The sequence below is a fragment of the Phocoena phocoena genome, chromosome 5 (genome assembly GCF_963924675.1).
Source record: "Phocoena phocoena chromosome 5, mPhoPho1.1, whole genome shotgun sequence".
Classification (NCBI taxonomy): domain Eukaryota; kingdom Metazoa; phylum Chordata; class Mammalia; order Artiodactyla; family Phocoenidae; genus Phocoena; species Phocoena phocoena.
The window spans coordinates 138824538-138963024 of record NC_089223.1 but is presented as its reverse complement, the minus strand read 5'-3'; the positions used below and the strand labels follow the sequence as shown (position 1 = coordinate 138963024).

Here is a 138487-nt window from a genome sequence, read left to right as displayed (position 1 = left end):
GCCCAGAGCAGGCCAGCAGGTAGCCCCAGGGACCTCAGGGCCACCAAGCCACCTCCTACAGCCACCGCTGCCCCAAACACCCTGCACAGGAACCTACAGGAGGCCTTCTGCCCTCCGGGGGAAGAGCCCCACGTTTAAAGAGGGAGTGAAGGATGGCTAGAGAGGGCAAGGCCCGTGGCCAACAGGCGTGGACCCTGGGGGTGGCATGCAGGCCACGTCCCACGCGTCCGGTGGGTGCAGTGCCGCCAGCCTGGCCCCCCCGCCCTGTGCTGACTGGACGGGTCTCAGGGGCTCCTGCCCTCTACTCACCCGCCTCTCTCTCGGGAGCCACAAGGGTCTGCACCCCTCCCCCACCAGGTGAGCCAGGGGCTAGGTTCGTGGCCAGGGGCGTGGCAGGGACGGGGTTCTGGCCGGAAGCCCCCCGGCCAGATTCAAGACACACCTGCCCCTCCCCCTTACTAGAAACTGGACCCCATCTGGGAGGGTGGGGTGCAGGGCCGGCTCCTTGCAAAGAAACTCTGGGGACCAGATACGACACGGACGGCCCCAGCCCCTTGGTGACCTCAGTGACCGTGGTGAGGGGCCACCCTGGGGAGCGGGTGGCTGGCAGCCAGGACACCTGTCAGGACGGAGACTCTGTCCCCTCAGCGATGGGACAGCCGAGGAGCAGACGGGTCATCTCCCGAGGGCGTGAAGCTGGCCTCAGGTTCCCGGGTGTCCAGACGCCCTCCCTGGTCAGCCCCAGACCCGGGGCTCTGGGCACAGGAGGGCCCGTCCCGTCCTCACTGGGACCCTCTCCAGCACCCCCCGCTCTCCCCGCACCCGCTCACCAACCATGCGGAGGTGCTGTCAGGGTGACACCTGCTGCCGGGGGCCACGGCCCTGCACTTCCAACACGTGACACTCCCGGGCCTCACCTCCTCCCACCACCCCCAGCTTCCCTGGTCCCCTCCCGCCCACCCAGTTTCTGCTCAGGGGTGGACGTGGGTGCCGGCTGACCACTGGGGCCATACGGCCAGAACACGAGCTCTGCCAGGACAGGCTTCCGGGGGCACCCAGCGAGCACGTGGGAAGGGAGGGATTTCTGACGACCAGCCTGCCGCACAGACGGCTCTATCCCACGTCACAGAGGCGCCAGGTGCCCACCACGGGGAGAGGCAGTACATGCCCGTATCCCAGCGGCTCAGTAAAGGGGGGAAGGGGGGGAGGGGAACGCAGGGGCCAGCGCGGCTGCGGAGAGAGGAAGCCCATGCCAAGAGCTGGCAGCGCCGCGGCCCTGGGCTGTCCCGGCTCCCGGGCAAACGCCGGGAGCGGGCGGTGGCCAGACCTGCGGGGCCGAAGAGGACGTCCGTGCCAGCCGCCACCCAGCTCGGGCCCGAAAGGAGGGCGCTTGATGAAGGCCTGGCAGGCGGCTGCCCTAACACCCCGCCCAGACCCTAGGACCGGTAGACGGTTCCCTTGAGCCTCACCACGCAGCAGCAAGAGGTGACAGGGAAGGACGAAAAGGGACTTGGGCTGCGACTTGCATTCCACGCCAAGGGAAGACGCCAACGACGGGGAGCCGCACGGGGGGACGTGGACACTTAGGCACCGTCTTCGCGCTTCCTCCTGCCCAGCTCTACACACTGGCCGCGCGGCCCTCCTCCCCTCCCCCCACCACGCACCTAAGACGCGTCCTCGGCCACGGCTCCCCAGCGTGGGGCTACCCTCGAAGGGTCCAGGGGCTGCAGCTGGCACGCTCTGGGGTCACCCGAGTGGCTGAGCCCCCCAGACCCATCACGGCGCATCCCTGGCACCAGGGCCTGCAGGAAGCCCAGGCTTCCCGAGAACCTGGCCCTCGGCCACACCACGCCCTGAGCACCGGGTCAGGGTCCCGGGCCAGCTCCCGCCTCCTTCCGCAGCACCGATGAGCATCTTAAGCCCAGCGCACCCAGAACTCGCCCCCAGAATGGCCTCTGCGCCTCTCCAGCCCCAGTGACTGCCCCGCCCAACCCAGGCCCCAAACGCGGCAGCCACGGACAGGGTCTCTGGCCCCACAGCCCGTCCAACGGCCAGGCCGGTCTCCCTGGGGCCCACGGCGAGGGTGTGCTCTCCTTACTCCACCAGGTCCCTGGCCCGCACGCCGCAGAGCCCCTGGCCCGCAGCCGGGGCCTGTCACGTGCACCACTCAGCAGCAGGAAAGGCAAACTCCTCGGCACCGCTGGCGGCCGCTGCCCCTGCCACCTCCCCACCCTCCTGTGTGAAGCCAGCCCCTCTGCCAGCACCGGCCCTCCAGCTTGACCACCAGGCACACCCTCTGGAAAGCCACCTCCCGAGACAGGGATCTGAGGACCCAAGGGCGGCCCCGCGCCTGCCCCCACGTCACTCTGCCCGAAGAGCCAGCAGCAGCCAGCCTTCTCCAGCTCGCCCCGCTGCCTCACAGCCCAGCCGTCTGGCCGGGGTCCGCCGTGCTGCCCTGGGCGAGTCTGGCTGGGGTGGGCGCTGAGCCCCCGCAGCCAAAGCCAAGGCGCTCCCGCAGGCAATGCGTGGCCACGTAAAACCTCCAGCAGGACCACCGGCCAGAGTCAGCCTCAACTTCTCAACTCCTCGGAAACCAAAAGATGCCCCACACACGTGCTAGATAAAAACTGTGACAAGAGGCGAGGATGTGTCACCAAGACTTCCCCACGCGTGTTCACCTCTTTCCCCATCTTCGTTTACGCCTACATGTGTGCGTGTCCTGCTACCTTCGTAATGCTCAGAATCCCAGAAACGAGAACGTCATCCACGTTGAAAGAACACAGGTTGGGGCGGATTCATCATGATGCCCCCCGTAACTTAGGAAATGTCACCTTGCTACCTTCCAGAGTGATGTTTCACAGCTGCTGTGTGGAGACCCTGTCCCTCAGCCCTGCCCCCGGCCCTGTCCCTCCATCCCCAACACCTGGCACACGCTCACTCACGTGATCCCACCTCTTCACACGCTCCATCCCCACCTTACAGACATGACACAGAGAAGTCACATGAGGGGCCCATGACCATGCGTTGGTCAGGGGCTCAGCTGGGATTACCCCAGGGACAATTCTGTGCTCTTGGCTGCTGTGGTCACTCCCGCAGAGTCTGAAAGATGCTGCCCCATTCAGGAGTGGACAGGCTACACTGACCCACAGGGCATCCCAGACGTCCACACTGCTGGGGACTGGCTTTCTCCTGAGTATTTTGCCTGTGTATGTTTTTACAGAAATAAAGTTGTTTCTCTTGAAAAGTGGGGGGATCCTGGACAGGTGGAGGACGCCCCCATGGGATACGACAGGCAGTCCTGGCTCTGGATCCCCTTTGTGCAAGCCAACTCTCCAGCCACCCAGAGAAGTGGGAGCTGGGTGAGGGGCTTACCCTGGTGACTACTCAACTCAGAGCACCTGGAAGAAAGCCTACCCCATCCCACTTCCCGAGAGCAAACCTGTCCTAACCAACCATGAAGAAGAGCATCACGAGAAACGGGCTGCCCCGGCCAGGTTCCCGGCTTAAGAGGCTGCCAGCTAAAGGCCGTCCTCCAGGCAAGCCCAGGGCCGCTGCACCCTTCCGGGACAAGCAGGCACCAGCCAGAGGAAGCTCCATCCAAACCCGCGGCTCAGGTGCCCCGGCAGCTCCTCCCTCCACAGGCCTCGGAGCCTGGGGCCCCGACCTGCAGGCCCCAGGGGCAGGGTGGTGGCGCTGGAAGCTGAGGGTGGGGGCCCTCCCCCGCCGACAGGATGCACCCCTACCCGGTGGCTGGAAGCCCGGAGAAGCTGGGGCTGTGCAAGGGTGGAAAGACAGGTGGGCATGACACGGAAGTGGCCTGACGGGGGCGTAGGGCAGCGGCCGGCAACCAACACCACCCGTGGCGCCTCCCGCCCGGCCTGCGCCCCCCCAGCCCCAGGCTCAGGGGCCCCAGAGGTACCCAGGGCACGGAGAATGCCTGTTCCTGACACCTTTCAAAACAGGAAGGGCACAAGGTGCCTGGGGACAAACGGAAGCGGGTCACACCTGTCCCGTTACTCAGGTGGAAACGGACTCAAAGAAAAGGGCGCCCTGCCGCCACCCCTGCCGGGTGAGCGGGAACGGCGCGCCTCCCAGCTGACGCATCACTTCTGTCATTTCAAAACGAGTAAAGATCTCAAAACGGTCATTTCATTTCAAAAACGTCACTTCAAAAACGAGTAAAGATCGCCTGCGGGAAGACCCGGCGCCGCGGCCCCGCAGAGAGGCCGGTTCGGGTACGAGGCTGCGGCCCCGCACGTCCCCCGACTGCAGTCCGAGGTCCGGCCCCGAAGGACGCGGGGTCACCGGCGCGCCCGTCCTCCCTGCGGGGCCCCGTCAGCGGGGACCCGGCCAGCCCGGCCCGCAGGACGGACGGGCCGGTGGGACTTGCGCACCGAGTGCGAGGTCCCGGCTGCGGGGGTCCCGAGGCCCCCGCGCCCCTTTGTGCCACCTGCGCGGGCGGGGCGGCGGCGCACGCGCACGCAGCAGCACGCGCACGCGCACGGCGCTCCCTCGGTCCCGCCCCCCCGGCCCCGCCCCCGGGGGCCGGCGCGCGGACGCCGGCGCGCACGCGCACTCGCACACAAAAGCCGGGGCCCGCGCCCGCCCCGCCCGCCCCCGCGGCCCCGCCCCGCCCCGCCCCCGCGGCCGGAAATGCGCGCGCGCGGCCTTACCGAGCGGCAGGCCCTTGTTGAGCAAGTGCGAGCTGCCCATTGAAAGGCGCGGGCGGCCGCGGGCCCCGACGAGTCCGGAGCGCTCCGCCGCGAGCCCGGCGCGTGGGGCGGCCTGGGCGCCGTCCGCTGCTCCGCCCGCTCGCCTGCGCCCGGGCGCCGCCGTGCCGAGCCGCCGCGCCGCGCCAGCAGCCGCTCCACCGGGCGGGGACAGGGCGCGCGCGCGGGCGGGGCTTCCGGCGCGGCGGTCTCCTGTTTCCAGGCGCGGGCGCCGCGCAGGACCACGCGGGCGGCTGCGAGCCGCGCCCGCCCGCCCCGCCCGGCCGCCAGGCTCCCCCGCCCCCGCTGGCCGCGCCTTCCCGGCAACCGCACAGGCACCTGCCCGCACACACCAGGCCCCTCCTGCCCGAATGAGCACACGCACTTGCTGAGAACCCCCAAGGCCCCACTTGCCCTACACATGCACACGCACCTGCTCTGAACCTGCCAGGCCCCACCTGCCTGGAACCCACTGGGCCTTGACTGCTGGGCTGAACGGGCCCCTCATCCTCACCTTCCGGCCGCACCCATCCCGCACCTACCCGCCGGCCGCCGAGCGGGCTCCTGGGCACCGGTGGTTTAAGTGTCCGGGCAGCCGCAAGGTCAAGGTCGGGGGAGGCAGCGGCGCAAACCCCGGAGGGTTTTTCTGGGAAAACCCGCCCTTATGCTGTGCGGGGAGGCCTACACAGGAGCCCCCAGGACAGCTTCCCGAAGCTAGCGGCAAGGACTTCCCTGGGCCTGGGGTGGTGCAGGTGGTACCTGGGCGGTGGCCAGGTGTGGCTGAAGTGGGTGTCAGTCTGATCACCGCCGCAGCCCCAAAGACAGCACCTGTGCTTAGTTCCAGAAGTCCAGAGGGGACCTGGCACCCGAGGGTCAGGAGGGCTCTCCAGGGTGTGAGCTCGCCAGGCCTCAAGGGCAAGGTGATCCGGTTATGGGGAAGGGCCAAGGCCAGCCCTGGGAGAACCTGATCCCCAGAGCAGGGATGTCTTGGGAGTCAGAACGCTGTCAGGTGACCCTGAGGATGGGCGATGTAACTGTCCTCTTAGGTAAAAAGCACATCATTAAACACGACAGCAGTGGGTACCAGTAAACTGTTGGTACGGTTTGATGAAACATGATGGACCACCCTGAAATCAACTGTGTTATCTATATATCCTTAAAATCCATAATCAGTGAGAAAGTGTGGGTGGGTTCAATAAAGGATGATAGGGAACTGGGTGTTTAGTTGCAAAACAAATGCTTTTAAATTCTCACTTGGTACTCACCTGTGAAAATACCTCCCAAACTGGATTAATTAAAACATATGGAGAAAATGGGTTGTAAACGAGCATTCAGCAAATTTCTTAGAGAACTTTCCTAAACACAGATGCAAAACCAGTCACAAGGGAAAGATGAAACTTCCGGACCTGGGCGCGTGTCTTACCCACACACCCCTCTCATTTTCTTAGTTAACGTTGGCCGGGAACAGAGCCCCTGACATGGCCTGGACCAGCTCCTCCAGCCCTTCCTGTCCTGTCTCGGCATCTCGGATTGCTGAGACCCGAGTTGCCCCTTGATACCTGCTCCCTCCCCGACGCAGCCCCTAGCCCAGGGTCACCTGCCTCGCTCCATCCCTGTGAGCGGCACAGTGAGTGGGAGAACAGAAATCAGATTCCACTGAGTCCTACTCAAAGCCTGCAGGCTTGGCATCGCACTGGGCCAATCAGAGAGCCCTGCGCCCAGGCCAGCTGCATCTCCCCCAGCCTCCCTTCCACTCCCTGGCCAGGCGCCCCTGCCTCCCCCACCCCCCATGCTCCAGCAGCGTGCCCGTCTCCCCACCTGCCACAGGACTCTGCACTGCCGTTTCTGCTGCCTCCCCCAGCTCTTCCCGTGGCCACTTTCTCCTCCTTACCCTGTGCCTGCTCTAGGATTTACCTTTCTGTCTGGGCATCCTTCCCGCTGTGCTGTCAGCTCCCTGAGGGCAGGGCATCTGCTCCCCCGCCCTCGTGCATCTGAGGTGGGAACCGAGGCGGGGGTGTGGGAGGACTGACCTGCCTTCCGAATGTGCCGAATGTGCCTGTCTCACGCTTGCCGTGCTCAGAGGCACCCAGGCCACAGGCTCCCGCCTCTGCTGCCCTCCACGCCCCTCCGCCACCCCCGCCTTCGCACATGGCTCTGAAGACCCTGAATCACCCTCGGGGAACTACTGGCCTGCAGACCAGGGCTGGGCAGGCAGACGAGAGGCCCAGAGAAGCTCATCCCCGTCTCCCCACAGCCCGGGGGAGGCGGGGGCCTGGACTAGGACAGAGCTGCCCACCCCACCCGGCCAGCTATGCTGCCACCTCCCGGCGAAGCCCCCTCCCAGGAGGACTCGCCACCCAGAAGGAAGGACTGGAGGAACCCCAGCCCTTCGCTCTTGGGCTGGACCCGCGTTTGTACCCAAAGTACGTCCTTGGAACTTAGCCTAACTCTGCGGATGGCAGAAAGTGGCCCTGAGCCCAGGAAGACCGGAATATGCTGCTCCAGAGACCAGGCCGCCCGCCAGGTCACCAGAGGTGCTGCCCCCGAAGCACAGGCTTCTTGAGGAATGCGAGACGTTTTTCTAACGCCAGAAGTTAATGTTTTACTTTTCTCTCCGTGGACAAGAAAAGAGCCTTTGTCTTTATGCTGAAACGTGTTCAGATACCTGCATAATTTATGAAACAATCAGTTCGGCATCCAGCCATGTTCCCTGGTCTCACCAGTTGCTGTGGGACATTCACTCTCCCTGTGTTTGGCGGTCCCTGAGGGCGCAACGTGGGCGCCCCCAGGAAAGCTGTCTCTCCTACTGGCATTGAGAGGTGGCCTCGGGATTCAGCTTCCGGTTGAACAAAGGGGCTCTGAGGCTCTCCTCAGCATCGGGGAGCACTGGCTGCTCCGCACTTTCGCACCACTGGGGCCGCTGTGCTGAGGATCTCCTGGCTGCCCCGTGCCAGCAGGCTGCGCAGAGGGGAGAACCTGGGGGCCGATGGGCCCACGGTGGGCTCAGTGGGGTCCCGGAGGAGGGGAAAGACGCAGTGTCCTGATGTGGGGAAGGGGCAGCCCTGCAGAGATCTGGGAAAAGAGCATTCCAGAAAAGGGAGAAGCAAACTCTAAGGCCTGGAGGAGATAGGGGGACAGAGGGCCGAGGCCAGGAGAGGTGGGAGACCATGGGCTCACAGGGGCAGGGGCAGGGGCTTCTATTCCCACTGCTGGACGGTGGGGTGCACAGGGCAGGGACCCCATGTGGCAATCCAGGAGAAGGCCTGGACAGCTCTCACACTCTGAGTCGGACTTTGGACTCCACCAGGGACCACCCAGAAGCAGGCCATCCCAGGCAGAGTTCAAGTTTCTTTCTAGGCTCCCTTTCACCCGCACCTTCATTTTGTAGCAAAAGCAAGCGCCAGGGGCTTCACAGGTGCAACGGAGACTGAGTGAAGTTCCCCCAGCCCAGCGCCGCAGCCGCGTGGCTACTTTCCCAGGGCTCCTCTTTGGCCCTGACCCCTGTCCCGGTGTCCCCGAGCACCGTCTTCTGGCACCGGGGCTCCAGCCACAAAGTTCTGTGTCTCCCCGCACGTGCTCCCAGACGTGACCGCGTGGCCCGCGAGTGTGTCCCTGCTTCCTGCAGTGCGGCTCTGCTCCGGCTCTCCCGCTGCGTCCTTCCCTCCTTCCCCCCTCCTGGCCTGGGACCACCAGGTGCCGTGTGTGTGTGTGTGTGTGTGTGTGTGTGTGTACGGGGCGTGCGTGCCAGCCGCCTTGGCACCCCTTCCCTTCTCCTGTGCCTGGGCCCACCACATGCCTGAGTGCAGGAGGCCCTGGAGAGTCACCTGGGTGGGGAAGCCGTGACCGGGAACAGTGGGGCTCGGGGATACCACACCCGTAAGGAACCAGAAGCGAGGGTTTTGGTTAAAAAACAAATGTTCTTCGTGGGGCCCCGCGTCTGTGGCCTTGAACTCAGTTTAAACACTCGTGCTGGCCACGTGCGGGAGCCGTGCTCCGTTCCAAGTCATTTCACGCTGGAACCAACCAGGAGGGACGCTGCGTCCACTGCTCCCGCTGCCTGAGCACACTTCTGAGGCTGAGGGTCAGCGCCTTACCCAGTGCCCATCGCTCAACCCCAGGCTTCAGGTTTCCTGGTCAGTAAAGTCTCAGCATCTTGTCGTGGTCCACAAACGCAGGGCCTGGAAACCACGATGAGGTGCTGAAGGAGAGTCCCCGGCTGCCAGCCGGACACATGGCCAGAAACGGCTGGTCAGCAAAACCACCACAGGTGCACTTGAAACAGAAATGATCAAATACCTACAATAACTGTTATCCAGACTGAAAACCACCATACAACTCATACAACTTCCGCGACACTCAGGATTTCAGCCATAAGATGAGAATAATGACGTCTACCTTCAAGGTGACTGCAGACTGTGAAGTGCTCCAAGGGTGGAGAGGCGGAGAGGGGCTGCGGCGGCTGGGGGGGTGTTCTCCGCCTCCCCCCAGGTCCCAGTTTCCTCCATCATAAAGAGGGAATAAAAAGTCGCCTGTCCGGCAGGCTGGCTGGGACTCGATGAAACACGTTACCCGAAGGCTGCTTCTCACGCCCTGATGTGTGGGGCTGGGGAACGCGTGGGGGGCCCACCCCCTGGCAAGGCCCCCCGGCCCAGCTCCCAGCCCTGAGGAGGCTCTCCTGGTAAGCGTGTGGATGTGACCTTGGACGTTCAGGGAGAAAGTGTCCCGCCAGTGCAGAGCTCCTCTTGAGACAGGTCACGTTGGTGAGTTCAGCAGAAACATGGAACTTGTGAGTCATTCATTGAGTTCCAGGTAACAGAGTCTGTTATGGGTTGACTCGTGCCCCCAGTAGCTCAAATGTGACCTTATTTGGAGAGAGGGGCTTTGCAGGTAATCAAATTAAGATGAGGTCAGTAAGGTGGGCCCTAATCCAATGACTGGTGTCCTTATAAGAGGAGGAAAGAGATATTGGGACAGGGAGAAGGCTGGGTGAAGATGGGGGCGGAGATCAGGGTGAGGCCAAAGGTTTCCAGCAACCACCAGAGCGAGGGGAGAGGCCTGGACAGGTTCTTCTCAGAGCCTCAGAAGGAAACACCTACTACCGTCTTGAACGTGGACTTCTGGCCTCCAGAACTAAGACAATAAACTTCTGTTGTACAAGCCACCCAGTCTGTGGCGCTTTGATAGGGTAGCCCTAGAAAATCGGCACAGAGGGGAATGGCAAATGTTCTGAAGACCAGACCGGAAAATGATCTTAGAAACAAAGCAAAAGGAGACTCCCCGCTCTGGCGTTACCCAGGACGGCAGAGCCCCAGGACCCTCCCACTTCAAACTTGCAAAGACAAGATGGAAGCAGCAACCTTTCCATGTGGAACCAGCTCATGAGGAAGCTGGGCTATTCCAGCAGCCGGACACAAGCAGACTGAGGGCAGACGGGTGGCGCCCAGGAGAGCTGGTCTCAGAGTCTCAGGGTGTCCGTCTTGACACCCACCTCAGCCCTCATGAGACGAGGGCCCTTGCAGGGAGGAACGCGAAGTAGGAGGCCTGTGCCTGGGCTGCTCAGACACAGGGCTCGGAGCCTCCCTGGAGCTGAGATACTGGATCTTCACAGGTCTCACAGTACAGGCCCCGTCACCCATGCAGCAGATAAACTGACACAGAGCCTGGGCCTCGGCCGACGACACCCACGGGGCCCAGGACAGAGGCAAACGTATCATCGCTGCGGGGAGAAGCTCTCCTTCCAGCACCGTTGGATCCTGACCAGCGAAGGTGAACTCACAATGGGAAGCGGGAGAGGGAGGCCGGGGGCAGCAGGTGCAGTCTCCACTCAGCCGGCCGGTCAACACGGTGAGGCACTGCCAGGGCTAAGGGAATAAGAGGACAGGCGAGCAAGCAGGGACGAGACCCCCGGTGGGGAGAATGGAACCTCCAGCAGGAAGCCACACTCGCTGCAAGGAACCGGCCGCTGGGTGAGCGGCCGGGAAGCCCCTGGACGTTGAGTTTGCCAGGTGTGGCACGCCATCCAGGACACGGTGTGGAGTGCGGGGGACGCAGAGGGGCAGGCCGAGTGTCCACGGGGCTGCCATTCAGGGAGACTGAGAGGGTGAGGAAGGAACGATAACGCCTGAGGACTTTCCCCCGGCTGAGAGATGCAGTCCTCGGACTCCAGAGCACCCGAGTCTAGAGCTGGAAAAAGGAACCTGTGCTTGTACGTGTGGGAGAGAAACCACAGAGCACAAAAGACAAACAGTTCAGGAGACAAAAGCACCCCAGATACCTCAAAAGTATCTATGACGACAGCAGACTTATTAAGATGATAAAAGCAAACAATAATTTTATACCTATTTTTTCAAAGTCTCGAGATAAAATATCGACTTGGGATTTTACACACAGCATGGTTATCTGCTGTGGTATAAAAAAATTACCCCCAAACTTAACAAGTTAGAACAGAACACATCTAGTATCTCGGCTTCTGCCGGTCAGGAACACAGGAGTGGCCGGGGTTGGCCTGATGGTCTCACGAGGCCGCAGTCAAGGCGCTGGCCCGGGTCGGGGTCCCGTCTGAAGGCGCCCCTGGGGAAGGGTCTGCTGCCGGGCTCACTCAGTGCTTGGCTGCCCCTGGCTGTTGGGCTGAGGCAGCTCACTTGCTGGCCTCACGGGCTTCTCCCAAATGGCATCTTGGTGACAGGAGTCTTCCAGCAATGTGGAGGTCACAGGCGTTTGTAACCAAATCGTGGGTGTGAAGCCCATTTGCCACATTCTGTTGGTTACCAGTTACCAGGTTACTATGTTAACGTTGTTACTAGGTAACAGTGTGTGTGTGTGGGGGGGAATTCCACAAGGAGCGGGGGATCGTGACGGTCTCGGCAGAAGTCGGTCTAACCCAATAGTCAGATTGTCACTTGAGAGAGAGGGCTTAAACCAAAACATCTTCCAACATGCGTGACTGAGGAGTTTATCAGTGACAGGTCCTTGCCGAAGACACTGCTAGAGGAAGCAGTTCAGGAAGAGAGGAGTGGGGCTGAGAAGGAAAGGGCGTGAGCAAATGAAGCAACTGTGAGCTACTCACACAAGGTGATAATGACGGTACTTTGGGGAAAGTACTTTGGGCAGAGAGGAGGTGAGATATTCAAGAATCAGAATGGAACTTAAAACATGTAGAACTTGGCGATAAAGAAAATGGTTAGGCTGCAGCCAAACACACACCTGGAAGGGAGTTTCTGTTCTAAAACTGCGCATGTGGGAAAAGAAGAGAAGTGGAGAAGCAGGGACCTAAGTGTCCAACTCAGGAGGTTAGACGTGGATAGCAGAGCAAAGCCATGGAGAGAAGAGGGAGGAAAACAGTCAGGTCTAGAGAAGCGATTCATAGGACTAAAGATCAGAAGGAAAGCAAACATTAGGCAGGATGAACAAAGCCAGAACCTGCCTGGACTGCCTGATGATTCCACAGACTAGAATACAGCAGAAGCAATGGGATGTCACCTCCAAGGTGATGCTACAAGAAGGTCGTGGCTCCTGTTTCTCTCTCCCTCCTTCTCCCTCTCTCTCCCTATCTCTATCCCCATCTCCACCTCCATCTCCATCTCCCTCTCCCTCTCCATCTGCATCTTTATCTCTATCTCCATCTCCTTCTATCTCTCTCCGGCTCCTTGCTCTGGGAAAAGTGGTTGCTCTGTTGTGAGCTGTCCCGTGGAGGGGCCCCATGTGGAGACACTGACGTCTCCAGTCAATGGCCCTGTGAGTGAGCTGGGAAGTGGCTGTGACCCCAGTTGAGCCCTCAGATGACTGCAGCCCCAGTTGACACATTGATGGCAGACTTGTGAGACCCTGAGGAAGAAGCCCCAAGCTCATCACGTCTGGTTCCTAACACTGGGAAACTGTGAGGTGATACATGTTTGTGGTTTTCAATCACTGAGTTTCGATGTAACCTGTTACACAGCAATCAATAACTAATACAAACCACAAAAGTCACAAGTGGCAAGATTGAAAAAGAAAGGAGGAAGGATGGCTTTACTAAACAATATTAGCAATGAACAGTGAGATATAACCACAGATAGAACAGAGATTTTAAAATCAAAAGAAGATATAACCAATTTTGCCAAGAAATTCAAAGCTTAAATAAAATAAACAATATTCTGTTAAAAATTAAGCTAACCAAAACTCACTCAAGAAACAATAGAATACCCAAATAACCCAGTAACCACAGAGAAAATGGATCACTCGTTTAAAGGTGAACCCCCTGCAAAAATGCAGATGGTTTAAAGGAAAGTTCTGTCAAATATTTAAAGAGCAGGTAATACAAATCTTATTAAAGTGTTTCAGGTAATTAAGAAGTAGGAAAGGGCTTCCCTGGTGGCGCAGTGGTTGAGAGTCCGCCTGCAATGCAGGGGACGCGGGTTCGTGCCCCGGTCCGGGAAGATCCCACATGCCGCGGAGCGGCTAGGCCCGTGAGCCACGGCCGCTGAGCCTGTGCGTCTGGAGCCTGTGCTCCGCAACGGGAGAGGCCACAACAGTGAGAGGCCCGCGAACCGCAAAAAAAAAAAGAAGAAGTAGGAAGCTACCCAAATAATCTTGAGACATCAAACTCAGATGTTACAATGAAAAATTTTAAGATATAGACTAGTCATATTTAGAAACAGAAATACAAGATTATCAAATAAAATACCAGCAAACCAAACCCATCAATATGTATAAAAATAATTACACCAAATTAGGTTAATTTCAGGGATGTAAAGATGATTTATCATTAGAAAATATATTAACATTTAACACATTAAAAATCAATGGAGGGGCTTCCCTGGTGGTGCAGTGGTTAAGAATCTACCTGCCGATGCCGGGGACACAGGTTCAAGCCCTGGTCCGAGAAGATCCCACATGCCGCGGAGCAGCTAAGCCTGTGCGCCACAACTACTGAGCCTGCACTCTAGAGCCCACGATCCACAACTACTGAAGCCTGCGTGCCTAGAGCCCATGCTCTGCAACAAGAGAAGCCACCGCAAAGAGAAGCCCGCACACCACAACGAAGAGTAACCCCCACTCACCACAACTAGAGAAGGCCTGCGCACAGCAACAAAGACCCAATGCAGCCAAAAATAAATAAATTTTTAAAAAAATCAATATGTATATGTATGGCTGATTCACTTTGTTATAAAGCAGAAACTAACACACCATTGTAAAGCAATCATACCCCAATAAAGATGTTTAAAAAAAAAAATCAGAACTTTTTCATTGAATCATCGCAATAAATACAAGAAAACTATTTGGTAAAATGTGGTAAAAATTATTTTTTCATCAAGGTGAAACTGACATAACATAAAATTCAATTATTTTAAACTGGACAATTCAGTAGCTTCTAGTATATTCACAGTGTTACGCAACCATCACCACTATATAATTCCAGACCATTTTCATCAACCCCCAAAGAAACCCTGTGTCCATTTAGCAGTCACTCCCTATTTCCCCTCCCCTCAGACCCTAACAACCACTAAGCTGTGGATTGACGTCCCCATGAATTTGCCTGTAATTACATTTAAATTGAATCATGCAATATGTAGATTGTTGTGTCTGATTTCTTTCACTTAGTGTAATGTTTTCAAGGTTCATCCATGTTGTAGCACGTATCAGTACATCATTCCTTTTTATGGCTGGATCCAATTGCATTGTATAGTTATACATTTTGTTAGTCCATTCATCAGTTGATAGACATTTGAGTGTTTTCCACTTTTTGCCTGCCTTTTTATCAGAGAGTTCAATCCACTTATATTTAGTGTAATTACTGATGAAGAGGGACTTACTTCTGCCATTTTGCTACTTGTTTTCTATTTATCTTACATATATTTTGTTCCCGGAAATATATATATATATATATATATATATATATATATATATATATATATTTGTTAATTTCTTAGTGGTGGTTCTGTGGATTACAAGTAATATCTTAATTTATAATAATCTCGTCTGAATTAATACACACTTAGGTTCAGTAGTTTAAAAACTTTGCTCCTGTTTAGTTCCATCCCCACCCCCTTCTGTTGTTTTCATCACAAATCACATTTTCATACATTGTACACCCATCGATATCATTTATAATTATTGTTTTATGTAACCGTCTTTTAAATCAATAGGAAATAAAAGTGGACTTAGAAACCAAAGCACAGTGATACTGGCTTTTATATTTACCTGTGCTCTTTACTTCTTTGTATGGATTTGAGTTACTGTCTAGTGTCCTTTCATTTCAACCTGAAGGAGTCTCTCTGGCATTTCTTGCAGGGCCAGTCTACTAGTGACAGATTCTCTCCGTTTTTGTTTATCTGAGAATGTCTTAATTTCTTCTTAAATTTCGAAGGATAGTTCTGTGGGTGTTGAATTCTTGGTTGATAGATACTTTGAATGTGTTTATCATCCCACTGCCTCCTGGCCTCCATGATCTCTGACGAGAAATCAGCTGTTATTATTATAGAGGTTCCCTCCTACAAGTCAGGATTCCCACTTTGTATTTGGTTTTCAGCAGCCTGCTTGTTATGTGCCTTAGTGTGGATCTCTTTGAGTTTATCCCACTTGGAATTTGTTAAGCTTCTTGGATGAGTACATTCATTATTTTCATCATATTTGGAAAGATTGTAGCCATTGTTTCTTCAAATATTCTTTCTGCCCCTTTTCCTCTATCTTCTCCTTCTGTGACTCCCATTATGCATATGTTGGTTCACTTGGTGATATTCCACAAGTCTCAGGCTCTTTTCATTATTCCTTTTTCTTTCTGCTTCTCAGATGGTCTAATGCCTATTGACTTATTTTCAAGTATACTGAGTCTTTCGTCTGCTCAGATCTTCTGTTGAAACACCTCTAGTGCATTTTTCCTTTCAGTTACTGTACTGTTCCACACCAGAATTACTATTTGGTTCATTCTGATCATTTCTATATTTTTATTGATAGTCTCCATTTGGTTAGACATTGTTCTCATGGTTTCCTTTGGTTATTTGTACATGTATCTTTAGCTCTTTGAGCATATTTAAATAGTATGTTTAAAGCCTTTGTATAATAAGTCTAATGTCTAAGCTTTCTCAGGGGCAGCTTCTGTATACTTATTTTGTATGAACCATACTCTCTCATTTCTTTGCATGCCTCATAACAATTTTTGCTGTTGGAAACTGGACATTTTGAATATTATAATGTGGCAACTTTGGAAATCAGATTCTCCTCCTTCTCCAGGACTTGTTGTCGTGTCTTGTGGTTACTGTTGTTTTCTTTAGTGATCTTTCTGAACTAAATTGGTAAAGTCTGTGTCCTTTGTCATGTGGCCACTGAAATCTGATCAGTTAGCTTCACGGTTAGTTAGTGATTTGACAAAGACTTTTTTAAAAGCCTGGAACAAAAAAAACCAGATAAGTAACAGAAACACCAAAAACCCTCCGAGTCTTTGCAGAGGGGCTGTGTGTGAGCTCAGTGCCTTCACCTCTCACCCAAGGAGCTGACAGCTCTGCCTTAGCCTTCACTTCCATTTACATGGAGCCCAAAGGTCACACAGAGGTGAGAGATTAGGGCCTCTCAATTCTTTTCTGAGGATGTGCCCAGCCCTGGCTATGCACATGCACCTCTAGATTCCCAAGGATATGTGGGAGGTTTTCAAAACCTTATTCCCCAAAGTACCTCACTGCCCAGCTTTTCCTCCCAAGCTTTTTAGTGTGTCTGTTGTTTGCCCCAGTAGCAACAGCTAATACATTTGCCTTTAAATGTTTTTGATAAATGTTTTGACAAAAATCAGCCCCTTAGGTAGCTACTTCTCCATGCTGAGAGAGTTCCTAGTTAGATAAAATAAAGGCAAGCCCATTGCAACAGTCCTTCAGGGAGCCACCAGAAGGTCAAAACAAAGAAGCACAGTTCCTTGGGAAGGAGGTCCACTCTGCTGTCTCTGGCACCAGACACCCACACCCGGCACATGGGCTGCCATTGTCAAGACTGCCAAGCCAAGCCAAGCCAAGCCAAGCCAAGCCAGGGATGGGGGCGGTAGGGCAAGGGTGAGAAAAATGAGCCAAAGCCCTCATGCTGAGAGTGAGCTGCCTTTTCCCTTATTATTCATTCACCTTGTTTCTTTAAATCTTTGACTGTATTCCAGAGTTTTGATAAAGTTTATTCTGATAGTTTCTGCGAGAGTATTTGCTAGCTTTTGGAGTCCCTTACTGCACCATTTTCACTGATGTCACTCCTTAACAAACACTGCTGATGAAACCCTGTGAGAAAACTATGAGTAGCTGGGAAATTCCTTGACTTGATAAAGAGTATTAACCACAAGTCAGCCGCAAGCACTGTGTGCAGTGGTGTGGCGATGGTTACACAACAAAGTGAGTGTTCTTTTTTTTTTCTTTTTAAATTTATTTATTTATTTTTGGCTGCATTGGGTCCTCGTTGCTGCACGTGGGCTTTCTGTAGTTGCGGCGAGCGGGGGCTACTCTTCGTTGCGGTGTGCGGGCTTCTCATTGCGGTGGCTTCTCTTGTTGCAGAGCACGGGCTCTAGGCTCGCGGGCTTCAGTAGTTGTGGCTCGTGGGCTCTAGAGCACAGGCTCAGTAGTTGTGGTGCATGGGCCTAGTTGCACCGAGGCGTGTGGGATCTTCCTGGACCGGGATCGAACCCGTGTCCCCTGCATTGGCAGGTGGATTCTTTACCACTGGGCCCCCAGGGAAGTGCCAGCCTAATTATTATTGGAAAATGATAAAGGGCACTGTGCACTTGAAGATGGTGTGGGGCTAGTGATGGGAGAGCTGAAGGCTGAAGGAGGCAGCCCCTGTGGCTGCATGGGGAGCTGCCTGGAGAGTCCCTCTGGACAGAGGCCGTGGCCCTTGTGCAAGGAGACAGCCGGCCTCAGGTAACCCAGCTGCCCCCTAACCTGATGCCCTGCCTGGATCCTGAGGGTCCAACTCAGCCAAGTGCATGGGCCATGGGGTCCTCCCGGGGCTGGGGGCACAGTGAGGAAGGGGAGAAGGGGTGCTGTCTGATGCATCTCCTTAGTCATCTGACACCAAATCTTGTCCCCACAAAGGGTCACACAACTCCGGGTCAGACTCAGCCAGTGCCAAAAAGAAGACAGAGCGAAGCCAGAGCCACCCTCCCCACAACCCTCCACCAAGGACCGAAAGCCCTAATGGCTTCTTGTTTCTTCTCTCTGTTAACCAAGAACAAAGACCTGGTTGTAATAAAGAGGCGCTTATTTGGGGGTTGTTAGGACCACAGCCCAGATCCAAGCACTGGAATTGTGTTCCACCAGCCTGAGATCTGCCTCTTTAGCTGGGCCTGGCGGGAGGACCCAGACTGGGTGCTGGATGAACACTCCCAAGCAGGGGTAACTGGCTCCCCGCAGGGACCCCTTCCTCTTAGCCAGGACCTGGACCTCAGAGGGTGACAGTTGTGCCTTGGGACCTTGCCCTTTCCTGTCAGAAGAGACAATAACATTTGTTTGGTGGAGGTTTACAGGAACATTGTGACCTGACCATGACCTGACCTCAGAAACAAAGGCTCTGACACCAAGAAGTATGTGACAACTAACCACGCCCCTCCCTCTCCTTTCCCATAAAAGGGCTTTGCTGAAAGGTTCCAGGGAGTTTGGGGTTTTTAAGGCACGAGCCACCCGTCTCCTGGCCCTGCAATAAACCTCTCTCTGTTCACAGCTCTGACGTTTTGGTGCTGTTTGGCCTCACTGTGCGTCGGGCACACGGACTTGTGTTTGGTAACGACTGCACAGGAGTGATGAGGTGCTGTCTAGGAAGGATACATCCACCTTACCACGTGGGTGGCCCACTCCCTCTGTTGTCCTGGACCCCGCGGTATGAAGGTCCTTCCTCTCCTTAGAGCCTCGCCTCCCCTGTCCTTGCCCCGTGCCGCCTGCAGCCCATCCGCCCGTCCTCCATCTCCCTTTCTCTGAGGACCTGTCTTCTGAACCAGCTATCAGATGGCACAAGCTGAGGAACAAAAGCGAGCGGTTGCAGCGTCAGGATCCAGGCAGGCTTGGAAGCGCGGTGGGACATCACAGGGAGGCACTGGGACGCGCGGGGCTGTGATGAGAGCCCGGCGCGGCCGTGGTCTCCCAGACGAGGCGGCGCTTCTGCTGCAACTCCTGCAGCTCGTCGCCGCGTCCTCCGCCGCCGCCTTCCCCGAGCCAGCCCACGGCGCGACCCGCGCCCACTCGTCCTGCCCCGGGCCCCTCGCCCACGCCGTGCCCTCCACGTTGGTGCTGGCGTGCACCTTCGCGCCCCTCTGCGGGCCGGCGAGTTCACGCACCCGCGCCGGGCGCCTCCCGCACCCTCGCCCCTCGGCGGGGCTGGCCCGGCCCCTCGCCCTCGCGGCCCCGTCCAGCAGCGAGGGATCGGGCGCCGGGAACCGCAGCACAGCGGACCCCCACCCAGCCGGAGATTGCCCCTCCCAGACCTCCAGCGTCGCAAACCGGCTCCGCACAGGCCGGCGGAGCGCCCCCGACAGGCGCCGGGCCGGGCCTCCAGCTCCGCGCCGGTCAGAGGGTGGCCGCCAACCCCCTACTGGGACACCGGTCGGCCTTGGACCACCGCCGGACCCCAGATCCAGGGCCTGCACCTTGGACTTCCTGCTCCACAAAGGCCAGCCGCTGACTCACAGGGAGAGCTCCTGCACCTCCATGCAACCTCTCAGTGGGCTCCCTGCAGAGCAGTCACAGGCCCGTGTGCCCTGACCCACCTAGGAACCTTAAAACCAAGGTCTCCTTGGACTCCAAGCCGGGCAAAGGCCAACCACTGATGCACACTGACATTCCCGTGGCCCTACCTGAGCCTGGGGACCTTACATCTAATCTTAACTGCATTTGAATCTACTCCCATAAGAGGACAAAGCACCATCCCACAATCAGCCCCCAGAGTCGTCCACGTAGGAGCAGGTCCCCACCTTGGATGCCCCACTGAGCAGGGGACTACCACCCACCAGCACCAAGAGCCCCTTGGATACCCCTGGACTTAGGGAACCAAATCCCAAGGTCTCTGGTTTGGTCTCCCCCACCAGGAGAAAAGGCAACCTTCACGTCCAACTCAGTGTGCCCCGGACCTCCGCCCACCGCCATCCAAGCTGTGTGCAGGCGAGCCCCGACTCAGCCAAGGGCCGCCTGGGACGAGCAGAGGCCCACAGACCCCCATCCACCTGTAGCCCATAAAGCTGGCGTCCCTGCTGACGACTCCCTTGGCAGCAAACAGCCACAGCCAAACCACGGTCGGAGCCCCCACAGCCCATCCACCTGCACACGCTCCATCCAGTCTCTCTGCACCTGACCGTGCGTCTGGTGGGGGGCAGCCCCCAGCCTGCCCTCAGAAAGCCACATGTGCTGGCCCACAAGGCTTTGTTTCCAAGGTGGACCCCCCAACTCGGCCAAGGGAAACCAGCCCGCATGGAGAGCCACCTGTACCTCCACACCCCTGCAGACCTTCCAACTTTGACCCTTCTCGTGGCAAAGGGAAGCCTCCAGCCCCCACTCCCCTTCCTACAGGACCCCACCCACGTGTGCATGGGGAATCCAGCCCCACTCCCCCTCCTACAGGACCCCACCCACGTGTGCGTGGGGAATCCAGCCCTGAGCTTTCCCTTGATGTTCCCCGAGTCCTCTTGTGCCTGTGGCCCTCAGCACCTCTGGCTGGAAGGGGCTACTACCTGGTAGAAGAGAAATGCCTCGTCCCACTCACCGTGCACCCCACTACCACACGGCCCTCCCAAGCCGCCTTGGACACCTCCCATTGCTGCCGGGCGACCGTGGCCCTGACCCGCTCCCTGACTCTGGCCCCAGCCACCAGAAAGGGAAGGACCGGCCCCGGCAGCCCCTCCCGCCCAACAGCAGTTCAATCGCTCTGTGAGACTGGCGGGAAGCAGGAAGTGGGACAGGGAGAGCGACCTGGACCCAAAGAAGTGGGGCCTCCTGACCCAGACAGGAGAAATCCAAGGCCACCAGCGCAGGCGGGACTCGGCCTTCCATGGCCGGGGCTCAGACTCAGAAACGTCAGCACCTAGTGGCCGGTGCTTGGAGCCGTGCATGGTGTGGTCCCCCGGAAGGGTCACCGTGCCGAGGTGCTGACGGGCCCCTGGCCTGGAGACCTTTGGTATTCTGGTGGTATATCACCTGGGGAGTCTTCGTCTTCTGGGGAGGGCTTAGAACAGGACAAGGACAGGAGAGCTGTCCACAGGCAGGAAACTCGTGGATAAACTTTGGAGGAATTTGACAGAAAGCTTAAATTTATGAAGACAGTTTTTCACAGAAAGAGGGAAATTCATAAAAATCTATCCAAGAAAGTGTCTGAACTGAAGGAATTGCTCGGAATGTCTGAAGAAAACCAAAGGAGGAAAAATCTATTCCACTTGTCACAGAAGGACACCATTTAAAGAACTCACCAGAGAACAGGCGTCCCAGGACGCGGCTGGAGATGAGGGAGCCTGCGAGCACGTCCCAGGGGGAGCCGCGGGCCCTGAGCGCAGAGGGGTCCTTGGCTGAGCTCCTCCAGGTCAAGGACAGGTTCCCCTGCCTGGGAGGGGAGGGGGAGGCATTACAAGAACAGGCCGAGCCTTGGGGTGGGAAGGAGGCCCAGGTCCGAGAGCTGGAGAGCTTCCTCCTCGAGATGCAGGGCTTCCTGGAAGCTTTTGCACCGCGGACATTTTCACGGTGCGAAGGCCTGGCACCCCTGTGCACCCCACCCTGGGAGGGGGGCCTAGAAGGGGGGTAGAGGTGCTTCACCACGTATAGGAGTTTTGAATAAACCGCGTTGGAAGGGGACGGAAGTGTTCCTGGTGATGGGGACACCAGGGGTCGCGGTCGCTCCCCCCGACACGCGTGCTCACAGCCTCCAGCTGATTGGGTCCCAACTGGGTCTGAACCGCAGATCCACCAACACTCAAAGCCAGCGCCGAGCCGGGTGCTGTTCTGAGGGGCAGCAAACCAAGCAGAGGGCCCGAACCCAGGTATTCCAACAAAGACCGTTTCTGGCCCAAGGCCTCCCAGCCAGTTTGTGGCAAAACTTGGGTTTGGACCTTGGCGTTACAGCAGCAGGTGCTGGTCTGATGCAGGCCTCTGATGAGCAAATGTGAGGGGTGAGACCAGGGTGGAGAGAGGCCAGGGGCGTCGGGTGAGGCGTGTGGGGTGAGGGCGGCAGGTGGGAGACTGGAGAGGGGGCTGGGCTGGCGGGCTGCGTGCGCGGAGCCATGGAGGCCCTGCGGGATGGGGGGCAGGTGGGAACAGGTGCGTCTGGGGGATGAGGGAGGTGGCCACTTCCGCGAGGCAGAGCTGAGAATGAGCTGGATGCCGGGGCTGGGCGGAGCTCAGGTGTGCCGGGGCGCAGGGCAGCGCTGCTTGCCCCCTCTCTCCCCCACTTGGCCACAGGCTGCAGCCCAGCACCTGCTCTGCCCAGAACCCTCTTACTTCCTCAATGCCGCTGGCCACCTCACCTCGGGGCTCGGGGTGCACAGGGAAGCTTTGAGCTCCGGGGAGCCGGGCTGGGACGGCTGGCTTGAGGGAGTGTTGACAGATGTGGCGTGAGAACATATGTATATGTTCGGAAGTATGTATAGCTCTCAGGAGGGTGCAGATAGGGCCGAAAGGCCCCGGGCACACTTCACCCATTTTGCCCCGGTGGTGACATCTTACGTCACCGTAAGACAGCACTCCCTAGGAAGCCGGGGTCAGTGTGGTGTGCGCGTAGGGTTCTGTCCTTCCGTCGCCCCGCCCGCGGCAGCCACCCATCCGCTCTCCATCTTGGGAGCTTTGTCATCTCGAGAGTGTGACCTGAATGGAGTCATACAGCCGTGACCTTTTGAGATACTGGTCGGGCTTGTGTTTAGCTTTCTAAGAACCTGTCAAGCTGTCTTAGCAGCATGTCTTACACGCACATTCCCACCAGCCGTGGGAGCCCTGCGTCCCTTCCAGCCTGCCATCTTCTAGCAGGCGGGCGGTGGCATCCTTCAGGTTTTCCTTGGCATCTCCCTTGGGGCTAGTGATACCGAACAATTTTTCATGTGCTTATTTGCCACCTGTATATTCTCTTTGGTGAATGTCTGTTCATGTCTTTTGCCCATTTTCTCTTTGGGTAGCTTGCGTTTCTTACCGTTGAGTTTGAGAGTTCCTTTGTCAGATATGCAGTTTGCAGGTGTGTCCTCCTAGTCTGTAGCTTGCTTTTCTTTTCATCCTAACAGGATCTTTAGTAGAGAAAAAAGTTTTCATTTTGCTGAAGTCCGATTTAGCATGTGTTTTATTTTACGGATTGTGCTTTTAGTGTCGCGTCTGCGTCCTGAAGATTTTCTCCTGTGCTTCCTTCTGGTAGTTTTGTAGTTCTACGTCTTACTTTTAAATCTAGGCTGTGATCAATTTGTGTCCACTTTTGTATGAAGGGTGAATCTTAGGTCGTGGTATTTTTGTTCATTTGTTTTGTCCTTGTTTCGTGGCCTGTGGGTGTCTAGTTGCTCTGGTACCATTTGTTGCAAAGACCATCCTTCTATGTTAAATCGACTTTTCACCTTTGTCAAAAATCAGCCACGTGGGCTTCCCTGGTGGCACAGTGGTTGAGAGTCCACCTGCCGATGCAGGGGACACGGGTTCGTGCCCCGGGCCGGGAAGATCCCACATGCCGCGGAGTGGCTGGGCCCGTGAGCCATGGCCACTGAGCCTGCGCGTCTGGAGCCTGTGCTCCGCAATGGGAGAGGCCGCAACAGTGAGAGGCCCGCGTACCGCAAAAAAAAAAAAAAAAAATCAGCCACGTGAGTGTGGTCTACTTCTGGGTCCCCTGCTCTTCTCGTTGGTCCTGGGTCTTTGCCTCCACCCATCCCAGTCTTGCGATGGAGTGTACTGACTTCATTCTTCCATTTCATCCCTTTTCAAGTTGTTCTGGCTGTCCTAGTTCCTTTGCATTTCCACATAAACTTTAGAATAATTTTGTCAGTGTCTATAAAATAAAACTTTCTGGGATTTCTATAGGAATGTGTTAAACCCAGAGATCAGTCTGGGATACGAGACATCTTGACTGCGGTGTGTGTCTGCATTCGGGGGGATCTCTGACCTCTTCCACCACCCTGCCGTGGGGTCCCACTGCTGCCTCTGCACCCCTACTTGTCCAGCTGCTGGAAGGACGGGTTCTCGGTAGTGCTGAGAGCAAAATCAGAGGCTCACACACCGAGGGTCCGGCTGCCCTGGCCCTCAGCGCCCCTCCACCTTCCCACCCCTGAGCAGAGCTGTGGGACCCCTGGAGCCCCAGGGCCTCCGTGTCAGCGTGGCCGGGACTCGGGCACAGCAGCTGGGGGTGTCCGGCCCTCAGAGCGGACTTGGAGATGGAGGGTGGTGGCAGCAGCTGACCCGTCCACTTGGCCCGGAGCCTCCATGCCTGGGCTTGAAGGAGCCCAGGAGCCCGTGGCGTCCTCGGGGCGCAGCTGGAGCAGAGCCCCAGGCCTGGCTTCCATGTGGAGAAGGAGTGTGGCGCTCCTCGGCCTGAGGGCTTGCCCTCCCCCGAGGGGTCTCTGTGCTGGTGGCACAGGGCCTGCATGCCTGTGGCTTCCATTTATTTTCCAGAACAAATGAGTTATGACTGTGACAATCTTGGCAGCAACAGCAAAGCGTCTTGACGTGTTGAATTGTCGTTTTGTGCACCAGGTTCCTACGTGCCGAGAAGGGGCCGGGAGGTCTGGTTACCCCACCGTCCGGCTTGGCAACCCTCCAGGTCTCATCTGCTACGACACAGCTCACCGGGACCACGCTGAAGCGTGTTCTCCAGGAAGCGTTCGTCTGAACGTCTGCTCTGGGTTCTCTGGGGTTTCTCCCTAGGAGGGGAACTCTGGGCCCCGTGTGTCACTTTCTGAGCATCCACCAGCATGGTGTCCACAGCAGCGTCACCATCTGCATCCCTACTTGTGAAGTGGGAGGGTTCCCGCCTCTCCACACCCTCACTAACACTCGCTATTTTCTGTTTGGGGATTATTTTGTCGTTTGAAGTGGCATCTCACTGTGGTTTTGATTTGTGTTTTCCCAGTGACTGAGGTGGGAGGTAAGACTTCTCCTTTATCCCCTTAGCCTTCGCCGGACTGACACAGGACAGATCAGCAGGAGAAAAGCAGACACATTTTATTTAATAAAATGTTATGTGTACGTGGGAGTCCTCACAGGACAATGGCGCCCCGAGAGGTGGTGAGGGCCAGGGGTTTATAAAGTAGGTTGAACAAGGAGTGGCAATTGTGGGACAGAAGGGGGAGTATCTGGGGGATGGAAGGAAAATACGAAGGATTTAACGAGGTCTGCTCGCAGGGTCCTCGCCTGGCAACCCGCCTCTGGTGACGAGTGCTTCTTCTCGGTTGCAGGGAGGATGTCCTCCACGTCGAGTCTCACCTCTGCCTTCAGGAGGAAAAGGGGAGTCAGAGCACCCTTCCTGCACCTGCTGTTTTGCAAGCGCCTTTAACGCAAAATTACCAATGTGGCAAAGCAGCACGGCACGGAGCGGCGCGTCCTGAGCCCCTGCCCTAGCAACGCTGAGCATCCTTTCACGAGCTTATCGCCGTTCGTGTATGTTCTATGCGTAAATGTCTGTTCAAGTGCTTTGTCCATTTTTTTAGATTCCACATGTGATATCATAGTATTTGTCTTTCTCTGTCTCACTTATCAGCATAATGCCCTCCAAGTCCAACCACGTTGCTGCAAAAGGCAAAATTTCATTCCGTTTTATGGCTGAGCCATATTCCGTTGTGTATATGTACCACATCTTTATCTCTTCATCCGTTGATGGACACTTAGGTTGCTTCCACGCCTTGGCTACTGTGAACAGTGCTGCTATGAACATTGGGGTGCACGTATCTTTTTGACTTAGTGTGTTTGCTTTTTTCAGATATATACTCAGGGGTGGGACTGCTGGGTCATATGGTAGCTCTACTTTTAGTTTCTTAAGGGCCCTCCGTACTGTTCTCCACAGTAGCTGCACCAGTTTACATTCCCACCAACAGTGCACGGGGGTTCCCTTTTCTCCACACCCCGTCCGATGTCGGTGTTCTTTTTCGCAGCAGCCATTCTGACAGGTGTGCTGTGATATCTCACTGTGGTTTTGATTTTAATGCAACTTTCGAAAGCTGTGAAATTTACTGCACTCTTCTATTTTTACTGTTCTCTAGAAATTCTGTGGTCTGTACCTAGCTTCTCTTTGGCTCCAGAGAGAGGCTTTGCCGTTTCTGGGCGGAAACACTCTTTTCTCCTAGCTTGGGTGCAACGTGATCAAGAAAGTCGCTCGCCCTGTTTCTGCTCTGCAGTGCCCCGCTGTCTCCTTTGCAGCCTGCTGGGTGGGCCGTCTCATCAGCACCTCTCCTGTGAGTGCCTGGATTATCTTCTGGGCTCGGTTGTTGAGAGTTAGGGACAGGGTGGGTCCATTTCACTAACGTGACCCCGAGTAAGAAGAAAACTCTTTACACCGCCTGGGCGGCCTCATGCCACAGACGATCTACTCTCCACCCCGGTTACCGTTTTCTCCTTCCCAGCACCCGTTTCCATAATTAAACCATGGGGGTTGGGGTGTCTCCAGGCAGATCTCCCAAGACACCGATTGCGTCCTTTCGGAGGGGGCCGCACGTTGGGGAGGAGGGGCCGTACACACACACACACGTGCACACACGTACGTGCACACGGGTGCCTGATTTCTTTAGCGAGAGTCACAGGGACACCTGGACCCAGGCGGCCGGCCCCTCTCCCTGTAGCTTCCTCAGCTCTTGAGTCCCTGCAGGGCTGCACCTCTACCAGCGACACACACCAGCTAGGTCTTAGCTCTGTCCTGTGTCCCAGCCTTCTTATTTTCAGGCTCATAGCACCTTTCCGAAGGAACGCTTACAATGCTGGGCCCTGACAGGAGCGGTCTTGAACACCGAGCACACGTCTGAGCCCCACTCCGGACCAGGGAGGGCCCACTGCCTGGCCGCTCCCCTGGCCTCCAGCCTCGCAGCCCTGGAGGCTGCCGCCTGGAGAGTTCATCGGCGGGTGTTGTGAAAATGACAGTCATGTAGTCTGGGTGGATTCTATCTCTACGGCTGATCATAGAAACTAATTATAGGTTGTTTTACTAAATGATTTCAGGGGAAAACCAAAAAATGTTATTTTTTCACCAGTAAGCCAGCTAACTGCATGTAAAGTCTTATCACCCTGTGTGGGGCACGTGTTGTATTCAAGAATCAGTATTTTAAACAGAATGGGCACGTGTCAGCCACCTCCTGTGAGATCAAAGTCACCGCAGGTCAGTTCTGGTTGGACAGCGGACTGGGCAGCGTCCCTGAGCCCTGGGGCGTGATTGACGCCCCGGCTGTCCTGTGGGCAGCTGAGATGAAAGAAGGGCCCCCGGGGCCGGACAGGGAAGCCCCCATCCTGTAACAAACAGCCTCCCACCCTCATCTGCACAGCCCCGCCGGGACGTCCTCCCACGGACCTGTCCAGGAGCCGCCAGCCTCTCTTCTCTAGATCCCCCTGACCCACCGGGAAGGGAGTCTTGGTACTCGCGCATGAGCTACCCTCCGCCCCCAGCACAGCTGATGAGTTCGGACCCTAAGATGCTGGGAGTTTGAATGGAGAGGACCTGGCAGCTGGCGGGCGCTGTGTGACAACAAAACCAGACTTGGCCTTTGCCCCTCAAACCCCCGGGATTTCTTGGGTGATGAGTGTCTTCTGTGATTCATAACCATCTCCTTCCAAGCACAGCTGAGTTTATGCCAATGAGGCGACGCCGCTGGGGCCTGTGAGAGCGTCAGGACAGGGGTTGGTCACTAGAAAAGCCAAGTGACCAGGGTGGGAACCCTCAGCCCCCCCACCCCTGGACCTCCGGGGAGGGGACGGGGCTGGAGACAGGGTCAGAGTTCTTGAACGGTGAGACTGGAGAGCACCAGGTTGGTGACTGCGAGGGGACGCTGGGAGGGTCACGGCCTAGAGTGAGTGGAAGGAAGCCTCTCCATCCCCCCGCCACCCCGGCAACCCCCGCCCCATACTGGGCTCTTCCAGTGGTCCTGAGCTGTGTCCTTTATCATGAACAAGTAAATACATTTTCCTGAGATCTGAATCGTTCTAGTGAATCGGTGAACCAGAGGAAGGGTGGGAACCACCGAATTTGTCACTGCCAGGAAGAAGTCCCACGTGGTAGTGGGGGCCCACGTACAGGTGGTGCTGGAGGGGGCAGCCCCGCGGGACTCAGCCCTACTGCGGGCGGCGCTGACTCGAGGGGAGGGGCATCCAGATGGTGGAGGACGCGCTGGGCACGTGACTGGTGGGGTCCGGGAGGGAAGCCGGCTTCCGGGAGCCCCTGGTCTCCCCCAAGCAATGCCCAGCCTCCACGCCCCGTCTGCACCTCTCTCTGTGTCTCTCCCAGCCTCTTTCCATCTCTATCTGTGTCTCTGTGCCTCTCCCTCTCTCCTGTCTCTCCCTTTCACAGGGGGCTTGAATTAACTCCCATTACTCAGGACTAGGGTCCTTTTTACCCCTCTGCTCTGGAGCTCGAGCACGTCTTGCTTCGCGGCTTGGTCAGGCCCCAGCCTGCCCCGCCCCCAGAGCCCCCTCCCCATGCCCGGTCCTGTGCCGGGCCCTGCCGACAGTGCCCTCAGGAGCTGCAGAGTGATGGGACCCGCAGGAAGACCCCGCAGGCAGGAGGGACCCTGGGTGCGTCCCTTGCGCCCGCAGCCCGAGGCGTTTCCAGGATGCGAAGGTGTGACTCACCTGAGCCGGAGGACCTGCCCCCAGCCCCGCCCTCCCACAGCGGGCGGGCCTCCGCCGAAAACACCGCTCCGGAGGTTTGTCCCAAATGTGCTTCCAGAACACAGAGGGGGCAGTGGCTTTGCATGGCCCGAAACGAAGCGTCAGAGAGAAAACTGGGCGTGTGAACGCTGCTCCCACATAGACAAAGGTTAAGTGTACAAACACATAGATTAATAAGAGGTGTAAAATACAGAAAGATACACGTCGTATGAAAACCTCTTCAGCCACACGTGCCCACGGGTTCCCACAGGCTCTGCTCCGAGAGCGTCTAGTGAACACAGATGGGTCAGAGACAAGCCGCCTCCCCCGAGACGGTTCTGTGACCTGTGATCCCGGAGGCCCGAGCGACTCCACGTGGCCGGGCCCTCGGCTCACTTGACGCCAGGGCCACGCGGGGACCCGGCAGGAGGACGGGGCACAGTGGCGGCCGGGAACCCACTCGCCTCTGTGTCCAGGGTCCAGATGCCGAGTCTTGCTGGCTCATAGCATCTGGATTAGCGGAAAAGCGCGGCCTTTCAACTTGACCTTAATCCCGCCAAGATCAGGCACCCTCCTCATTCTGGACCCCAGGGCAACCCCGCAGGGTGAGCCAGGCTCGCCCGCAGACAAGGGTCCCCCTCACCCAGACACCACCTGTGACACAGACTTTCCCCTTTTATTCTACTTTTGTTCTTTTGTTGAGGCTAAACCTTCCAGAACCAACTTCCAAAAGCGTGGCTGTGCTCCCGAGTCAGGGGCGCCACGGGCGGGACGCTGTGGGCTGTGTGCTGTGGGCCCGCCGGGCGCCGGGCGCCGGACACCGCCGGCGTCCCAGAGGGAAGATCTGCCGGGGAAGCTGCATCCGAGGGCAACAAGCGACGCCTGGTCCTGGGGCAAGTACAGAGGCGGCTCCCCCCAGCCCCCCAGCCCTGACGTCTGTGTTACATGAGCACCACACATTCTGCTAAAGCGAAAGGGGTAATAACGTCCCTCAAGTCCAGGGCGGTCACAAAACAGATGGTAAGTGAAAAGCGTTTAAAAGAGGCAGTAACTTGGTTGCCTCAAAGAATGGGGTTGTGCAGCCCCGGGGCCCTCAGAGATGAAGGGGTGGCCATTCCCACGGAGCTGACCGGCCAGAGCACCAGCCACAAGGCCTGGCCAACCATCCACACGGCCACGTGACCAACGTGGTTCCAGAAGCTGGGGTTGGGGCGTGATTCATCTTTACGGCAAGGGACACAAAGTAAATAAGGTTTTTATACTAATGAAGGTTATTCAGAAAGGACCAAGTAATTCAAATGCAGTTTTATCTTCAAATAAGTGGATTCCGAGAATGAATGCCACACACGAACTGTGAGGGTTTACACACTTCTGTGACATGCAAAACCCTGGGCTGAGTGTTTGCGTCCCCAAACTCTTATGTTGACATCCTACCTCCTGTATTTGGAGGTAATTGGAGGTGGGGCCCCCCGGGAAGGGCTTGGGTGCTGCGGGCAGCGCCCCTGAGCCCAGACCAGTGCCGTCTCAAGAAGAGGGAGTGAGTTGGGACTTCCCTGGGGGTCCAGTGGCTAAGACGCAGCAGGCGGCCCGGGTTCAATGCCTGGTTGGGGTACTAAGAGCCCACAAGCTGAAAAAAAAAAAAAGAAAGGAGGGGACGAGCATGGGAGGAAGTCTATTCACATTATCGTGCCAACATGTAAGGTCAGGTCTGTGCAAGTCCACTTCCATGAAGCTTGAGGAAGCTGATTTACAGGGTGAAGGGTCGGGAGGGCAGTCCTCGGGGGCTCAGACGGGGAGGGGCAGGGAGCCAGTACTCCCTGTGTGCCCAGTGTGCGCCCAGTGAGCGCATAAAGGGTACTGGTCTGTAGTTTCCTTGTAGTGTCTTAGTGTGTGTGGCTTTGGTTTAGGGTAACGCTGGCCTCAAAGAATGAGTTAGGAAGTGTTCCCCCCTCTTAAATTTTTTTGAAAAGTTTGAGAAGGATTCGTATTAGCTCCTCTTTAAACGTTTGGTAGAATTCACCAGTGAAGCCATCAGGTCCAGTTTCTTTGTTGAGAGGTTTATTATTGTTGTCATTACCGATTCAATCTCCTTACTAGTCATATTTCTATTCTTATTTTCTATTTCTCTATGATCCAGTCCTGGTAGGTGTTGTATTTCCAGGAATTCGTCCATTTCAGCTAAATTATCTAATTTGTTGGTGTACATTGTTCACAGTGCTCTCTTATAATCCTTTTTATTTCTGTAGCATTAGTTTTAATGTTTCCGCTTTCATTTCTGATTTTAGTCATTTGAGCTATTTTTCTTTGTCCATCTAGATAAGATTAATTATGTTGATCTTTCCAAGTAACCAACTTTTGGCTTTACTGATTTTCTCTATTGTTTTCCTATTCCTTATTTCATTAATTTCTGCTCTAATCTTTTTTTATATATAAGTTTATTTATTTATTTATTTTTGGCTGAGTTGGGTCTTTGTTGCTGGGCACGGCCTTTCTCTAGTTGCAGCAAGTGGGGGCCACTCTTCGTTGCGGTGCGCGGGCTTCTCACTGTGGTGGCTTCTCTTATTGCAGAGCACAGGCTCTAGGCATCTGGGCTTCAGCAGTTGTGGCTCACGGGCTCTAGAGCGCAGGCTCAGTAGTTGTGGCGCACGGGCTTAGTTGCTCCACGGCATGTGGGATCTTCCCGGACCAGGGCTCGAACCTATGTCCCCAGCACTGGCAGGCGGATTCTTAACCACTGCGCCACCAGGGAAGCCCTAATCTTTATTTTTTTCTTCCCTTCTGCTAGCTTCGGTCTAGTTTGTTCTTTCTCTAGTTCCTTAAGGTAGTGTGCGGATTTGAGATTTCTCTTGTTTTTAATGTGTTTATAGCTATACATTTCTCCAGATTTGAGATTTCTCTTGTTTTTAATGTGTTTATAGCTATACATTTCCCCGGATTTGAGATTTTCCTTGTTTTTAATGTGTTTATAGCTATACATTTCCCCTAAACACCACTGTTGGTGAGTCTATTACTTTTGGTAAGTTGTGTTTTCATTTTTACTCATTTCGAATTATTTTCTAATTTCCCTTTTGATTTATTCTTTGATCCATTGGTTCTTTAATTTCCACAAATTTAGGAATATTCCACTTTTCCTTGTGTTATTGATTTCTAACATCACCCTGTTGTGGTCGGAGGAGATACTTTTTTGTGGTATCTAGCTTTTAAATGTATTGAGACTTAATCTGTGGCTTAACATAGGATCTATCCTGGAAAGTGTCTCGTGCACTTGAGAAGGATGCGTATGTTGTTGTCGTTGGGTGGAGTGTTCTGTGCACATCTGTTAGATCTGGTTGGTTTACTGTATTGCTTATGTCCTCTATTTCCTTATGTATCTTCTGTCTGGTTGTTCTATGAGTGGGGTTCTACAACTATTGTTTCAGAACTCTCTATTTCTCCCTTCAATTCTGTCAGTTTTTGCCTCATATATTTTTTTATTGGAGTATAATTGCTTTACAATGTGGTGTCCGTTTCTGCTGTACAAAGAAGTGAATCAGCTATACGTATACCTAACCCCCTCCTCCCACCCCCCACCCCACGCATCTAGGTTGTCACAGAGCACCAAGCTGCACTTCCTGTACTTCACAGCACGTTCTTGCTAGCTATCTACTTTACGCATGGTAGTGTATATATGTCAATCCTAATCTCCCAATTCATCCCACCCTCCCCGTCCCCCCATGTCCACATGCCCAATCTCTACATCCCTATTCCTGCCCTGCAAATAAGTTCATCTGTACCATTTTTCTAGATGCCACATATATGCGTTAATACATGATACTTGTTTTTCTCTTTCTGGCTTACTTCACTCTGTATGACAGACTTTAATCCCATCCACATCTCTACAAATGACCCAATTTCATTCATTTTTATGGCTGAGTAATATTGCATTGTATATACATACCACATCTTCTTTATCCATTCTTCTGTTGTTGGACATTTAGGTTGTTTCCATGTCCTGGCTATTGTAAATAGTGCTGCAATGAACATTGGGGTACATATGTAATTTTGAATTATGGTTTTCTCAAGGTATATGCCCAGTAGTGGGATTGCTGGGTCATATGGTAGCTCTATTTTCAGTTTGGTAAGGAACCTCCATACTGTTCTCTACAGTGACTATATCAGTTTACATTCCCACCAACTGTGCAGAAGGGTTCCCTTCTCTCCACACCCTCTCCAGCATTTATTGTTTGTAGATTTTTTGATGATGGCCACTCTGGTGTGAGGTGACGCCTTATTATAGTTTTGATTTGCATTTCTGTAATAATTAGTGACGTTGAGCATCTTTTCATGTGCCTCTTGACAATCTGTATGTCTTCTTTGGTGAAATGTCTATTTAGGTCTTCCTCCCATTTTTTTAATTGGTTTGTTTGCTTTTTTGATATTGAGCTCCACGAGCTGTTTATATATTTTGGAGATTTAATCCTTTGTCAGTTGCTTCATTTGCAAATATTTTCTCCCATTCTGAGGGTTGTCTTTTTGTCTTGTTTATGGTTTCCTTTGTTGTGCAAAAGCTTTTTGTTTAATTAGGTCACATTTGTTTATTTTTGTCTTTATTTTCATTACTCTAGGAGGTGGGTCAAAAAAGGTCTTGCTGTGGTTTATGTCAAAGAGTGCTTTTCCTATGTTTACCTCTAAGAATTTTATAGTGTCCAGTCTTACATTTAGGTCCTTAATCCATTTTGAGTTTATTTTTGTGTATGGTGTTAGGGACTGTTCTAATTTCATTCTTTTACATGTAGTTGTCCAGTTTTTGCCTCATATATTTTGATGTTCTGTCATTAGGTGTGTAAATGTTTATATTTGTTATAAGTTCTTGCTGTATTGATCCTTTTATTAATGTCCTTTTTTGATTTAAAGTCTATTTTTTTCTGACATTAACATAGCCATCCCAGCTCTCTTTTGGTTACTGTTTGCAAGGAATATCTTCTCTATCCTTTCAATTTCAATCTATTTGAGTCTCTGGATTTAAACAAGTCTCTTGCAGACAGTGTATAGTTGGAGCATGTGTTTTTATCCATTCTGCCAATCTGTCTTTTTATTAGAAAAATTAACCCATTTACATATAAAGTAATTACTGATAGGGAGGGACTTACATCTGTCATTGTGCTATTTGTTTTCTTATAGCTTTCCCTCCTCATTTCCTGCATCACTGTCTTTCTTTGTGTTTAGTTGATTTTTTTTGTAGTGAAATGTTTAAATTCCTTTCTCATTTCCTTTTGTATATATTCTATAGCTGTTTTATTTGTGGTTCCCATGGGGGTTACATTTAATACCCTAAAGCTATAACACTCTGATTTGAATTTCTACCAGGTTAACTTCAAGGACAACAAGACCTCTTCTCCTTTACAGCTCCATATCCACCCCTTTTGGTTGTTGATGTCACAAAATGACATCTTTGCACATCGTGTGCACAAAACATAAATTATAAATTCTTTTAAGTGCATCATTCTCTTAAATTATGTAGAAAACAAGATTTGGAATTATAAGTCAAAATTACAATAATACTAGCCTCTAAACTAATAATTTTTAAAATGTATTCATGTCTTAAATAATACAGAAAACAAAAAGTGCAATAACAAGCCATTGTTTCAATAACACTAGCTCTTATAATTGCCCATGTATTTACCTTTCTTGAGATCTTTATTTCTCCATATGTTTTTTTGTCTAGTGTCCTTTCATTTCACTTGCATGACTCCATTGAGCATTTCTAGTGGTCATGACCTTCCACAGCTTGTTCATCTGGGAAGGTCTTATTTCTCCCTCACTTTTGAAGGAGTTTTGGCAGGTGTAGTGTTCTTGGTTGGATTTTTTTTTTTTCCTTTAGCACTTTTTTTGTGTGTGTGTGTGGTACGTAGGCCTCTCACTATTGTGGCCTCTCCCATTGCGGAGCACAGGCTCCGGACGCGCAGGCTCAGCGGCCATGGGTCACGGGCCCAGCCGCTCCGCGGCATGTGGGATCTTCCCGGACCGGGGCATGAACCCGTGTCCCCTGCATTGGCAGGTGGACTCTCAACCACTGCGCCACCAGGGAAGCCCCCTTTAGCACTTATAATATGTCAGCCCACTGCTTTCTGGCCTCTAATTTCTTTCTTTTCTTTCAATTTACACACAATTGTTTATTTCTCCACATTTACCTTTTTAAAATTGAAGTATAGTTGATTTGCAATGTTGTGTTAGTTTCTGGTGTACAGCAAAGTGAGTCAGTTATACATATATACATACTCCTTTTCATATTCATTTTCATTATAGTTTATTACAGGATATTGAATATAGTTCCCTATGCTATACAGTAGGTCCTTGTTGTTTACCTATTTTATATATAGTAGTTTGTATCTGCTAACCCTAAACTCCTAATTTATCCCTCCCTCACTGCCTTTCCTATTTCATAACCATAAGTTTGTTTTCTATATCTGTGAGTCTGTTTCTGTTTCCTAAATAAGTTCATTTGTGTCATCTTTTAGATTCCACATATAAGTGATATCATATGGCATTTGTCTTTCTCTTTCCAACTTACTTCACTTAGTATGATAATCTGAGTCCAACCATGTTGCTGCAAATGGCATTATTTCATTCCTTTTTTTATCACTGAGTAGTAGTCCATTGTGTATATATACACCACATCTTCTTTATCCATTCGTCTGTAGATAGACATTTAGGTTGTTTCCATATCTTGGCTACTGTAAATAGCACTGCTATGAACACTGGGGTCCATGTATCTTTTCAAGTTATAGTTTTCTCTGGATACATGCCCAGGAGTGGGATTGCTGGATCATATGGCAACTCTACTTTTAGCTTTTAAGGAACTTCCATACTGTTTTCCATAGTGACTGCACCAATTTACTTTCCCACAAACAGTGGAGGAGGGTTCCTTTTTCTCCACACCCTCTCCAGCATTTATTATTTGTAGACTTTTTGAGGATGGCCATTCTGACTGTGAGGTGTGAGGTGATACCTCATGGTAGTTTTGATTTGAATTTCTCTGATAATTAGCACTGTTGAACATCATTTCATGTGCCTGTTGGCCATCTGTATATCTTTTTTGGAGAAATGTCTATTTAGGTCTTATGCCCATTTTTTGATTGGGTTGTTTGGCTTTTTGTTATTGAGTTGTATGAGCTGTTTGTATATTTTCGAAATTAAGCCCTTATTTGTTGCATCCTTTGCAAATATTTTCTCCCATTCTGTAGGTTGCCTTTTCAGTTTGTTTATGGTTTCCTTTGCTGTGCTTCTAGGTTTGATTAGGTCCCATTTGTTATTTTTGCTTTTATTTCTATTGCCTTGGGAGTGTGACCTAGGAAAACATAAATTCTCTGATTTATGTTAGAGAATTTTTTCTGGCGTCTAAAATTTCTGATAAGAAATCTGTTGATAATCTCATTCAGGATTGTGTATGATGATTTGCTTCTCACTTGGTGCTTCCAAGATTTTGTCTTGGAAGATCTTTGTCTTTTGAAAGTTTGATTATAGTGTGTCTCAGTGTGGGTTTCTTTGAGTTCATCCTACTTGGATTTTGTTGAGCTTCTTGGATATTTATATTCATGTATTTCATCGAATTTGGGAAGTGTTTGGCCATTATTTCTTCAAATATTCTCCCTGCCCTTTTTTCTCTCTCTTCTCCTCCTGGGACTCCCACAGTGTGAATGTTGCTCTGCTTGATGGTGTCCCACATGTCCCTTAGGCTCTGTTCACTTTTTGTCAATCTTTTCCTTTCTGTCCCACAGACTCACTAATTTCCATTGTCTTATCTTCAAGTTCACCGATTCTTTCTTCTACTAGCTCAAATCTGCCTTTGAATCCATGTGTTGAATTTTTATTTTAGTTATTGTATTTTTCAGCTCCAGAATATCTTTTTGGTCTCTTTTTCAGGATTTCTATGTCTTTATTCATATTTCTATTTTATTTGTACATTGCTTTCTTGACTTTCTCCACAGCTTCTTTCAGTTTTTTGAGGATCTTTAAGGTGGTTGTTTTAAAGTCTTCGTCTAGAAGATCTACCATCAGGTCTTTTCATTGGTAGTTTATGTTGATTTATTTTTTCCTTTGAATAAGCAATACTTTCCTGTTTCTCTGTGTGCCTTGTGATTTGTTGTTGTTGTTGAACACTTAACACTGGACATTTGAATCTAATAATGTGATACCTCTGGAAATCAGATTATCCCCCTTCCCTTGGGTTTGCTACTTTGTGTTATTGTTGTTGTTTATCATTATAGGCTGTCTCTGTGCCGAGGATAAGCCTAAGGTATAAGCTTAAGGTCTTCTCAGATCATTTCTGAGCCTTTCCCTGGGCATGCATGGTCACTTTCTGATTTTCCCCATATATGCATTTGTTTTTGAATGTCTGGCTCCCAAAAGAGGAAAAAGAAAAAAGTGAACAGGGATGAAGGCTACCAGCCTTTTAAAGCCCCTGGAAGTCACTTCAGCTGGAGGGGGAGGGTCTTGCAACAATGAGAGAGGTGCAACAAGGGCCACCAGCCTGTTCATCTGCACCTCTGTGATCAGAAGCAGCAATCAGTGATCAGAGCACAGATCCCCAATATCTGCACAGGGTCTTTTTTCCCCACCCTGGTTTCCCCAAGCCGTGTGTAGGCTGCTCCAGAAACACATGCACAGCTGTCTTCCATGAGCATAGGGGGTCCAGTGTAGGTAGCTGCTACTGTGTTAAGAACTAAAATTGACCAAGATTAACCACAATTTACCATCCAAGGCTTTTCCTGGATATTTCAAGCCTTCAACAGACTCCAGAGTACCCAGATGGTTACGGGGAAGATTCTGCCCCTGCATTTATTGTCCAGGTGGGAGATGGAGTCTCACCTCGCAGGTGCTTCCTACTCTGCCATCTTCCCTAAATCCTCTCTTTAAAAAGTACTTTTTATAAGGACCCTATAAATAACATGAACACCCACTAAAAAGTGGGATGTGTCACACCTCTGTGTGTGTGTGTATATTTAAAAGCATTATTTCTTATTGATCACACGGTAGTTACGAGAATGTCAGACATAATGACTTATGCAATCTAAACATGACAGACCGATTAAAATTTTCCATAGTGGGAAAATATACATATTGAAACTTAGCCATGTGTGTAGACAGATGCCTGCAGCAAGAGTAGGTGACGGGAGGTTAGGGTTGAAGGACCATGTGCAGTAAGATTGCTTCCCCTCCATCATAGTAAATACCTTCCATTAACACATAGATATTCTACAAACATCTGAATACACAGGAGTAAAGTCTGACCTGCCACATGTGCAAAGTGTTCTCACTATGCTGTCTCTGTGATACTCCCACAAAAATAGTAAGTAGTGAACCCCGTGCAGGTAGTAGGAAGCATCAACCATTTATCCCAGGTTGGACTTGGAGGGTGTTTAACTGAACATTAATATTTGTAAAGAGCCTTTTTCTCCTTTGGCTCTGTCTTTTTCACTATTGACATGCACAATTGACAACCAGTTGATGGTTGTTTGACCTAAAGGTGATAACTGAAATACTCTTAAACACATAAGAATTTTAATAACATATTTTAGTCACCCAGTTAACATAAAACATGGATCATCTATAGCTTTAGATCAAAAGGTGGAGGGAGTGCATCTGAACATCAGTGCTTTTAGGTTCAGTGTTCTGTAGTTCCTACCATTGTCCGAAGGAATGAAACTAAGACAACTTTATCAAAGCAGGAACTAGTTTGAACTCTTAGATCAGAGAAAATCCAAAACAAGAAATGTCACTCAATTTTTTCTCTGGGCCTTTTAAGAAAGTAGGCCAATTTATAAATTATTCAAGGTTCCTGTTGAGCAGTGGTGTTTTTCTGTGTGTAACTGTCTAGAGAAAGAACCCCAAAGAACTCCCTAATGTTGTGACAGTGTTGACCCGGCCTTCACTCATTAGGAATCAGGAATCTTGAACAGCAGTTCAGAGTGTTCTCATACACCCCCATTCACCCTGCTTTTTTGCCAACTATTATGGCCAATGTGTTTGGGGGGCAGGCATGTTCAACAAATTAGGCTTAAAGACCTTCTCTGGTTGAGTAGAAACCCTTCTAGAAAGAGTTGGCCGTGATTTGAAGCTATACTATAAAGCTATAGTAATTAAAACAACATGGTCCTGGCATAAAAATAGACACATAGACCAATGGAACAGAATAGAGAGCCCAGAATGAAACCCCTGCATATACAGTCAACTAGTATTTGATAAGGAGCCAGGAACATCCAGTGGGGAGAGGATAGTCTCCTCAACAAACAGTGCCGGGAAAACTGGAAAACCACATGCAGACCATGATATTGGACTCCTGTCTTACACCACTCAAAAAAGTTAACTCAAAATGTATCAGATGTAAATGTAAGACCCAAAACCCTAAAATTCTTAGTAGAAAACATAGGGAAGAAGCTCCTTGACATTGGTTTTGGCAATGATTTTTTTTTTTTGGTATGGCACCAGAACCACAGACAACAGAGGAAAAAAACCAACAAGTGGGACTATATCAAACTTAAAGTTTCTGCACAGCAAAGGAACCATCAACAAAATGAAAAGGCAACCTATGGACTGGGAGGAAATATTTGCAAAACATAGATAAGGGGTTAATATTCAAAATCTATTAAAAAATTAATACCACTCAATAACAAAACAAAAAACCCATTTAAAATGGGCAGAAAGACTAAACAGGCGTTTTTGCAAAGACACCCAAATGACCAACAGATACATGAAAAGATGCTCAACATCACTAATTATCATGGAAATGCAAATCAAAAGCACAATTAGATATCACCTCACACCTGTTAGAATGGCTCTTATGAAAAAGATAAAAGATAACAAGTGTTGGTGAGGATGTGGAGAAAAGGGAAACCTTGTGCAACAGGCTTTCTCTAGTTGCATCGAGCAGGCGCTACTCTTTGTTGTGGTGTGTGGGCTTCTCATTGCAGTGGCTTCTCTTGTTGCAGAGCATGGGCTCTAGGGGCGTGGGCTTCTGTAGTTGTGGCTCGCAGGCTCTACAGCGCAGGCTCAGTAGTTGTGGTTCATGGGCTTAGTTGCTCCGCGGCATGTGGGATCTTCCCAGACCAGGGATCGAACCTGTGTCCCCTTCACTGGCAGACAGATTCTTAACCACAGTGCCACCAGGGAAGTCCCCAGAGTATTTTATTTTTATACTTCTGAAATTTGTAAACAAGACAGCCTAGGTTAAACAATACAGTTTTCCAAAGCTGCATGTGCCCATTTCATACTGTTGAAGTGAGAGTTTTTGTGCTTGAAGTACAAAAACAATTTCCTAAAGCTCCTCAGCGGGAACACTACTGTTCTTCTGATCTGTGATTAGATGAACTGATCAATTTCAGTTGGTAACATCCCTTTCTTCCCTTGGCAAGTGTTTAACAAATTCTAGAACAGATGCATTTTTCTAGGCTTACACCAACAATTTCACTCCAAATGTCTCCTGAGGGGCATGTACCATACACAGGAATCCATCTCTAGCCTTCTCACTTTCACACACTCCAGAAATTAGCGTGGACAAGCTCACCATTCTGTGTCTGTTCACCAGCAGGAACAGGGTGTCAGAAGTGGGATCTGAAGGCATCAAATCCCGAGAGGCAATGGCCCCCAGAATTGAGCAAGGTACTCACACTGAGCCCCTTGTGCTCATCACTTCCATGAATTGTCACCTGCTTTCGTTTTGATGAATCTCTTCTTAGACTTCAAGTTTTGCTCTTTTTGCATTTTGAGCTCTCCAATTTTATTTGGGATCTGGAAAGTCTTTGTTGTTTCAGGGGGAAAGTTTTGTCCATTCCAGTTCAAGACTTTATCTTTAGTGAGTACTCAGTTGTTGTCTGGAGCATGGAGTGACAAGATTCTTTTGCGGGGATTGAGCTGTGATCTAGGAATTCGTTTTATTCCTTTTGGAATCTGGGCTAGGACTTTAGCAACTTTATTGGGTTTCCAGGAGAACTAAGGGAAATGGGATCCCAGTCACCTAAATGTTTTGAGGGCAGCCCTCCTTCAGGGACTCCAGCCAGTTTCATGTTTAAAAACTATGGATCCAGGCTTCCCTCGTGGCACAGTGGTTAAGAATTCACCTGCCAATGCAGGGGACATGGATTCGAGCCCTGGTCTCGGAAGATCCCACATGCCATGGAACAACTAAGCCCATGCGCCACAACTACTGAGCCTGCGCTCTAGAGCCAGCGAGCCACAACCACTGAGCCCACATGCCACAACTACTGAAGCCCACGTGCCCTAGAGCCCGTGCTCCGCAACAAGAGAAGCCGCCACAATGAGAAGCCCGTGCACCACAACGAAGAGTAGCCCCTGCTCCCTGCAACTAGAGAAAGCCCGCATGCAGCAACAAAGACCCAATGCAGCCAAAAATTAATTAATTAATTAATAATTTGGAAAAAGCTATGGATTCCCCACATGCACATTTTTAGCTAAGTGGGCTGAACAAATCAAAAGTAATCTGGAATTACAGTGGCCATTATGGGGAACGTTCAATCTCCCTAAACTTGTTTTTCTTAAGATTAAACTGGAGGACTGTGGTTCTAAAATTAAACAAAATGAATGGCATATTTGTTTTCACTGGTAACCGGAAGCTTCCAAACATGCACAAAACTGTAAAATTGCCGCTTTGCAAGATACCATTTCTAAATTGGCTGAAACAACCAAAAAAAAAAAAAAGTAAAGAAAAAAAAGGAGAACAAAATGGCTTCCAAAGCCTTGCGCTTCTTATGTCCCCCCCGCCCCCAACTTCTTTGTCTCAGGTAGGGTCTTGTGTGTCTTCCCACTCCCTTTGCCTCAGACTCTGCCCCTAGAAACCATCTTGTGCTCAGGCCCTGCCCCCAACACCACCTTCCTCTCTCCTCCTCCATGAAAACCTGCCTCTTTAAAATGAGAGCCTCTGAAGATCCAAATGCTGATCCTAATTACTGGTTTTAAGTTAACTGGGGCAAACCACTAGGTGAGGAGATCCTGACTCTTGATCAGTGATGCTTTCAAGGAAAGATCTTGAGCAAAAGGGGAAAATGTAGAATTAATTAAGGAGCATTCCACTAACCTTTGGAGTCCGGACAGGCCCGCAGTGGGTGCTCTCACACCCACCACGCATGTCAATTATCCCAAACAGGAAGATGCCTCTACCTACTATCCAGCAGGAATAAGAAAACTTCCCTCCAACCCCACCCCCCCAGCAGCCCAGCCAATCAGAGACTGCAGCAGCTCAGCCAATGGGAAGCCTCCATGCTTTGGCCCCCCCCCCCAGCTCTTCCAATGGACTCTTCCGTTATCACAGCCCCTCCCAACTCCTCCTTTTCCCTATAAAAGCAAGTCCCCATTTCTTGTTCTCTGGGTTTGCCTGTGGTCTGTCGTTGTTTGCATATTCCTAATCGAAGTTCCTCCACTATTCCTGAGTAAACTCCCTTTTGTTGGTGAAATAACTGGCTGTCATATTATTACAGTTGACAGAGGCTTGAGCTTAGCCTTGAGCTGCACAGGCTCTGATTGCCTTGATGCTGTTACTCTGGTTGATGTGATCAGGTTCCAGGAACTTGGTTTTATCTAGGACAGGAAGCTTCTCATCCTCCCGTGGTTCTATTATTGCCATGATTCTGCTAGAATGCTGCAGGGCGTGGGGGCTGGTGGGGGTGAGGGTAGAGAGTCCGAGTGGCTCCCATTGCGACAGTGGCTTTCTTGTGTCGCCTTAGGTGTTTTTTTCTATGCTAAACTTAATATTTCTTTTAAAAAATCGTTTCAGAAATGAGTGTGAGATGTGGCTTAATTTGAAAGTCTTCTCTTAACTAGTGAAACCTAATTTAATTTCTATTTTTAAAAGGGAATAAGAATGTGAAGTGGTTGAAAGGAAACTAGAATCGGTATGGATGCCAGGGATGCTGGATGCTCTCCCCGCACCGGGTCCTTGTTACACTGTTGGAGCCTCTTTCCTTAACCAGTTCAGTTCTCTTCCTCAGCGGGAACCTGCGGCTCCGTGTCAAGCTCCAGACGCATTCCTCTGCGGAGAGGGGCCCATGGAAAGTAGCCGGCTGACAGGCACCCGTGGCCTGCAGACATTCTGGCCACGACTACCACGCGGGGTCACTGTAAGGAGGGCTCCTAATCAGGAGGGAGGGGTCATTGCCTCCAGGGGCCACCCCACGCGAGCCCAGTCACCCCCATAGCCGCGCTCCTCGCGGGACCCCGGCCCCCAACCCCCGGGGGCGCTCTGGGAAGGTAGCACCGGGGCTGGGGCAGCAAGCGAGCGACGGGTGGAGAGAAGCCGCCCCGCCCCGCCCCGCCCCGCCCCGCCCCGCCTCAAGTTCAAGGAGAGACCACGCCTAGCCATGCTTCCCTCTGATTGGCTGAACGAGAGAAAGACCGGCGATGATTGGGTGGAGCGGACGCCTCTCGGCGCCCATCCTCCGCCACAGGGCGGGGGCGGGCGTGATTGGTGCAGGCATCGGCCCGCCCCGCCCCTCGACGTCACTACCCGGCGTGCCGCGCGCCGCGCTTCCGCTCCGCCCGCTAATGTTTTGGCCGGTCCAAGATGGCGGTGCAAGAGTCCGCTGCTCAGCTCTCCATGACCCTGAAGGTGCAGGAGTATCCGACCCTCAAGGTGGGGTCTGCGGCCGGGGGGCGCCCGCGCCTGGCCGGGCGGCCTCTGGGGGGAGGGGGAGGGGCGGGGCGAAGGCCGGGGCGCGGCATGGGGCGCCGGGCGGAGGCCGGGGGTCTGGGGGCCGGACTTCCCCGGGGCCGGGGATCTGGGGGCTGGGCTCCCCGGGGTCCGGACTCTGGGGGCCTGGCTCCCCAGGGGCTGGGGGCCTGTCTCTTTGGGGTCCTGGGCTGGCGGCCGGGCTCCCCGGGGGCAGGGGACCTGTGGGCCGGGCGGGTGTGGCGTCTGGCCATCCATGCTCCCTCCTGCCTTCGTGACAGGGCGGGGAGCGCGTCTGCCTGGCGCCCCGCTTCTCCCTCCGGAGCCCGATTGTGGCCCCTTCGTCCTATAATACCGGGAACTGCATCAGCGACAGTCCTGGTCGTAGACAGGCTGGTGACTTTGGAGGCTGGGGTCTCAGGGCTGTGGGGTCGCGGGCGCCCAGCCAGAGTGCCCACCGTGACGGGCGGTTGGTGTCCAGCTATCCTCCCGGAAGCTCGTGTCAGACCGTGTTGATGGATGGCTTCCAGCCTCTAATTAGGGAACCTGTGAGGAGAGACCTCACGACCCAATGGGAACCCATTTGCAGGGCGTCACCAAACCTGAAATACAGCCCTTGCCACTCGGTCGCCAGTTGGGTGACCTTGGATGGTCGCTGAGGCAAGTCGACTTAACGCTGGGATGAAATCGGTGTTCCCGGGAGAGGGGTCGGTGCTAGCTCTTACCTAGTTAGTAGAGGATTCGATGGTGATTGACCCCAGTGAAGCACCTGGGAATAAATTCCTTCAACGCTCAAGGTTATAACATTCCCAGGAGAGCTGCGGCCGAGCCTACGTGCGTCTGAATTCCTTTCCCGGGGGCCACGTCGCATCTCTCCTCCCGGAGGACCCAGCATCCCTGTCCACGTCAGTGGTGACAGAGGGTGGGTGCGGTGTGGCCAGGTTGCTGTGAGCTCTGTGTTCACTTCCTGGGAGACCTCGGGAGGGTCCTCAACGCCTCTGAGGTTGTTTACTCCTGGCGCCTGGGTCGGCTCAGGGTGAAGAGAGGGCTCTGGCTGTGGGAAGGTAGCTGAAGGGAAGGAAGGGAAGCGCTGCTGGCCTGAGCCAGATGCCTGTTTGCTGGACCGCAGGTGTAGGGCGTGCTGTTTTGACACTCCACTCCCGCGAGACCCTGCGGCTCCTAGGCCACGATTCTCTGCTGCCCGAGGCACCCGACCAAAACAGAGGGGTGTGAGTGGGAACCGCTGACTGTGAGCTTTGGTCTCGCTCAGCCCCTGCCAGGCCTGCCGCTTGACGGACAGACAAGAAGGTTCAGAGATGAAAACTGTGGTGGTGAATGTGGGGAACACCAGACGGGCAGGATCCCTCCTCCGAGTCGTCCTCTCGCGTTTCGTAATCATGAACGGAGTCTGAGTTGCAGACTTATCAGACAGGCTTTGACTAATGTAGTTAGGCAGATACTTCTAGAGGCAAAGGATTTTGTTTTTGTTTTTTGGCTGCATTGGGTCTTCGTTGCTGCGCGTGGGGTTTCTCTAGTTGCGGCGAGTGGGGGCTACTCTTTATTGCGGTGGCTTCTCTTGTTGCAGAGCACGGGCTCCAGGCACGCGGGCTCAGTAGTTGTGGCTCATGGACTTAGTTGCTTCGCGGCACGTGGGATCTTCCTGGACCAGGGCTCGAACCCGTGTCCCCTGCATTGGCAGGCGGATTCTTAACCACTGCGCCACCAGGGAAGTCCCAAGAAATATTATAGTATCATTTCAAGTGAGCTTTGCCAAATAAAGCAATTCTACTTCTTTTCTGGAATGATTTAAAAAAGTAGAATTTTTGCAAGGTACTATCTCCGTTTTCCCTCACAGATTATTTAGATACCACAGGATAATTCCTCTGTTCTCTTGACATGTGTGTCACTGCCGAGTTAACATTTTTATCAGGAGTAATTCCTACTGGATGATGAGGAAGTTTCACCAGGAACATGGGAAGAGCTGTTGGCTCCGGAGCTGTGCGGTTCATGGTCTGGAGGGAGTCCAGAGGCAGGGGGCGCGGGGGGACAGGGCAGGGGGGCAGGGGGTGAGGGCTGAGGGTGGGCGTTCTGGAAGGCATAGGTTGTGCTTCTCTAGTCTGAAGGCAGCTCCTCCTGCAGGGTAGCAGCGACAAGCGTGCAGCGGGCAAGTCCCCTTCACACAGGGTGAGGACTCCTCCCTGTTGGAGGGCTGGGCAGCCTCGTCACGGCCTCAGGGCTGGTAAGCCCTTCTGCTCTGCTCTCCTGGCAGAGTGGCCAGAGGGTGGAGCGGCCCTCGGCTGCGGCTCCCCGGCGTGCCCTGGCTCCTGGTGCGCCCTAACCCGGGCCCTCTCCCGGAGCCCCTGCTCGCCCCGGGGCCTGTGGACGTTTGGATGCGTCTTGGCGGCGGGAGCTGTAGGATGCTGAGGAACACGCCTCTGGGTGCCTCTCGCTTTGCCGCTTGTCCTGGGCTGGGGGCGCAGGTGGTCCCCATGAGAACCACTGGTCTGCACCTTGCTGTGGGGAGCTTGTTCTTACCGCAGCGGGCGTGTCCAGGGTGCTCCGGCCCTGGCTGGCACCTTTCCCTGCAGTGCGTGGGGTTGTGGGTCGTGCCCCTCAGGCCTCAGGGAAGGAGAAGTGGAAACTCGAGTGCACGACCCACCATCGTCAACTGGAAACCCTGTTCTAATTATGTTTTTAGAAGTTTTTTCTGATTATAAAAGCAATTTGTGTTTATTCTCCAAGTTACTTTGCTAGTTATCCCATTCGTTTTTGGAGTTTTTGTTTCTGTTTTTTCCTTTGTATAGCTGAAGGAAAATCATACTTTAGAGGCCTTCTTTGTCACCGTCCAGGTCAGGTGGGAGTTCGCTCAGCACAGGGGAGGGACCTGGCATCGTCGCTGGAAACCTGCTTTGGACCCTGATTCCTCCCCTTGAGCTCACCTGGACCCACCTCTGGGCTCACCTGGCGCCTCATCCTGGCTCCCCAACCCCTCTCCCAGCTGTCCCCTCCTCGTCACATGTGACAGCCTGGGAGTGTGGCCGTTGCTCCCAGCTGGGCCTGGAGGCAGATTCTCCTGTGTCTTTGAAAAAATCTGCTGCTTTTAATGTGGTGACGGTCTTGTTGACCAAGTACTGCCCTGCAATTTCAAATCCTGGCTTTGTACTTGTAGAAAGTTTGTGTGCCAGTTACATGCTAAAGTTATAACTTTCAGTGCGGTTTTACAAACTTGGCCTCAGCCTGGCTTGGTGGAATCACATGTTCTCAAATTTGAGAAACGCTGGTAGCATAAAGTGTTTGGACTTTTGAGACAAGTATCTGATTATGCTGTGTCCCAGGTGGTGGCCGTGGCTGGGGCCTAACCTCTTTCTGCTTTAGGTCTTGTGATTTCCTGAGTGGGCCAGTGCCTCCCTCAGATGCTGGCCGTCTCTAGTCCGCAGCTGCCTGCGTCATGATTGCCTTCCTCTCAGGCTGCAGCCTCGTCACACCTTCAGGGCAGTGCTTGTTATCAGTTGAAAGAGCCCGCACGTGGCCTTGGCTTCCAGAGCCCCACACACCCAGAGCTCGGCTGCGGGCCCCTCTCTGAAGTGTGTGCCGCGCGTCTTCCTGGCTTCGTGCTCCCCTCTCTCTCACTGTCGCTGGAGGGACGTTTGACCAAACGAAGGCGACCTGGTGGCATGTCCTGTCCTTGCATCCTCCGCGCCGGGCCCTCCCGGAGAGACGTGGGTTGACATGAGGGGTCCCTGCTCGCTGCTTGTGTTTTTAAGTATGGTTAGTGTTTTAAACAGATTTCAAGTCTGGAGAGGAAAGGAATTTCTAATCTCCATTTCTCTGTAAGGGGTGGGCTGTTGGAGCTGGCGCTGACCCCCAGCCCTGGGCAGGTGGTGGCAGAGCTGGTGGGGGAGCCGTGTGGCCACCACACACGCCTCGGGCCCCTGGCTTCCGGCTGGGTCTGTAACAACCATGATCACTGAGCACGTGACATCTGCGCTCTTGGAACTCTCGGAACAAACCCTGGAGAGGGAGTCCCCAATGGTGCACGACAGCGGGGCGGCCTCGTGGAGAGACGGGTGAGGCCCCGTCCTGGTCACACGCTTGGTGGCAGGAGGCATTAAACGAGGGACACAGGGTTTCAGCGCACTCGTTTGGGGGTGGCCGGGGAGGCGTGTTTAGGGGAGGAGCCGTGTGGGTTGAGTTTAAGTCTTGGCAACCCTGACACGGAAGGCTCATGGTCCCACTGCAGCAAGGCAGCTCGGACGTCCCCAGAGCCCTGCAAAGGGGGCAGGGGCCACTGAGTGCCTGGCTGGCGACACGGACCGGGGGGCGGGGTGGGAAGACGGGCCGGGAAGAGGCCTCGGGCAGGCTGAGGTGGAATGTTTGATGCTGACCTGAACCTGGCCCAGCAGTTTCCACCGGGGTAACAGTTGGTGATTTTCAGGTGTACGTTTTTTACAACCTTTTGAAAACCAGAATTATTCAGTGTTTCAATCACTGCTAACCAGTAGTTAACAACTAAATATTGCTGAGTAGTTTGATAACTGGACTATTGCACAGAATGTGGCCAAGGGGAGAAAACCCCCAGCTGGGTCCATGGTCTCACTGTCCACAGAGCCAGCCTTCCCCTGCCACCACACGCAGCCCCTGGGGCCTGGCCTCGTCCCCTTTCCCGTCATGGTAGCGGCCCCCCTGCCCTGCCCAATCTGAGCCAGACCTCCCCCGGATCCCCGCCCCATCCTGTGTCCCTCCGAGGTCTCTGCACATGGGAGCCGGCCTCCTAGCGCTCCACCAGCCGGCTGGGCCAGAGCACTGCCGACATGTTGTTGCCCACGTGGCCCCGGGCCACCGCCCTGAGCCGGATCCGGCCCTGCGGCCCCTGCGCTCTGGCCCTCGCCCTGGGGTTTTCTTTCTGGCTTCGGTCACCCCCTGGCGCTTTTTCTGTCAGATGTCCCCTTGGGACGCTGGTCCTCAGTGAGGGGCCGTGTCGGGGCGGTTGTTGCCCTCCCAGCGCCTGGAAGAGCTCCTGGCCCGTGGGGGGCACCGGCGGTAGCTGTTGGCCGAGCGAGCATCTCCTCTGTCTGGGCGGAAATCCCGTAAACATTCACATCTCACTCTTGTCCACGAGCGGCATTCCGGGTGTGGCAGCCTTCGGAGTTTCTTTTCTCACCCCCCCACCCCGGCCCGCACCCCTCTCTCCTTCCTTCAAGGCTCAGCTGCCGGGGAGGAGTGTCTGCGCCCTGCCCCTCTGTCCACTCACGGTGTGCATGCCGTGACCTTCTAGGTGGCAACTGGACAGCACCCTCGGGGCACCCCCTTCGAGATGGCCACCTCCCGGTCTCGTGAGCGGCCTCCGGGCTGGTTTTGCCCCAGCAATCCCTGGCAGGCTTCTGGCCAGGGTCTCCAGGTGACCCCATGGGGCTGCCTGAGCCCCTGACAGCGTCTGGTGCTCGCCCCCACCTCTCACCACGTGTGCCACAGGCTGCCCTTCCTTCCCGGCGTAGGGCCCCAGGCGGCTCCCGTGACACCACACACGCCTGGCTCCACCCAGGCTCACAGCCGCCCCTCATCCTCCTTGTTGGGACTGCTCGCTGACTTGGTGACCTTCTTTGAGGACCCCCGTGTGTACCGATGACTCCCAGCTGGATCCCCTCGCCAGCCCCAGAGCCTTGGACCCGGGAGCCTGTCAGACGTCCCCTCTTGGGTCTGTAAGGTGTCTCAGCATGTGGAAGTCTGAACTTGTTGTCTTACCCAACTCCTCCGCAAACCCGCTCCCCCGTCTTCCTGGTCTCAGTGGCGGACAGCACTTCCATCGCGTTTGGCTCACGCTGGAACCTTGGAGCCAGCCTCGACCCCTCCGTTCTCAGAGCTCACATCCGGCCTGTTCTCACATCCTTTTTACTCTGCCACCGTGGCCTAAACCAGGCCCTCTCCGGGTTGTGGAAGGAGCCCCCAGCTGTCCCCAGCACTGCCCGTGCTTCTTCCTGGCAGCCTCCCGTCTTACTCGGGGTAAAGTCCAAGGTTGTTAGAGTGGCCCTCCAGGGCCACATGACTTGGCCCCCCTTCCTCCTCCCCCTCCCCCACCTCCTCACCTCCCCTTCCCCTCCCCCTCCTCCCCCACGTCCTCCCCCACGACCTCCTCCCCACCTCCCTCCCCTCCTCCTCCCCCACCTCCTCACCTCTCCCCCTCCCCCACCTCCTCCCCATGACCTCCTCACCTCTCCCCCTCCCGTCGTCCTCCTCCCCCTCCCCCACCTCCTCGCCTCCCCCTCCTCCCCACCACCTCCTCCCCCACCTCCACTCCTTTGGACACTGAGCCACAGTGGCCTCCCGGCTGCTACAGGATGTGCCAGCATGGGGGGGCCTCAGAGTCTTTGCTCTTGTTTACTTTGTCCAGAATCCTTTCCCCCGGATGTCAGTCTGGCTTATTCCCTCACCTTCCCCCGTCTCTGCTCAGGTATCACCTTCTCAGTGCCAGCACCTTATTGAGACTGGGAGTCCCACCGTCCCCTCTTCTGCTCTGTTTTTCTCCTTAGCTGCCGCTGCCATTTGACTTAACTGTGTTTTGCTTCTTTGTTTCTAACCACTGGGATTATAAGCTCTTTGGAGGGCATAGAAGAAATAACTCTTCAAATAACAGATGAATTATTAAATATTATTTTGGCAATTCTATCCAAAGAAGTAAGATTGAAACAAGTAAATGTAACTATTAGAACGAATGAGACAGAATATGTTTATGTACCCAGAAACACAAGCAAACTAACCAGAAAATGACTGCAGTTAATTAGAAAGGTCAACACAGTAACTGGGTATATGAAAAACAGACAAAAGTCCGTCACTTTTCTGCATCCCAGCAATAACCAGTAGAACATGTCCTGGGAAAACGCCAGGAGGAGTAAAGCGCTAGGCGGACTGCAGCGCACCAGCAGTGGGCGCCAGTGGAGGCGCCGCGGTGGCAGCGGCAGAGGGTGCCCAGGAGGGAGAATATGGAGGTGCCAACGGTGCCCTTCCCGCCTCCAGCTTTGTCAGCACGTCACGGAGTGAAAAGTCCATCTCATCGCATCCCCCTAGAGGTGGGCCAGCAACATGTCACTTTTCAAGAAGCCTATTTGAAAGAGGGGGTTTGAAGCACTCCTGCCCTTCATGAGCCTCCCTCAGGTGTGTGCTGTGCCCGGGGAGGTCAGCCCAGGAGAGCGTGGAGCCACTGTGATTCGTGAGACTCCCGTGCCACACGCCGGAACACGAGGCACAGCTCTCCAGGCCAGGCAGGGGTGTCTGCTGCCATTCAGGGCTCAGTCCAACACTTTACAGGATGTTGTTAGCTTTGTGATAAATATTTAGAAACCTCTTCTGAGGTTTCTTACTTGTGAAAGATAAAAGGCCTCCTGCCATTGGGGAAATACTTCCTTCCTGTGCTGGTAAAAATGGCTGAAAACATTATGAGAACAAACTAAGGTGCATCTCTTTGTCAGCAAATACTGTGAGAAAACCCACAGCAAACACTGGAGAAGGTTTGAAGAAACACGTACCAAAGCAAATGGCGCGGTGTGGGAGGGCTGCTGTGGAGCTGGATGACAGTACAGATGTTTCGTACGGGTCTCAATGAGGGTGTTTGCCGGATTCTGTTTCAGTTATGAAAACAGGAAGGATTACTTTTTGCGAGTCACTGAAGGGGAAAATGGTACTGGAGGAAATATAATTTAACATTCAACTAATTAAATGGAGAAATTCTATGATCTTAAAAGCTGTAGTGAAACAAATTACCAAGGAAACATTAAGTAGATTTGACTAATACAAATTTAATTTTTTGGTATAACCAGATAAGATAAAACCAGAATTTAAAAGCAAGTAACAAACCTTAAAAAAATCCACCAAATGTGAACCATAAAAACCTGGTTCAAATTGATGAGAAAGCTCCAGTGCCCTCTTCCTGTGGGTGAGGAATACAAACAGAAAATACGTAGAAGGAAAAATGTGTTGAGTTGAACCGCATAAAATCACTCTTTTGTAAAAATGATGGCTGAATAGCCTATACCATGTAAACAGATTTAAAAAAAAAACTTCCCATAAAGAAAAACCCCAGGACATGATGACTTCACTGGTGAATTCTATTAAATGCTTAAAAAAGAGTTAACATTGCTGCCTCACAAACAGCCAAAAACTGGAAGCGGAAGGAAGTTTCCCAGCTTGTTCTGTGAGGTCAGTTTTACCCTGATACCAAAACCAGACAAACAATACCACAAGAGAACTACACACCAGTCCTTATGAATGAATATAGGTGCTAGAATCCTCCACAGCATGCCAGCAAACTGAATCTGACAACATACGAAAAGGATTATGCACCATGACTAAGTGGGCTTTACCCCAGGAATGCAAGGTTGGTCCAACATGTAAAAGTCAACGTAATGCCATACTAATAGTATAAAGGACAAAAACCCCATGATCACCTCAATAGACACAGATAAAAACACTTGACACAATCCATCACCCTTTCATGATAAAAACACTCAACGAACTAGGAATAGGAGAGAACGTCCTCTACCTGATAAAGGGCATCTCTGAGAAAACCACAGCCGACATCATGCTTAGTGGTGAAACACCAAAAACTTTCCCCTAAGATCAGCAAAAAGACAAGGATGTCCACTCACCATTTCCATTCAGCATTGTCCTGGAGGTTCCAATTGGGGCAGTTGGGCAAGAAAAATAAATAGCAGGCATTCAAATTGGAAAGGAATAAGTAAACTCAATTTGCAGATGAAATCATCTTGTGTATGGAAAGTCCTAAGGAATACACATGTACACAACACACACACACACAAACCTGTTAGGACTAATAATCTGGTTCAGCAAGGTTGCAGGATACAAGATCAGTTTATATAATAGAAATAATTTGTATTTCTGTATCCTAGAAATGAACAGTGAAAAGGGAAATGAAGAAAAGAGTTTTATTTACAATAGCACTGATAAATTGGATTTCATTAAAGGGAAGAAGCTTGTGTTTCAAAGGTATGCTCTTAAGAAAGTGAAAGGACTATTCACAGAACAGAGAGAAAATATTTGCAGATCTTTTTTTTTTTTTTGCGGTATGCGGGCCTCTCGCTGTTGCGGCCTCTCCCGTTGCGGAGCACAGGCTCCGGACGCGCAGGCTCAGCGGCCATGGCTCACGGGCCTAGCTGCTCCGTGGCATGTGGGATCTTCCCGGACCGGGGCACGAACCCGTGTCCCCTGCATCGCAGGCGGACTCTCAGCCACTGCGCCACCAGAGAAGCCCTGCAGATCATTTTTGATAAGGATCTAGTATCCAGAATATGTAAAGAACTCTTACAGTTCAATAATATAAAGACAAATAACCCGATGTAAAAACGAGCAAATGGTTTGAGGAGACTCCTCTGAAGAAGAGATACAAATGGCTAACGAGCATAAGAGGAGATGCACATCATTCATCATTGGTGAAATAACGAAACCATGATGAGGCACTGCTTTATACCCATGGGAATGACTGTAGTCAGAAAGATGGACAGTAATGAGTGTTGGATGAGGGTGTGGAGAGACTAAAATCCTGATAGACTCTGAGGAATGTAAAGTGGTGCAGCCACAGTGGAAAGCAGTCTGGTAGTTCTTCTAAAAGCTACACAGAGTTACCATATGACCTAGCAGTTCCACTCCTAGATAATCTACCCAGGAGAAGTGAAAACGTGCCCATACAAAAACCTGTGCAGGAATGTATAGCCGCCTTATTCATAATAGCTCCAAAGTGGAAGCAACTAAAATGTCCATCAACTTATGAGTGCATAAACAAATGTATTCGCATAATGGAATACTATTCAGCCATAAAAAGGAATGGAGTACATGCTACATCATGGATGAGCCTTGGGAACATTATGCTGAGTTAAAAAAAAAAGCCAGACACAAAAGGCCACAGAATGTATGAATCCATTGATATGAAATGTCCAGAATAGGCAGGTCCATTCAAGTAGACAGTAGATCAGTGGCTGGTTGCCCGGCTATGGGGAGTGCTTCTGTAGGCAGCGGGTTTCTTTCTGGGGGGATGAAAATGTTCTGGAAGTAGATGATGCTGATGGTTGCACAGCCTGTGATTATACTAAACACCACTAAGTTGTATACTTGAATTAAAAGGATGAATTTTATAGTATCTGAATTATATCTCAATTAGAAATTGGTAAAATAAAAAGTGATGCAGGGGGACTTCCCTGGTGGCACAGTGGTTAAGAATCTGCCTGTCAGTGCAGGGGACACGGGTTTGAGCCCTGGTCCGGGAAGATCTCACATGCCACGGAGCAACTAAGCTTGTGTGCCACAACTACTGAGCCTGCACTCCAGACCCTGCGAGCCACAGCTACTGAAGCCCATGTGCCTAGAGCCCATGCTCCACAACAAGAGAAGCCACTGCAGTGAGAAGCCTGCGCACCGCCACGAAGGGTAGACCCCGCTCGTCACAACTAGAGAAAGCCCACATGCAAGAAACGAAGACCCAACGCAGCCAAAAATAAATTACAAAAAGGGGGGGGTGGTTTAAAAAAAAAAAGTGGTGCAGCTTCTTAAATTATCTTTCAAACGGCGAAAGTTTTAGTTTTGATAAAGACTAATTTACTGATTCCTCTTTTACAGTTAGTGCATTCTGTATACCTGCAAGAAATCTTTGCCTATTTCAAGGTTGTGAAGATTTTCTCCTATGTTTACGTCGAGGATTTTTACAGTTTCAGCTTTTATGTTTAGGTCTGTGGTCCATTTCAAGGGAATCTGTGCAGATTGTCCTTTTCCCACGTGGGGTCCAGTCCCGGCACCTCTGTTGTGGAGACAGCCGGTCTTCTCTGCCCTGAATTGCCCTGTCTCTTTGGTTGGCCACACGGACCGTGCACCCGTGGGTCCACCCCCCAGGTCTCCCACCCTCCTTGGTCTCCATGCCTTCCTGGACCAGTGCTTTGAATCAGGCACCATTATCCGTATGTTACCAAAATCATTCGGGATATTTTTTTATCCAGGTAAAAAACAAATGAACCAGCTCCATCATTTCTAAGTGTCTAGCAGTGCTGTATCGTGCTCAGATCTCTAGGACTCTCTTAAGTCAGCTCGGGCCACTCTGACAGAACGCCCCACAGCACACACTGTTCCTTCCGGTCCTGGAGGTGGAGTCCCAGAGTAGGGGCCAGCACCCCCCAGCACGGCTGCTTCCTGTTCCCGCTGGGAGCGTCCTGAGGTGTGCGCTGCTCTCCTCGTGGTTGTGACTGGCGTTTCCCCGAGTGTTAGTGGTGCTGAGCGCCTCCGCACACGTGTCGGGGCGGCGTCTCTTCTTCGGAGAAATGTCAGTGCAAGTCCGTGGCCCATTTCTCAGTTGGGTTATTTGTCTCTCCGTCGTGGAGCTGTCGGGGTTCCTTATGAAGCCTGGATAGTAACCCTTACCAGGCGTGTGGTCTGCAAACATCTCTTCCCGTTCCCAGTTTGCCATTGCGCTCTGACGATTGTTTCCTTTGCTTTCAGACGTCTTAAAGTCTAATGTAGTCCCATTTGTTACCCTTGCTTTCATTGCCTGTGCTTTTAGGAATGTATTAAAGAACACAGAGTTTTTCTCTTAGTCTGGCTCTTGTTGGTTTCCCACCTCACTGCATTTCTCATATCTCTGTGATTTTGTTGTCTCACCGAGGACTGTCTCTCAGTAATTTTCCTCCCAGAAGGGGTTTGGCTGCTAAGGGGTTTGGAGCCTTGCCTATCTGAAAGCATCTCAGTTTTGCCTCGTTCTCAGTGATACTTTGGCATGGTTTAGAGTCTTCAGCATTTCTGAAATTCCACCCCTTCTTTTGGCAAAAGCCCCTTGGGAAGGAACCTGTGGAGCTTTTGGTGACAGAACAGCAGGGGACAGTTGGGGAAAGGCGGGAGACGCAAGGCCTGGGCGGCCCGGTGTCCCCGGGAGGGACGTTGATTCCAGGTGCTCGTGCAGGGGGTGGGTGGCCGAGCTCAGAGGGGCGCATGGGCAGCAGAGGGTGGGACCCGAAAGCTCAGCCCTGCAGAGTGCGTGGCCCAGCTGGCGTGGCCCCCGAGCATGTGGGCCGGTGGCCTGGGGCGTGGGAGGATGGCCAGGGCCAGGAGAGGCGTGGGGCTGGTGCAGGGGAGGCCTCTGGGGGACGGGAGTGTCCGGAGCCGTCAGGAGCTTGGGTGGGGCGGGCTGTGGGCCACGTGCGGGGGTGGCACCCTCGCTGCCACCACCCCCACCACCGGCCGGGCTGTGCCATGGTTCCATTCCCGCACAGTGGACGTATGCCAGACCCTGAGTCGGCTTCTTTCCTCAGCAGAGAAATAGGTAAGCTTCACTGTTACCTTACAGTATAAATTGTTGGGACTGGATCCTGACGATGGACTGCCTGTGGATGAATGTGAGAGCATCGCCGGCAGCTTTTCTGGATAAGAGTCGGATCGCAGCCCACGGAGCTTCCTTTGGAATGCCCCTGCCTCGGTGACGCGCACGGGTGTACCGGTGTGTGCCTGGCCCGTGATCGCCCCCGTGCCTGTGCAGGCGTGGGACTCTTCTCCTGTGTCATGGTTGTTTTGATGATATTGATTGGAAGAGAATTTTAACGTCTGGATGTGATAATAAAAAACAACTTAGGAGCTTCGTTCATTGTGCATCGTGGGATTTGTTCAACTTGTTTTCTAGTAATTCCACTTTGTTTTCTTTTATGAATGCATCGGTCCAGCTCAGATTCCAAATACACAGTGTGTTCACGCAGACGGCCTGCGGGACCCGGGCAGGCTGCCTCCGCTCCTGGCCCCCGGTCCTGAGGGCACAGCCGGTGACCCACTTCCCAGTCGTTCTGGAACTGAGTGCTCACTTTTTCAAGCAGTAACATTAACGCCTACACTCACTTGGGTTTAACGAGCAGCCTGGAAGGGCGTGTGCAGTCATCAGTGACCCCACCAGCCCTGACCTCAGCCCCCCGCGGGCGTCTCTCCCTGTCTGCGCGCCATGGAGGCTGCCTGGGGGGGTCGTCGGGTCAGGACGGTGGTGTTGGGGGGCAAACCGAAGGCAGCTGAGGACCCTGGGGCATCTTCCCCGGTGCCGGCGTCACACAATCTTGGGGTTGCTCTACGTGCCGCTCCCATTGCAGAGACCCATCCCCCCCAGTCCTGGTCGTGGAGACCACGGGTGGTGGTTGAAGGCTGAGTCGTGCCTCCACCCTCCAGAATCCCATCCTGTGGCAGGACATACCCTCCACAGGAGCTGTGGGGGATCCTTCACCACATGCGGTTTGCTGTCTGCCACGAGCCTGGTACCGTGTTGGGTGCTGTACGCAGTGGTCACTTTCTGACCAAGTGGACACCGAAGGATCCCCTCCGTTTTTTCTTACAGGAAGTACTGAGTCCAGAGGATGCGGCCAGTGTGGGGGGTGGACCACAGAGACCAGTCCGGTGGCCCAGCAGGTGGCCCCGAACGTCCTTGTGAGGCCGTCTCCCGTGTCCTGCCGGGCTTGGCCTCTTAGCTCGGTTGTGCTTTGATAGCCACCCCACAGCAGGTCATCAGCGAGCCCGAGTCCCAGCGGGGTGACCACCCGTTGCCGAGCCCACCCCGTCACACGTGGCAGATGTGGCTCAGCTCGTGGCATTCTGCCCCTCAGACTACTGACGAAACCCAAGGTGTGGACAGGCATGTTTATGCACTGCCGAATGGGAGTGCTAGCTGAGGGCAAGGACGGTGCTGGCCTTGCTGGGTCTCCGGCAAAGAGTCCTGCTGTGGTGGTCCTTCCGTGGCTGGAGCCTGGCTCTGCCATCACCCCAGGGTCTCTGCTGCTGGAAAGCCCAGGCTCTGAGCCAGGCCTGGGTCTCCTCCCTGCCAGGCACAGTACCTGGCACACGGCTGGTGCCTAGCAAGTGTCAGTGGAGCCAGCAGTGCCCCGGGAGTGGGTGCTTCCCTGCTGCGTGGGCCTGAAGACGAAGCGCTTCACAGGGGCGGTTTGTGGCAGCCATCGCAGAATTCCACAGAGACCTGCCGTGTGAGCAGGGAGTGCTGGCAGGGAGTCCCTGTCTTCGGTGGGTTTCCCTAGGGGTCCCCGGGGTGCGGTGCTGGACCCTGCCTGCTGCGCTGTGATGACCCTGGGGGCCGACGAGTGTGTGAACAGCAGTTCTCCAGACTTTTCGGTGATGCTTCGTGGGTTTTCTGTCTTGCCATGCTCTGGAGGGAACGGGTGGTTTTTTAATAACTCCGGGGAATGGGCGTCCTCTCGTTGAGGTCAGTTGAATGTGTGCCTGTGATCTCCCGTGGGTGCTGATGCTGTCACCTTCCTAGCCCTGAGGTGCGCCTGCGGTGCTGATTTCTGTCCGGCCTCAGCCTGCTGCCCGCCAGGCTCATCGGCATCTCTCCTGCACACCGTGGGCTTTCGTGTCCATCGATTAAAGCCCCCAGTGCTTCTCTCCTTTTTGCTCATTTCCTTAGCTGTGTTATTCTAGATGAACTTGGTGATCTTTCTGTCTGCTGGCTTGTGGAGGTTTCTGGGAAGAGTGGAGGCTGCACGACATCTTAGATGTGGGCCAGGGTGCATCTTAGCCTTTGTGTCCTTGTCTAGGAGCACAGGTGACCCTCGCACACATGGGCCTTTTGTGGGGCTCGGGCAGGTTTTAGAGGAGATACATTTTTAGAGAATGAGAAGCCGAAGCCTCTTGCCTCAAAAAGTGCCACGAAGGAGGCCCGCACATCCTGTGTGGACGATGGGTGGTGCCTACCCGCCGACCGTGTGGAGTTAGTGGCCTTCTGTCTTCTGCAGGTGCCCTACGAAACACTGAACAAGCGCTTCCGTGCCGCACAGAAGAACATTGACCGGGAGACAAGCCACGTCACCATGGTAGTGGCTGAGCTAGAGAAGACCCTGAGCAGCTGTCCAGCCGTGGACTCTGTGGTCAGCCTCCTGGATGGTGTGGTGGAGAAGCTCAGTGTGCTCAAGAGGAAGGTCAGTGCTGCTTCCGGGCCATGCTGCCTGTCCTGCCCCCAGGCTGCGCGCACCCCACGGGCGCACCCTTCACCCAGTTGTCCTGAGAAGGGGCCGCCTCCTGGGGTAGCTGCGGTGGAGGGACCCCCCCTCCCCTGCTGTCCGTGCTCTGGAGTCTGTCAGCTGTAAGGCCGGCTTCCCGACCCACATTCCTGTTCCTGTAGGGCCAGGTTATCCTGACTCCAGATGTCCCAGGGAGCCCAGGTTGGGGAGGCCAGGATGGGTGGTAGATTGATTTATTATTTTCACAATTTCACCTCAGAACAGCACATAGGGTATCTTGTTTCTGGGAATGGTAGGTATGCCCACTGATAGGCCTAAAAAGTGAGATAAGATATCTGAAAACATTGTATTCACCAGAATTGGAGAGCAGGGGGTCAGGGGGGCTAGAAGGCGAGGGACCCCTGCTGCCTAGAGAGAGCCCCCAGCAAGGGCCTCGCTGGCCAGTGACTCAGGGCCATTAGAGTTGGGGGCCTGATGGCAGGCCAGAAGTGAACTTGCCCAGAAGTGAACTTGCTGGGAGAAGCACTGCCGCCCACCCCCTCCTTCAGCCTGGTCTGAGTGGTCCCAGCAGGTGCTGCCTCCAGGCTCCAGGTAGAGTAAATGCAGTTCTCTTGAGTGGAGGATGCCTTCCATCTGAGCATCAGATTGTTAAACTACAGTAACCAGGACAGGTACATAAGACACCACGACTGCGACACAGCAGGAGTAGAAAGAGATCTGCACAGACTTCGGGTACAGAAGCTATCAAATACCATTCTTTACTGTGCTTAAAGGCTGAAAAAATAGCTTGAAAATATTTGCAGGGAGTAGAAAGTATGTCATTTAAAGTTAAAAAGGACCAAGTAAAAATACAAGAAGTGAAAAATAGCAGATGAAAAACTCAAATGTTTGCTTACAACAAACATTTTAACACTTAACAATCAGACCGAGCTGAAGAGAGAGTTAGTGAGCTGGAAGGTGGGTCTGAGGAAATTACCTAGAACACAGCACAGGGACGAAAAGATGAGAGCGCATGAGAGGGTGAGAGATTAGGGAACAGAGCAGGGACTATGCAGTGGGCCAGAGTCCAGGAGAGGCGGGAGGGAGAATGACGGGGAGACCTAAACAGGTTAAATAAAAGTAAACGTAACTAGGACTTTCACAGTGAGACTGAAGAAAAGAGAGACAGAAAAATCTTCACAGCAGGTAGAGGAAAATCTGCTTGTCAAGGAGCAGCAAGTATCCTGACAGCTGACTTCTTGGTGGCAGTCGGAAGCCAAACCACGGTGGAATGTGCTGGAAGGAAACAAGGGCCGACCGGAATTCTGGACCTGCTGTCCAGTGCGTAGCCACCAGCCACCTGTGCCCACTAACATTTAAATGGAATAAAATCAAGAATTCGCTGCTAGGGTTGCACGAGCTGCACTCCAGATGGCTGCCAGTGGCTGCCGTGTGGCGTGCAGGTGCAGAGCACCTCCACCTGGCTGTCTTCATTTTGAGCAAAGTTGCCTTTAAGGGAAAGTATTATAAAAGATAGAAAGTCGCGCTATAATGACAAGTAGTTTCATTAACCAGGAAGCTATGACAAAGTTTAAGTTCCGTGCCTCTGGCAGCACGGCCCCAGCGTATGTAAAGCAGTGACATCCCTGAGGAGGTGGACAGACCCTGCCGTCCGCCTGGTCGCAGCAGCCCCGCACACTCTTGCCGTCTGTGGCCCTGGGCCCCAGCTCCCCTCTGACCTCCCTGCCTCCTGGTCCTCGGCGATGGGGGTGGGGCGCCCGGTCTCCACCCGTCCTGAGCGCCCCCTCTGTTCACGTGTCACAGGCGGTGGAGTCCATCCAGGCGGAGGGTGAGAGCGCCAGGCTTTGCAAGCGCAGGATCGAGCACCTCAAGGAGCACAGCAGCGACCAGCCAGCGGCGGCCAGCGTGTGGAAGAGGAAGCGCATGGACCGCATGATGGTGGAGCACCTGCTGCGCTGTGGCTACTACAACACGGCCGTGAAGCTGGCGCGCCAGAGCGGCATCGAGGTGGGCGCGGGGCCGCGGCTTCCCAGCCCTCCGTGGAGGCTCCACTCGGCCACTCGTGCGTCCTGAGCCGGGAGGTCCCCTCCCACCCGTGACGGCTCTGGGGTGCGTCGCACCTGCCGCATGGTTTGCACGTGTTCCGAGGAGCTGGAGTGTGGACAGGGATCCCTCCCCGCACCGCTGCCCGCTCTCCTGCCGCCGGGCGCGTCCCGTGACTGTCCTCCTGGGGTGACGCCTTTCTCTGGGGTCAGGCACGTTTTCCATCTGTCCGTGTGTGGTGGCCCCGGGGGTGCAGGTGTGGAAGTACTCGATACCCTAGGCTGCTGGCCGGTGGCGAAGGGGGCTGTCACCACCCCCCGCCGGGCCTCTGCAGGTCGGCCTGCACCCTTCTCTGGCCTTTGGGGCTGTGTGGCTGGGGGCAGTGGTACCCTGGTGTCCCGAGGGCAGCCTTCACTGCGGGGGCGGGGGGGCAAGGAACAGTTGCTCGGGCTGCTCAGACCAGAGTGCGTGGCCAGCCGACCCTGTCCACGTCCCGTGTCGACTGGAGCCTCTGGCAGCAGAATCCGTGTGGACGGCAGTGTCTCCCTCGTCTCCACGTGGGGTCCCGTCTCAGCCTGCTCCTCTGCCACACGCTCGGGACCCACCGGTTCCGCCCCTCCTCACTCTTAAGCTCTCAGTCTGAGCACTGCTGGCCGCCTGGGGCCCACCTGCGCCCCCCCCCCCCGCCAGTCCCATCCCCTGGCATGGCTTAAATGTCACCCGTGTGTGCATGGCTCCCACCCTCGGTCGAGGGGCTCAGCCCTAGCCGCTCGAAGCCCCAGCATGAGACCCTGCCCCCGTCCCGGCAGGTGGCCTTGGGTCCCTGACAGCATCGTCCTGTCACCCCCACACCGGCATCCGCAGGTCCTCACTGTGCGCCCTGGCCCCGCTTCCTGCTGTGCCCATGTCCCTGTCTAGTTCCAGCCCTAGGCCTTTCCTTCCACGTGACTGACACTCGTGCAGTGGGGCTGGGGACGGGGGGCTCCTCACTCTTGCACCCCAGCCCCGGGCGGCTCCCCGGAGCTGCATGTGCCGTGTGCCCAGGCTCCTGCTGTGGACGGCAGGGCCACCAGTCTCAGCTCGCTGCCCAGTGGTCCCTGGTGCCTGCTCTCCTCACCCCTCCCTCCCCTGCCCAGCACGGCCAGCTTCTGACCGACGGGCTCTCCTAGCCTCACATTCCTGGCACAGCCTGTCCATCTGCGGTGGGCGTCAGGCTTCACTCCCGCGCCCCCCCTCCCCCCCGCACACCTGCGAGGGCGTGGCCACGCACACCTGCAGTGGCTGGTGAGGCACGAGCTCCCCACGCCTCCTGGCCCCCAAACGTGCACCTTGTAGAGGGGAGAAGCACGAAGTCAGACGAGATTTGGTGAAGGTGACGTGTCTGCAGAAGTGCCAAGAGGGACGGGAGGGCGGCGGGGGAGGGGCTGGCGGTCCTCAGAAGAAGGTCGCAGCCCCAGGAGATTGGCATGCACCTCGTCGAGGAGACAGTCCTGGAAGGGGGTTTCCACAGGAGCCCCCAGCTTCACACAGGGCGCAGAAATCCAAGTCTCTTTCAGAAGCAGATGCAGGAGGACATCCTCTTGGCCTTGGGGTTGGGCGAGGCCTCCCAGGAAGAGGCTGCAGCTGGGGCTCCTTAATGTCAAGAACTTCTTTTCATCAAAAGACACCACGAAGCGGGGAGTGCGGGCTACGCAGACGGCCAAGAAGGGAGGAATGCCCGGTGGAGTCCACCGTGGTCCCTGCATTAGCAGCTTCCATGCTCGCGCCTCCCGGGAGCGGACTGTGGTTGGCGCTCACTCTGGCCCACCTCCCGCCGGCTAGTTTAACATCTTCACTGTGGCTCCCATAACTGAGGGTCCGAGGATGTCAGAGGACCGTCAGCAGGAAAGGAAAGACCTGGAAAGACCGGGGATGCCGGTGGGTGGGGGGGGGGGGCGGTGCAGGCAGGAGAGGCCATCTCTTGGAATTTAGAGCAGAACTGGAAAAGGTGGAAAATGGGAGAGAAGAAAGACTAGAATGTCGTCTGGGCGCCTGGCCTTGCCCAGTTGGAAGGGTTCAGGAGAAAGAAGACAGTGGAGAAATGGCCAAGGAAGCGACATGAGAAAGCCCACCTCTGCAGTGAGGGCGGTGAGCAGAGAACTGGATTAATGAGTCCTGGTGGCGGCAGCCACGGGGTACCTCGTCATCAGAGCTCCCCTCGGGAGGGCAATGCCAGGTAGCAGCCGGGAGGAGCAGCGGCCGTGGCGCTCGGCCCGCCACACTCCCAGCCCTGTCTGACTGGGTCCTGTTCCGTAATCGTCGGTCAGGACGGGGAGGTTGGGGGTGCCTCTTGCGGGCCCAGCCACCGTCCCTACTGAGGACGTGGGTAGAGCTGCCCTTGCGTGGCCACCCTGACCTGCCCACTGTCTGGAGCAGCCGTGCAGGAGCGGGAAAGCTGACAGGGCATCTCCAGTGTGCCCCGCCCCCCGCAGCAGGAGCACACCCCGGGTCCTCTGGTCAGCTGCTCTTCTGCCCTTGACCCATTTGGTTCCGCAGGAGATGCTTCAGGAGCTAGCTGGTCCATGGGCGCCGCCTTGTTGCCAAGTAACTGTACTCGATTATTTCTTCTTGTTAATTTTGCTGTAAGTGCCTGGTTTTCACTGCAGCATCATTAGCTATATGCATTCAGCGACTTTCTCTTGAAATAGAATAGGTGTCTCTGGGCTTCCCCGGTGGCGCAGTGGTTGAGAGTCCACCTGCCGAAGCAGGGGACGCGGGTTCGTGCCCCGGTCCGAGAGGATCCCACATGCCGCGGAGCGGCTGGGCCCGTGAGCCATGGCCGCTGAGCCTGCGCGTCCGGAGCCTGTGCTCCGCAACGGGAGAGGCCACAGCAGTGAGAGGCCCGCGTACCGCAAAAAGAAAAAATAGGTGTCTCTTACTTAAAAGCGTGCACCTTAACGCTGCATCCACCAGTAGGACTCTGTGTCCTTTTGCAGCACAGCTCCCGCAGGGAGCTTGACATGGCCCTGGTGCCTGGGTACGGAAGTTCGGTGGCGAGCTCCTGGCTTGCTTTGCCGTGGCAGACCTTGGTCGAGAGAGTGTGGGCGAGAAAGCTCTCTTGTCCTGTGCTCTGCAGTGCCCAACAGCCCGTGAGGCCTGAGCGGGGACTCTGGAGACACGGGTTCCAGGGATGTTTGTGTTGGGTGTTCCACCTGGTAACTGGGAAAACGCTCTTCACTAACGTTTACTGCTCGAGTCTGTTCCAGATGGAAGAGAAATTTACCTTTTGAAATTTTCGCTTTCTTCTAATGACCCCCCTCCTTTTGTGATGTCTGAGCATTCATCACCTTGCCGTGTGCGACCAGGGAAGTCCTTCTCGCTGGCTGTAACCCAGCCTCTTGCTGGGGGCCTTGCACTTCCTGGCACCACACAGAGCCCCCTTGACTGCAGCAGGTGTGCACTTGAGTTGGTGGGTTCGTTACTGCGGGTCCCTGGTCCTACTGGGATCCTCCAGCCCCAGATGCAGCTGTACTTGGCCTGACCTCCCAGATTGCCGGGCCTCAGGGACGGAGAGAGGGGAGCAGACAGCGGAGGGCAGAGAGTTGCAGCCCCTAACCACCCCGCTGCCCCTTCTCAGAAATCTAAACTTTAAATCAATCTGCAGAGCAAAACAGAAAGTGAGAGTATGAACTGCTGGGGTCTCCGCGGCTGCCCTGAGAGGTGATGGGGGCAGACCTCTGCCCTTCAGGGCCCCAGGTTCTGGCAGGGCCTGGGCTCTCAGGGGGCCTGGGAGCCAGCATCTAACTGGGGCGCAGGCCTGCCTGCTGTGCAGACCTGGCCCGCGGAGGGGCTGCCCCGGCAGGGGGCGGGGGTGCTCCTATAAGATGAGACTGCTGGGCACCGGGTGGGTGTCGGGCCGGCCTTGAGCGCGGGTCCGGGGTCCCGTGCTCTGAGCCAGTACTTCCTTCCCTGCAGGACTTAGTGAACATCGAGATGTTCCTGACAGCCAAAGAGGTGGAGGAGTCCCTGGAGAGGCGAGAAACAGCCACCTGCCTGGCCTGGTGCCACGACAACAAGTCCCGGCTGCGCAAGATGAAGGTGTGCGGGGCTGCGCCTGGGCGGGGCTCCTGGGGGCGGGGCTGCGCCTGGGCGGGGCTCCTGGAGGGGCGGGGCTGCACCTGACAGGGCTCTTGGAGGGGGCAGGGCGCGCCTGGGCAGAGCTTGCAGGGTGGGGAGGCAGCTTCGCCACCTGCAGTAGAGCCAAAGTGCTTTCACCTGTTGGTTCAGAGTTCTGGGGTTCTGATTCATAGTGGAGGATTATTGGGTTTGGTGTGGGTTTTGGGGTTTTATTGGGGGTGGCGTTTGGGTTTTGGGTAAAATCCCAGAAAAGTGCACCCCCTCTGCATTATGGTTTGGCCAGAAGTTCTGAGCACGAGGTGTTGATCGGGCTTGCGCTTCGCGTGGCCAATGCGGGGGGGGGGGGGGGGGGCGGTTGGCGCCGGGTCGGCCCCCACCCACGTGGGGAAGCCGGTGGGAGCGGGTACCCGCCTGCCAGGGTGCAGAGTTCCAGGCTGGGATATTCTCCAATACAGCCTTTCTTGAGACCCACAAGCAGCTTAAAAAATAGGCACTTAAACATAAATTGCAGAATTTAAACATGCTTACTGAAAGGTGTCATTTGCCTTAGGGCTTGCAGAAATGCTTGATTGTATTAACCTTTCCTGCCTCTGTCAGAAAAACTTTGTCTTCTGTGTTCTAAACTGAGTGCCTCTAACCCCGCCCCGTTGAGCTTGTCGTGTGCACATAGTCACCAGCCAAGGGTGACACTCTCTGCCACTCAGGGCCGCCAAAGCGAGCACGACGCGAAGACGGGACGGAAAAGTAGAGTGGCCAGTGGCTCCCCTAAAGAGAGTGAGGATCTTGGTATGGAAACCATAAAAGGAAAGCCAGAATTGGTATGTAACACGCGCCCGCTCTCCTGCTCCACCCCCACGGCTGTGCGCTCGGTGGGGACCAGGGCAGAAGGAAAATAGGCCTCCGGTCGCGAAAGGCGGTTTCTGCAAGCCCTGTTCCCTCCCAGAGAACACTGCTGCTTGGCCAGGGCACACCACGTGGGCCGGGTCAAAGCGGGGGCCTTGCAGCTACCAGGGGGTGGGCTGGCAGGGACCGGATCCACGGACGGCACATTCCTGTGACCTCGCCATGTAACTTGAAGGAGCATAAATAGTCGTCCAGAAGCGCACTTGGAGAACAACCTGACGCCACCGGAACGTGCTCAGTACAAGATAGCGTCTGAACACAAGTCAGTGCGCAGTCACTGTACAGTTCGTACATGTGTGGGCACACGTGAGCTCCTGCACTAGATCACACTCGCAGGCCGGGGAGGGGAGGGAGCTGGGGCGGGGGCTCAGGGGTGCCCGTACCAGATGCCAGGGATCCCTCAGAGCAGTGATGAGATTCTAGACGAGAAAAGAAACTCTGAGACCCACGTTTCCCGCAGTTGAGAAATACATCCAAGGGTAGGCGCAGCAAGGAAAGTCTCCGGAGTTGACCTGGGTCTCTGGACACGTCAGGCTAACAGAGGCAGCAGCGTGTGTGCTGCGTGTCTGCAAACTCGGAAGGGGTCATAAATGGGAGAACGCCACGCCTTTCTCAGACAGCACGGGGCGTGTTCAGCCGGCAGCACATGACGTCACCCAGATCGTACCCTTCCACGTGGAGTGTGACCGCCTGCTTCCCTCTCAGCGGACTGTTTGAAGGTTAACCTGGAGAGCAAAGAGCCACCGTAAATAACGCAACACATTTCCACGTGTCAGTTGTGTAGCGCTGTGGCCCAGCGTTTACCCGTGACGCTCCTCGGCTGCATGTCCACCGGCGGCCCCAAGCGGAAGCAGTCCCCGGGCCCCCGGAGGCAGGCGGGGCCTCTCCCCGCTGCTCCCCGCTCGGCCCTGCTGGTCTGGCCTCTGAAGGGGGCGTGTCCTCTTCACTGGTTTGTGCGACAGCTGCCAGGCGTCCCGCGCCCTTACCCACCCAGTCGGGGGTCAGGACAGACTGCTGCCCAGGGCTTAGTCCCCCGTGCAGAGGGCAGGGAGTGGGGCTCGGGCTGGGAGACCGCCTTCCCTGAGCACCTGTGGGGTTGGATGTGTGGGCACCAGGTAAGTGGCTCTCTGCATCTCTGCCGTGCCTCGGGCGCCCTGGGCAGCACCGTCCGGTGGTCAAGTCAGCCCGGCCTCACCCCGTGTCCCTGGGGCGGGGCTGGGGGCTTTGTGGAGGGTGTCCTCCCAGGGTCCGGCCCAGGCGCTTCCCCAGAATGCAGTGTGCACGCCGGGGCTTGGGTGGGGAGTCGCGGGCTTGGCAAACTTGAGTTGAAGGGTCAGGCGTAGAGCACCGTGCACGCCATCTTGTGACCTGGGCGCTGTGGCAGTGACAGTGAGGTTTGCGTCCTGTTCTGTTAATTCCAGGTATTCTGTCTCTGGTGGAAACCATGTTCAAGATGTGAACATCTAAATTACTTCTTTTGTAAAATAATCCAGGTTTTTCACCTTAGGTCATGAAAGTTCACTTTGCCTGCTTGCCCTCTACCCCCAACCGCAGGGGTTTTAGCCCCAATTGGATTGATATGGCCAAGATTTCAAAGTTAGTTTGGGCTTCCATACAAGCGACCCCCCTGGTTGGGGGGGCCCCATTAGCCGCCCGCAGAGTCTCCCGTGGAGCTTTGGGACTGACGCCTCCCAGGTGACGCCTTTGGGAGACGGCCACCTCCTGGCACAGCAGCCCCAGCCCGCCCCGCAGCCTCGGCAAATCCTGGGGCTCCTGCCCCTTCCAGGAACCAGCCCCTGACTGGCTCTTGCTACCTCTGCCTCCTTCACCTGGTCCTGGCCAAGTGCCCCAGCCCCACCCCCACCGCCCCCCGCCGGGGCCTCTGAACTGGCTCATCCCTCTGCCTGGAGCATTCTCTCGGAGTTCTCACGGCCCCCACCCTGAGGGTCCGCGCCCAGCGCTCCCTCCCACCCACCGGGTGCCCAGGCCTCAACGCTGCCCGGCTCCGGAGCCGCCTGGCGGTGGAAGGCGCCCCGTGTGGCTGAGGGCTGCCGGCCGGCGAGGCTGGAGGTAGAGGAGGGCGCACGCTCGGCGACTTACAGGAACCGGGCCGCTTGTCTGTGCGGTTACCCACCGCCCTCTGCGCTCCCGACGGCCCACACTGCTTCTCGCCCCCGACACCGCCTGCCGGCCCTCCCTGCCCTCCCCGGCCTGGCCCGAGGGACGCACTCGGGGGCACACTTGGCCGAGGCTGCGCTGGGAGGGGCCGGGCCCAGAAAGCCACGGCTGTGGATTGAGATCGCGGTTTCAGTGGCAGCCCTGCCTCCCTGGCGACTCGGAGCGGCTGTCGCTGTGCGCGTGGCCTCAAGCTGGCACGTGGCTCCGGTGACCCCGTCTGAGCTGCCCGTTGTCTTGTCTTCACCCTCAGAGCTGCCTGGAGTTCAGCCTCAGGATCCAGGAGTTCATTGAGCTCATCCGGCAGAACAAGAGGCTGGATGCTGTGAGGTAGGCCTTCCTCCTGACTCTCGGGGCGGGCGCTAAGGGTCCCCTCCCGGTCTGGTTTGGGGCAGGCAGGGCGGGTGTCTGGCAGGTCTTCTCTGGCTGGCTGGGCCCTGCCCAGGGACGCACTGCCCTGCTTCTCTCCCATTGCTGAGCGGGGGTGAGGCCACAGGCGCCCCCGACAGGGCCAGGCCTCCACCGCACTCTTCCCGTCGTGGTCCCTGGAGCAAATGGCCGTCCCAGGTCAGGCTGTGGGCAGCGGGGAGCACAGTGTCCCCAGGGCAAGAGAGCCCTGGGCAGCTGTGTCGGTCCTCCCGCTGCCGCAGCTTCAGCCTCGCGCCCTGAGCTCTGTCTCCTGGAGGCATGGGGCGCCGGGCTGGGGGGCTCCCAGCCCAGGGTGTGGTGGTTAGAGGGTGGGCGGGGCCGGTTTTGCTCTCCACGGGGAGCCTCAGGGAAGGAGGCTGGAGTGCAGGCGTGGCGGCAAGGGTCCCCGCCCCCTCCTGCTGTTTCCACCTGCACAGACAGGGCTCAGCGCCCGGGGTCTGATCGGTGGACGCGAGTGAGGCTGTTCTGGGGGTCACTGCAGAGGCGGGAGGCTGGACCCTCTCTGGGGCCCCAGGGGCTGTGCAGGAGGAGGGGCGGGGCGGGTCGGATCCGGGTGCCATGGATGTCGTTGGGCCCGGTTCGTGGCACCCATGGTCACCTGGAAGGGCTCGGGCAGGTACCGTTTGCGTTCAGGCACTGCCTCTGGGTGTTCTCTAGGTGGGATTCTGTACTTGGTGCCTCGCAGCCCGTCCCCGTCCCCTAGAGGAGGGGGTGCCTGAGTACCGAGGCTTTCCGCGTGTCTGGGTGGGGGCGGGGCCCAGGATCCCGCAGCTACCGTGGAGCCGAGCTCAGCTTCCCGGCGCTGGGAGCGCAGACTTCAACAGGCCGCACTGTCCTTTTCCAGACACGCGAGAAAGCACTTCAGTCAGGCCGAAGGGAGCCAGCTGGACGAGGTCCGCCAGGTCATGGGCATGCTGGCATTCCCGCCGGACACGCACATCTCCCCCTACAAGGTAGGGTGCGCCTGGGGGCCCCGGGAGCTCGTAAGGTCTGGTCTGTAGTCACTGCCACAGTTGAGCGTGGCCCACGCACGACTTGTTCGTTTCCCGACTTGGGCCTGGTTCGTGGGACCCAGGGTCACATTTCCCGTCTTGTTCCCATTGTGCTGGTAAAAGAAACATATCAGGGCTTCCCTGGTGGCGCAGTGGCTGAGAGTCCGCCTGCCTATGCAGGGGACACGGGTTCATGCCCCGGTCCGGGAGGATCCTACATGCCGTGGAGCCGCTGGGCCCGTGAGCCATGGCCGCTGAGCCTGCGCGTCTGGAGACTGTGCTCCGCAACGGGAGAGGCCGCAACAGTGAGAGGCCCGCATACCACAAAAAAAATAACTTATATCAGAAAACCTCCCGAAGCACATCAGCTGCAAAGCACAGCTCCAAGTGCCTGACCGCTCCCTTTCCCTCCCCGGGGGCGCCTCTCTCACTGGAGTGCCTGGTCGGGGCTGGACAGGCCGGGGCCTCTGCACGGCTCTGCCAGTGTCTTTCCCGACCGTGCTTGCTCCTGATCTGCTTTCTCTTCCCTGCGCCAGGATCACTGGGCACGTCTGTCCTCGGTCCCTCCCCCTTGGGTGGCTCTCCTTGACCTTGAGGTTCCATGTGGGTCTGGGCAGGGGCATACCCCCCACAGCTGTGGTCCTTTTGAAACCTGGGGCCCGCCCTGATGACCTTTGAACCTTCTCTTGGAAAAACCCCGCAAGTCCCGTCCTGTAAAACCTAAGAAGTTTGACAGCCCCCCTTCATTCCTTCCCTTCTCCTTCCCCTGAGGTTCAAACTGGCTGTTTTCTCTGGGGTGGGCCACTGAGTCCTGGGTGCCACCCACCACTGGTCTCCTCTCCTCAACAGCCTTTCTCAGTGTTTACAATGTGAACAGGGTTTCCCAAATCCGGAAGTTGTGCTTCCTTTTGATGAACGATTCTATCTTTAAGTCATTCCTCTCTTCTTGGTTTTTGTTATAAACACTCAAGAGAAGCCAGGCTACACCTTCATTACTTTGCTCAGAGACAACTCGTCACCCACAGCTCCCCCGTCCATGAACACAGTTCGGCCAGGCTCGGCACACCTCATAACAAGGAGCCCTCCCTCCAGTTCCCAGTAACATGATCCTCGTTCCATCTGAGGCCTCGTCACAGTGGCCTTGACAGTCCACAGCTCCTAGGTTTCTCTGCGGAGCCTGGGGTTGCTCCCTGCCGCTCTCCCCTCCTCCTCCTGGGCCCACCTTTTAATGGTCCATTTTGTGTGGCATCACCTCCAAGCTTCTAGCTGCTGCTCATTGCCCAGTTCCAAAGCCACACCCGCGTGTTTAGGTATTTGTTTCCTAAAGCATCCACTTCCGGTAGCGGGTTTCTGTCTTAGTCCCTTCTGGCGTCTGCAACAACACACCACAGATGGGGGCTTGTGAACAGCAGAATGTATTGCTGTTGGTTCTGGAGGCTAGAAGTCCAAGATCAGGTGCCAGTGCGGTCTGGTGAGGCTCTCATCCGAGTCGCAGACTTCTGCTATGTCCTCCCGTGGCGGAAGGGTCGGGAGTGCTCTAGAAGCTCTTAGAGGAGCACTAATCCCTTTCATGGGGCTCCACCCTCGTGACCCCATTCCCTCCCAGAGGGCCTCCCTGACCATCGCCTTGGGCCTCAACATTTCAGCATGTGCAGGGAGAGGGTAAAACCCCTTCTTTGTGTGGTGAACCAGCCCTGTGCTCCAGGCCTTGAAGCTGGTCTCTGTCCAAGGCCCTGAGTGTTTGCCCTGCAGCCCCGCCTGCCCCGCAGAGTTCTGTGGGGCCCCAGGCAGACCCGGCCCCTGCCGCCCAGAGCGTGTGGTGCAGGCCTTCGGGAGGTGGCTGGAAGCTTGTCACCCGGACTGAACTCACGCCTTCTGCAGCGTTTGGGAATAAAAGTCAGCAGGTCACAGAGATCTTCAGGTCTAAACTCAGGTTTTAACTCACAGCGTTTGGTCTTCCTGCTCTGGAGATTTGTGAGAAGTGCAAGAAAGGCCGGCCTGCTCTTGGGGGCGAGATGTCCAGCTCAGGAGGACACGGAGCGTGTCCCTTCCCTCCCCGATGTGGCCTTGCAGGGGCTGTGAAGAGCCAGGCGAGTGCTGCCACCATGGCTTTGTGGACAGGAGAGGCCGAGCCTCAGAATGGGCTCCGGGCCAGGGCAGAAGCCACAGCCACCAGGGCAGGCCACCCCTCCCCGGGGCAGAGCTCTCCACACAGCCTCCCACCTATGAAGGTTGGTCAGACAGATTGAGCAGCACAAAAGAGACGATCAAGATGACACAGGAGATCCTCGGCCCAGAGCGAGCGGGGGATCTAGAGTGCGGGAAACGCAGAAACAGAGCTGGGACAGTGGAGTGTCCTGGAAGCGGGAGCAGGGGTGCAGGTACTCCTGAAACGTGCTGGAGCAGCCTGGTTAAGGGAGCGAAACCCTCATCCCTCGTGGTGGGAAGTCACAGGCGTGTCCCGACAGCTCACGGCGGGAACGGGCCGAAGTGCTTTGTTTTGAGAGGCGGCTGTAGCAGAGGCTGCGCAGGGCCTCGGAGTCGGCACTGGGCAGTGCCAGCCCCGGGTGTGGATCTCATTCTCCGTGGACTTGGATAGAAGAAATATTAAAAGCATTTCTTAAACGTTGGAATGTGATGTGTACCGTATGCCAGGACTCTTGAGGAGCTCACACAGAACCTCTGGCTGTGCTTTTGTGTGTGTGTGTCTCCCCCTCCCTCCCTGCACTCTCTTCTTGAGTCTAAACCTGGGTGGTTTTAGGCATGGACATGATTTAATCTTCTCTTCTAGTAAGTGGTTTCCTGGAATAAGGCTTCTCCTTTCAGACCGTAATGCTCTTAGCAAGAGGCTCTTGCTCGTTCCGTGCTGAGCTGTCCTTGCAGCCCCAAGTCCTTGACTTGCCTCGAGGCCGCAGGACACGTGCTCCAGAGCCGCCGGGTCCCCGCCCAGCAAGTCGGTGTCCCAGAAAGCGCGTCAGCAGCGGGCTCGCCGCAGCCGCCTGCGTCCTAGTGGGGTGACCCTTCCTCCCGTCACCTTTCATCTGCAGGGACGAAGAGTCGCGTTTGTTTGCTGTTGTCACCCCAACTCTGCCCCGCTTCTTCCAGGACCTGCTGGACCCGGCCCGGTGGCGGATGCTGATCCAGCAGTTCCGGTACGACAACTACCGGCTGCACCAGCTGGGGAACAACTCCGTGTTCACCCTCACCCTGCAGGCCGGCCTCTCGGCCATAAAGACACCGTATCCTTCACGCTGGGAGTGGCTCCCCGTGTGCCCCTCTTAGTGTGGGGCTGGGGTCCAAGACCCCGCTCCTTAGCGCCCTCGTTCTCCACCTTGAAACGGGCGCTGCGCCCCCCGGCTTCAGGCCCGTGCCTTAACTGGGCTGCAGCCCCACGGTGTTGAGACTGGGGGAGGGGGTGCCCAGTGGAAACCTGCCCAAACTCCACGGATCGAGCCATTCGGAACAGCCTCCCCCGTGGTTCCCCGGGGGACCCCCTAGAACCTCGGCCGGCCCCCGCCCTCCTTAACCCGCGCGCAGGCAGTGCTACAAGGAGGACGGCAGCTCGCGGAGCCCCGACTGCCCAGTGTGCAGCCGCTCCCTGAACAAGCTGGCGCAGCCCCTGCCCATGGCGCACTGCGCCAACTCGCGTCTGGTCTGCAAGATCTCGGGGGACGTCATGAACGAGAACAACCCGCCCATGATGCTGCCCAACGGCTACGTCTACGGCTACAACGTGAGGGCGGGGCCTGCAGGGAGAGCGGGCGGGGTCAGGGGGTAGGGCGGGGCTAGCAGGGCTGGGCCCTGAAGGCTTAGGGCAGGGGTACCAGCCGGAAGTAACTTTTCCGAAATGCAGTGACTTATTTCCCAAGCCTTGGTTCTGTGGGTTTCTCATAGAAACGTTGATTTAAACCATATTGGCCCGTCTTAATGCGCTTGGTCTTTCTTTTCAGTCCCTGCTGTCTATCCGGCAGGATGATAAAGTCGTCTGCCCGAGAACCAAAGAGGTCTTCCACTTCTCCCAGGCCGAGAAGGTGTACATCATGTAGGCGGGTCGCCGCACCCGGGCGGCTGCGGGCCCCTGCCTGCCTGCCTTTCTGTTTCTTGCGACCAAAGATCAGTGAGCAACGACAAACACTCTTGGGAAGAGAAGAAGTAAGATTTAACAAGCTCGTACTTGATTTTGTAACAAGTCAGCTCTTCGACGCTTCTGAAGCGCTTTCACCTTTCAGAGAAACTTCTTTAAAGACTGACCACGCGGAGGGAGGCTAGAACCTTTCACCATAGGAACTGATCCCTTCCCCGTGTTCTCACAGTTCCCTCCCTTTTGCTAACGAGGAACCCCGGGGGACAGGCTAGTCCTCGGCCGTGGCCCGGGAGCGTTGGTGGCCATGCCAGACTGCCCTGCGGCCACTCGGTGCCACGAGGAACCCTGTCACTTCTCTGTAGAGCTAATGCCAAAACGCCAGCACCGCGGGAGGGGCCGGCCTCCAGGACCGCCGCCTGCCTGCAGCCGCGCCCACGGGGCTGTGTTAGGATGTGTGTAGGCTCAGTGTCATGTCCCTCGTGCCGCCTTATCTCCCGCCTGAGAATGTATCCGTGGAAATCCACTGGACCGGAGTCTGCAGAGGCCTTGCCGATGGCTCCGTAACTTTAGCTCTAAACACTATTCATTACAGAAGCCAATAGTTCAGTTGAAGTAAGCACCGATGACTTCAAATCAAATGAACCATTGTAGTTTACACGAAACCATATTGTAGAGGTTTGTATTCAGCGCTTATTTTTGCATGTTGATGTTGATTAGCTAATAAAATGTAAATGTAAGACATGGGAACAAAAGGGTTTCTACTTCTTGTTCCGCGTGCACATCCCACCCCGCCGGTGGTGTCTGCCACCTGGCCGCTGGTCCGGGGTGGGGCCTGGGTTGGCGGAGAGCTGCTCCCACGTGAGCTCCGTCCCAGAGTCCTGCCCCAGGGCCCCTTCAGCCTCACCGCTGCCCCCCGAGGAACACCTGGTAACTGGGGGTCCCTCTGGGGTCGTTTGAGGCCCCTGAAGCAGAGTGTGTCTCCTGCTGAGAAGGTGCCAGGCTGGGAGGAGGGGCCGCTGCTCAGGTCTCCCCGCTGAACTTGGGCAGGGATGGCGCGGCAAGGGGCCTCGGTTAGGATGCGGGCGACCACGTGAGCCCCTCTGCCTAGCAGGTCGTGCCTCGGTGGAGGGGCCTCCCCCTGCCCGCTGCTTCGGCCCCCTGCAGTCCAGAAGCTGCCCAGTTCCCTTTGGCAAATTTCTCTTCTTAATTCACACAGCTTCTGTCACTGTGGCCAAATGGGGCTCAGAAGCAGCTGGAGGCCACTCCGGCTTGGTCGGGGCAGGGCCACCAGCTCCACCAGGTCCCCAGCACCTGGCCCCAGGCGTGCTCTGTGCTGCGAATCTCTGTCCCCGTCGTTCCTGCAGACATTTCCTGCTAGGACCGGCGCTGGGTTCTGTGGCCCCTGCTAACCACTCCCTCACGCCCGTTCTCTGCCATGTCGGCCGAGCCTTCTGGGTTCCTTGGCCTCCTTCCTGACCTCACTGCTGTGCTTCCCCGACCCTTGACCCGCCCGGGCTGCTTGCTGGGTGCTGGCCGCTGTGGCTCCCGGCCTTGGTCCCAGCCCTCTGCTCCTCTGCCAGGCGCCCACGCCAACCCCTATGCCCGGGGTCCACATCCCTGAGACCACGGTCTCCAGGTCGCCGCTGTGTGCTCTGCTTAGTGGGGGCCGAGGATGGCAGCGCCGTCTGAGTGGGTCTCCCCGTGCCCATGTGCCACCAGTCAGGCCCAGCGCACACGTGGGCTCCCGGCTCCGCAGGGGTGCGGGGCAGAGCTGTCCGCGGCCGATGGGCCCCTCGCCGCCACCTGCACCGAGGGAGGGAGCAGCGGGGTCTCTGCTGGCCCCATCCCCGTCCTCTCTGCCTGCCTTCCTGCTCTTTCTTTTCTGTAGAAGTAGGTCTTAGCACACGCACGAGGATGAATTTCTGCACGCATGCGGGCCCTCAGGGCTGCCCCCGGGTCCTTCCCAGGCCAGTGTTCCAGCAGCGGTGGTTCTTGGTGAGAGTGGCTCAGCGGTTCTCAGACTTGGTGAAAACAGAACCCTACTGTCGGCTCCCTGGGTGGCTCGCCCACGGGCAGGGGCAGCTCATCCTTTCCACTGTGTGCAGCGTCCCACTGGACGTGTGGAGGGTGACTGCCCCTCCACACGCTGGTGGACACTTGGTTGTTTCCAGATAAACCTGCCCGGAGCACTCTTGTACGTGGCTGTTGCTGAACACACACACGTGTTTTGTGGGAGGAGTGCCGGTCTTGTGTTACCTTTGCTAGATAGACGGTTGGCCAGCGTGGCCCCCCCCCCCCCCCCCCCCGCCGCTCACACTGCCGCCGGTGCCCGGCGTTCCACGTGGACCGCACGTGCTGTCGGCTGTGAGCACCCGCTCCCTGTGGGCTTGTTTAGTTGTGAAAATGGCATGTGTGGAAACACAGATCTTAAGTCAACAGCTGGATGAGTTCTGCTAAATAAATGTTCACACACATTAGCCAGCGCTCCCGGCCCCTCCAGACTGTCTGCTTGCCCTGCACACAGCCATCACTCCAGTTTTCTTAACTCAGGTGAGTTTCGCCTTCACTAAAATCAAATCACGGACTGAGCTCTTGGTCCCTGACTTGTCTCACCCAGAAACTCCCGTGGTCTCTGTGGGCCGCTGCTTCTCTATGCGCACCCGGCCTGGTTGTCCACCCGGCCATGGACGCGCGGGCGTTTCCCGGGACGTTGGCACCCCCGTCTCTGGACATTCCTTCTTCTCTCCTGGGTAAAAACCTGGAAGTAGAGTCCCTGTGTCCTGGTGTCGTCACGGGTTTATCGTCGCAGCCACCAAGGGCTTCCTGGAGTGGCCACACGGTCCACACCCCTCCGCTCGCCCCACCTCATTCTTTTCTACGTGTGTTTGTGCTCTGCGTTTCCTGGGCTGGACCTGCCTCACTACCCGCTGATAGGTTAGTCATAACTCTGTCAAGCCTTCTGCCCCTTCATCGTTGGATTACCGGTTATCTTAATTAGTAGGGATTCATTACACAGTCTGGCTACCGACCCTTTGTCAGAAATATGTATATACACTTTATTGACACCGTCATTTGATCAGCCGAGGTTTTAATTTTAGTGAAGTTCAATTTATCAATTTCTTCTTTTATGGTGAATGCCTTTTTGTATTCTGCGAAATCTTTGCCTATCTCAACATCAGAATGATATTCTCTTATATCTTCTAGAAGATTTAGTGTTAGCTTTTATGTTTAGGTCTGTGACACATCACAAATTAACCTGTGTGTGTGGTCTGAGGGAGAGGTTGAGGATCATTTCTCCCCAGTGTGTTTATCCTGTTGTTCCAACATCAGAAGACTTTCTCCCCATTGAATGATGGTGGCTCCTTTGTTGGGAAAACCATCCCCTGACTCGCTGTCTGGGTCCACTTCTGGACGTCCTCACACCACACTCCATCTCAGTCACCGGAACTTTAATGGAATTCTTGAAACCAGGGAGTGCGAGTCCCTTTTGTTCTACTTATTTTCTAGGTTTTCAAGATTGTGTCAGCTGCTCTACCTCCCTTGCACCCACATGTAAATTTTAAAATCAGCTCTTAAAATTCTACTGGGGGAAAAAAACCAGTCCGCTGGGATTTAAACTGGAATTGCGTAGAATCTCAAGATCAATTTGAGGACAGTCTTAGTCTGCTCAAGCTGGGCGGCTGAGACAGGAGGATATTTCCTCACGGTCCTGGAGGCCAGAGGTCCAGGACTACGGTGCTGGTAGTTGGGTCCTAGCGAGACCCCATCCGGCGCCTTCTCCCTGTGTCCTCCCAGGAGGGCACCAGTCCTGCTGCATCGGGGCCCCGCCCTTGTGACCTCATTTAACCTTAATTGCCTCCAAACAGTCACACGGAGATATGGCTTTGGGGGAGGGGGAGGCCGATTCAGTCTGTAACAGGGACTTGAAAATCGGCAGTCCTGAGTCTTCTAACCCGTGAACACAGGCTGTCTCTCCACATGTTTATTCAGATCTACCTTCATTTCTCTCATTTACATTTTATAGTTTTCAGTGTACATACCTTGCACATATTTTGTTAATTTAACCCTAATTATCTCATGATCTTTTTATTTTATTTTTTTTTTTTGCGGTACGCGGGCCTCTCACTGTTGTGGACTCTCCCGTTGCGGAGCAGAGGCTCCGGATGCGCAGGCTCAGCAGCCATGGCTCACAGGCGCAGCCGCTCCGCGGCATGTGGGATCTTCCCGGACCGGGGCACGAACCCGTGTCCCCTGCATCGGCAGGTGGACTCTCAACCACTGCGCCACCAGGGAAGCCCTATCTCATGATCTTTAACGCTATTGTAAACTTAATCTTTAAATTTACCTTTCCAACATTTCCAATATGGTAACAGACAGACATAGAGTAATTTTGTATATTGACCTTGTATCCTGTGACCTTGCTAAACTCCCTCATTAATCTTAGTAGCTTTTTGGTAAATTTTAAAGAATGTTCTATGTACACAACTGTATCATATGTAAATAAAGACAGTTTACTTCTTTCTTCCTAATCGCATGCCTTGCTTCTCTTTTTCTTCCCTTCTTGTGCCAGCCAGAGCCGCCAGCTCAGGGCTCAACAGGAGGGTGGACATCGTTGCCTTGTTTCCAATCTTGGGTGGAAAGCATTCTCTTTCACTGTTAAGGGTGATGCTTGCTGTAGGTTTTCCTGGGTGTTCTTTATCAGGTTGAGGAGGTCTCCTGAAAATTATTACCATGAACTGATGTTGAATTTTGTCAAATGTTCTTTAGTTTGTCTAAGGAAATTACCATACGATATTTCTTCTTTATTCTGTTGTCATGGAGAATTACATTTTTCGATTTTGAGTGGTTAAACAGACCTTGCATTCCTGAGATAAATCCCACTTGGTATGTTATATTCTTAATGTATCCTGGATCTGTTCTGCTAGGCCTTTGCTAAGCACATGATCTATAACGTACTCTATTATTTTGTAACGTCTGTAGGACATGCAGTGATGTACCCTCTCATGCCCGTTGTTGGTCATTGGTTTCTCCTTATTTTTTCCTTGATCAGTCTCGCTAGAGTCAGTTTTCTATCAATCCGAATTTCTATCAATTTTATAGATTATTACAAAGAAGCACCTTTTGGATTATTTTCCCCTGTTGCTTGACTGTTTTCTGTGTAACTGATTTCGGCTCTTTATCGTTTGCTTCCTTCCACTGATTCTGGGTTTAAGATTTCTTTTTCCAGCTTCCTGAGGGGAAGATTAGATGACTGATTTGGGGCCTTCCGTTTCTAACATAAACATCCCATACATTTTAATGTTGTTTTCATTTTCATGCAGTTCAAAACATTTTAGTTTCCCTTGTGATTTTTTCTATGACCCACGGACTATTTCGGTGTCTGTTGGCTAATTTCCAAATACATGGAGATTTTCCAGATATTTTTGTCATTAAATTCTGATTTAATTCTGAAGACCTTCCTGTAACATTTCTTCCACCACAGATCTGCTGGTGATGAATTCCCTCCGCTTTTATTTGTCTGAAAATGATTTTATTTCACCTTAGTTTAGTTTTGGGGGGCCATTTCACTGTACATACAATTCGAGGTTAACAGTGTCTTTTTTTTTTTTTACTGCTGCAAGAGTTCTGTTCCATTGTCTTGGAGCTTGTGTTGTTTCAGGCGAGAAATCCGCGGCTCTCTTATCTTTGCAACGCGCCTTTTCTCTCAGACTGCTTTTAAGGTGCTTCTTTGTCACTGGTTTTCCACTATTTGATTACGATGTGCCTTGAGTGGTTTTCTTCGCGTTCACGCTGCTGGGGCTTTAGCATCCTGAAAAATCCCCTTTGGTTGTTTTACAATATCTTTTTAGTTCTCATCACAATTCAGCTTGGCTAATTTTATTTATTGATTCGACATTCAACAAGTATGGAACACCTACTGTGTGCCTGGCATCGTGATACAAGACAAAGATCCCTGTTTTCACAGAGCATATGTCCTGAGAGCAGAAGAGGAAAAAACCCAATAACCTAGTAATAAGATTACAAGCCTGTAATCTTGTGAGTGTGAGATAGAGCTGTAAGCGCTGTGAGACAAAGTACAGGAGGTTAAAGGGCAGGCAGGCTGGGCGGGGTGCGGGGTAAGGGGAGGCTTGTCACAGCAAGGGAGGCGACAGGCTGCAGGACAAAGTGCTGGGGACTTCCAGGCACGGGGTGGCTCCAGGAAGCCTGACGTGGCTGCAGGGATGAGGGGAGAGCAGGAGGGAGGAGGTGGGGCGGCCGGCACAGACCAGGAAGGCCCCGTGGGCTGATAAAGGCTTTTGCTTTGCTCTGGGATGGGAACCACTGCAGGGGCGAAGGGGTGACATGATCTGACCTTAGCCTCTAGAGGATCCCTCTGGCTGCTGCAAGGTGAATGGACCCTAGGGGTCTGAGGGCGGGGTGGGCAGAGGTGACTGCAGCGACCCACTGAGGGGGATGGTGGCAGGGACCTGCTGGTGGCTGTGGGTGACGGAAAGTGCTCGGATTCTGAATACGTTCTGAAAGTGGGCCTGTCTGGACTTCCAAGTCGGGTGAGAGGAAGAGGGGTCCAGGGGGACTCCAAGGTCATTGGCCCGAGCGAGTGGAAGGACAGACCACCATCCATCAGCTGACACCAGAGGGCGGTGGGCAGGTGGCTCAGGTGGTGCGGGCACAAGGCTGGACTGGGCCACACAAGCATCTTGGGCAACCTGGGTCGGGGCAGGGACAGCTCTTAGGAGTTGGGCCGCACAGGGCTGGGGAGGAGGGGAAAGAGTCGGGCCTCGTTTTGTCAGGAAACAGTTACCCTGTAGCCGCAGAAGGGAAACAGCTCTTGGTTGCTTGGAGCAAACCAGAGGCCTGAGGTCTGGGCACAGAGAGGGCGGGTGGCCACTTCCTCTCTCTTTTTTGTGTCGTTTTTTAAATTCATCTTTGTCTTTTTCCTTCTTTCTTTTCCTTTCTCTCAATAGCTACTTATTGAGATGTAATTCACATACCACAAGAACCACCCTTTCAAAATGTACAACTCAACGTTTTAATACAGTAAGGAGGTTGGGCAAGCACCACCTCTAATTCTAGGTCACGTCTGTCACCCCAAGAAAGAACCCCTGTGCCCATCTGCAGGCGCTTCCCTTCCCTTCCCTCTGCTGTGGGTTTGCCTCTTCTGGGCATTTCGTCCAAGTGGCATCACACATTTGCTCTTTTTGACGGCCTCCTTTCACTCAGTGTCCTGTGTTTAAGGTCCCTCGTGTTGTGGCGTTTCAGCGCTTCAAGCCCTTTTGAGGCTGGAGACAGGCGTCTGGACACCGTCGGCCAGGGAGGGGCCCTGCCTGGGCTGTGCGCTAAGGCCGCGGCGCCCGCGCTCAGGGGAGGGCGGCCTCTAGCGCCGTCACCCCCTTCGGCCCCCACCCCGGGTCGCGGCACATCCCAGCTGCCCCCTGACGCCTCTCTGTGCCGGCGCCGCGGCACCCAGAGCCCGAGTGAGGCGGCCAAGAGCTGGGGAGGCGGCGGCGCTGCGGAGGGAGGGCCGGGCGCCCGGGGCCGATAAGCGGGCGAGCGCCTCCCGAGGGCCTGGATGCGGCGGGGCTCCGAGAACGCAGGGGCCGCCGGGTAGGGCGGCTGGGGTGCGGGGCCACCTGGCTGGGGGTGTCACCTGGCACCTGGGGTCCCCGGCCGCGTGAGGACCCAACGCCCAGCCCGGGGTGTCCCCGCCACCGGGACGTTCGGCAACCGAGAGGGCGGGAGACGAACCAGGGAGGGTCTCCCGGGGAGGGTACCCCGGACACGGCTCCCAGCGCTGCCATCGGACCCGGGAAGTGTAGCCGCCCAGGCGAGGCTAGTGCCGACAGCGGGGGCGCCACTCCTCGGGGAGGGTTGGGGGTCATCTGCCGAGGCCCCCAGCCCCGGGGAGCCCGCGCCCCCTCCCGGGTCCTCCGAGTGGCGTCTGGGGAAGGGTCTCCGGCGCTCCCGGAGAAACGCGCAGCGGCGCCCACCCGGGCGTCCCGTCGCAGGGGCGGGGCGGGGCCGGGCCGGGGGACAGCAGTCCTCCCGGCGGCGACGCCGTGAACGCCAAGCTCGCACCCCTCAGCCCGGCCCCGCCCCGTCGCCCGCGCACGCGGCTCCTTTAAGAACTTGCTGCGCCCGCCCGCCTCCTTTTTCTCGCGCGTCGCCCTCCCAGGCCGCCCCGCCCCTGCCGGGAGCGCGCCTGCGTCACCGCGCAGACCTCGGCCCTGACCCCACGTCCGCGCCTCGGAGGTCAGGGCGAGCCATTGCTCGCCGAGCTCGGCGGCGCGTGACAGGAGGTGGGCGGGGCCTCATCCGGAAGGGGCGGGCTAACTTGAGAGCAGCCGCGTCGCGGCGTAGACGCTATCGTGGCCGGGCCGACCTTCGCCCCCGCGCCGCCCGGGCCAGGGCGAGCCAATGACTGTTGCGATCTGGGGCATGTGACAGGGGGCGGGCCCTTCGCCGGAAGGGTGAGGTGAGGCGAGCGGCCGGGTCGCGCGGTAGGTATCGCGGTCCTGTGCCGCCGGGCAGGGGCGACGGGGCGGGGGCGGGGGGCCGGAGGGCGAGCCCTCTCTCGGGGACGCCCCCTGCGTCCCCCCCGTGATGCCCCTACCGCGCCCCTCCCCGGACGCCCCCTCCTCAGTCCGGCCGCTCCCCGGACTTCAGGACGGGGGCGGAGTCGGCCCTGACAGGGCCGTGGGCAGCCGGGTGCTGGTGTGTGCTCGGGAGAGCGGCTCCCGCCCCGGCCGCCGAGGGTCGGCGACGATAAACGTTACTGTTGGCGGGCGCGACGGGAGAGGCTGCGCCCTCCTTCCCGGCCCTTCTTTCCACTGGTGAAGCCGAGCCCTGCAGCCAGCCAGGCGTCCTCGGCGCCCCGGGCTCAGGGCGACCCCGGCCCCTTCCTTCCTGCGCAAGTGCTGCGCGGGCGCCCCGGCCTCCGGGCGGCTCTCCGCGCGCAGGTCGAGTCGCAGCAGCTCGCTCCGGGTGTAGAGGCCGCCTTGTGGCCTTTGGGTGGATAGTCGTGTTGGCGAGGAAAGAGGGGCGGCGGCGGTCCTGTGGGAAAGCTAATTTAACTAAGTGCAACTTAGACCGTTCTGATCCTTGCCTTACCGCAGTGCGTGGCCAGAGGCGGAGAACAGCCGGGGCTGCAGCCTCTGCCGCGCTGGTGGGGTCGGACCGTAGACCTCCAGAGCTCACGTGCTGTTGTTACTCTTTTCCTAATTTCCCCCAAAGAGGTCTTGTTGGTCTGATTTGGAACGTGTCCTTGAATTGTTGTATTTCAGCATCGGGGGTCACCTCGCAGAGGCCAGGGAGCGAGGACCCAGCCTTGCGCCCACACCCCGATGCCCAGCTCGCAGTGCAGCCCGGCACGCACTTGCCGATGAAACCCAGGGCCCTGAAGTACTAGGTGGTCATTCGGCGTGTCTGCGTTCCAGGTTTCTACGTATGGATCAGAAACTTTCAGAGTTGGTGGAAGAGCTCACAACTTCAGGAGAGCCCCAAGTGAGTCCCGAGAAAATGAAGGAGCTGAAGAAAATTTGCAAGTACGTCATAAGCGTTCACGTTTTAGGTGACGGCTGTCTCAGCAAGCCCGTGACAGTCCTGGGAGATCGTGGGGCGCCCCCGGGGTCCGCCCTCCCCTGCCTGTCCCCGCGATCGACCCTTTGCCAGGAGAGAACTAGTAAAGGGACACGCCCGGGACGTCTCCCCAGGGCCCTGCAGCGCCTGGTCGTGTTCTGGGTAGCGGTCCCAGGTGGGGCTGTGTGGCATGCGGGAGAACACAGCAGGGCTGTGGTTGGTGTCTGTTCACTCCCGTGTGTGTGTGTGTGTGTGTGTGTGTGTGTGTGTGTGTCCTTGAGCGCACATGTGTGACTTATGGATTATTGTTGGAACAAAGGATGGGAGGAAGGTTAGAGGTCATAGCAGGCGGGCTCTGCAGGACCTGTTTTTCAACACCACCCCTTCTTTTCTCCCACTGCCGAGGGCCTCTCAGATGCTGGGAACGTAAGCCGAGGGGATTTACCGATCGTTCTTGTCTTGTGCTTACAAAGCAGGGAAACTTAAGTGATCCTGTTAGTGACTTACGTTTTGATAGAAAATAGTGGCTCAGGTCAGGTTTTGCCGCACGCCCCAGAATCCCCCCAAACAGCAGGGTGTGTGCAGGGGCGGGGATAGCCGGTCGGAGGAGCAACGAGGGGTCAGGGCGTGCGCCGGCCTGCCAGGGCGGCTCCCAGAGGCCCACAGAGCTTTCTGGGGGTGCTGGGACGTGTGGTCTCCCCTTGGGGTGGGGTCTCTGCTACGCGAGTGCAGGGCCGGCAGGCCTCTACCGGTGGGCCGGCCGGGCGGGGAGTCTTTCAGGCTCCGCAGGCGGTCGGGTCTGCTGTGGGCACTGGGCTGTGGACAGGCGGTCAGCCGCTGAATGAATGAATGGGCCTGGCTGGGTCCCAATAAAACTGGGCACCCACGCTGAATCTCACACGTCAGGAAGTGTTACTCTTTTGACTTGTCTTAACCAAAAAAAAGGAAGGACTGTTCTTGACTTGTGGGCTGTGCAGAAATAGGCAGGGGCTGGGTTTGGCCCGCAGGCAGTAGTTTGTCCACTTCGCTCTGGAGGAAGGGCAGAGGGCTGTGGGAGGGTCCGCGTCCCTGCCACCTGTGGGTGCGTCAGGCGCCTGGTGAGGACGGCTGTGTCCTCAGGTCTTCAGAGGAGCAGCTTGGCCGCGCCTACCACCTGCTGATGGCCCAGCTGAGCCAGGAGCACGCCGAGGTCCGCCTCTCCGCTTTCCAGGTCCTGGACCAGCTCTTTGCCAGGTCTCACCATTTCAGGATGCTAGTCGTTTCCAACTTCCAGGAGTTCCTGGAGCTCACACTGGGCACCGACCATGAGCGGCCCCTGCCGCCGCCCAGAGAGGTGGCACAGAAGCTGAGGCAGGCCGCCACCCGGGCCATCCGCGGCTGGAACGAGAAGTATGGTACAGCCTATAAGAAGCTGGCCCTGGGCTTCCACTTCTTAACGCACAACAAACAGGTAGGCAGGCCCCAAGCTGCACTGCCCCTCCCCGCGGGGAGACCTGCCTGGCCCCCGGGGGTACTGAAGGGGGCGGGCCTCAGGGGCTCCCAAGACAGGAGGAGCAGCTTTAGGGGAAGAGCCGCAGCTTGTCCCCACGTGTAGGTGGTGCTGAGCCTTTGGACCTGGTTTCTAGGAAAGATGAGAAAAGGAGGAGGGAGATTCAGCTGCTCAGACGCAGCCCTTTTCTGTGCTGGGCTCTGCGCTCGGGCTGTCCCCTGCTTTCACTGTGAGTTGCTCCGTGGGCTGCCACAGGCTCTGGCCAGCCCGGGGGATGGTACCTACCAGTACCAGTAGTGCCAGCCTCCCCCACGTGCCTGTGCTCCTGGCCTGTGGCTGCTGCCTTTCCTGCCGCTCCCTAGGGGTCCACTCGAGCGTTGTTCTCAGGCCCGTCGGTCCAGCCAGTAGCCTTCCTTCCCACTAATTGGAGCGAGCTTGCTGCCTGCCTGCCTGCAGCACGCGTGGGGATGGAAGTCTTTTACGTCTTATTTTACTAGGAGACGCCTCTGGTTGTGTTCTTACCGGGGGTTAAACATCGCAGCTGAGCGTGTTGCTGTGTGTGTTAAAACAGCGCGTGTGAGCTTGAGACCCGTAGAGCTCATGGCTGTAGCTGGCGAGGCTCCGGCTTCCCTTACGCCATTTTTTTAATTTTAGTTATTTTATTTATTCATCTTTAGCCGTGTTGGGTCTTCGTTGTCGCGCGCGGGCTTTTCTCTAGTTGGGGCGAGTAGGGGCTACTCTTGGTTGCGGTGCGCGGGCTTCTCGCTGCGGTGGCTTCTCTTGCTGCGGACCACGGGCTCTAGGCTTGCAGGCTTCGGTAGTTGTAGCATGCGGGCTCAGCAGTTGTGGCCTCGCGAGCTCTAGAGCACAGGCTCAGTAGTTGTGACGCACAGGCTTAGTTATTCTGTGGCACGTGGGATCCTCCCAGACCAGGGCTCGAACCCGTGTGCCCTGCATTGGCAGGCAGATTCTTAACGTATGTGCCACCAGGGAACCCCCCTTAGGGCTGTTTTTGATTCTTGTTTTACTTGGGTTCGCGATGGTCAGATCTGATCTTTACCTCAACTTTTCAGGTAGATTTCCAAGATGTGGACGCTAGGACTCTGGCGGAGAGAAAGCGAGCAGAGGAGAAACAGAAGCGCTTGGACAGAATCTACAAGGAGAGATCTGAGCAGGCCGCGCGGGAGATGGAAGGTGAGCTGTGGGGAACGGGGGTGCCCCAGCGCCCACTGGCTGCACCTTCCCAGGCAGAGCTCGGGTCTCCGCCCAGCTCTCTGTTCTCCCATCCCAGGGCCTGGTCCCCGACAGAGGGGCGGGGGGAGAGGCAAGTGGGCAGGCTGGCCGGGCGGAGCTGGCTCAGGTTGAGGGCTGGGGGAGGCACTCAGCCACAGACCCCAGCCCTCCCCTCTGGAGGCCAGGCAGCAGGAGGCACCCTGCAGGCCATCCACGCCTCCCCCGCGGCCCCGGCGGCAGTGCTTGAGACGTGCACCCCGCGGTGGTCTGCGCACCCCATGCGTTTGACGCTCCCCCACCCCCCAGCTGTGGTCTTGCCGGCCTCCTCCCCAGATCCCCACCATTGGCCAGCCCTTCCCATGAAGGGCAGCCAGGGTGGGAGCACCTGGGGGGGAGGCCTGGCCTCAGGATAGCCGCAGAGCAGGGAGAGGTGGTCGGCCCGGGGGGAGATGCCGGGAGGGTAGGGGGCGGCCAGAGTGGGACGGTGGCGGTGTGCCCCCTCGGCTGGCTGCTCTCTTCCAGAAGTACTGCCCGCAGAGGCTCTCGCTGGGTGTCCATAGACGCCGCCGGGTGCGTCGCAGCATGAGTCGGGACTGGGTGGTACCCAGGACGTCCTGAAGGACGGCCTTGCCGTGGCTGGCCGGGTGCTCTCTGGAGCAGGGCGCCTGCCTGCCTCTGTGGAGGAAGTGGGGGACGGGGCGGGCGGCTGGTTGCATCCCCACCCTCGACGGCCAAGTCCTGATGGGACCCAGCGAGCCCCGTCTCGTCCTCCCAGAAATGTCCGGGGAGATCCGGAGCTGCCTCATGGAGCTGGAGAGCTGCTTCCGACTGCTGGTGCCCTTTGACCTTGACCCGACCCCGGGGGCTGCCTGGCCCGCCATGCCCGAGGAGGGTGGCAGGGACGAGGAGCAGCCCTGCTGCAGCAAGACCCTGGCCGCCTGCACCCGCCGCCCGGGAGCCGCGGGTGCGGAGGGCCCGCCCGCGGAGGACAGGGACGAGGACAGCGACCCCGAAGGGTTTGTGCGGCACCACGGGCTGGGCTCCCGCGAGTACACGCTCGAGGTGGAGCTCTCCTCAGGTGCGGGCACATCCCAGAGCTTGGGCTTCCCGAGCTGTGGGGGCAGGGGTGACAGGCTTGTGGGTCCTCATTGCGACACGCAGGCCCAGCGGTGAGGGTGGGCCTGATGAGCCGGTGATGGGGCGCCCCTGCGGAGGGGTCGGAGGGTGGCTGGGAGAAAGAAGTCGTTGAGAAACAGCTTGTCACCATGTTTGTGACGACACAGGTGGTGACAGGCTGGCCTCACGTGGCCCCTGCTTTGCAGCCAACGGTGGGGCAGGGGCACTGACCCCCCATCCAGCCCCATGTGGCCCAGGCCCCTCGGGCGGGGCTGGAGGACAGCCGGGCTGCAGGAAGAGCCCTGCAAGCCCCAAGGAACCGACACCCTCTAGCCGGGGCCATGGAGGCAGGGGCGTGCTGGAGGTTGGGGTGCCTGGCTGAGGCTTGCGGGCGTGGCAGAGCTCAGAGGAAGGACCCTGGAGCCCAGGGGCGGGTGCGGCCTCCATCCCGCAAGTAGTGCGGGGAGGGTCTCCTGACCGCCTGGCGCGGAAGGAGGCGTTGGGGTCAGGCTAAATCCATCGTGGCCGAGATCACAAGGCAGTGAGTCTCCTTAGGGAGTCAGGTTTGGGGTCCCGGGTGATGTGTGGCTGGGGCAGGGTGGGTGGCAGTGTGGGTGGCCCGTCTGGGGTGCCCGGTGACCTGCCCGGACGGTGGTCCCTCTGATGACCTGTGTGCTTGCTGCAGACAGCCTGAAGGTGCACGAGGATGAGGACAACCTGGTCATCATCCACGTGGTCCGGGACACGCTCAGGCTCATCCAGAACAAGTTCCTGCCAGCCGTGTGCTCCTGGGTCCAGGTGGGCCAGGCGTGTGGGCAGAGGGCGCCAGGGCGAGCCCGGGGGAGGGAGGGAGGGTGGCCAGCCTGCTCAGCGCTTCCCTGTCCTCGCAGCTGTTCACCCGCGCAGGGACGCGTGGCAGGCACTTGGAGGATGCTATCGACCTGAAGGCCGAGCTGGAAACCGCCCTGAGGAGATCTCGGGAGCTGGATGTCATGCCCGAGGAGGGCTGCAGGCGGGAGGTGAGTGCCGCCGGCCCGTCTGCCTGTGAGGACAGCCAGGGGACCTTCTTCTGATACCAGCTCGGCCTCCTAAGCAAGCAGGCGTCCCTGGGGCCCCAGCGTTGTTCCTTCTCTTCCTCCCTGGGAACCGACTTCCCCAAGCGGGAGCCCTGGACTGAGCACCAGAGGCCACAGCCAGGCCCTCGCCACACGTGGAGGGACTGGGGCCGGGTCTTGGCAGGAGGGCGAGGGAGGTGGGCTGGGCAGCGGGCGGAAGGCTCTAGTTGGGGAGGGGGCTCCCAGGGCCCAGGCAGGGATGTGTGGGAGGCGGCCTCGCTGAGACTAGGCTGCCGCCCAGCCCGAGCACCTAGTAGGCCCCTTCCCGTGAACTCGGTAGCAACTTTCAGCCTTGGGCGTTTCTCTCGTCTGTGCACTGGAGCCGAGGGTGGTTGCAGGACACGGAAAACCTGGATGTCTCTTATGCGCAGAGCGGTGTCCCAGCCTAGGGCGGCCAAGTGGGGTGGACGTGGGGACTGGTGCCCGGTTTTGGGAGGGTGCTCAAGGCCCGCCATCTGCTGGGCATACGGCGCCGCCTCCCAGGTGCCACGTGGTTCGGGAGCGGGGAGCTGGTCTTCGATGGCTGTGTCCCCAGCAAGGCTTGTGGGGCGGGGGCAGGCGTGTGGCCCTGGTCCAGGGGCCCTGGGGACTGGGCAGGCGTAAAACCACCTGCTCCCGGACGCCAGGCCCCTGTGCGGTGACCCCGAGCCTCAGAGGTGGTGGCGTCCAGGACCCCTCCCATGGGCTTGCACCAGGAGCTGGACCTTCATGCCTGAAAGGGACCAAGAGAGCTGGGTCCTCTGAGGGTGTTCCAGGGGGCCGTGGGGGCCGGGGAGCCGCTACAGCTGGAGGGTGTGTGTGGGGGGAGGTGACAGCCACAGCTGGACGTCGTCAGCGATCAGAGCCAAGAAGCCTCTGGTGAGAACCAACGAGGAAACAGGCAGCAGAGTGCACTGCGCCCCAGGGACACCCAGAGCCCGAACCCCACAGGGTTGAGCTGTGGCAGCTGAAGGGGGAGGAGGGCGGGGGCAGGGGCAGGTCCCTCTCCCGCTTCCTGAGGAAGCCCTGGGGTGGGGAGAGCGCTGTTCCTTGCTGAGGAAAAGGTCAAGTGTGAAGCCTCTCAGACTTAGAGGGGAGAGTGGCCAGCACCCTGGGCCTTGGTGCCTCATCCTTGCCCCCAGGGGCCCGCGGGGATGGGCCCTGCGAGAGTTTCTGAGAGTTTCCGCGTCTGCCCTCCTCTTTGCGGGTGTGCGGCCCCCGGGACCGGCAGAGGGCGATCTTGACCTTCTCCCGAGACACGCGGGCACGAGGCCTGGTCGTCAGCTGGGGGCCCGGCCCTGCTTCCGTGGACGCTAGGGCTCTGCTCGGTGCATAACTGAACAGGAAATAAGTTAGTTCTGTGAATTTTGACCGAGGTACTTGTTTCACGATGAGAAAGGGTGTTTTCTGGGCCCGGGGGAGGAATTGGTCTGGTCTGTGCATCCTCTCAGGTCTGGGGGGGCGTGTTTCTGAGCCTCAGCGGACTCCTGGCGCGGTGTCAGGGTAGAAGGCCGGGCTGAGAGCAGTGAGGGGTGTGGGGATCAGGGGTTGACACCGTGTGTCCCCTTCACAGGCACCTGAGGCCGGCCTGTCTTGCTCGCAGGCCGCCTTTCCCTCGCTGTGTCTGGCGGGGCTGGGGCAGCTCCCCCCTTTCCGAGCAGCAGGCAACCTGGAGCAGCCAGGGCTTTGGGGGAGAGCCTCAAGGAGAGACCAGGCAGCACGGGCCGGCCAGACTCGGAGCCCAGAACTGGTAGCAGAACCTTCCGGATGTCTTGACGTGGCTCCCTTGAGGGCCGCTAGGTGAGGCCAGCTGCGTCTGGTTCCAGCTGGAACATCAACGCATCCTTGACGGTGGCCAGGCAGCCCCGAAGCCCGGGAGGCGCGGTCAGGTCAGAGTGCGGTCTGTGCAGGGAGGCGGCTGAGGGCACGAGCTGGGGTGGCCGGGCTCTGTCGGGGTGGGCGCGTGGTCGGGTGTGGGAGTGGCGCTGCCTTGTCAGGCTCCTCCAGGAGTTGATTCCAGAGGCCCTGAATCCTTGGAGAGCGTGCTGGCTGGTTCACTAGCAGTGGCGTGGGCTTGTTGATGGGGTGATTGGGGCTGGGCCGCTGAGCGGCAGCGCCCACTCGCTTGGGCAGCCTGCTTCTCAGAATAGGCACGCCGCGGTATCTGCACACCTGCGCCCGCGCCGCGCGGCCCAGTGGCGATTAGAATCACGGCCCAGTCTTTCTCGCTCGCTCGTTTTCACGTAAAATGTCCGGGGCTTAAATCCTTTGCCTGGTGTTTACCCACTTAGCGTGCGCTGAGCTGGGAGCGTGTAGTTAAATATTTGAGAATTTTAACAAACGTGGAAGAGACCGAAGCTGATGTGAAGGTCGTGCTGAAGCTTAGGCGGTGGCTTCGACCGTGGAACGTGTGGGTCGTGCAAGGGCTTCTCCTGGGCAGCCTAACTGCAGCCAGGCCAAGGGCCTTTTTTTCAGATTTCCTGTTTCAGTCTGTGTGTTGCCGTATTGTCTTCCTTTTGACGGAGACGTTCTGTTTTTAAAGAATACTTAAGCCAGCTTAAATATGTTTAACCGTTTGTGTTATAGAGTATCTGTCCCAGTTCCTTGTGGAAGCGGGCCGGGGACAAATCTTAACTAGATCGATACGGAGCATCGTTCGGTAGATTTAGTTTCCAGTTCTGCTGCTAGAGGAGAGGTCTAATAATCCGTGGCTGCTACATGTGTTACACTGATAAAAATCCTTTGAAAACTTTTAAATTGCCTGCTGTGTAACTATGTAGCTACGGTCACCACTTAACTCTGTATTGTGTAATTAACAAAACATTAATCTTCCCCCAACCTGTAAGTCAGGAAAAAATAATTCCAAGTAGCAGTCTGTTTAAGCTGTGGACAGTGTGGGTGTCTGCTCAGTTGTCGGGTTCCTCGCTTCCACGGCTGGAATGCCTGCGCGGATGCTCTCGTTCTCACCCATTGGTGGTCTGAGGTGGCAGCCACAGGCTTTTAACTCAGACACACTCCCTCTCATTGCAAAAGTGGAGATCGCTCCTCTTAACTCTGGGTGAGGTTTTCTTCCTGTTGGTCACCCAGGCGGGTGCGCGGGCCGAGGCCAGGCTGCTCACGGCTGTGCTGTGCGCTGGAGGAGAGGCGTTTCTCTGCTGCCGGAGCTGAGTGCTGGCTTCCTGTAGGTGAAAAGGAAGGAGCAGGGAACAAGGGGAGTGAAATGTTGACCACGTTGGGCGCCCCAGGGAAGCAAGGGAACTAAATCAGCTGGCAGTCAGGACCTTGTGTTCGGCAGGGCCAGTAAACAACCTTCCTGGTGACGTGCCCTCTCCATCACCACCGCGCCGAAGGCTGCTGTGTGAGGGCTGGAGCCAGGGGAGGGGGCTGCACACGTTCTCGCGAGGACGGAGACCAGGAGCGTGTTAGCTGCTGGGGGGTCGGGGGCCAGCCGTCTCCCCCACAGCCCCTGGGCCCTCCCTGCCCTGCAGCCCATCCTCCCCGGCACCCTCCAGGGTGGCCGCTCTCTTCCAAACACTTTTCACGAGTGGTCCCGTTAATTCCAAAGTCAGCCCTGTGAGGTCGATTCCGTTTTCACCGTCCTCTCACGGATGGGAAGGCTGAGTCTAGGCAGAGCCGCATGGGTCTTCTGGCCAAGGCGAGGCGGCACAGCAAGCACCTCGCTCTTGCTAGGAGGTCGCGCTGAGGGAGGAGAGCGCCGCTTATCTGCATGCAGAACAGGCCCAGGCCACCTGGCCTCGGCTTGGAAATGGACGGCCAGGCATTTGGTGGCCTCCCTGCGCACCCCCGACAGGCTGGCTGAGGTGCTGGAGCAGCTCCCGGGGCTCGGCCGCATGGGAGCGGGTGAGAAAGGGACAGGCGGTCTGACTGGTGGCTCTCAGGCCCCCGTGCGGGGGGAGGTGAGCATGTGCTCCACGCCCCGTCCACCTCCTGTTCCGCGGGCCCGTGGTGGTCACCGCGCGTCCTCTGCCCTCTGAGGTGCGTCCCGGCAGTGGAGATGCGCGTGAGATATTGGCCTGGCTGGGCAATTTGCACTGCGTCCAGGGAGGGCATTAGCATATAAATAGCAGATGTGATGACGGCCATCACAGCTGAGCACGTTTAATTTTTAGTTTATAAGATAGAATGGGGTTTTAAATGCGTTGCCATCAAGCCGCGGAGACAAATGCCGCTTGGAGCTCACTTGTCTGACGAGGCCTTACATCATTTTTTTTTAAAAAGGGAAACAGACACACATGAAACTGAACAAAAGTGATTTCTTGGGTGAAAAGTAATGGAGATGGCGCCCCGAGTTAATTAGATCGCACAAAATTTATTTAATGGTCCAGCTGTATCTCGGGTGTGCCTTGGGCGGGCAGACCTGGGAGGTAGCTCTTCCCATCCTTCTCAAGTAATTAGCAACCCGCTGCCCTACTTCTGTAAACAGATTATGTTGTATATCTTAGCTGTTTTTATTGCTTGTTTAATTATGATCGGGGAGTCTCATTTTTCTAAATCCTTTTAACTCTGGGCGAGAATCAATTTGTGTGAAACCAGAGGAAAGCCCAGGGCGTCCTCCATACCTCCCTGCGGCCTTGGGAGGGTTCAGCTTGGGGCCTGGCCCTCACCCAGACGGTTGACCACAGGGCTCGGACCGCCTGCCCGGGCCTCCGAAGCCCTGGGGCTTGACCTGTTAGAGAGGGTGGGCGCTCCCCCGGGGGCGGCCTGGCATGGCCTCCTGGCCCCCGGATGTGGGCAGGCTGCTTTCTCAAGCATGTCTGGTGGTCTGTCTTCCCGATTGGGAAGCTCAGCTCCCAGCAAACTGCTCTTGAGAACCACTGGCGAGTCTGGCCCCGTTTTGAAGGCCACCCACCCTCAACCGATTCCTCCCTAGGGCGTGACCTCCTCCTAGGATCCTCGGGCCTCCCCTCACCCCTGCTCTGCCCGTAGTGCCTCTACCCGCACCCAGTGTGGCGTCTGACCTGATATGTGACCTTCAGCCTTGAGGGGAGGTTGCCAGAGCGACTGCCTGGGACCCCTATGCTGGCCCCTCGAGCACAGGTGGGTGCTTTCTCGTGGGCCTCGGTGTCTCCAGCCATGTGCTTTCCAGAGGCCTGGAGAGGACTGTCCAGCCTGCGGGCAGGGGGTCCCTTCCTCTGAACAGGCCCTTGGCCCCAGGTGTTCCGGCCGCAGGGATTGTGCCTTGGGACATCTACCTTGCTGTTCTCCCGTGAGGGTAGCGTGCCCAGAGCCGGACGCAGAAGGTCCCGCTGTGTGCTCAGGACAGCAGAGCCCAGCCCAGCCCGTATGAGCTAGAACTCGAGAATGGGTTCATTCAAGCTTGAGTTCAGTATCAGCAGCGAAGCCCCTGCTTCCTTCCGCAGGGCCGTGGTTTGAGGGTCACCCCAGCTGCTAAGGGGTTTAGGACACGAGCGTGGCAGCGATGGCCAAGGTAGGTCTCGTACGAGGGCCCCGGGGCCGCTCACAGCAAAGCTGTGCCCGAGGATCTGGCCGGGGGCCCTAAGGAGACAGCTCTTGAGGGCCAGACGGTCTTCCTGGGTGCGGTACGGCCTCATGGCCTCGTGAGTGAGACTTTGAGAACAGAGGGAGCCAGGGTTCAGTGTTTAATCATGGGGATAAACAACTTTAGTTGGGGAGAAAGAAGGTATAATTCCTAATAGTTAGCTAAGCCGCTAATTAGTTTTTAGGAAATGAAGATTTAATAAAAGTCCCAGGTGAAATTCAAGGGTGTGAGCAATAAGCGTAATATTTTATGAAAATGAGCCCCATATTTAAAGTCTGGCACTATGTGTTATGCATTGTAGCACGTCCACATCTACCTTTTAGAAAATTAAAACACATAAATTCTGTTTAGTGTTTGATACGCGCTGCACTAGCCGGGACCGTAATGCCCTAAAACCTTGGGCTGCTTTCCACCTTTCATAAATTCCTGGGTAGATTCTATACAAAAATAATTTTCAGGTCCGCGGCTCATTGTTATTCAAACGTGATTGATCGTCGTCATTTGCTCAGCTCTGGAGTTAAGTGCCCCTGTCATTTCCAAAGAGTATAATTGGGACGTTTCACAGGTCAGCGGCGGAGACAGGCTTCCCTTTTGATCAGTGTTAGACCGATAACAAAAATTACAGTTTCCAATGATTAATGTCTCCGTGCTTCCCAGACGCACGCCGGCGGGTTGTGTCCAAGCTCAGTGCATTTGCATCTGATTAGGCCTCGCGGGCAGCTCCTCCGTGGATTCCGGGTCCGCAGGGCGTGGGGCGTCCCGGGCCTGGCAGTGCCAAGGGCAGCGGCCTGGCTGGCCTTGTGACCTGGGGGTCGGCGGGCCGGGCCCTCCGTCCTTCTTCCGGCGTGCCTGTGTACCCCTGAGGCGTTGCTGTCGAGGTGGGCTCTGGAGGGGAGGGCAAGTCTGATGGATACAACCATTGGTTGCTATCACCCCCACAGCGGGCTACCTCTCTGGATGTTTCCTTCGGGTGGGCCTGAGGGCAGCAGCCCCTCCTGGCCTGAGAGGCTGGAGGCAGGCAGCGCCCCCCGAGTGTTTCAGGATGGTGCTGGCAGCGGGGCCGGGCTTCTGGGCGCCTTCCTGCCGTGACCCTCTCAAGGACAGGCCCCCACGCCCTGCCCTGGAGTGCGGGGAGCCGTTGAGGATGGGTGAGGGAGAAGGAGCAGGAAGCTGCTCTGGCCTTGGAGGGGCTGTGCCTCCGAGTCTGCGCAGCATGGGCTGCCAACACCTCGTTCATGCTGCACGTGGCCCCAGCACGTTGGCACGTGTGCGAGGCCTTCGGTCGTCCTGCTTTTTGGAGGGCCCTCTGGTCCCCACAACGTGAGCCCTCCGTGCTCCGTGTCCCTGCCGCTCCTACCCAGCCGGGCACTGCCCAGGAGCCGGTGGGGGCAGAGGCGGAGTGGATGGGTCTTGAAAAGAACGCCCTGGGTGGTTCTTGGGTCCCTGGGTCTGAGGGGTGGGGGGCTCCAGGTATAGCACAGTGACCCTGCCTCACAGAGCAGGCGGAGGTTGGCCTTGTCCAGAGGAAGCTTCCTCTTCGGTGGTTTCTTAACAAGCCGTCCTGAGGGTAGAGTATTCTAGAAGTGCTGTGGTCACACTGGCACCACTGGACACCCAGGTGGGGAGCCAGCCCGGGGCAGGGCGAGGTGCTTTGGCCTGGCTGGAGCTGGATGGAGGGCCGTCATCCAGGCCCTGCCTGTGCGGGTGAGACCTGCCGCTCGTGGGGGCTCTGTGGGCTGAAGCAGTGCCCATCCGCGCATCTCAGGGCCGGCCGGTGGAGGAGCGCGTGCAGCTCGTGTGGTTTAGGGACGGGAGCGGACCTCCAATGCGGCCGTCACGGTCGACAGTAAACCCCAACCTGGAGAAAGTACACAGAAGCAGGACTGGGGCTGTCCGGGTCTCCGCCTGTGCTGTCCACTCACAGGTCTGGGGGTGTGTCCACAGGCGGCAGCCCCGCGGGACGAGGATGAGGACGACGACGACGACTTCGTGGAGGTCCCGGAGAAGGAGGGCTACGAGGCCTGCGTCCCTGAGCACCTGCAGCCTGAGTGTGGTGAGTGGCCAGGTTGGGAACGGGAGGAGGTCCCGCCCCGGACGCTGCCCTTCAGGGCAGACCTTATGTCCGGCCTGGGGCCCACCAAGCAGGGAGCTGGCCGTGGTAGGCACCCCGAGTCTGTGCCACCTGGTCCTGAGGTTCACTGCATCCCCGCCCGTTGACCCTGCGGAGCCGCCTTCATTGAAAACCATGTGATTCTCGTTTCCTGATTGGGGTGCTCACTGGCCTGGGCCCCTCCCCGAGGTCCGCCCCGGGTTCCCGCTGTCCACTTGGTGGGCAGGCCCTGCTGCCAGTTCCTGTGGGTGCGGCCAGGCTGTCCACACATGGAGGCCCCCGACCTACCCCACAGGCCCATGCTGACCACCCACCCCTGCCCTGCAGCTTCAGGCCTCACCACGGTGAGGGGCAGCCCTGCTTGGGGTCATAGAAGTCTCAGCCGTCGGGAGCGAGTCCAGGGTTGGAAGGGCACCCTCAGAGCAGAGAGCGCCTCCTGGCTCCAGAGCTGTTCGCGTCCGTTACACCTTCACACACTCCTCTTATGCAGCTTGGGGGCTTGGGGGAGGGTGTTGGGGGCACGCGGTGTGGTTACCGCGGCAGTAGGGCCCTTTGGGCTGGGAGGGAGTCAGGGGGACGCCACTGCCTCGGTGGGTGGGGGGCAACCACCCCACATTCTCTGGGCTCCCCTGCTGCCCAGTCTCCGTTTCTCAGGGACGTCACAGGTCAGGCGGTGTCCTCCTTCCCGTTGATGGAGTCTCAGCCTGACGTCTGGCCCAGGAGCAATGACACACCTTGAGAAGGCGTGCTACCCGTGTGACCTGTCTTTCCCGTGTAGCATTCTTTTCTTTTCCAAAAAATCTCCGAAAGCCTCTTCTGCACAGGAGGCATCTCTTGTCCAGAGAAAGCTAATAAAACCAAGATCGCATGTGGGTTTGTGGCGACGTGGACAAGTTGATTTGAATGAGAGCGTGTGAGATGAGATGTGAATTTGTTAGTTTAGACGCTCAGGCAGTTGGAGTGTGAGGGCATGACCCGTTAGGCGTGTCACACCAAGTTACCACACCAGCTTCACAGCCCTCCAGTGTTTGGGTCCTGCCGTCTGCGCCACGTGACCCTCCCTGGGTGCCCTAGGGTGCAGCCTCCACCTGCCTCCTGCCCTCCCGGCCACCGCCCCGCCCTCCGTCCCAGCTGCCCCAACCGCGCCATCCCAGCAGTGGGGCTCCTCTGACCACTGGGCCACTCCCCGTGCCCTCTGTTCTGCCTCGTCCTCCAGGTGCCTGGCCCGCCCCCCACGAGGCCTCGTCCCACACCCGTGAGGCTGCCAGGGGTGCCGGAGGCCCTGGGGTGCCATGACTGCCCTCCCAGGTCTCCCCTGGCCACCCCGCCTCAAGGGAGCTCCAGCCCCGCCAGGAGGCTCCCAGGTCGCCAGGCACCACTGTGGGTGACCACCTCCAGGTGTCGCCGACCCACCGCTTGTCTTCCCAGCGGGGCCCCAGGTGTGACAGAGCGGAACGGAGCCATCGCTGATCGTTCATGGGCCGGGCAGCCTGGGAGCCCTCGCACGACAGGACCTGCTGAGCTCCGGGTCTGTCCTGCGGCAGTGGGGGGGCTGGGTGCTGTCCCCCCGTTCCCTGGAGGGGTCTGGTGCCTGGTCTGGAGCACAGAGCTCGGGGCCACGAGGCCACTGCAGGAAGTGCTGGGCGCGCCAGTTTATAACTGTAGTTGATAGTCCGTCACTGGTTTTTCAATTAAACACAGGTGACTGCAGTAGAGTCGGTCTAAATCCACAGCCGAGGAGACGGGGGCCCGTTTTCTTTCTCATTTCTTTCTCTGAATTTTCACTGAGGGGCTTTTATCTTGCCGTTAATCCTACCATTTCTGTCAGGACGTAATCTCTTTCTCAAATTTACATTTTAATTACAAGGCCAGCTGAACTAGGTAAAATCAATAGTGTCAGGCTCGCAGCCGAACTCCACGCGGAGCCCCCGCCCCTCCATTTCCTGCCATCGATCCCGCCCGCCCCCTCTGCTTTAGCGCTGCAGGCACGGAGGTGCCACTTGGTCAGTTTAAACCAGCCCAGGGGGTTTGGGCGTTCTCATGACTCTTCCTCAGAGCCACAGATTTGAGCTGAGATCTGTGTTTGAGGCAGACGCCCCTGTGCGGGTGGGTGGGGCTGGCGGGGTTCGCCGTGACCTGCGACCTCTGGTCTCCCCGGACTCAGTGTTCTCCCCGAAAGCACAGCACCCGGGGCCGGGGGACACGTCTGCTTTTCGGACATTTACCTTGAAAGTGTGTCAGGGAGATTGATTTTCTACAGCAGTGTGAGAACGGTAGTATTTTTTTAGTGCTGTGAGTGTTTACCCTGCTTTAACACGCTCACCCATCTTTTTAATGGTTTAAAACAACAAATCAATGAAAAATATATTTCATTTTTGTAACTCTTAGGAATTCTCGTATCGATTTTCGGGTTGCGGTTGTAGCCACCTACATGAGTGCCACAGCGGCCACTTATCAGTCCCGCCTCCCCATGTGTGCGCATGCCCGTGTCGGGGGTCTGCACCAGCTGGTAACACTGCGTCGTCGGCATCCCGAGTGGGGGCATCTGGAAGGCTTTGTGACTGGACCCGGGATGTGTTGGTGACGGGGCCGGGTCCCCGCCGGCCTTCCGAGAGCACTCAGGGCTCAGGGTGCTGCCGGGTGACCAAGGTGGACCCTGCCACCCCGAGTGGCTCTGCCCCGTGTCCTCCACTCTCAGCCACAGGCACCTGAGAAGCAGGGGTGGACCCCGTACTCCCAGGGCCGTGCGCAAACTCGGAGGGCGTCTGGAGCAGGCAGGGCAGGCGTTTTTCGTGAAGGGCCTGGGGTAAACGGTTTCGGATTTGTGGGCAGTATGAGGCCTCTGTCGCAGCTACTCACCTGCTATCATCTACAAGAGCACTGGACAGCATTCCGGCCGTGCATGCGGGGAGGCCACGTGCGGACACTGGGAGGACTTGGCCGTGAGGTCCGCCCGCCCTGCTGCAGAGAGCCCGGAGCTGATGGTGGCCTGAGCCAGCCTTCCCAGCCCGTCCTTTTTGCCTTTCTCCCCTCCCACCCCCTCCCACTTCCCCTTCCTCCCCCAGGAAGTACTTCCCCTGGCACCCAGCGCTCAGTGCTGTGTCGTTTCCTTTCTGGTTTCTCACTCTAAGCGGGGGATGTTCTCGAGCCCGTGCACGTGGATGGAGGGATGGAGACACGCCATCAGGAAGGCCAGGCTCATGGCGTCGCGGGCAGCGCTTCGTGTCGGTGTCGGTGTCGGTGTTGCTCTGCTCCCGTGGCGGCCCTTTGGCCCCTGGAGCTGCCTGCCCGGCCGTCTTGTCAGTTTTTCACGTGTCCTGGGAAGGACTTCTCAGACGTGAGGTCCCAGGGTGTCTGTCGTAGAAGGCACGGCCTCACTGACCCTTCGTCCACCCCCACTGGCCAGGGTCGGGCTGGAACTGCCAGGGCGCTCCTGGGGCAGAGCCGTTCGCGTCCGTTACACCTTCACACACTTCTCTTACGCAGCTGTTGGACGTAGAACCCAGTTTCGTTGTGGTGACGTCGGCTCAGCTTCCTTGTAGTTCCCGTTGGCACAGCGAGTGTCTTTTCATCCTTCTATTTCCTTTTACGCTTAGTCTCTGTTAACCTTCTGCTTTAAGGGGTTCTCGCCAGAGTGGGAAATTGCTGCTTGTTTTTCATCTCGTCAGCGTGTCTTCGTTGACTCGAGTCCACTGAGTTACTGCCGTGTTCGCAGCTGGGGCTGCCAGTGTGCTGCGCGTCTGTTCGCCAGCCTTCCTCTTCAGTTTGCTGTTGTTGCGGCTGTTTTGTTTTTTTCTTTTCCCTACCTTTTATTTGCTGGGTAAACCTTTTTTCTGCTGGTTTTGAAAGTGTTCATCCACTATAAATAAAACGATACGAGTATTTTCGCTTCTGATGGTGACGCGTGCTCGGGAGAGTTGCACTCGTACTTCCCCTCGCCATGCACCTCCCAGCACGTCCCTGTCCCCACGTCCTGCACGGGATGGGGGACACGCTGGCTCCCGCTCGCTCAGGCCCCCCGGCCCGGCACATTGGGTCGTCCAGGTACCAACCTAACTTCTGATGGTTGTGGGTACTCGGGTTTCGGGGGAGGCGGGAGTGAATCTTACGAAGTCATTTCTTGGCCTTTTCTCCCCATGTCCCGCAAACCCTCCTGAACCTCCAGGTGAGGCTGTGTCCTTCACCTGCGTGTTGAAACCTAGTGTAGCTGGGTATAAAATTCCGAGTTTGACTTTTTCCCCAGACCTTACACTCACTGTTGTTTGAAAGACACTGGTGCCTGTGGGATGCTTATGGCTTCCGAAGGAAAGCTGCTCAGACCTTTGTGTCCATCTCTCGCGTCCCTAAACGTCCTTGTAAGTGGCTTGCGCGTTCTTCCCTTCGTCTCCTCCCTGATGCTCAGTGAGCCCCTTGGTCTTGCTCTGATTCCAGGGAGATTGGGGTTTTTATTTCATCCACCCCAGTCATCTTTCCTCTTTCTGGGGTCCCGTAATGAGGAAGTTGATGCCTGTGTGGATGCCCTCCACGTCTCTGACCAGAGAGACCTGCCCATGGGTGTGCAGCCGCCCTCCTGTCCTTCAGCCCGGCCTGGAGTCGTCCTCTCCTCTGCTTGCCCGCTGTCTTTGTCTTCCTGGCTCCCTCTTTGTGGGGCCCTGGTGGGCCTCCAGCTCCTCTTTCTTTCTCACCTTCCAGATATTTTTTTCTTGTTCACCTCTTTCTTGGCATTGGTTCCCTGTCTGGAGGAGAGTTTGGGGAGGGAGGCGCTGCCCTCGCTCTCGGGATGGAGTGCCTCTGAGGTCCTAACCCACACCGTGCCTCCTGGGCAGCCCCTGGCCCAGGTGCCCAACTGGGAGTGGCTGGCAGGGGTCAGGGACAGCCCAGGAATCGGCACAGTTGGGCCAGTGGGGCCCAGTAGTGTCAGAGAAGCTGCCCTCCCCCTGCCCTGGGGACCTGGGCACGGACCCTGGCCTGCAGAGGTGGCCCGGTGGCCTTGCCGCTGAGATGCTGGCATTGGGGCCTCATCTGGCTGGCGGGGCAGGTGCTGTGCTGATGGAGGGTTCGGTGCCCTCACACGTGCTGTGCTGTCACCGTGGGATGGGGACGCAGCGCCCTCCAGGGGTCTGTCCGGGGTCATGGAGATGGTGGCCAAGAGCAGATACGTCTCTGTCGCAGGGCTGGAGAAAGACCCGGCCACGCCGGCCTCGCAGGCGAGGAAGAGGACGGGGAGCAGTGAGGAGGCCTGCGATCCCACCTCTGCGGCAGCCCAGCTGCACTGGCTCCGGCGCCACTTGCCCCCGGCCTCACCCCCGAGCCCCAGGTGATGCCGACACCCGCCGCTGCCCAGGCAGCCCCACATGTGCACCCCCGGCCGGGCAAGCACCTGCCAATATCTGTACTGGGGTGGGGGCTGCAGGGGCCGGGGGTCCTCAGCGCTGGTGTGTAGGCCAGGCCGTGGGGGTGGGCCAGGGCTCTGGGGTTCAAGGGGTCAGGCGTCAGGACACCCCTGGGCCCAGCGTGAGTACCGCAGATCTGAGGCCAGCTCCCAGTGTGGTCTTGGGATGGCCAGCCTTTTCGTAGGGCTTCAGTGGCTGCCCTGGGTTCCAGGCCCGAGGTGGCAGAGGTCGCGGCCCAGGTGTGTGACCGGGAGCTCTGGGGGGTGCGGAGAGGCAGGTGGCCGAGGCCGGCTCCCGGCGGCACATCACTGACTCCTCTGCTGTCTCCAGGGTGCCGCTGGGTCCAGAAGAGGCCAAGAAGCTGGCGGCAGAGCGGGCCCGGGCACCTGTCGTGCCCTTCGGGGTGGACTTGTGCTACTGGGGCCGAGAGGAGCCGATGGCTGGGAAGATCCTCAAGTGAGTGTGGGCATCCCGTGGGTCCTGTGGGCACCCATTCTGCCCCCGGCCTGGGCGCAGGGCCCGGCTCTGCCGCGCAGGCCCTCACGCGTCCCACCGAGCGCAGCTCTCGGGCTCTCGTAGGCATGGTGCCTACCCGGGGTCGTACAGCCCTGCCCAGAGGCCTGTGGACCTTCTTTGAACCTCCTTGTTACTCCCTGGGGGGGTGTTCCCTGTTGTCTGCCCTGATGGTTGGGCATGATGACAGGCGGCATGAGGCTTGTCTGCCTAGGACTGGGGTCCGGCCCGGCCCACTGCTCCAGGCTCTCTGCCCAGGCCCTCCTCATGACCGCCCTCTGGTCCTCTGACTCGGATCTCCGCGGGCCCAGCCTGGGGCTCCACAGAGAGTTTCTGGGAAGCCGCCCCCGTTGCTGCGCTGGACGCTTTCTCTCCAGAGTGGGCACGGGGGTGGGGGTGGGGGCGGGCGGATCTGTCCTCTGTTAACCTCCGTCAGGGAGCCCCTGCCCCGGGTCCAGGCCAGGCTAGGGAGGCGGGCCCCCCGGGTGGGGTGCCTGGCGGTGCCCCCACCATACTAAGCGTCTCTGCTCGTCCTGAAGGGGCTCACAAGCCCAGGGGTGCCCCCTGCTCAGCCGCCCAGGCCGGCCTTGCTGCGGGTGCTGTGGTGGCCACCCCATGACGGCGCTGAGCGTCTGGTCCGTGTGCAGGTCCGACTCGGAGCACCGCTTCTGGAAGCCCTGCGAGGTGGACGCGGAAGTAGAGAGTGCCGCTGTCTCTGAGAGTCTCCGGAGCCGCCAAATCACCTTTGCGGGGCGATTCGAGCCCGTGCAGCACCGGTGCCGTGCCCCCCGGCCCGACGGCCGGCTCTGCGAGCGCCAAGACCGCCTGAAGGTGAGGAGGGTGGGCGGCTGGGCAGTGGGGTGGCCACCTCGGCCAGGCCAAGATGGGGCCGGAGGGGGCGCTGGGCTCCAGGCTGCTGGTGCCAGGACCTTCCCCTGGGTGGGTGGTCTGACACGCGGGCACAGGGCTCTGCCCTGGCTCCTGCGTCCCCGCCCACGTGTGTCTCCTGAGCGCGCTCTGTGCTGGGCCGGGGGTCCACGGAGGCGGCACTGTGCGCCAGGCGGGCCTTTGGCCAGACTGACACCAGATCTCCGTCCGCTCCCCGGCTGTGTCGCGGCTGCGCCCGAGGGCCCCTCCTTTGAGGGGTGTGTGAGCAGAGGGTGGTGTGGACGGCCGGCCCCGGGAGCCGTGAAGGTAGGGATGGCCAGTGGCCCGCTCCCGCCTCACAGTTGCTCCGTTCTCCGCCTCAGTGCCCTTTCCACGGGAAGATCATCCCGAGAGATGACACGGGACGGCCCCTCCATCCAGAGGACAGGGCCCGCGAGCAGAAGCAGAAGCTGCAGCTGCAGAGGCCGGCGGGCCGCCCAGGTAGGTCCGGGGGACGGGGTAGCGGCAGCCACGGCGTGGGGGGCGCCCTGGACCCCAGCAGCCCACAGGGTGGCCCGTGGTTGCCACGTGTGGTCGCCTGCCGCCTCCCACTCAGTCATAACTCACAAGCGTGGCCGGGACACGCTGTCCTCGGGGCCAGCAGAGCACTGAGCACCAGCCTGGCCGCATTTCACGCGGCTTCTGACGGGCGCCGTGGACGCTCCCGTGGCCGGAAGCCACCTTGTCGTCGTTGGTTTGGGTTCTGGGTTCTTAAGCCTCTTTTTAAGCAAATGGAAAAACCGAAGCCTGAAAAGTTAATTGGCTGAGCCCCGAGCTGCCTCCAGGACGCCAGCTGCCCCCCTCCGTCACCTGCCGTCTTGCAGAGCCACGCACGAGGGGCCGGGCAGGAGGGCTGCGTTGTGTGCAGTGTGTGATTTGCGTGCACGTGGACTGTGTGTGCGTGTGTGTGGGCAGAAGGTGAGGGTCCTGCCCGGTGGTCCCAGGCATCCTTGCTGAGCCTCTGAGCCTGGAGCGCTCTCTTGGGGTCCTACTCAGGGCCCCCATTTTCCGGCCTGTAGGCCTGTTTCGTGCCAAAGCCACCGAGACGCTGTTCTCCGCTGTTCAGGGAGCTCATCTCATCCTGGCACGTGAGCCGGTGCTGTGTTCTGGCACGAGCCGCGGGGTGGCAGCTGCCTGGCCCCCAGAGGCCCCTGAACAGCCGGGCAGGATGGTGACCCGCAGAAGCGGCATCCTTGGCAGGGCCCGCGAGCACCCGAGCACACTTGGGGTGGGGGTGGTGGGCCCAACGGTGCGGCCCTGACCCGTGTCGGTGTCCCATGGTTTGTCAGATCTGGGCTGGGGTCTGGAGGCCGTCCCGCCTTGGGCCCCTTTTCTTAAAAGAAAGGCCAGGCCCACAGCGCAGAGCCCCCGAGGCAGAAGGCGGCTGTGTCTGTAGGGGTGGTGCTAGTGTGGGTCTCAGCTGGGCCGTGTGTCCCCTTTCGCAGGGTTTTTCCCTTTGTCACGAGAGACAAATGTTAGATTTCGGCCTCACACCCAGGGTTGGCGCCTGGAGCCCTGGAGGGCGGCGCGGAGGGGCCCTGACCCATTAATCCGCAGGCGAGGCCTTCCCTGGTGGCCCACTCGGGAGCAAATTAAGTGCCTATTTTTGTGTCAGCCCTGAAGAGTATCGGGTTCTGCAGCCCTCGGTGACTTGTTAACAACAGGTATCAGGCCGGGGCCGCGGGCCAGCGCTGGCCAGTCAGATGTGAAATGGCATCTCTTTACTAACTACAGTATCGATCCCCGCCTCCCTCACACGCCGGGCAGTTTTCTTCTCCCGGCGCTAACCCCGGTGACAATGCGCGCGGAGCTGCAGGGCCCATCAGCGCGCAGGACGGCCGCGGCCCGGCTCTTATTGATTTTCTCAAAGGCTTTTAAATTGCTCCTTCATTTTACTGAGATGCTCATTCCGTCTCTACTGGCGGCCGGCGTTTTTCCGTTGTGTTTAAACAATTGCTCCATTCACCGGGTTCTTAAACTGTGACGCCTTCTCGTTCTGGGAGATAAACTGTTTGGACAGTTTTCCTTAATCTTGGATTAATCGTTCCTGTATCTGGATTGGGCTGCCCCGTATTCCTTCACTTCAAAAATCAACTCGGGGAGGCCTCGCTATCTGTCTGGGTGCGTGGCTTCTCCCCCCACTGGACGTGCCCTGCTTGCCACCCGGCCCCTCTGCCGCAGCCCCCCATGGGGCTCTTGTTTGCATGGTGGGCGCCATCGGGGTTTGGGGTGTCCAACCCCCTTCTGCCAGCCAGGGCCTGGGTCCGTAGGTCTGGGCACGTTGGGGAGCTGTGCTGTCACACTCCTGACCGGGACGGCCTTCCCGAGCCAGCAGGCTAGTTGGAGCCTGAATCTCAGGGACCTCCACGCGACCCAGCCCTGCCCCCGGCCCAGCGGACGGAGACTGAGGCGGAAGTCGCTGCCAGGGCAGTGGTGGGTGGAGTTGGGACGCTGGCCTCTGACTCCGATGCCTGGGCCTGCTGCGTTGGGAGCCCCCCATTTAGACAGTTAACGCTTCCCATCTTGGCGCACAGGCACACTCACCTATCGCAGCCGGGTCTGGTGAGACCAGGCCTTGGGGCTGGGTGACGTTTGTTTCCTCGCGGAGCACCATCTTCGGACCCGAAGGGCCTGGGCTGTGGCGGGAGGAGCAGGGCCGCCTGCCTGAACCGACACCCTCATCGCTGGGGCCTGGGGCCAAGTTCTCTTTGGACCAGTAAAGAGGCCGTGGCCACCCTGCTGTGCACACCCTCTGGCCAGCACACGGGTCCGGAGGCCACGCCTGGGTTCTGGCGGGGCACCGTCAGCCTGGAGGCGGAAGCAGCCTGCGCGTGGCACTGCCCCTGGCCGCCAGCCTCGGTTGCCTTCCTGCCTAAGGGGTCAGTGGAGGCACCCACCTTGGCCTACGGGGGGGGACTTGCGCCCACTCCTTGGGCAGCCAGTGGCCCTCCCTGCCCCCGTGTCAGGGAGGGCGTGGGGCTCAGGTGAGGTCGGCGCCGGGAGTTTTCTGCAGTGTCGGGTGTGTTTGCAGCCTGGCAGGACCCTGAGCTCATGAGGGACGTGGAGGCAGCCACTGGGGTGCATCTTGGCTCATCCAGGCCTGGTGGGAAGGGCAGGCGGCGGCGGTCCGGCCTCACCGACCTCAAGCGGCAGGCGGACACAGCGCGTGCACGCATCGCCAAGAAGGTCTTCGCCAAGTAAGAGCTCCTCGCGGGGTCCCGCCTTCTGCCCCAGGCCCGGTGTCACTGGTGGCGAGAGTGGAGAAGGCCGCCAGCCCGCGCCCCCACTGCCTGCCCCCCACCCCGCCGCTGTGGCGGCCAGAGGCGCTCCTTGCGGCGCTACTAGGTGCCCTAGAAGGCACGAGGGTGTCTGCGCCCAGGCCCCATAGGCGCCGTCCACCCTGGGCAGAGGAGGCGGCGCCAGGGCCCTGCCCAAGTCGGGTGAGCAGGAGGGCAGCTTCCTGAGCACCCCGCGCAACGCCCACGGCTCCTCGCCGCCGGCCTGCCTTTGCGTCTGCATCCAGGGGAGGGCTCGGCCCCCGGGCTCCGGGCACGAGGCTGGCTCCCCGTGGCTCAGCCACGGGTGATGGTGCCGTGGGTGCTGGTGCCCAGAGGAGCGGGGCCCGGGGGCGTCCTCCGAGGGGCTGGGAGCTGTGGCCGGAGCCTCTGTGATCTGTGAGGGAGGTTGTGCCTGACCCCTGGAGTGGTGCCCATGTCTGGGCCTCCTCGCTGCCAGGCCCCAGTGGCTTCCTCCCAGACGGAGGTGCTGCCTCGTCACGGCAGCCAGGCTGGCTGTGAGACGTGTGTTCCTCGCCGGACGTCGAGCTCTGCGCACAGTGGGGTGAAAGCAAGCTGGGCTGAGTGGATCCAGCGTGTCTTGACCGCCTCTGCCCACACGCTGCTTCCTACCCGGTTGCTGGGCAGGCTGCGCCCTCGTTCTGGGGTGCACCCTGGTGCTGGCAGAATTGGGGATCCTGGGAGCGGCCTTCAGGGCTCAGGGAGCGACGGGAGAGGTGCCAGGACGTGGCCAAGGCCACGTTCGGGGGCAGAGCCACTTACTGTGGTGTCTGGCTCTGGACGGGGAAGCTCTAGCTATTTCCGATCTGTGTCTGTCGCCCGTCCGTAGGGAGCGGACGGGCAGTCGGCCCAGGACCCATGGCTGAACCCAGCCAGGCTGCAGTGAGCAGCCCGGAGCCCTGGCCGGTGCCCCCCTGATCACGTCTCGCTATGCTTTCCCTGCAGGGCCGCTGTGCAGAGGGTGGTCACAGCCATGAACCAGATGGACCGGAAGAAGCATGAGAAGTTTGCAAACCAGTTTAACTATGCGCTGAATTAGAGCGCCAGGCCGGGTCCACTCTGATCGTCAGCTCCTCTTCTGCTGATGAGCTAGGTTGGGAAGGCAGACCCGAGTCTGGGCTATAACAACAGCCACAATTATAGTGTGTATTTAACGTGAAGAAATGGTGCACTTTCTGCTTAAAGTGCCCCAGAGGTGTAGACTCTCCCCTGCTTCGGGGGACCACGGCCACCGCTTATGGGTCTGACTGCCTAGTAGCCCGGGGTGAACTCGGGTAACCGTGTCCACAGGTGGGTGTCTTGTACAGCCTGTGCCCTTTGTGGTGTGATTCAGGGTCGCTCAACGTCCAAGACGAGTGCGCAGCCTCCAGCCCTGGCCCCCAGCCTTCTCCGCCTCGGAGGAAAACCCACATTTCACGTTGACACGAAGGGGAGCCAGCCGTTTGCTCTCGGCGTTTCCAGCTCATAGGCCTGCTGGTGGTGGTTCCACGTCAGAATGCAGGGAACTACCTCACTCTTGGTTCTTCTAAAATCAACTTTATTGAGACATAACTCACGTACTGTGACGTTCATGCCTTTAAAGCGTACAGTTCGCTGACGTTAAATACACTCACAGTGTTGTACGGCCTCCACCACTGTCTACTTCCAGAACTTTTCATCACCCTAAAAGAAACCCTGCTCCCCCAGCCCCGGCCCCCTCTGGTCTCCTGTTTCTGGATTTGCCTTTGCTGGACGTTTCATGTGAATGGAGTCATAGCAGCCTGTGGCCCTTTGTGTCTGGCTGCCTTCACTTAGCACAGAGTTTTCTAGGTTCTTCCCTGCTGGGGCCTCTGTCCGTGCTTCGCTCCTTTTTATGACCGGATAACTCACCACTGCATGAACATACTGCACTTTGTCGATCGTTCATTGTGGACATTCGGGTTGTCTGCGCTTCGGGGTTATTATACATGATGTTGCTATGACGTTTGTGTACAAGTTTTTGTGTGGGCGTATATCTTCATTCCTTTTGGGTTTATACCTAGAAGTGGAATGGCTGGGTCACGTGGTAACTCTGTGTTTAACTTATTGATTGGATTGCCAAAACATTTTCCAAAGCCGCTGCACCGTTTTCTGTCCCCACCAGCAGTGTATTAGGGTTCTCGTTTCTCTGTGTTCTTGCCAACATTTGCTTTTATCAGTCTTTTTAATTTTAGCCATCTTGGTGTGGAGTGGCGTATCACTGTGGTTTGATTTGACTAAGGATATTGAACATCTTTTCATGTACTTATTGGCCATTTGTATATTTTCTTTGGTGAAACATCTAGATCCTTTGCCCATTTTAAATTGAATTGTTGTTTCCAGTTGTAAGAGTAATATATATATTCTGGATACTAGATCCTTATATGATTTGCAAATATTTTCTCCCATTCTGTGTTTTCACTTTCTTGATGGTATTCCTTGAAACACAAAAATTATGAATTTTGATGATACCCAATATATCTATTTTTCCTTTTGTAACTTGTGATTTTGGTGTCATATCCAAGCAGCTATTGCTTACTGTAAGGTCATGAATATATACTCTTATGTTTTCTTCTAAGAGTTTTAAGATGTAGCTGTTCATTTTAGGTCTTTGGTCCATTTTGAGTTAATTTTTTTTTTAATTTATTTACCTTTTATTTATTTATTTTTGGCTGTGTTGGATCTTTGTTGCTGCACACGGGCTTTCTCTAGTTGGGGCGAGCGGGGGCTATTCTTCATTGCAGTGCGCGGGCTTCTCATTGTGGTGGCTTCTCTTGTTGCGGAGCACAGGCTCTAGGCGCACGGGCTTCAGTAGTTGTGGCTCGCAGGCTCTAGAGCGTAGGCTCGGTAGTTGTGGCTCGTGGGCTGTATAGTGCAGGCTCGGTAGCTGTGGCACATGGGCTTAGTTGCTCCGTGGCATGTGGGATCTTCCCGGACCAGGGCTCGAACCTGTGTCCCCTGCATTGGCAGGCGGATTCTTAACCACTGCACCACCAGGGGAGCCCCATTTTGAGTTAATTTTTGTCTGTGCTTCATTCATGTGGCTATTCAGTTGTCTCGGCATCATTTGTCGAAAAGATGATTCTTTCTTCCGTTGAATTGTGTGCACTTTTCTTGATCATCAGTTGACAATAAATGTGTGAATTTATTTCTGGACTCTCACTTCTATTCCCTTGACCTATATATCCTATGCTACTGCTACAATGCCTTGATTAACGTAGCTTTGTGGTAAGTTTCGAAATCCTCCAACTTTGTTCTTTTTAAACATTGTTTTGGCCATTCTGGGTCTTTTGCATTTCCAAACAAATTTTTGAGCCACCTCATGTGTCTGTCACTCTTGCTAAAAATAAAGAGTAATGGAATCTCAAAAATGAATGAATGATTGAATGAATGAATGAATTTGTGCCACCAAAAAAAAAAAGGCATCTGAGATTTTAGGGATTGTGTCGACCCTAGAGATCACTTTGGAAAGTATAGCTGACCTTTGAAAACCACGGGTTTGAACTCCACAGGTCCACTTACACAAGGACTTTTTCAGCAGTAAACACTGCAGGGCCACGTGAGCCATGGCTGGTTGACTCCTTGGAGGAGAACCACAGGCGCAGGGGCTGATGGTGCGGTTACACGTGGATCTTTGACTGCATGGAGGGTAGGCTCGGTAGGCTCGCCTAAACCCTGAGGTGTTCAAGGGCCACCTGTAATGTCATTTTAATCTTAAATTTTCTAATTAGTGAACTTAGAATATCTTTTCATTTGTTTAGGTTTTCTTTATATTTTCTCCGTGTTTTGTAGTTTTCAGTGTACAAGTTTTGCATTTATTTTGTTAAATTTATTCTTAAATGTTTGATTCTGTTTGATGTCATTGTAAATGCAGCTGTCCTCTGAATTTCATTTTTGGATTGTTCATTGCTAATGCATAGAAATACAACTACTTTTTTTATGTTGGTTTTATATCCTGAAACCTTGCTGAACTCACTTATTAGTTCTAATAGTTGTATGTGTGTGTAGATTTCTTAGGATTTTCTATACACACTATCATGTCATCTGCAAGAGAAAGTTGGATTTCTTTCTTTGCAATTTGGATTTCTTTTATTTCTTTGTCTTGCCTGGGTGCTCTGGCTAGAGCCTCAGTACAGTGCCAGATAGAACTGGAGAGAGCAGACATCCTCGTCTTGTCCCTGATCTGAGAGGAAAAGCTTTCAGTCTTTTACCATCGAATGAAATGGTAGCTGGTTTTTTTGTAGATGGCCTTGTATCAGGTTGAGGAAGTTTCCTTATGTTCTTAGTTTGTTGAGTGTTTTTGTCCTGAAGGGAGTTGAGTTTTTGTCAAATGCACTTTCTACATCTATTGAAATGATCGTGTGGTTTTGGTCCTTTATTCTTTGCGTATGGTGTGTTACATTGTTTTTCATATGTTGAACCACACTTGCATTCATGGGATAAATCCCACGTGGTCAGTTTCAGTAGTCTGTATATTTCTAGGAATTTGTCCATTTCATCTAGGTTATTTGTTATTGTTTGTTGAGGTAACAGTTGTTCATAGCATTACTTTATAGTCATTTTTATTTCTGTAAGGTTGATAGTAATGTCTCTTCTATCATTCCTGATTTTAGAAATCGGAGTCTTCTCTCATTAATTTTCTTGGTTAGTCTAGCTAGAGGGTTATCAGTTTTACTGATCTATTCAAAGTTGTTTTTCTCTATTATTTTTCATTTTTTACTTAATTTCCACTCTAATGTTTATTATTTCCATTGGGTTGCTTTGTGTTTAGTAGTTTTCATTCTTTTTCTAGTTTCTTAAGTGGAAGTTTAGCTTACTGACTTGAGACCTGTCTTCTTTGTAACGTAGGTGTTCACAGGTACGGATTTCCATCTAAGCACTGCTTTAGCTTCATCCCGTACGTTTTGGTATGTGTGTGTCCATCTTTATCTCAAAAGTATTTACTAACTTCTCTTGTGATTTCTTACTTTACCCACTGTTTATTTAGGAGTTGGTCCTTTAATTTCCACATCCTTGTGAATTTCCCAAATTTCCTTCTGTTATTTGATTTCTCATGTCATTCTGTGTAGCCAAAGAGCATGTTTCGTGTGATTTCAGTTCTTTAAAGTTTGAGACTTAAGCTCTGTCCTGGAGAGTGTTTATGTGCTGCTGAGAAGATGAGTACTCCGCTGTTGATGGGCGTTCTGTAGAGTCCGTCAGGTCTATAGCTGGTTTATAGTGTTGTTAAGTCTTCTTTTCCTTATTGATCTTTACCCCAGCAGTTAAATCCGTTATTGAACGTGGGGTATTGAAATCTCCAACTGTTATTGTTTAATTATCTATTTCTCCCCTCTCTGTCAGTTTTTGCTTTGTGTATTTTAGGGCTCTGTTAAGTGCATATATGTTTATACTTCTTATTTCTTCCCGATGGGTTGACCCTTTACAGCACAGCCTTCTCTATCTCTAGCACCAAACAGTTTTTGCCTTAAGGTCTCTTTTGTATGATGTTAGCGTAGCTTCTGGTTGTTTGCATGGTATATCCTTTTCCAGCCTTTCACTTTCATTATATCTCTGAATCTAAAGTCTTATGGACAGCATATATTTGATCATGTTTTTATATCTGTTCTACCACGTCTCTGCTGCTTGAGTGGAGCGTTTAATCTACTTACCTTTAATGTAATTGCTGATAAGGTAAGATTTATGTCTGCCATTTTTCTGTTTTTCTACATATCTTTTTAAATCTTTCTTCCTCTGTTACCTTTTTTTCTTGTGTGTTAAATGGCTGTTTAATTCCCTTGTAATACTTCAATTCCCTTGTGTCTCTCCACTGTTTTTTTAAGTAATTTTTTTCAGTGGTTGCTTTGAGGATGACGATGAACAACTTAATACAATCTAGTTTGGATTAATAACAACTTAATTTCAGTAATGTACAAAAACTGCTCCATTAGAGCTCTGTTTCCTTCCAGCTCTTTTCTGCTGTTTTTGTCATACAGACTGCATCTTAATAGATTGTAAGCCCATCGACATAGTTTTGTAATTATTGCTTTATGTAGTTGTCTTTTACATCAGATAGGAAAAGAAAAGGTTTACAAACATAAGCACATTTATACTGTCTTTTATCTGGCTCTGTAGTTCCCTTTCCCAGTGCCCTAATTTCTCTTTGAGGATTTGACTCTGGTATCTTTCACTTCAACCTGAAGCACTCCCTTCAGTGTCTCTTGTAGGGCAGGTCTGCTAGCAGTGAAGTCTCTTCGTATTTGTCTCTCTGGGAATGTCTTCATTTCTCCTTCGTTTTGAGGAATAGTTTTGCTGGATGTAGAATTCTTGGTTTAACAGTCTTTCTCTTGCAACACTTTTTTTTTTTTTTTTTTTTTGGCGGTACACGGGCCTCTCACTGTTGTGGCCTCTCCCGTTGCGGAGCACAGGCTCCGGACGCGCAGGCTCAGCGGCCATGGCTCACGGGCCCAGCCGCTCCGCGGCATGTGGGATCCTCCCGGACCGGGGCACGAACCCGTGTCCCCTGCATCGGCAGGCGGACTCTCGACCACTGCGCCACCAGGGAAGCCCTCTTGCAACACTTTGCGTGTGTCATCCCACAGCCTCGTGGGCTGCAGGGTTTCTGGAGAGAAGCTAGCTGTTAGTCTTTGGAAAGAAGCCTTGAACACGAGTTGGGTTTTTAATTGCTACTTTCAAGATGCTCTGTTTGTCTTTATGCTCTGTTTTAACCACGAAGTGTCTAGTTAAGGTCTCTCTGTGTGTGTCCTACTTGGAATTTGTTGAGCTTCTTGGTTGTAGAGATTGTTTCTCATCAAACTTGGCCACTGTTTCTCCTGAGATTCTTTCGTCCCGTTCCCTCTCTCCTCTCCGAGGACTCCCATCATGTATACACACTTGGTTGATGGTATCCATTGGCCTCTGAGGCCTGTTCATTTTTCTTCGTTCTTTTTACTGTGTCTCAGACTGGACCTGTTGACTTACCTTCAAGGCAGCTTAGTGATTAGCTAATGACTGGACAGAGATTTCCTTAAATGCTTTGATCCAGTGCGTCTGGTGGTTTTCCGACTAGCTGTCTGTACGTGTGTCTGTGTTGGGCACACCTTCAGCGCTCTGCCAGCCAGTTGCTGACTCTGCCTTGGCTCTCACTTGATGAATGTTTTGGTCTTTGCTCCATGAGAAAGTAGCGTGTTATAGTTTTAATTGACATTTCTCTTAGGAGTGAGAGCAAGCATTTTTCATAATGTTAAAGCATTCATTGTTTATCCTTTTCTGTGAATTGTATTCCATACCCTTTGCCCACTTTTCTGTTAGCTTGTTGGTTTCTTATTAAACTGTGGGAGCTCTTTATTCAGTAACGAGCTGTACATGGTGAGTCACAAATGTTTCCTCATTTTATCTCTGACTTTGCTTATGTTGTTTTTGCCATGTAGATTTTTTATGCAGACGAATTTAACCAACCTTTCATGGCTTCTGCTTTTGTATTCCTTCCCCACTCAAAGATTGTATTAAAAAATTCTTCCATCTTTTCTTCTAGTACTTTTATAGGTTGCATTTTCATGTTTAAGTCACTGATCTACTTAACATTTATTTTGATATAAAATATGGCTCTGGAAATTCAGTTTTTTATTTTAAATACCCATCCAGGTGTCCCAACACTAGTAATGAATTCGTTTGTTTTTGCAAATTTAAAATCCTGCCTTTATCGCTTACTGAAGTCCGTACGTACCGTGCTCTATTTCTGAACTTTGTTCTAGCTCACCAGCTCGTCTGCCTATTTATATATCATCACACTGTTTCACTTACTGTGCCTTGGTAGTACATGCCTATGTCGAAGACCTCTTATGTTTCTGTTCTCTGTTGTATAACTTCAGGTGAAGTTACATAACTAGTGTTTCTATAAAATTTAATTCATGACTGATTGGTGACTGGGGCTCTTTGCATCGTATCTTTTAATGAATCGCCATGAGTGTTCATTAAGACAAACCCACAGGTCCATGTGTTTCTGGCTGGCGGGAGCAGCAGTGGGAGCTGGGCTGGCCCTTTGGCCAGTGGGGCCTAGTGGACTGTACCTCAGGGAGCAGGCTCCACCACTCTGAGCCCAGGGCCCCCAAGAAGTGACTTGGTGCTGAGGGGGTCCTGGGTGGGTCCCACTTTCCTCAGAGGCCCCAGCGGAAGCAGAGGAAGCTGCACCCCCTCCCTTGGTGCCCTCAGTGCCCCCCCCTTCCCACCTGTCTTGTCACGTGCTTCTTGGGACCCCATGAGTCAGGGAGGGGCAGGGGGGCCTGGGACAGCCTGGGCAGTAGGTGGGTTTGGAGCCAGCAGGGGAAGGCTACACCCCGAGTGCCTTGAGGAGCCCACCTGCATGTGGGAGAGCGGCACTCCAGTGAGGACCTGGCAAGCAAGAGTGGGACTGCCTGGGGGGGGTGGGGTCCCAGGGCCTCTCAAGGCTGTGTAGCAAGGGGGTGTCAGTGCTGGCGTTTGGGCTAGGCAGGTTCTCGTCAGGAGGGCGGGAGCAGTGAGTGGGGAGTCCCTGTCAGCGCGGGTGGTGTGGGGCAGTGCAGGCAGGGCTGGTGGGAGCGGGTCCTCATGTGGCGCTGAGGGCTCTGGCTCCAGCCTGGGACCACGGGGGCTGCCGTGGGGTGCGGGGTGGGATGGTGCTGTGCCCTGGTCCAAGGCAGACTGGCTGGGCCGGCCCAGGGAGTGGCAGAGGGACGGCAGGAGGGAGGACTGGCAGGGCTGTTACAGCGGCAGTCAGAGCTGGCTGCACAGAATGGAAAACTCTTGAGTAACAGTGGCTTGTGAACACAGGCTTTAAATGTGCTTCTGTCCTAAGGTGGTGCCCAGGCTGGGGAGGAGGCCGCACGGAGCCATTGGCCCCCATCCCTTCCCGGTGTCAGAGTACAGGGCCTGCATCCCCAAGGCTACCTCTTGGCCCAAGGTGGCTGCTGGAGCTCCAGCCATCACTGGGTCTGCAGAAGGGGGGCAGGGGTGTGTGCCTTGGGCTCAGCCATTTCCTGTGAGGAGCCTCCCTGGGAACCCCTCCAGCAACATACACCCTGCTCATGCCAACTTGGCCAAACCTAGTCACACGGCATTGTCCAGCTGCCCAGAAAGCAGGAAAAGTTGGCTTTATTCTGGGGATGGGCGCCCAGCTGCCATCAGCTGTGTCCTCGCAAGAGGGAGAACCTGTCAGTGCCCAGCAGGGGCTTCTCCAAAGGGGGCCACCACACGGCTGTCTGGTATGGGGTGGGACATGGCACCCGGAACTGTGGCCTGCCTACAGGGGATGTGGCTGTGGAAGGGATGGGACTTCCCCCCGCCACCCCGTGGACCTGTGTGCCTCAGCTCTGCACCCTCCCCTTGAGTGACAGTCCCTGTGTCCCTGAGAATGACCTGTTTGATTCCTCCCCACCCCCTCCCTGCTACTACTACCCTGCCTGCCCCCCGGTGCCCCGAGTTGTCTGCCCAGCCTTGCCCTTCCCCATGGAAACACCACACCCTCCAGGAAACCGCACATAGCTGGGCAAGGTCCCGCAGCTGAGTGACACTTCAGTGGCCCAGGATGGAGACCTGGGTGCCACCCTGGGATGGGGGACGTGGTAGGTCACGCTGGCTGACCTGGAGCAAGGGGTGGGAAGGGGGGAGGGGCACAGGAGGCTGAGTGATGGGCCAGCACCACTGGCCTGGGGAGGGCTGGGGGGCCTGGAGAGGGGGCCACGGGAGAGCTGCCGTGTGGAGGGGGGACGGAGTGGGAGTTCAGTGGGTCCTGGGAGGCGAGTGAGGTGCGGCTGGGGGCACGTCTGAGATGGGGCAGAGCTGGGTTTGGCCCCTGGGGCTCATCCTTGCCTCTGCAGGACAGGGGTGGGCGCAATGGGTCCCCCCGAGCTTTGAGAAGGAATCGGCAGCGTCCGCGGCAGGAAGGAGCAGCAGCAGACCTGGCAAGGGCGCAGGATGGGCTGTGGGCGGGCAAGAGGGTGGTGTGGTGGGCGGGGGAAGGGAAGGCAGGCAGACAGCTCTTTTGGTAACTTGGGCTCTGAAAGGAGGCCACACTGCAGGCAGCCGGAAGAAGCAATCCCGGGTCGGGTGGCGGCACTGGAGTGTATTTGGACTCCAGTACAGCCCGGCAAGGAGGGGTGGAGGTCCTGGGGCTGTGCCAGTCGTCATGGCACTGACACCAAAGTGGGACCGTGGGGGGGACAGGAATGAGGTGCCAGCGGGGCCACCGTTGAAAGGGGAGGGGAGGGCTGCGGCAGGATGGGCAGGTGGCATGAGCCTGCCGTGGGGGTGGGGCGGTGGGCACTGGGGATCCTGAGCGGGGAAGTGAGCACAGTGGGCCAGGGGCACGCCGCAGTCCAGGTGTGTCCCCTGAGGGTTTGGCCGTGACTGGGTAAGGCCGAGGGTCCCCAACACGCCCAAACGGAACAAAGCTGGTTAAAGTTAAGTGGGACAGGCAGGCAGGGAAACGGGTGCAGCTGCTAGGGTGCTCTGCAAGGGTGGCAGGTCTGTTAGCAGCCCCTGCAACCCCTCCCCTTTTTAACAGGAATGAGAGCGCATCCGCTAGAAAAACTACATTTCCCAAACTCCCTTGGCTAGGAGTGGTCATGTGACCAAGTTCTGGCCAATGAGATGTGAGCAGCTGTTACATGGGCTTCTGGAAATCACCTTAAAAGGAGGCAGTTGTGCCCCTCTTTTCTCTTCCTGTTTGCTGCCTAGAACGTGGATGTGATGGCTGGAGCCTCACCCTCTATATGGGTCCATGAGGATGAGGGCCCAGCCCAGCCACGATGAGGCAGTGGAGAGTTGGACAGAGCTGGCTCTCCAAGGACCCTGGGAAGGTGTCCTAGCTGCCCAGGGCTGCCAAAGGCCAGCATTCCCTCACACAAGAGAAAAGAAACAATCTCCTTTCAACTTCTGTTCATTCAGTTTTTCTCTTTCATGCAACCAAAGCCTAACACACAGCAAGGGACCACAGCCAGCCAGCTGTGGGCTGGGCACAAGGAGGGGAGGAAGGTGGGGCTCAACAGTCCCTGGGCAGGAGACTGGGGGGCAGTGTGGGGAGGGGAGCCCCCCAGGGAGGGCCCTGGGTGCCTGTGCTTGTCCGGGCTCGTGCCTGCAGGGGCTGTGTCTTACTTGCTCCTTCCACGTGATGGAAACTACTTGAGTACCATTCTGGGATTGGGGGTGGATGCTGTCTGGGGTCAGGGCTGGTCGTAGGGGCTGGAGGAGGGCCTTCCCAGAGTACATGAAGATCCTGGGGGCTGTGCCAGTTCTCATGGCACTGACAACAAAGTGGGACCATGGTGGGGACAGGGATCAGGTACCAGCAGGGCCACCACTCCCCTCCGCTTCCAGCTCAGGAACCCCAAGCTGAGAACTGGGCAGGCAGGGGCCCCCCATAGCCTGTTGGGAGCAAGGGTGGTAGGGCCAGCTGGAGGGTCCCCGGGGAAGCAGCCAGAGGAGCCTGCACCCTCAAGTTCCCCAGGTCCGCGGGGTTCTGAGCACCTGATGGGAGAGGGAGCGGGGATGCTGGGGTGGGAGCTGGGCCTGTTGGCACCTCCAGGAGGGGCAAGGGCACCTAGGCCGGGGCCAGGGCCTGTTTCTTCCCATGTGACCATGTGCAGATACCCACAGCTCGGATGCCACTCGAGTGTGGGGAGGCTCAGGTGGGCCGACACAGGGCCCAGCACATGGTAGGCATGCACCAAAGAGAGACTGGAGGGGCCCAGGGAAGTGACAGGGAGCCGTCCCTGTGCCCGCAGCAGGGCCCGCACAGGTGCTCAGAGCAGCCCAGTGTATGCCTAGCGCGTGGGCCAATCATGGCTGTGGTATCCGCTCAGGGCTGAGTCTGCGAGCCCGGAGGTGGAGCCGGGCAGGTGGTGGTGGGGGGCGTTGATTCCCTGCCTCATGGCTTCCAACGGCCCCCTGCACCGGTGTCCTGAGCCACGGGAGACTGATGTTGAAGGGTCCAGCGGTGTGGCCGCCTTGTTTCTGGGTGACCTTGGTGAGTGAGGGCAGGATGTGGGATGGGGAGAGGAAGGAGGCTGGAGCTGTCGAGTCTCGAGTCTGAAACTCCCTCCCTCCTCCTCCCCTCCTGCCCCACCGTGGACAACGCTGCAGGACCAAGCCTCGTGGAGGGTCGGGGGCACTGCCCTTCCCTGACCTCTCCCTCTGTTCCAGCAGGTTCCGGCCCAGCAAGGTGAGCTTAGGGGAGGCAGGGGACCCCTGAGGGACAGGTGTCCGGCTCCTGCAAGGTCCTGATGGTTTTGCCTTCCTCTGGCCTCTCCCCCCAGCTCCTGGAAGTGGAGGCTGTGGCTTCTTGCTTGGCAGCCCCTGGCATCCTGTTTGGGCTAAGTGCACAGTAATGCCGATGATTTGAGGCCGAGAGCCCTCTGGAACCTTCTGGAGCCTTCTGGGGCTCCTCTGTCAGCTGTCTACACCCTGGTGGCCCAGGCCTCAGGGGTGTCCTCACCCTTCTGCACCCCGGCCGGTTAGATTCGGGGACAGTCCGGCTGCCCGCAGGTTGGGTGGAGGATTCGGATGGCGGCTATAACCACCAGCTGCGAGAATACTGCGAGAATTTCAGCAGCGCCGAGCTGACGGGGAGGGCAGAGGCGGAGTGGTGCATGCGGCGGGGGCTCGGGTCTGAGGCAGGTGAGCCGCCTGCGGGAGGCCAGAGGCCCAGGCGGCGGGGGCTGCAGCAGTGGGCAGGGCGGTCCCACCTGCCTCCGCCCCTCCCCGCCGCGCGGTGGTCGGGGGCTGCTCCTCCCCCACCCTTTGCCCACAGGTGATGGAGAGGACAACGTGGGGCGCCCTCTCGTAGGTGAAGGCGGTGCGTGCGCGCCGCGGCTTCCCGGACTTGGGCCTGGACGGCGGTGGCTGTCACTCACCCGCCGCAGGGTCGTCCTTCTCCCCAGCCCTAGCCTCAGCCCCAGCCCTGCCCACGGTGGTGGGTGATGGGCTGAACAGCGCAGGGAAGAGTCTGAGAGTTCGCTAGTCGCACATGGAGAGGGATGTCCCCTCTGCGGGCGCAGGGCTCGGCCGCGGAGCAGCCAGGGGGCGGGGCAGGCGCACGGCTTCACCGCGCTGGCGTCCAGCGACCATGGACACCCACCTTGAGTGCCGGCGGGGCTGCGGCGGGGACCCCCTCACCGCGCGGCAGTGCCCGCGTTCCCGAGCCTCGGCTTTCGACTCGAGTCGGCCACCCGGCCCAGGCGCCGCCGCCTCTCGCCTCCCCTCTCTGCCCAGGGCTCCAGGAGCCCGCGTGGGGACCGCGCCCAGAGCCGGGCTGCAGGCTGTTGGAGGAGAGGTGGCCGCGCCGGACTCCCGCGGGCCGGGCTCAGGCGCCGTTGGGCAGGTTGCTCCATCCCGGCCAGCCCCAGCTTTCCTCCACTGGGAAGCGGCGGGAGGCCCCTCCTCCTCGGGCCGGCCTGGTACTCAGGGAAGGCCGCGCGGATGCGCATTTGGGGCGGGGGCAGGGTCGGCGCCCGGCGCGAGCGCTGCCCCCAGGCGCTACCGCGCGGGCACCTTCCCGCTGGGCTTCCCTCACCCCCGAGCGCCCCGAGCGGAGGAGGGGGGAGGGGAAGGGAAGGAGCGCGGACACGGGACTCCCGGACCGGAGCCTCAGCGCACACAGCACCGAGGCCGCGCGCCTGTTCCCAAGCGCGTGGGGGGACCCGGGCGACGCAGGATGGGCAAGCTTGGCCACGGGACGCCGGGCGCCGGGTCGAGCACCCCGGAGCGCCTCGGTCGCGCCGAAGTCCCCACCGAAGGGCGGCAATGAGGACGGGGCGCGGGCGACGCGGGAGCCTGAGGGACTTGGGCGCGGCCTCCTGCGGTTTATTGATTGAGTAGAGTTCGGCAAAGTGCTTCCCAGAGGGCCGACCTCGGGCCCAACGCGCGCGGACAGTCGTTTATAAATTTAAAACTCTTTTGTAGCAATCGGCTATATACAGAGTCAGCGACCGCAGCCTTACAAAAGGGCCGACCGGCGGTCGCCCTCGGGTCCTGGGCGCGGCCTCAGGGGCGCTAGGGCCGCGTGGGGCTGCCCGGCCCGGCGTCCCGTTCTGATCCGAGGCCGTGCTCAGAGGTGCGGCGCGTAGAAGGCGGGCGCGCCGTAGGTCTGCGAGCCCAGCACGAAGGGCGACAGCACCGCCGGGCTCGACAGAAAGGGCAGCTGTGCGGCGCACACCAGGCCGCCGGGGCCGTGCGCCGGGTACCCGGCCGGGCCGTGCATGGCGATCGGCGCGCCCATGGGCGGCGACGGGCTGAGCGGGCTGAGGCCACCGGGCAGCCCCGCACCCGGCCCGGAACCCGGCCCCGGTCCCCCTCCGCCGCCGGTCGGCGCGCTGGTATCGGCGCCCGGGTTCTGCTTCTTCCACTTGGTGCGGCGGTTCTGGAACCAGATCTTCACCTGCGTCTCGGTGAGGCTCAGCGACAGCGCCAGGTTGAGGCGCTCGCACACCGACAGGTAGCGCGTCGCCTTGAACTTGTTCTCCAGCGCCACGAGCTGCTCGTAGGTGAAGGCGGTGCGCGCGCGCCGCGGCTTCCCGGACTTGGAGTCGGAGCCCGTGCGCTTCCGCTTGGGCTTCGTCGCCGTCGCCGCGCCCTGCGGGGTCGTCCCCGCGTCCCCGGGCGCCGCCGAGGCTCCCGGCGGGCCCGGGGCTCCGGGCGAGTTCCCACGGGGGCCGGGGACAGCGGCCTCATCGACAGCGCCTGGGGGCGCCTCGGCCTCGCCCTGGCAGCCCGACCCGCGGGCCCCGAGGCCGCTGCCGCCTCCCCGCGCCTCAGCGCCGCGCGCCGCCCCCGCCTCGGGCGCCTCGTCCTCGTCCTCGTCGTCGGGCGCCTCATCCCCGCTGTCCGCGCTCGGGCTGCGGCCACCGCCGCTGCTGTAGCCGTTGGCCTCGGCCTCGTCCGCCTTGCAGGGGTCGCCGGCGTCTGCGGGCGGGGACGGGGCGGGGAGGGAGGACAGCACAGTTAGGACCCGGCGCCCTCCCTTCCGCTCGCTCGCCCCTCCGGCGCCCTGCTCCCCTTAACGAATCCCTTTTCCTGTTTCCGTTGCTTCTCTTCTTGCCTCCCTTTCCCCTTAGCGCATTCGTTTCCCTGCCCTCTCCCCTCCTTTTCTTCTCACCCTCCCGCGCTTTCTCTCTCCGTCCCCTGTGCATTCCTTCTCTCCAGAGGCCCCCCTTCCCGCCATCTCCCGAGCCCTGCGCCTTTGCCCCAGCCGGGCAGGACGGGGCCGCAGAGCTTACGGCAGAGGGAAAGATCCCATCGATCCATGGGGCAGATACAAACTTAATTAAACTCATTTTGCGTAATGTACAAACTAGTTAACGGCCATTTAATTTATTTCAGCGTACATTACCCTCCAATTACCACAAGGCTCCAACAGAGCCAGCCAATTACTGGGCATTTAAGAGTGGGCCGGGCCAGAGTCCTGGGGTAAGGTTGGAGCCCGCTGCAAGGAGGCGATTTCCGGGGACCAAAAAAGTTGCCCTGGATCCATCCCTACCTCAAGACTTGGGGCCCTGGAACTTGGCCACCCTTGGCCCCTCGGCTGAGACCCCAGCAGGTCCAGGCTGGTCCCAACCAGGGACCAGTGGGCAGTGGGGGTCTACAGCAGTGCTGAGACCAGCCGGGGTGGGAGTCCCCACTAGGTCAAGTCTGAGCAGCAGCTCCGGATCCTCCAAGCAGAGGCCCGCGCGGTGGCTGCAATGTGAATCTCAGAAATTTGGAAGAAAGCATCTGTCCCGGTCAGGGCCCGGCAGGGGTGGCGGGGAGGGAGGGGAGGGGAGGGGAGGGGAAGGGAGGGGAGGGGTGGCGGGGAGGGGAGGGGTGGTGGGGAGGAGAGGGGAGGGGTGGCGGGGAGGGGAGGGGAGGGGTGGCGGGGAGGGGAGGGGAGGGGTGGCGGGGAGGGGAGGGAGGGCGTTTCTATGCAGCCCCTGCTCCCACAGGTGGTCATACAACCAGGAGAGAAGCCAGGGCAAGCGCCCAACACCATGCCGCCCCGTCGGGCACCAGGCCCCGATCAGGTTGGCACAGAGAACTGGAGAATAAAGGACAAATTCAGTCCGATTCCTCCAGGGTGACCACGGGCTGCGTGGAGGCCGGCAGGGCAGATATCCTGGCCCCCACCCATACCCCTTAGCAGGAGAAGAGACGGTCCCCCAGGTGACCCTGACAGCTCCTGCTCTGTCCAGGGGTGGGCTAAGGAGGGACCCTGACCCAGCTCCCTCCCTAAACTACCAAGAAACTGGGCCTTCCGACTGGGATGTCTTCCCCATTTGATGGAGGCTCCAGGTGGAAACTCCCAGAACCCTGGCCAGGCCGAAAGCCTGAGGGGCTCCCCTCCAGCCTTCCCGAGATTGTTCCTCTTTCATCTCCGCCCAACCGGGAGGAAGCCCAGTGCAGGTGCTGGGAGGCCCCTCGCCTGAAAAGGCCCACCCGAGCAAGGCCCACCCGAGCCCTGCCGGCCCTGCGCACCTCTCCCCGCGGGGCAGAGGGCCCGGGAAGTTGGAGGGAGGAAGGGCCGGCGGAGGGGGGCACCAAAAGCAATCAGGAGCCGGTCGAATGCAATTCTCGATCAATAGCGGCCCCTAATAAGTGTAATAGGTTTTAATCGAGTAATTATCCGAATTTTGACCCTATAATTTAGATGTTCGGGGGGAGTTTGCAAGGTGCTTGAAAGAGATATGCATGCAGCCGTAATGGGATATCGACCAGGCCGGGGTTGCGGGCCGCCCCATTACCGGCCGCTTTCCGCCGCTAAGCACATTTCCCCTTAACTGTAATCGAAGGGATTTAATTGTTTTTCCAGAGATAACCAGCGTTTTGTCACAATTAGTCTGATTTGTCCAAAAAAAAAAAAAAAAGAGACAGAGAGAGACAGAAAAAAAAAAAAGGAAATAAAAGAATGGAGGGAGGGACGTCTCCGGAGGCTGCGGTGGGAGTGGGGAGGTCACGGGCTAGCCGCCGCGCACGACTCCCCCTCCTCTGCCACCTACTGCCCTCCAATACCGGGGGTGCGCGGTGGCCAAACCTGGGCCGGCCATGCAGTTCGTAGCCCTGGGCCCAGCCTGGGGGAGGCATCTCGGGAGGCACCGGGCGGTGCGGGCCCTGGAGTCCGGGTCGGACGCAGGCGGTGGGAGGGCTGGTGCGGGCCCCGCGCGCTGCGAACTTTCCACCGAGCCTTGGCGCCGGGCCGGTCAGGTTCGCCGAGGGGTCCCGGGAGCTCAAACGCGTAGACGCGGCCCGTCCCTCTACCCCCGCGACCCGGCACCGGCCGTGCCCTACTCACGCGGCGGCTCAGCTGCGGTACCGGCTCCAGCTTCTCCGGCGGCGGCGAGGGCACGGCGCTCCAGCTCCTCTGAGCGCGGCGGGCGTCCCGGGGCGGCGGGGGCCGGGGCGCACGCCGCGGGCGCCACGGGGCCCAGCAGCACACAGCGGCGTCTTCTGCTGTTGAACTTGTTGGGGTCCAGGATGTCCAGCACCGAGAAGGAGGTGGGGCGCGGCGGCGGGCCGGGCCGGGCCGCCCCAGCCCCCTCGGGCGCCGCGGGCACCGTGTCGCTGGCGGCGAGCGGCGGGGCTCCGGCCCGCGGGAAGGCGGGCAGCTCAGCGCGCCCGTCCATGGCGTCCCGGGCGGCGGCGGCGGCGGGCGCGGGCGGTGCGGGCCCCGGACCGGGCCCGGGCGGCGGCGGCGGCAGCGCGGGGCCGTCCCCGGTAGCCGCCGGGCCGCTCGCGCTCATGCCGGCCTCCCGCCGCTCCGGCCGCTCGGGCCCCTCCGGCTACTGGGCTCCCATCCCCGGCGGCCCGGGCGCCGCCGCACGGTCTCGCACCGGCGGCCGCGGCCGCGGCTCGGCTCGCTCCCCGTGCCGCCCCGCGCTCGCCCGGTGCTGCCTGGCGGCGCCGCCGCCGCCGCCGCCGCCTCAGGCGCCCGCCGCGCCCGGCCCGCTCATTTATGGCGGCCCCGCCGGCGGCGCCCACGCGCCCACTCGCCGCACACACGTGCGCCCGCAGGCGGCCGCGGGCTCCGCCGCCCTCGTTAGCGCGCGCGCCTAATTGGCTGCGAATGGTCCCGGGCGGAGGAGGCGGGTCCCGCGCGGGACACACAGACTGCGCCCCGGGCCCGACCGACAGACCCACAGCGCGGAGCCGGAGTGCGCTCCGCGAGCGGCTGTCGCGGTTCGCGGCGTGCCGCTGCGCCTCCGCTGGTCCGGAAACGGCGCGCCGGCTCCTGGGCGGAGGGGGAGGGGACAGCCCCGGCTTTTAAATAATTGCGGGATCCGTCTGCGGAGGGGCCGCGGAGGCCCCCGGGCGCGCCTCAAGAGTTGGCTGGGGCATCCCGGCGGCCGGCCGGCCTTACTCCCCGCTCCCGGCGCTCGGGGCCCTGGCGCCCTGGCGGCTCCCGAGGCTTCGGTGCCCCTCGGCGGCTGGGGCGAGGAGTGGGGTCCTCGCGGGCCGACTCCCGGGGTCTTCGCCGCGTCGTCAGCCCCCTCCCAGGCGTTCCGTGGACCTCGGTCCCGCCTCTCTCCGTCGCTCCGCTCGAGGTCTCCTCTCGTGTCTCGGGGTCTCCCTCGCTCAGGGTCTCCGGCCCTCTGTCCCCTCCCGCCCCTGCCCCCTTCGCGTCGTCAAATTAGGGCCCAGCCTCGAGTCCCCGCCGGGGGCGGGGCCGGCGGCCCCCAGGGTCGCTCATTAGACGTGGAATCGAAAATGGGGACGGCTGGAGGGTCCTCCCGCTCCCGCCCCCGCCCCCCCCCCCAAAACGAGGACCGAAAAAATCGTACAGACGGCAGGAGGCCTATACAGAAATCGATAGCCTCAAGGAAGGAGAAACGTCGCAGCAAACTCCCCCTTCCCACGCCCGGAGAAATAAGTCCTTCGGTCCGGGTCTTTATGTGTGCACATTTGTCTACAGCGGCGAGGTTTGCACCCCAGGGCCCTGGCCCTCGGGGTGGAGGGACCGGCTAGCGTCCGTGGGCGGAACCGCCGCTGCTCCCTCTTCCCTGCGCCCGCCAACGGGCACACCTGACGACCGCGGGACCCAGGCGGGAGCCGGCGGTGGGAGCGCGCGTGCGAGCGTCTTCAGGGTGTGCGGCTGTGTGCGCCGCCTCACACTGCGGTCCCCGGAGCCTGCTCTGCGCACAAGGACGGGTCCTTTGCAATTACCGCGGGCAATGATCCTTTGGAAGCAGAAATTAAAAGTTGGGAGAAATAATGGGGGACCGATTGGCTGTAATTTGGGCCAAGCTCGGACATGCTTAGCCTCGAGGAGGCGGGGGAGGGGAAGGGGAGGCGGGGTGGGGGGGGGAGGGGGGCAGGCAAGACCTCCCCTCCCCCAGCCGGTCCCCTCCCCCGCGTGCTGGTCGGTCCCGAGATTCTAATCAGACCCACAACACTGTGTCCTTTCTTGCCAGGACTTGATTATTCTTTATCTTTAAATTATAAATCACCTCTGGGGGAAGGAGGGTGGATAATCTCTCATCACAGAGAGGTAATTATCTCCTTCCTACCCCCACCTTCCTGGAGGGACTCTTAGGCTCTCTCCACCCCTCCCCCAGCAAAGTTTGAATATAGATGTGCACACGCATTCACACGCACTCACACACACAAACACACGCATTCTCCAGCACGCGCCACACACGAGCGCAAATCCATTCATGAGCACCCGGGCACACGGTGTGGGGCTTGTGGCTCACAAATGCGCCCACCAGCTCCGGGCTGGTCTTGGAGGAGGGGCACACAAGGTCCCCTGTCCCCTGAGCTGCTGCCTGATCCCGCATGAGGCACAGCTACTAGGCACCCTAAGGGGCCAAGTCCCAAGGGCTGGGCCCTGACCTGGCTCTGGGTGGCCGACTCTCAGGGTGACATAGTGTCACAAGCCTCGCAAAGGCACGCTCACGCTCCATGCCTGTCCCTCCGCAGGTCACCAGGCGAGGCACAAACGCAGCAGTCCAAACCGCCACACCTTGCTGGGTGCGCAGGGGGCGGGCAGGGGTCTGCTTTCACCCCCGTTATGCGCACACGTGAGGAAGAGATACGTGAGCTCTCTTGGTACAACTTTCATTCAACATGAACACAAACGCACATAAAATGACGTCATATGATGTGGATGTAGTATAATGTCTGGTGATTGCCACTAAAGCATAGTAAGTAGAATACCATGTTAGGTACGATGTGGATTGAGCGTAATGGAATACTATACTGTAATACAAACCCACGCTGCGCCCCCCTCCAGAGCGCGTGCCCACACTCAGCACAGCGAAGTGCTCTCCCTGCCGAGAGGGCTGGGCTGATCAGGGCTGAGTGCTGCTTGGATGAAAGCCCTGTGCCTGCCCTGGAGTTTGCAGGCCCTTCCCTCCCCTTTCCTCCCTGCCCCTAAACATTCTACCGGGAGCTTGGCAGGCAGGGAATGAGTTGCAAAGTCCGCAGTCCTCAGCCTGGAGCAGGGGCCGGGCAGTGGGGTGGGAGGGGGACCTCCAGAGCTACGCAGGAGACCTCGGGGCGCTTTCCCACGGGGAGGGGGCTGCTGTGCCTGGACAAGGGTCAGGAAGATCGCGGCATCCTCTACTGCCCCACCCCTCTCCCCTCTCCAAGGAGCAACCTGTCGTGGAGATGCGCACACCCCTCCTCCTCTCCCAGATACCTGGAAACAACCTCCCATCTCCCCGACTTCAACCTAGAGCATCTGGGTCTATAAAGACGTCCTTTTGCTCCTAATCACAATTGATTGTCAATTAGACCGTCATTTGTGCAATCTCTGCCCATCTGCCATATCAGGTTATCTCCAAGCCACCAGCTTCACTTGTGGGGCCCCAGGTGGGCAGTGACAGGTGAAATCAGTGCTTAAGTTGGGGATGCCTCCACCCACCCAGTGGACAGGAAACGGCCTTCGCTGCTAAGCCCAGACACACTGCACATCAGTCAGGGCCAGATGGGGTCATCGGCGGGCTGGCGGGGGGGAGGGTGTCAAGGCAGGAACCGACGTGGACAAGGGTAGAAATCTGGGGAGAGACTGGTGACAAAAGGCCTTCAAAGTGGACCCGGGAACATGAGTGAGTGGGGGCTGAGATTATGCAGAAGAGGGGAGGGAAGGGAGGTGTTGGAAGGGGAGGGAAGGGGGAGAGCGGGGCACTCGATCTTTTCAGCCCATCGCCAGTATCCTCTCCTCAGCAACGGAGTCTTGGGAGGTTCTGGAGCAGGAGGGAGATCCCACCACCTCTGCCATTAACTCACCATGTGTCTGTGAACCCCTCCTCCATTTTTCATCTGTGAATTATGGGGGTTGGATTCCATATGACCTCTAAGGTCCCCATATCCTCCGCTCGAAGGTCGAAGGGCGACAAGTTTACAGCCCTCATTGTACATGGCGGTGGGGTGAGGGGCCTCCCTTCTCATCTTGCACCTGGAAGGGCAGCAGTGCTTAGGTGTCCCCAGGGCGCCTGGATAAGTAACCCCCAATTTGAATGATGTTAGATTCATGCAAAGCTCACCCCACTCCAGACCGCCCAGGGTCCTCTAAACATCGCTGTGAAATATGCGGGGCAGGGGTTACCACCCCCTCTGCAAATTAATGCCTCAGCTCCTCCAGTCCGCCTGGGTCCCGCGGCTGACGCTGTGCTCTCTCTGAACGGGCTACTGTCCTGTGCACGTGTGGCAGGGGGCAGAGGTGGAGGCAGAGCCTGGAGACAGAAGCCCCCGTGCTCTCTCCTCTTGCCTGTCCGCCCCCAAACGACCCACACAACCACTTTCCCACCTGGAGTTTGGCAAGTGAAGGGGGAACTTTCTGCTTATTTGTTTCCTCATCTTCTCTAAGGTATACCTCTCCTGGGGTCTCCTGACTATTCGAGAAAGGGTACCCTACACTCAGAACACCAGAGAAGGGAGAGAATACGGGCTACTGCGCTGCGGATCTGGGGACAAGAGGGCCCCAGCCCCGCGCAGCCCGGGCGTCGGGGCATCTTCAGGACCATGGGCAGCGCGCGCGGAGCCCACGTTCAACACCGCGGACAGCGCCCCAGGCCCCAGGCACCGTCAACGCGCTGTCAGCAGCCCATTCACCTAGGCCAAACCACGACCTACCAAAGGGCAGGGGTTCTCACTGCCTGGGTTTGAATCCGCCTGCTTGTAAGCTGCATGAGTTCTACAGAGTTCTATCTACAGAGATAAAGAGCATGTAGCGCTGGGCCTGGTTGGAGGCAAGGAATCAGATACAAAGGTGGGGTTTAAACAGGGCTTCCCTGGTGGCGCAGCGCTTAAGAACCCACCTGCCACTGCAGGGGACACGGCTTCGAGCCCTGGTCCGGGAAGATGCCGCGGAGCAACTAGGCCCGTGTGCCACAACTGCTGAGCCTGCGCTCTAGAGCCCGCGAGCCACAACTGCTGAACCCGGGTGCCACAGCTGCTGAGGCCCGCGTGCCTAGAGCCCGCGCACCACAACGAAGAGTAGCCCGCGCTTGCCCAAGCCCGCGTGCAGCAGTGAAGACCCAATGCAGCCAAAAATACAATAAATTTTTAAAAAGACCCATAAACCCTTTAAACAAAACCAAAAACAAACAAAAATCAACAATGGGAGTGATTTCAGGCTGTGGGGGACCAAGGGTGCTGGTGTGGAGGCAGGGGCACCTGGCTTCGGCACCCGGGCTGTAGACGCAGCGGCCAGCTCCCTCTCCCGGCCTCAGAGGGCACCCTGGCTCCAACAGGCTTTCTGACCAGAGGGCAGGCCAGGGGCGGGAGTCACCAGCTTGCAGACGAGCAAACCGAGGCTGGAGAGGATGGGTGATGTGCCGGCACGTGGTGGAGCTTCGATGTGAACGCTGGGTCCTTCCGGTGCCAGCGTCTTTAACGTGCACGAACAGGTGCTGCAGGGAAGACGGTTCAGGTGGGGTGCCCGGTGACGGGGGGCAGGTCCCTGCCTCTGCAGGCCTGGTCTCTCCTTGTCCCCCTTGTGGCCTCTGTCCTCTCCAGCCTCTTTGCCTGTCACTGTTCATCTCTGAGGGGCAGCAGGGGTGTCCAGGTTTGACCCTGCCCAGCGTGGCCACCTTCCCTCCTGTCCCTCAGGGTCCAGAGCTCCAAGCTTAGGCATATTTCACTGTCAGTGGTCACTAGAGTTATTTGGGGTTTCTATGGATTTTTTTTTCCCCAGGGTAATGCCCAAGACCTCTCTGTCTGGAGGTGGATGGTGAGAAGACCCCCCCCCCGCCGAGTGGAGGGTCTGGGGTGCCTCTGGCCCTGGGTATCAGGATCTGCTGCTGGTGAGCGCCTCTCCTGCCCCTGCTGGAGCCCAGCCCTGCAGTCTATCCCCATCATTCTAAGACACAAGTCCAGTCACACTCCTCCTCTTCCAGAGACTCCTTAAGGCCGCCATGGCCCAGGGCCGACTCCGGGCTCTGCAGCCTGGCACCAAGGCCTTCCTGACTGTGTCCTGTGGGATGTGCTGCCTGGCTCCGCAGTCTCTGCACTCTGTGCCCGGAGCTCCCGATGAGCCTGGACGGTCTGGCTGCAGAGTGCCTCCGCTGGCGGGGCCCTTGGCTGTTGTCTACACAGATCCTTCCCGCTCACCTTAGCGGCAGCACCACATGGAGGGAGGCACCGTCTTGGGTGCCCATCCAAACCCCGAGCTTCGCTCCGTCATGTCTTAACGTGTCGTGAGACCTTTATGTGTTCACTTTTGGCCCTGGCCCCAGACGGGGGCTCTTGGACATTATGTGTGAGTCTCACCAACTCCGTGTCCCCCATCAAGGCGGATGCAGGATGCAGGATGCAAAAGCGTGTTCACGCTGATGAGGAAGATGGGAGGAGCGACGTGGGGGGCGGAGCCTGCGGCCGAGCATCGCTCGGCCACCCCCGTGGCGCTCTGACTCCCTAGTCTGTCTGTCCTGCCCTAGCCGCCTCGGCTCTGTCCTCCGCTGACAGTGTGGCCTGGCACTGATCAGTTTTCTGCCTGGTGCAGTGGATGCACGTGGCGCCCTGCCCAGACCCCCAGTTCTAGCTTCTGAGCGTGGTGGGTCAAGCTCACACCACGATCTGCTTGGGAGAACTGGCCCTGGCTAACAGGCGGTGCCTGTCCCCGGGGACGCCCCTTCGTCCAGGGGCAGGGCTAAAGGAGGGCATCCTTGCTCTGTTCTGTCCCTGCCTTTCCTGCACTCCCTCCTGGATTTCTCCTGCCTCAGTGAATCCCCGGCACCTGAATCGCTGCCGCTGGCTCTGCTCGGGCCTCCCCGGGGGTCAGTGGTCCGGAGACAGACCTGGGGAGTCTTTGTACAGGGAGGAGTTACCACCCCTGCTGTGCCGAGTGCGTGTGTGGACATTTACAGTAATACGTCTCCCCTACCCCCAGCCCCATGCAACTGGAAAAGCTCCAGTTACATCAGAAATGTCGTCGATTGGATAATTTCGCCCCAGCTTTCCCTTCCCTTCATTGTCCCTCCCCGCCAAGGCCTTCCAACGGGGAAAGGATGCTTCCCACCTGCTGAAGCTGGGCTTGGCCACATGACCTGCAGGAGCAGGAGTGACCAGGCCTTCAGGGGCCTCTGAGTTTCTGCCCCTTGCAGCTTCCAATCTCTTCCATCAGAACCTGCTCCCGGGCGCTGATGGTCCGTCAGCTGGGAATGGGAATGAAGGTGTGGAGGCTGCCTGATCCCCACCTGATGAATCCGGCAGGGGAGGGGGTGCCAATTGGCAACTGACCCTGGTCTGCCACCAGGAAAGGGATGGCCATTGCTGTGGACCACTGAGCTCTTTGGGGCCGTTGGTTACACAGCAGAACCCTGACTGATACAGTCCACGCAGCAGGGCTGAGAAGACGTGGCCTTGTCAGCACCCACCCACTTGTCTGTTTGGTTCCCGGCTCACGCGGCTCTCCCATCCATTTCTCCCTCTGTGACCAGACCTCCACCTGTCCACCAGCTGGCTCAGCCACCACAGTCACAGTGTGTCCCTCCCGTATGCCCATGCTTCTGCACTCCCCACCACAGGCCTGACAGGGTGAGTCCTGGCCGGGTCTGGAGGCAGCAGAGAGCAAGATGGGCAGTCCTGCCCTCGAGGAGCCTGGGCAGTCACCCAGCCACCAGAGAGGGCAGGCGGAGACCACCCACCGGACACCACCTGAGGGAGGGCGGGTGGGGGGTGAAGGTCAGGGAGGTGAGAAGGTGCCCTTTCTGGCCCAGAGGAGAGCCAGCAGGGAGCTGGGTGGGTGCTGGGAGGAAGGGGTAGGGTGGGTAGGGAGCGTCCAGCGGGGTCTGAGGGTGCGGGGAGGGCGCGAAGGCCGGGTACATAGGAGGCGCTCAGTAAATGAATGCACAGGAGTCGTGGGCGCCCAGCGGCCCTACCACACTCACGGGGCCTGCGGCCGCGGGTCAGGAGGGCATGTGGGGGGGCAGTCAGGCGGCGTAATGAGCTTAATTGAGGTTAATGCCTCCTGCGAGGCTCCCTGATTATTAAATTATTATTATCACAGGCATGAATCCTAATTAGAAATTTGAGTAAGGCTCCGGGAAGCCTCGGAGCAGCGACTCTGGCGTGCAGGGCCCTCCTGGGGTCCCGGGGCGGGGTCCGCGGTGGGGAGGGGCGTGTGCACGTGGGGAGTTGTTGGCGGCCCGGGAGACTGCGTGCCCAAGAGGAAGTGTCCGCGGGGTGGGGAGTCTTGTCTGTGGGGCTGGGGTGGGCACGTGTCCGAGGATGGCTGCGCATCACCACGAGATGACGTGTGCGCCCCTGGTCCGCTGACCCGCAGGACGGGGCCGGAGACGCGGGTGGCCGGGCGGTGGGGGGCGCGGCGCTGGGGAGAAGGGACCCCCGCGGCCCCGCCCAGCGGCTTCCCCACCCGCAGCTGCCCTCCTGGCCCGAAGCCGGCGAGGGGGAGGCTTCGGGGTGACGGGCCGGGAGGAGCCCACGCTTCTCCATTCCCTCCTCTCCCGAGGCCCCCCTCCCCTCCCCCCTCCACGGTCCCCTCACGGGTGAGGTTCATCCCTCCCCCGCTTCTGTGTCCGCACCCAGGAGGCCCGCAGTGAGTCGACACGGTTCAGGATGTGTCCCTGTGGTCCACGCACCGGTGCCAGTGTGTCCGTTCACACGTGTGACTCTGCATGTGTGTGTTGGGGTGTCCACGTGTTTGCGTGTGTCCATCCATGTTGTGTGACTGTGTGTATGTGCCCAGAGTGGATCTGTGTGCGTGTGTGTGTCTGGGTGTATACGTGTGTGCGGTGTGGGTCTGACTCTCCATCTCTGTAACCTGTGTGGGTTTGGGGAGCTCTTTGGGGTGCAGACCAGGCGGAGGCCACCCTGAGGGTCCCCGGTGGGCTCTCCCTCTCCAGGCCAAGCTGCAGCACGTCTTGTCCCTGTGTTTGATTCTAACACCTCAGCCCTGTCCTTCAGCCCCCTCCCCCTGCACAGCTCAGCCAGGAGAATCCCTGAGAAGATGTGCTGGGGAAGGGTGGGGGGAGCCAGGGGTCCCCAGGGGAAGAGACAAATCAGTCCTCCCTCCCCTGCCCTGAGAGTGCCCTCCCCCTCCCTCCCCCACCCTCTCTCTCCCTCTCTCTCCACTTCTCTATTTATTTTCCTCTGAAGGGGGAGAAAAAGGAAACATTAAGATCCACCGTGAGCCACACAGCGGTTTAACGATTTCAAATGAGCCCCGGCTTGGGTGAGGCCCTGACAATTCGCCGTCAGGATGGCAGATGACGGCGAAAATTACCCGGAATCAATATTCTCACCGGGTGTCCCAGGCTGATAAGCGCCACCAAGACAATGTTGACTATTAAAGTCGACAGCTTGAGATATTACACTATTAGTTATGCTATTTTTAATAATCTATAATATTTGGGCTATAATTAATTAATTATACGGGTCAGATAATATCTCAGGCTGGAATGAGGTCTGAAGGACCTATTACGGTGGTAATGAGAAAGGAGGAATCTAATCTGGGGACAGGTGCAGGAGGGCCGCGTGCAGGCCGAGGACGCTGCCGCCCGCCGTGCTGGCCTCCCCCGGCTGCCCGGGCCCCGAACCCAGCCCAACACAGCCGGCTCCCTCGAACCAGGGGTCTGCAGGGTCACGGGCCGTGGGGCTGCCGTGATGAGGGACTCTGCCTCTGAGCAGCTGGGGGAGAAGGAGGGTCTGCAGGCCCTGCAGGGATGTCCTGGTCCCCGCCCGCCCCCGCTGCTTCCCCATCTCTCTCCGAAGTGACGGCCTAGACCGGAGGGCTCCTGCCTCCGACGTGCTCAGAGCACGGCTCGCAGGCCTCACCTCGTGCTCGTCCGACCTCTTCCCAGCACAGAGAACAAAAGCCAAGGCTGCTGCCTTGGTCTGAGGGGCCTGCTCCACCTGCCCAGCCCACCCCCTCTCGTCTCCCTTCCGTGGGCTCCCACACCCCTGCCAGGAGGCCTTCCTGCTGCCGCTCCAGGGCCTTTGCACTGGCCGTTCCCTTGTTCCGTCACCCAGCCCCCCGTCTTCTCGTTGACACTCATGTCGAGCGGCACCTGCCTGAAGGTCCTGTCTCAGCTTCTGCACCGTGTCTGCCCCAGACGATGGTTATTTGTATGCTGGTGGGATGGAGGAACGACGGGCCGCTACTGCTGCCTCTGAGCGGGGTGGCCTTTGGTGAGCACGGTTGTCCTGTGAACAAAACCAGGACGCAGTGGTCTGGACGAGGGCCACGTGCAGGTACATCTCCCACAGGTGTGCTCAGCGACACCGCTCCTTCCCTGGCCCATCCTCCCGCTGCAGGAGGCCACCCTGCCCTCCCTGGGATCCTCCCCTAAAACCGTGGTGTCAGCTGCTTCTCGGGAGTCGGCCCCGAGAGGATGGGCCACCGGGAGGGTGGGGCGGCCCTGGGCCTCAGTGGAGCCTGGGGACAGGACCCTCTGTGGACACCCTGAGGGGGCAAGGACCTCTGCAGGGCTGTCACCCTTCACGGCTGGTGCCTCCCCTTCCCCGTCAGCCCCCAGGCCTCTGCCCGGCTGGCCCTCTCCTGCCCCCTTCCTCACGGCCGGGCTGCTGCTTTGTGGGACGGTGGGAGCAGGGCACTGGCTGCAGGGATTTTAAAACACAAGTAAAGCCGGCTAGCAGGCTGTCCTCTTCCTGCTGTCACCAGCGCAGTGATTCTAAACAATGTCCGTGATAAATACTCCTACCCAGAAAAGGTGTTTTGTCGGCCCAAGTTCTAGACAGTAGCTGCGGCCACCGCACAGTCTGTAGGGACGCCCGTAACCCTCCGACTGCACGCTTTCACCTTCCGCTTTGTAAGCATCATCTCACACGAAGCCAGCTACGAATCCAGGGTCTCCAGGCCCCAGACCGGCCAGGAGTGAGCCCCACGTTGCTTCAGGCCACGCCTGTCTCCATCCTTGTGTTCCACCCGTGACCACGTGTAAACAGCAGGCCACAGATGAAAAGACACAGAGACGGAGATGCAGGACGTGGTGACCTCACTACGTCATTCTGGGCGCCATCCCCACGGCGCCCTCCGGTGCCCCGTGATGTCCTGCCCCAGATCCTGGAGCAGGGAAAGGACGCTCGTGGGAGAAAGTTGATGAAACCCCATCTGGGTTTTCCTTAATAGGCTCCCAGCCCTGATGTCTCCAGGGACAGGCATGCAGTGGGCGGCGGGGAGGTGCTGACCCCGGGGGCGGCGGGAGTAGGAGGGAATCCGAGCTCTCTGTTCTACTGTTCAACTCTTCTTTGGACCTAAAATTATTCCCAGATTAACAGTTTACTAAATGCGTTAATATGACCTAAAGGTGCCAACCCATTACCTTTTCCTCTTTAGCACGGTAGTATTAAATTGGTTAATTTCTTACCGATGACACAAAAATTCAATAAAAGAAAATTCTCACCATCCCCCGGCTGCCCGGGCCCCGAACATCGGCTTGCTGTCTGTCGGTTGCTTCGTTTCCCGGTGATTGCTGGAAAGAGCTCTGTCCACGTGCTCCTGGTCTCAAATATTGGGTCAGCCAGAAACGTCATTCGGGTTTTTCCGTGATATCTTAACGGCCCACCCAGTACCAGAGGTGGAGCCCGGTGGCTGCCTCTTTGAGGCCCAGGGCAGACGCCCCTGTTGTGCCCCCCGGGACTCCTCCCCGCACCTCTTCCAGGCGCCTTCTGTCACCGCACCGATGGCACAGGTGAGCGTTTGGGTCCCCTCCCGCCTCCCTCGACGCTGCAGATGTGGGAACTGGAGGCAGAGAAGGGGGCAGGTGGCGCACCCAGGCCCGCAAGGTGGAGGCCAGCGGGGACGGAGGGCCAGGAGCGATGGTCTGGGGGCCACGGCTCCCAGCTGAAGAAGGGAGCCCCGTGGCTCCCTGCCGACCGGGCCCGGCCTTGCCACACTCCTGACTGTAGAGGGGACACGTGCTGACAACAGTGCAGAGAAGCCAGAACGTCTCCCATGGTCCCACAGCGCAGCCTGGCCCCGCCACATCTCGCCTGTTTCTCCCTTATCTTGTTTTCTGCTTTTTGGAAACACACACGTTGGTGCTGTGTGTCCGGCTGTGGCAGCCGCCCTTCTACCCCACGTTACATCACAAGCCAAGACGACACCACCTGCAGCCACTGCCGGGCCCGCTCCATCCCAAGGCCAGAGTCCGGAAACACTGGGTCGCCTCGGGGCGCTCTGTGCGCGGTGGTGGGGGCCCTGGTTTAGGTGTGATCCCCTCTGTGAGAGGAAATAGACACGAGCTGCTGGGTTAAAGGGAAGGAAGTGGATGATGCCTCCAGCAAGGCCCCGCTTGGCCGGAGCTCCCGGGCTCGGGGCGGGCAGATCTGCTGTCTTGCTGTGATTTTTGTCCTGCGGACGCTGGTGAGGAACTGGTCCTGTGTCCGTCTTTCATGAACTGCCTTTTGCCCTTTTTCTATTTGTTCAGCTGTTGGGGTTATTGTGTTGTAATAGATTAAAGAGATTCTTTATTCTAAAATATTTCAAACACACGCAGAAAAACACAGAAGAGTACAGTCAGCTCCCTTGTGCTGTCACTCAGATTCAACAATTACCGACGTTTTGTCACTGTGAGTGCATCCATTCACAGCCACGCTTTTCTTTCTGGAATATTTTAAAGCGTATCAGATGTCAATATTTCAGGCAAGAGAAACAAGCCAAAACAAGGTATCCAGATTGGGAAGGAAAAACGAAACTACCCCACGTACAGGTGACACCATTACCCACACAGAAAATCCCAAGGACTGACTTCCCGGGACTCAGAAACTAGGAGGCTCAGAGGATACGACCCCAAGGAGTCAATCACATTTCTATCTGCTAGCAATCGACCACTGGAAACTGAAATTTAAAAAATTTACGATAGCCATGGGCTTAGGAGTTCCTTCCTATTCCTAGTTTTCTGAGTTTTTATCATGAACAGATGTTGCATTTTATCAAATGCTTTTCTGCACCTACTGATGCGATCATGTGGTTTCTTTGGTCTGTTCCTGTGGTCAGCGGTGATAATTGGTGTTGCAGTGTTGAACCGGTCTTGCATTCTTGGGATAAACCCCACTTGGTCCTAACGTTTTTGTTCTTTTTAGATGCTGCTAGACTTGATTCGCTAGTATTTTGCTGAAGACTTTTGCATGGTTGCTCATGAGAGGTATCGTTCTGTAGCTTCTTATCTGGTTCTGTCTCTGTCCGCCGTTGGAGTTGGGATAATGCTGGCCTCATAAAATGGGAAAGTGTTATCTCTTCTATTTTCTCAAAGAGATTAGGTAGAATTGGGGTTTCTTTTATCTTTAGATATTGTGCAGAATTTGCCAGTGAAACTATCTGGGTTTGGAGTTTTCTCTTTTGAAAGGTCATTGGCTATGGATTCAATTGCTTTAGTAGATAGAGGGATATTCACGTTACTTGTTCTTGGGGAAGTTTTGATAGTTTGTGGATTTCAAGAAATTGGTCCATTCATTGAAACGGTTGAATCTGAGTGTGTGGAGTCATCTCTAATCGTCCTTTTAATGTCTGTGGGCTCCGTAGTGATGGCTGTCTTTTACCCCGGTTATTGGTAGTTTGTATCTTCTCTGTCTCTTTTTCTTTTTTCCTTTTCAGTCTAGCTAAAGATTAATCAATTTAATTGACTTTTCCAAAGAACCAATTATTGATTTCATTGATTTTATCTAAAGTTTCTCTGTTTTTAATTTCAATGATCTGGGCTTCATCTTTATTATTTCCTTTCTTCTGGTTGCTTTGGGTTTCTTTTGCTCTTATTTTTCTAGTTTTATAAGAGGGAAACTTAGATCATTGATGCAGTCTTCCTTCTTTTCCAATATAAACACTTAATACTATAAATTTTCCTCTAAGCACTGCTTTAACTGCAATCCACAAATAATTTTGATATTTAAAAATTTTCATTTTCATTTAGTTCAAAAATGTTTTCTGGGCTTCCCTGGTGGCGCAGTGCTTGAGAGTCCGCCTGCCGATGCAGGGGACGCGGGTTCGTGCCCCGGTCCGGGAAGATCCCACATGCCGCGGAGTGGCTGGGCCCGTGAGCCAAGGCCGCTGAGCCTGCGTGTCCGGAGCCTGTGCTCCGCAATGGGAGAGGCCGCAGCGGTGAGAGGCCCGCGTACTGCAAAACAAAAAAAAGTTTTCTAATTTCTCCTGAGACTTCTTCTCTGATCCATGAATTATTTAGAAGTTTGTTAACCACTAAGCATCTGGGGTTTTAAAGACATCTTACCGTTATTGCTATCTAGTTTAATTCCATTGTGGTCAAGAACATATTTTTATGTAAGTTGAATTCTTTCAAATCTCTTAGGTTGGTTTCATAGCCCAGGATGTGGTCTCTCTGGAGAGTGTCCCATGTGCACTTAAAAAGAATATGTATTCTGATGTCGCTGGACGGAGTGTTGTTCTGTAATGTCATTTAGGAACATCGGTTGATGGTGTTGTTCAGTTCTTCTATTTCCTTGCTGATGATCTGTCTGCTTGTTCCGCCGATACTGAGAGAGGACCGTTGAGGTCCCTGCATAGTTGTGGGTTAGCAATTTCTCCTTCCAGTTCTGTGAGTTTTTGCTTCATGTGTTTTGACGGTCATGTTGGTTATGTTGTTAAGTGAATACACATTTAGGCTTTTATGTCTTCTTGATTAATTGGTCCTTTTATCATTATGTAATATTTCTATTTACCCCTAATAGTCTTCCTTCATCTAAAATTATTATAGCCACTTCAGCTTTCTTCATTACTGTTTCCATGTGATTTTTTTTTTATTTTATATATTTCTTTCTTTCTTTCTTTCTTTTTGGCTGTGTTGGGTCTTCGTTTCTGTGCGAGGGCTTTCTCTAGTTGCAGCGAGCGGGAGCCACTCTTCATCGCGGTGCGCAGGCCTCTCACTGTCGCGGCCTCTCTTGTTGCGGAGCACAGGCTCCAGACGTGCAGGTTCAGTAGTTGTGGCACATAGGCCTAGCCGCTCCGTGGCATGTGGGATCCTCCCAGACCAGGGCTCAAACCCGTGTCCCCTGCATTGGCAGGCAGACCCTCACCCACTGCACCACCGGGGAAGCCCTGCATGTGATCTTTATTATGTTGAGGTATGTTCCCGCTATAACCACTTCTTTGAGAGGTTTTTTAAAATCATAAATAAATGTTGAATTTTTTTCAAAAGCTTTTTCTGCATCTATTGAGATTATCGTGCGATTCTTATTCCCCTATTTATGTGGTGTATCACACTGATTGATACTGAACAATCCTCACATCTCTGGGATATATCCCACTTGATCATGGAGTGTGATCCTTTTAATACATTGTTGAATTTGGATTGCTAATATTTTGTTGAGGATTTTGGCATCTGTGTTCATCAGTGGTATTGGCCTGTGGTTTTCCTTTTTTGATATCTTTGTCTGATTTTGGTAGCAGGGTGATGTCAGTCATAGAATGAGTGTGGAAGCATCCCGTCCTGTGCAGTGTTTTGGAATAGTTTGAGAAGGACAGGTGCTAACTCTTCTCTAAATGATTGTATAATTCACCTGTGAAGCCATTTGGTCCTAAACTTTTGTTTGTTGGAATTTTTAAAAATCTACTGATTCGGTTTCATTACTGCTAATTAGTCTTTTCATGTTTTCTGTTTCTTCCTGTTTAGTGTTGGGAGACTGTGCATTTCTAGAAGTTTGTCCATTTCTTCTAGGCTGTCCATTTCATTGACATATAATTGTTCATAGTAATCATTTATGACCCTCTGTATTTCTGCGGTGTTAATTGTAACTTCTTTTTCTTGGCCGTCCTGCACGGCTTGTGAGATCCTACTTCCCTGACCAGGGATCAATCAAAACCACACCACCTGCATTGGAAGTGTGAAGTCTTAACCACCGGACCACCAGGGAAGTACCTCCCTTTTCATTTCTGATTTTATTGATTTGAGCCCTATTTTTCTCTTAATGAGTCTAGCTAAAGGTTTATCAATTTTGTTTATCTTTTCAAGAAACAGCTCTGCATTTCATTGACCTTTTCTATATGTTTTAGTCTTTATTTCATTT

The 138487-nt window shown here is 56.6% G+C and overlaps 4 protein-coding genes across 9 annotated transcripts in view; 2 read left to right on the top strand and 2 right to left on the bottom strand.

Moving 5' to 3' along the window:
* Positions 1-4713, bottom strand: part of CTBP1 (C-terminal binding protein 1) — a 26590-nt gene extending 21877 nt beyond the window's left edge. For both annotated transcript variants that reach the window (XM_065877644.1, XM_065877645.1), the window contains exon 1: positions 4674-4713. In XM_065877644.1, coding sequence (XP_065733716.1) covers positions 4674-4713 — 40 coding nt within the window. The remainder of the gene's footprint in view (positions 1-4673) is intronic.
* Positions 4714-42936: 38223 nt separating this feature from the next.
* MAEA (macrophage erythroblast attacher, E3 ubiquitin ligase) lies at positions 42937-73551 on the top strand. 5 transcript variants are annotated; one of them, XM_065877647.1, is made up of 10 exons: positions 42937-43043; positions 57842-58024; positions 59870-60073; positions 64064-64186; positions 64930-65043; positions 67557-67633; positions 68577-68685; positions 71830-71963; positions 72262-72457; positions 72675-73551. In XM_065877647.1, exons 1-10 carry the CDS (start codon positions 42975-42977, stop codon positions 72768-72770), a joined length of 1305 nt encoding a protein of 434 aa, XP_065733719.1. In that variant the 5' UTR covers positions 42937-42974; the 3' UTR covers positions 72771-73551. The 5 variants fall into 5 exon arrangements, with proteins under 5 accessions (XP_065733719.1, XP_065733720.1, XP_065733722.1 ...); XM_065877648.1 differs by lacking the exon at positions 64930-65043 and having other exon boundaries at positions 42958-43043; XM_065877650.1 differs by lacking the exons at positions 59870-60073; positions 64930-65043 and having other exon boundaries at positions 42975-43043; positions 72675-72770.
* An 8701-nt stretch (positions 73552-82252) lies between these two features.
* Positions 82253-106115, top strand: UVSSA (UV stimulated scaffold protein A). The gene is made up of 16 exons (XM_065877299.1): positions 82253-82350; positions 83504-83834; positions 84947-85067; positions 85882-86184; positions 86908-87020; positions 87113-87241; positions 94782-94995; positions 95275-95291; positions 96256-96386; positions 97646-97753; positions 99986-100264; positions 100671-100796; positions 101501-101684; positions 102104-102221; positions 104812-104977; positions 106022-106115. The coding sequence occupies exons 1-16, from the start codon at positions 82253-82255 to the stop codon at positions 106113-106115; spliced, it is 2532 nt and encodes an 843-aa protein (XP_065733371.1).
* Positions 106116-119129: 13014 nt separating this feature from the next.
* NKX1-1 (NK1 homeobox 1) lies at positions 119130-122790 on the bottom strand. The gene is made up of 2 exons (XM_065877652.1): positions 122343-122790; positions 119130-119983 (listed from the first exon to the last, which is right to left on the bottom strand). Exons 1-2 carry the CDS (start codon positions 122788-122790, stop codon positions 119130-119132), a joined length of 1302 nt encoding a protein of 433 aa, XP_065733724.1.
* Between the last annotated feature and the right edge of the window lie 15697 nt (positions 122791-138487).

Coding starts and splice junctions, on each gene's coding strand:
- MAEA (XM_065877647.1), top strand. CDS start 42,975: ATGGCGGTGCAAGAGTCCGCTGCTCAGCTCTCCATGACCCTGAAGGTG. Junction 60,074..64,063: donor CGCGCCAGAGCGGCATCGAG/GTGGGCGCGGGG, acceptor CCTTCCCTGCAG/GACTTAGTGAACATCGAGAT. Junction 68,686..71,829: donor CGCACATCTCCCCCTACAAG/GTAGGGTGCGCC, acceptor CGCTTCTTCCAG/GACCTGCTGGACCCGGCCCG.
- UVSSA (XM_065877299.1), top strand. CDS start 82,253: ATGGATCAGAAACTTTCAGAGTTGGTGGAAGAGCTCACAACTTCAGGA. Junction 96,387..97,645: donor TCTTCCCAGCGGGGCCCCAG/GTGTGACAGAGC, acceptor CTCCACTCTCAG/CCACAGGCACCTGAGAAGCA. Junction 104,978..106,021: donor GCCAAGAAGGTCTTCGCCAA/GTAAGAGCTCCT, acceptor CTTTCCCTGCAG/GGCCGCTGTGCAGAGGGTGG.
- NKX1-1 (XM_065877652.1), bottom strand. CDS start 122,790: ATGAGCGCGAGCGGCCCGGCGGCTACCGGGGACGGCCCCGCGCTGCCG. Junction 119,984..122,342: donor TACCGCAGCTGAGCCGCCGC/GTGAGTAGGGCA, acceptor CCCCGCCCGCAG/ACGCCGGCGACCCCTGCAAG.